At 32.8% G+C, this 132921-nt stretch overlaps 21 protein-coding genes, 1 long non-coding RNA gene and 1 pseudogene across 34 annotated transcripts; 11 read left to right on the forward strand and 12 right to left on the reverse strand.

Moving 5' to 3' along the window:
* The first annotated feature begins 316 nt into the window (after positions 1–316).
* LOC100305537 (plant invertase/pectin methylesterase inhibitor-domain containing protein) lies at positions 317–1283 on the forward strand. The gene has a single exon (NM_001249832.3). The coding sequence runs from the start codon at positions 360–362 to the stop codon at positions 981–983; it is 624 nt and encodes a 207-aa protein (NP_001236761.1). The 5' UTR covers positions 317–359; the 3' UTR covers positions 984–1283.
* A 5284-nt stretch (positions 1284–6567) lies between these two features.
* Positions 6568–7569, forward strand: LOC100776299 (pectinesterase inhibitor 4). Its single transcript, XM_003534366.2, has one exon. It carries the CDS (start codon positions 6662–6664, stop codon positions 7292–7294), a length of 633 nt encoding a protein of 210 aa, XP_003534414.1. The 5' UTR covers positions 6568–6661; the 3' UTR covers positions 7295–7569.
* Positions 7570–14870: 7301 nt separating this feature from the next.
* On the reverse strand, positions 14871–17657 carry LOC100816908 (probable pectinesterase/pectinesterase inhibitor 33). The gene is made up of 2 exons (XM_003533470.5): positions 16349–17657; positions 14871–15734 (listed from the first exon to the last, which is right to left on the reverse strand). The coding sequence occupies exons 1-2, from the start codon at positions 17256–17258 to the stop codon at positions 15040–15042; spliced, it is 1605 nt and encodes a 534-aa protein (XP_003533518.1). The 5' UTR covers positions 17259–17657; the 3' UTR covers positions 14871–15039.
* A 684-nt stretch (positions 17658–18341) lies between these two features.
* LOC112997711 (pentatricopeptide repeat-containing protein At4g25270, chloroplastic) lies at positions 18342–20361 on the reverse strand. The gene has a single exon (XM_026123844.2). It carries the CDS (start codon positions 20248–20250, stop codon positions 18670–18672), a length of 1581 nt encoding a protein of 526 aa, XP_025979629.1. The 5' UTR covers positions 20251–20361; the 3' UTR covers positions 18342–18669.
* Positions 20362–21336: 975 nt separating this feature from the next.
* On the reverse strand, positions 21337–24665 carry LOC100777369 (UMP-CMP kinase). 2 transcript variants are annotated; one of them, XM_026123846.2, is made up of 9 exons: positions 24547–24665; positions 24399–24467; positions 24039–24084; positions 23454–23571; positions 23218–23374; positions 22807–22887; positions 22617–22724; positions 22299–22355; positions 21337–21913 (listed from the first exon to the last, which is right to left on the reverse strand). In XM_026123846.2, exons 1-9 carry the CDS (start codon positions 24580–24582, stop codon positions 21899–21901), a joined length of 687 nt encoding a protein of 228 aa, XP_025979631.1. In that variant the 5' UTR covers positions 24583–24665; the 3' UTR covers positions 21337–21898. The 2 variants fall into 2 exon arrangements, with proteins under 2 accessions (XP_025979631.1, XP_025979630.1); XM_026123845.2 differs by having other exon boundaries at positions 22290–22355.
* Positions 24666–25378: 713 nt separating this feature from the next.
* LOC100817975 (probable serine/threonine protein kinase IRE) lies at positions 25379–35211 on the reverse strand. 3 transcript variants are annotated; one of them, XM_003533472.5, is made up of 17 exons: positions 34638–35211; positions 34437–34504; positions 34053–34229; positions 32584–33948; positions 32231–32403; positions 31768–32017; positions 31423–31515; positions 31196–31336; positions 30983–31075; positions 30302–30503; positions 30069–30154; positions 28089–28177; positions 27381–27432; positions 27238–27294; positions 26994–27152; positions 26555–26635; positions 25379–25769 (listed from the first exon to the last, which is right to left on the reverse strand). In XM_003533472.5, exons 1-17 carry the CDS (start codon positions 35020–35022, stop codon positions 25701–25703), a joined length of 3540 nt encoding a protein of 1179 aa, XP_003533520.1. In that variant the 5' UTR covers positions 35023–35211; the 3' UTR covers positions 25379–25700. The 3 variants fall into 3 exon arrangements, 2 of the variants coding, with proteins under 2 accessions (XP_003533520.1, XP_006587713.1); XM_006587650.4 differs by having other exon boundaries at positions 26555–26638; XR_416109.4 differs by lacking the exons at positions 25379–25769; positions 26555–26635; positions 26994–27152; positions 27238–27294; positions 27381–27432 and having other exon boundaries at positions 28121–28177; positions 30275–30503.
* Positions 35212–36487: 1276 nt separating this feature from the next.
* LOC100500453 (putative signal recognition particle, SRP9/SRP14 subunit) lies at positions 36488–40484 on the reverse strand. The gene is made up of 4 exons (NM_001251405.2): positions 40412–40484; positions 39992–40085; positions 39800–39909; positions 36488–36907 (listed from the first exon to the last, which is right to left on the reverse strand). Exons 1-4 carry the CDS (start codon positions 40412–40414, stop codon positions 36752–36754), a joined length of 363 nt encoding a protein of 120 aa, NP_001238334.2. The 5' UTR covers positions 40415–40484; the 3' UTR covers positions 36488–36751.
* Positions 40485–41042: 558 nt separating this feature from the next.
* LOC100777895 (uncharacterized) lies at positions 41043–44095 on the forward strand. The gene is made up of 2 exons (NM_001254225.3): positions 41043–41526; positions 43363–44095. The coding sequence occupies exons 1-2, from the start codon at positions 41151–41153 to the stop codon at positions 43506–43508; spliced, it is 522 nt and encodes a 173-aa protein (NP_001241154.1). The 5' UTR covers positions 41043–41150; the 3' UTR covers positions 43509–44095.
* An 11513-nt stretch (positions 44096–55608) lies between these two features.
* Positions 55609–57125, reverse strand: LOC100778428 (protein EXORDIUM-like 3). The gene has a single exon (XM_003534370.5). It carries the CDS (start codon positions 56824–56826, stop codon positions 55780–55782), a length of 1047 nt encoding a protein of 348 aa, XP_003534418.1. The 5' UTR covers positions 56827–57125; the 3' UTR covers positions 55609–55779.
* A 2275-nt stretch (positions 57126–59400) lies between these two features.
* Positions 59401–64030, reverse strand: LOC100818513 (uncharacterized RNA-binding protein C1827.05c-like; annotated as a pseudogene).
* A 3717-nt stretch (positions 64031–67747) lies between these two features.
* LOC100819586 (UDP-glucuronate 4-epimerase 4) lies at positions 67748–72300 on the forward strand. Of its 5 annotated transcripts, XR_003262884.2 has the most exons (3): positions 67750–69333; positions 70608–70783; positions 71337–71368. XR_003262884.2 is itself a non-coding variant. In XM_026123847.2 (2 exons), the coding sequence occupies exons 1-2, from the start codon at positions 68114–68116 to the stop codon at positions 72188–72190; spliced, it is 1281 nt and encodes a 426-aa protein (XP_025979632.1). In that variant the 5' UTR covers positions 67748–68113; the 3' UTR covers positions 72191–72300. The 5 variants fall into 5 exon arrangements, 4 of the variants coding, with proteins under 4 accessions (XP_025979632.1, XP_006587716.1, XP_006587717.1 ...); XM_026123847.2 differs by lacking the exons at positions 70608–70783; positions 71337–71368 and adding an exon at positions 72130–72300 and having other exon boundaries at positions 67748–69333; XM_006587653.4 differs by lacking the exon at positions 70608–70783 and having other exon boundaries at positions 67748–69333; positions 71337–71889.
* A 2346-nt stretch (positions 72301–74646) lies between these two features.
* On the reverse strand, positions 74647–77251 carry LOC100779490 (chloride conductance regulatory protein ICln). Of its 4 annotated transcripts, none has more exons than XM_006587657.4 (8): positions 77112–77251; positions 76691–76961; positions 76478–76601; positions 76289–76400; positions 76146–76205; positions 76002–76061; positions 75831–75916; positions 74647–74974 (listed from the first exon to the last, which is right to left on the reverse strand). In XM_006587657.4, the coding sequence occupies exons 2-8, from the start codon at positions 76840–76842 to the stop codon at positions 74903–74905; spliced, it is 666 nt and encodes a 221-aa protein (XP_006587720.1). In that variant the 5' UTR covers positions 76843–76961; positions 77112–77251; the 3' UTR covers positions 74647–74902. The 4 variants fall into 4 exon arrangements, with proteins under 4 accessions (XP_006587720.1, XP_003534420.1, XP_006587721.1 ...); XM_003534372.5 differs by having other exon boundaries at positions 76691–76862; positions 77112–77245; XM_006587658.4 differs by having other exon boundaries at positions 76691–76862; positions 77071–77235.
* Positions 77252–78049: 798 nt separating this feature from the next.
* LOC100780032 (OR-like zinc finger domain-containing protein) lies at positions 78050–81757 on the forward strand. Its single transcript, NM_001254958.2, has 8 exons — positions 78050–78319; positions 78407–78521; positions 78683–78799; positions 78924–79010; positions 79787–79863; positions 80098–80225; positions 80777–80913; positions 81463–81757. Exons 1-8 carry the CDS (start codon positions 78177–78179, stop codon positions 81538–81540), a joined length of 882 nt encoding a protein of 293 aa, NP_001241887.2. The 5' UTR covers positions 78050–78176; the 3' UTR covers positions 81541–81757.
* Positions 81758–83801: 2044 nt separating this feature from the next.
* Positions 83802–86558, forward strand: LOC100775200 (monooxygenase 1). The gene is made up of 6 exons (XM_003533476.5): positions 83802–83941; positions 84625–84771; positions 84887–84937; positions 85035–85206; positions 85605–85839; positions 85919–86558. Exons 1-6 carry the CDS (start codon positions 83862–83864, stop codon positions 86431–86433), a joined length of 1200 nt encoding a protein of 399 aa, XP_003533524.1. The 5' UTR covers positions 83802–83861; the 3' UTR covers positions 86434–86558.
* A 3278-nt stretch (positions 86559–89836) lies between these two features.
* Positions 89837–93016, forward strand: LOC100780558 (PHD finger protein At1g33420). Of its 2 annotated transcripts, none has more exons than XM_003534374.5 (5): positions 89837–90403; positions 90801–90927; positions 91029–91244; positions 91332–91940; positions 92019–93016. In XM_003534374.5, the coding sequence occupies exons 1-5, from the start codon at positions 90079–90081 to the stop codon at positions 92866–92868; spliced, it is 2127 nt and encodes a 708-aa protein (XP_003534422.1). In that variant the 5' UTR covers positions 89837–90078; the 3' UTR covers positions 92869–93016. The 2 variants fall into 2 exon arrangements, with proteins under 2 accessions (XP_003534422.1, XP_014617839.1); XM_014762353.3 differs by having other exon boundaries at positions 92142–93016.
* A 35-nt stretch (positions 93017–93051) lies between these two features.
* On the reverse strand, positions 93052–95547 carry LOC102660145 (uncharacterized). The gene is made up of 3 exons (XR_416110.4): positions 95336–95547; positions 93605–93720; positions 93052–93498 (listed from the first exon to the last, which is right to left on the reverse strand). It is a non-coding gene; the product is annotated as an uncharacterized lncRNA (long non-coding RNA).
* A 2141-nt stretch (positions 95548–97688) lies between these two features.
* On the forward strand, positions 97689–98587 carry LOC102660227 (uncharacterized). The gene is made up of 2 exons (XM_006587659.4): positions 97689–97948; positions 98135–98587. The coding sequence occupies exons 1-2, from the start codon at positions 97758–97760 to the stop codon at positions 98304–98306; spliced, it is 363 nt and encodes a 120-aa protein (XP_006587722.1). The 5' UTR covers positions 97689–97757; the 3' UTR covers positions 98307–98587.
* Positions 98588–101506: 2919 nt separating this feature from the next.
* On the forward strand, positions 101507–104943 carry LOC100775746 (protein BEARSKIN2). Its single transcript, XM_003533477.4, has 3 exons — positions 101507–101776; positions 103296–103573; positions 103982–104943. Exons 1-3 carry the CDS (start codon positions 101611–101613, stop codon positions 104615–104617), a joined length of 1080 nt encoding a protein of 359 aa, XP_003533525.1. The 5' UTR covers positions 101507–101610; the 3' UTR covers positions 104618–104943.
* A 2632-nt stretch (positions 104944–107575) lies between these two features.
* Positions 107576–109661, reverse strand: LOC100776291 (probable beta-1,3-galactosyltransferase 8). 2 transcript variants are annotated; one of them, XM_003533478.5, is made up of 8 exons: positions 109433–109661; positions 109288–109352; positions 108948–109132; positions 108618–108875; positions 108423–108510; positions 108201–108326; positions 107999–108108; positions 107576–107909 (listed from the first exon to the last, which is right to left on the reverse strand). In XM_003533478.5, exons 1-8 carry the CDS (start codon positions 109586–109588, stop codon positions 107761–107763), a joined length of 1137 nt encoding a protein of 378 aa, XP_003533526.1. In that variant the 5' UTR covers positions 109589–109661; the 3' UTR covers positions 107576–107760. The 2 variants fall into 2 exon arrangements, with proteins under 2 accessions (XP_003533526.1, XP_006587723.1); XM_006587660.4 differs by having other exon boundaries at positions 108201–108338.
* A 3886-nt stretch (positions 109662–113547) lies between these two features.
* LOC100783790 (dehydration-responsive element-binding protein 3) lies at positions 113548–114200 on the reverse strand. The gene is made up of 2 exons (XM_003534380.2): positions 114115–114200; positions 113548–114034 (listed from the first exon to the last, which is right to left on the reverse strand). The coding sequence occupies exons 1-2, from the start codon at positions 114198–114200 to the stop codon at positions 113548–113550; spliced, it is 573 nt and encodes a 190-aa protein (XP_003534428.2).
* A 4849-nt stretch (positions 114201–119049) lies between these two features.
* On the forward strand, positions 119050–120902 carry LOC100782184 (GDSL esterase/lipase At1g71250). The gene is made up of 5 exons (XM_003534377.5): positions 119050–119579; positions 119681–119808; positions 119893–120135; positions 120225–120480; positions 120571–120902. The coding sequence occupies exons 1-5, from the start codon at positions 119156–119158 to the stop codon at positions 120789–120791; spliced, it is 1272 nt and encodes a 423-aa protein (XP_003534425.4). The 5' UTR covers positions 119050–119155; the 3' UTR covers positions 120792–120902.
* Positions 120903–121869: 967 nt separating this feature from the next.
* Positions 121870–123286, forward strand: LOC100782719 (DNA repair RAD52-like protein 1, mitochondrial). Its single transcript, XM_014762355.3, has 4 exons — positions 121870–122139; positions 122213–122250; positions 122319–122413; positions 122847–123286. The coding sequence occupies exons 1-4, from the start codon at positions 121892–121894 to the stop codon at positions 122988–122990; spliced, it is 525 nt and encodes a 174-aa protein (XP_014617841.1). The 5' UTR covers positions 121870–121891; the 3' UTR covers positions 122991–123286.
* Positions 123287–123837: 551 nt separating this feature from the next.
* On the reverse strand, positions 123838–126360 carry LOC100781100 (eukaryotic translation initiation factor 3 subunit I). Its single transcript, XM_003534375.4, has 5 exons — positions 125608–126360; positions 125418–125507; positions 125056–125142; positions 124890–124969; positions 123838–124033 (listed from the first exon to the last, which is right to left on the reverse strand). The coding sequence occupies exons 1-5, from the start codon at positions 126253–126255 to the stop codon at positions 123958–123960; spliced, it is 981 nt and encodes a 326-aa protein (XP_003534423.1). The 5' UTR covers positions 126256–126360; the 3' UTR covers positions 123838–123957.
* Positions 126361–132921: the final 6561 nt, after the last annotated feature.

Genomic DNA, 132921 nt, shown 5'->3' on the forward strand with positions numbered 1-132921 from the left:
TGTCCCCACTCACATGGTAGTCTTTTTTTAAACTTTAAGTTGAGGGGTAACTAAGAACCCCACTGGTCCCAATCATTGGAGCATGCTTATTTCATGATTTGATAAATCACGTCCATCTTGTTCACAAATAAAAAGGCGAACTTTCTTGTTTGGGCCAACCCTAAAATATCTTCCTAAAAATTAAATTCGTGGCTGAAAATATTCTCCTAGCGGATTACTACATTCTAATTATGATATGCAAACGACAAAAAGTAAAACTGCAGAAGATAGAATTTAGAGTCCTATATATAGGCTACGTTCTTCCCATTTTATTCTCACACAAGAAAATTAATAATCCCAATCATCAAGATAGGAAAAGAATGGAGGCCATTTGTTCCAAGCACCTTATGACATCCCTTGTCATAATTCTTGCTTCTAGTTTGACCTTATCACAGGGTGCCAAGAAAGGCAGTGACAGTGAAAGGCCATACCAAGAAGCGAGCACGGTGTTCATTAGAACATCTTGCAGCTCCACGACCTATCCAAGACTCTGCTACAGCTCCTTAGTGAAGCATGCAGACTTGATCCAAACAAACCGTGTGGTTCTGACAGGCACAGCCCTGAATGTGACCCTTGCGTCTGCCAAGTCGACCTCGGCAATGATGTCGACGCTGGCAAAGAGGCAAGGCCTGAAGCCAAGAGAGGTTGCAGCGATGAAGGACTGTGTGGAGGAGTTGGCTGACTCTGTTGATGAGCTCAGAAGGTCTATTTCTGAGATGGCTCAACTAACACCCTCCAATTTTGAGATGACAATGAGTGACGTAGAAACGTGGGTGAGTGCTGCTTTGACCGATGAGAGCACGTGCACCGATGGCTTCCAAGAGACGGCTGCTGCTGGTGGTTCAAATGTAAAGAACACGGTGAGAGGCCAAATTCTTCAGGTGGCTCAATTGACTAGTAATGCCTTGGCTTTGATAAATCAGCTGGCCAATTCTCATGCTTAACTACTCCATCTTGTGCTATATATAGAACATCGCCTACCCTGTTTTTTTGTCTCATTTAGATGCTCTGCAACTGTGAAAACTAGTAAATATCTCAGTAGTTTCTTGAGATTTATGTCCCCGCTAGTGTTAAACTGTTCATGTCTCGTTCCAGCTAGCGGCTGGACCCATCCCAATTTTCAGTGTTGTGAATCAGGATCTTGTATTGTCTTTTTTAGTTGGTTTGTTGAATCACTTGTATAATTAATATAAAGTGAAGTTGTTATGGCTATATAAAAGATTTTGAACTTACTGGCTGATAAATATTAATAAATGCAGGTAAGTATTTAATCTACAGATATATTTAACCACTTGAAAAATACTAATTACTCAGAAAGAAAATCTGTAAAACACACAGATATGAATGAAATAAATATATTTTGTTAAAACTAATTAAAATTAAAAATTTAACTTATACAGATTATGTGTACATTGATATTAAAATTAATAAAGATTATCAACGTATAACTTATATAACCTATTCTTTAAGTAAGTTGTTTATATATGTTCTATTTTTTTTTCTATTTCATACTATATTATAAATAACTTTTTTTATATGTTCAATTTGCATTTTTTATATATTTAAAAGGACATAAATGAAGCCTTTACTTTATATTCATTCATGTTGATCATTATTATATGTTTTAATCTTTTATCTTATTCACCGAAAACAATTAGACATATTTCATAAAGTTAAATTATTTCATTAGTTATTTTTAATCGTTGCATCTATAAAGAACATTTATGGTTTAGAAGAAAAAAAAAACTTCAATATTTATCATCATAAATGGATAATGATATAGTTTGTTTGATTCTAATGAGATGTAGAGATAATAATAGGTAGGTGGTAGTAGAGGAGAAATAAGTAATGGTGTATGTTTGGTAAGAGAGAAGAGAAAAGAGTATAAAGTCTCATCTTTTTTGTCTTTTCAAGAATAAAAAAATGAATAATAATGATTATCTTTCTCTTTCTTTTTTTCTTCTTCAATTAAACACCTTTATTTCCACTCTATTTCTCTCGATGCTTCTATTATTAACACTATTTCTTTCTTCTCTATTCTCATAAACTCTATTTATCTTATATTCTCCTTTATAAAAACTATGCTCATCACAAACTATGGGAAAACCAGAAATTGAAACTGGTATTAAAATGAGAAAATCAGAAGTTTTTATACAAGAAATAGTAAAGATTTTTTTTTTTTTTGTTTCTCTCTTCTTAGAAAAAATGCTCAAAAACAGAAAACAAATCAAAAATAAAAGTGGCAATTTTTATTAAAAATAAAAACAAAATGTTTTTTTTATAAAAAAAAATAACGAGCCCTAACTTCTTTATTCTTGATTCTAGATTCTAGATTCAAATTCCATGACTGCAGCTTTAATCTACGTTCTCCTCTTATCAGGTCTTAACTCCTTTGCAAACAATCATTTTTGAAAAAAATCTTACACATCAACTAATGGGAAACCACATGCAACCTGCTAATTTAGTTGGTTATTTTGTAAAAAAGTTAATGTTGCCTCAACTACAGCCACAGATAATATAGAGGAGAGGAAGGAAAATTCCAAATGCAAAATTGCAACCCCCATAACAAGAAAATCAACTACACTGTTAACTTCTTTTTGAATATGGCTAACAGAAACTATCCAACTTCTTTTAAGAATATCCAACACCTCCGACAGCATAGTCGAGCCACTGATTAACTATGAACATCTCAAATCACTAATTAAGAATATCTCGACGGTCAAATCATATTGATAATCATATCTCTTTGAAGATTGTAAATGATGATAAGCCACTAATTAACTCATCAAAGAAAAATAAATCCGCTGATAGTCAAGTCATTGCACGTTCAAGAAAAACAAATTGCACCATGTTAAAAGGTAATTTGTATCATAACTACTTTAATTATTATTTATTTGTTGGGAAAAAAAATAGGCACATATTTTTATTATAAAAAAATCACAACCAAAAAAAAATGAGAGAACCAAAAGACAATATCATAAATGAAATAAAAAAAAAACCACAAATTTATTTAATGTGATTCACACCTTCGACCTTATATTTTTAATTTTTTTACAAATTTATAAAATACGTTGAACAAACTTATAAATTTTTTTTGGATATGACCCTCCTTCAACTAGGATGATGACCCTCTTTTTAAGTTGAGTAATTCTTCTCTTCTTAAAAAATTCTACATATAAATCTAACATCATAATCATAACCGAAGAAATAAACGTTTAATTTATAGAATATGAAGTGTTGCACTCAATTTGGGTTGAGAAAGTGACACCAGTTGCATGGTAGTCATATTTAGTGCAAACTTTAAATTAAGGGGAACCGAGAACCCCACCGGTCCCAATTATTGGAACGACGAATAGAAAAATCACGTACTTGTTGGATTAGACTCATCATAAAAACCGAACTTCTTAGTTTGGACCACGTTTCCAAAAATAAAAATATTCCTTTTTCTAAAATATGTTCCTAACGGGTTACTTCATTTTAACTATATATGATAAACGGATTAGAGTATTAATGGTAAAATTGTACCAGGTAGAATTTTGAGTCCTATGTATAGGTTACCTTCCATCCCATTTTTCCTCAACAAACACCAAATCAAACCATCATATATATCGAGTTAGGAAAACAATGGAAGGCATTTCTCATAAGCATCTTATGACATCCCTTGTCATAATACTTGCTTCTAGTTTGACCACACACTGTGGCTGTGCCAAGAAAGGCACTGTAAGACCATACCAAGAAGCGAATACATTGTTCTTAGTGTAGAGTTTTAAACTAAAAGATAAAGTATATATATATTGAGAATTGGATTTTTTTATTATTAAGATTTAGGTAGTTTAAATATAAAGTAAAAGATTATATTTTATTAGATGAATCTTAGTTGAATGGATGCATTGAAAGTTATTTTTGTTTTAACTTTTAAGAGAACTATTTATTATAGTTGGTGACAATCTTCAATACAAATAGAAAAAAAAATTAATGAAAAAATACAACATATATAAAGAGAGTGTGTGGGAAAAGAGATTTTAAAACAAAGTTACTTTATTGAGAGAAAAATATTTTTGAATGAAAATATTATTATTTCTTATAGTTATTGAGTGGGATACTCAAGTTTATAGAGTGATATATTATTTGAGATGAGTCATTAATCATTTTTGTAAAAATAAAATATTTCTGTTACATACAGAACATGGATTTTACTGTTATTGTCTCAAGTTAATTATGTCATCAGGTTCAATTGCCTCGCTCTTCAAGGTATAGCAGCGTACGCGTGTTGGTCTTCAACTTCATTAAGTGTGAAATAGTGTAAATATGCAATTAGCAATTAGTTGATCAGTTGTTGTCACCGCTGGCTAGTGTTAATGTCTCGATCGGGACAACTAGCGGGTGGACAGATTTTAGTGCTGCGAATTAGCCACTAATAGTGTCTATTTTCCTTCTCTCTTTTTTTTTTTTTTGGTTCAATTACTTGTATCACTGATATAAAGTGAAGTTGATATGGCCATATAAAGATTTTGAACCTGCTGTCTTGTAGGAGTAAATATTAATAATGCAGGGTAGGTACGTAATACACGCATGCATGTATATAACAAATCGAGAAAAACTAATTGTTACGAAAAAATCTGCAAAATACACACATATAAATGATATATATATATATATATATATATATATATATATATATATATATATATATATATATATATATATATATTGAAACTAAATATATATAAAAAAAAAACATAGTAGTATTATGTAACTTTAGAGCCAAGATGTGTCTATTCATTTTTTTTACTGAGTCTATTTATCTTATTAAAACTAATAAAGATTGTGGTCATTTAACTTAGAACCAAAACTACAGTCTCAACCATGTCTTAACTCCTATATTTCAAACAAACATTTTTTTAAAAAAAAAAAATCTCACGTATATATTGATTGAAGGGAAACCGGCCACGTGTAAACTACTAATTTATTTGCTTTGTTATTTGTAACAAATGTTAACTTATTATAAAAAAAATTGTTTACCCAAGGACATATAAAAAGGTACACTTTATTATTTTTTATCATTTAACAAATAAAAATCTCCATTATTATTTTATGAACTTAATATTATTTTATTTATTATTTGAAAAAATAAAAAATAGGTAAATTCATATTCTTGACAAATGCAAAGCCACCTGATTCAACCAGAAATAGATTTCTTAAACCAAGCGAGCTTAGGCGGAGAAATCACAGGCTCACAGTTTTAGTGTTTTTTTTTTTTAAGAATCGTAGAAGATAGAAAAATGAATGAACCAAATCAGAATGTTTTTCATTAATCAGATGAAGGATATACGTAATATATAATACAATATGTGACAACCTTTCCTCCAAACTTTATCCTAAGTAACAGTACAACAGAACTAACTAATAGAATGTATCTCTTATTTAAATCAGTTTATTTCTTTGTTTAGTTTTAGGTAAGTAACTTCCTAAATATAGCCTCACAGTTTGTAAAAAAAATAACAAAATATTTGATTGGAAAATCGTGAAAGACTCAATATAGTTAGTTAAAGTGCGACGAGTCTAGACTCAAGACGATATTCGTGATCAGCATCTAAAGAGCGTAATCGCTTATGATAGTCGGGTTCGTGACGTTGATGATTTTTTTTTGGTTATCTAATTTTTTTATTATATATGTTTAGGATATTTTGGGTAATTTATTATAAATTTTAGTTTATTTTGGACCTCAGGAATTACCCTCACATTGTAGGTCCTGTGGATAATTATGGAGGAAATTAAGAACGTGAATTGGAGGCCTATGCATGATAGTCGTAGGGGTACGTTCAACAACCGGTATGGGAACAACTTGATCCATACATGATTCTATTTAATGGATGTTTGGTTCCACGTTTAATAGGCTATAACGTGCGTAAAGACACTCAGAAATTCAAAATTATTCAATATGACTTTCCTTCTAGGTGACAAGTTACCGAAATGTGCAATGTACAACTGTGTACATAGCTACTTTTCTTATAAATTTTATAAACGAATTTTAAAAAATGTGTAAGAAAAATTAATTAAAAAAAATTGGAAGCCAATCTTTTCATATTACCAAAATTTAAATTTAAATTTTAATAAAATAAAATCAAATTCCTTTATCTAAAAATTCATTAAATTGACAAGAAAAAAATGTGAATAACGAAAAAAAAAAAAAGAGGAGCAAAGTATATCCTTAATTTATTATTTATGTTTCAAAAGTCAATTATAGAATCATGTGCTGACTCATTATAAACAAAAATAAAAATAAAAATCATGTGCTGACCCATATTTTTTCCTTAACCTTTGATATTATAGTAAATGCACGCGATCTTGATTTAATTTATCGGCAAGAAATCATGTGTATTTGCACATTACTACGTATATGAAATCAGCATGTGGCATCCCCATCTTGTGCGGTTTAATTTGCCTATGAACAGAGTGGATCTGTCCACTGCATACTCGATGAGCATAGTTTTTTATTCCCCTCTCGGATTACTTTCTCTTCGTGCATGGCTTTCACATGATCGCTTATAACATACTGATATGATAATTTGGCTATAAAATCCCCATTGGACACTTGTAGCAATGCAATAGAAAGACACAAATGGCATTGCACGATCTCGTTGGAAGTTCAAGATCTTCCCAAAATGTTTTTAGAATACTAGTAACCGTTCTACTCATCTTAACCTTTGTCCAGTTAGCAGCATCTGCGTCGACCGCTACCGATTCCCTCAAAGCCTACAAAAAGTTCATAAAAGACAAGTGCAATTCAACCACTTACCCAAAAGTTTGCTACAAGTCTCTATACCCTTATGCATCACAAATAAAAAGAAACAGCGTAACACTGACCAAATTGTCAATTCACGTGGCTCTAAAAGCAGCCAAGAGTGCAAACAGCACATTGACGAAGCTGTCCAATTCGAAGGGGAAGCTGACACACGGAGAAACGTCGGTGATTGCGGATTGCAGAGAGAACATTGATGAGACGTTGGATATGCTTGAGCAATCTGCTGAAGGGCTGGCACATTTGAATGGCGCATCTACCGCTGATGAGAAATTCCAATGGGACAGCATAAAGACATGGATGAGTGCTGCCATAACAGATGAGGGTACATGCACCGATGAGTTTGACGAAATACAAGTGCGTCCTTCACTGCAGGAGAATATCAAAACCACCGTTTATAACGTTTCTTGGTTAACTACCAATGCCTTGGCTCTCGTCAACAGGCTTTACTAATAAATATACTTAATTGTTCAATCTATATTTTCTTTTCTCTTTTAGCTAACACAATCCTATGCTGTTTTTTTCATAAGCCACTATATATGGTTAATTATTGTAAAATTGTGGCTAGCTTTTGGTCTGTCATTCTTATGTTACATGTATGCAGTGTGTATACATGATCTACTTGTGAGTGTGCACTGTGCAGTGTATTCAAAGGGGCAAAGGTGGCTTCAATTCCCCCTAACGGATAGTATCTCTTCAAATATTATATATAAATTTTAATTTTCATATAAATATATACTCTAAAAAATGCCATTCCTTCCTTGGAAAAATGTCATTCGTCAAAAAAATAAAAAATCTGAAAAAATATTTCATATATTAATGGTTTTGTTTTTTATTAATGTGTTTTCATTGATATTGTTTGTCTATTAACAGAAATATTTTTTTTATTATAGACATTATCATTCTATATTATTAATAACATGATATATTAATATACTATCAAAGAATTCCGTGGACTGTAGATTTGATTGTTTTTTCATTCACAGTGGCCGTTAGATGTAACTGAAATTCTCTTGTTTTGGAGAAACTTATTTCAGAACAAAGAAAAATCAAGTTCACGAACAAGAAAATGTGGAAACAAACATAAATATATTTTATTTTGGTGCATTACCAAAACGTTTAACTAAATGTCTCAAGTTCAACTACTCGAGAATGGAGTTGGATCAATTACCATAATCTTACTTAATCTAATTTGATATATAAATATCTATGGTCAACTAATAAAAAAAAGGGGGGCGGGGCTTAATGCATAATGCAATTACACTATTATTTATTAGTTGAACTTAGAATGTATTTAGTTTATTAATTGGTGCTCGAGTAAAATATAATTATTTTATAGGATTTTTTTTAAGTAAGAAATTGTATAAAATAGGAAAATGATGGTGTAAAATAACGGAAATTGTATAAAATGTAAACTACGCTTACGAAATACTTTAATTTACGAATAAAAAAATAAATACTTTAATTTGAATTACTAATAAATATATAATTTTTTTTTTACTTTTTAGTATTTCCAGACTTTAAAAAAAATATTTTTAGTCAAACAACAAAAAAGGCTTCATTTTGAATTCCGCATGTGTTGTACTTTAGAATGGTGTTGTCTCTTCTCTTGAATCTTGATCAGTTTTTTTAAATGAAAAACATGTTCATGACTATACCGAATTACTGATATCAATTAATTAATATGCATCTATGAATAAATTTTCGTCCGAACTAGAGTAAATAGAACTATATAATAGAAGCCTATAAATTAAGAATCTCAAATTAATTAATACAATTGGAAAAAAAATGAAAATTTAAAATGGATGAGACTTGATCTTTCTTGTATGAACCAGAGAACCTCAAAAGGGGTCCAAGAATGTGAAATAGAGTAAAGTATAATTATCAGAACAATTTAACCGATAGCATTGTATATGGAGGAATATATATTAGTCCGCAACATGAAGTTCTTCCTTTCAAACAAATGTTAACTTTTTTGAATGAGAATATGCAGAACGTTGGATTAGTGAATGATGAAACTAAAAGTTTCTTTGTCATTGCTTAAGCCTTAAATCATCTACTCTGACCCTCTGATGTAGTAGTTGGCCGAATTCGTATAGGCCATTTCTCGCTGGCCCTAAAATTATGGGCAAAGTATGTGATTACCATTGAATAATGTGACTTGGATATTTAATTTGTTGGCCATATAATTAAATTTATTACGCCTTGACTTCAAGTCATCATCACAAGATCCTTACGTACAAGTTAAAATATAACTTCGATCTTATAATTTACATTTATTTTTAATTGAAGTCTTACATTTTAAAGTTTTTGTTTTTTTTTTAATTTATTTGAGCTTCTTAGATCAAAACTCTTATGTTTTAATCATTATTCACAAACTGCCTTGACTTTTTTCAATTTATTTTCTTATGGGTCATTAGCGCTGATGATTTCTTCGTGGCATCTTCTCTCTAAGCTCACACTGCTATTCTGAGAAGAACACATTCCTATCGTCGTTTTCTTCTTCCTTCCTTCCTTCCTAACATTCTCTCAAAACCTTTGTTTCATCCATCTATATATCTACGTAAAATTAACTCATGCAGTTTCATTAATTTTGTAATGAGATTCAACAGAACTTGACGAAATAGCATTCATGGTTGATGCAAACATTGCTATGTCAATTATAGTATGCGAGGACATTGAAGTTCTTGCTGTTGCTGGTGTACAATCTGCCTTCAAATTTGCTTGAATCAATTATAATCGCATCCATTGCCATTGAGTATGCACTTATATCAAGTTAAGCACCAACATTTAGCTTCACGAGAGTAGCCACTAAATCAAAATGAAGGCAATTTATAATAATTTTATAGTTTAATTTATGTTTCGTATTTATTTTATTTTGATATATTAAGTTTTAAAGTTTCATTTTGATTCTTTATGTTTTTAAAATACATTATTTTGATATTTTTTTAAATTTTTTTATCAAAAATATTAATGTTTGATTAACTTTTAAATTTTAAAAAATAATTAAAATAATACATTTTAAAAATATAAAAAAATAAAATTTTTGAAATTTAATGTTACAAAATAAAACAACCGTGAAATATAATTAATTAAAAATAACATAAAATTTAAAAATTAATAGAATATTAACATAAAATTAAAAAAAATAAACAAAATATAATATATTTTGAATACATAAAAAATAAAATAAAATATTTAAAATTTAATATATCAAAATAAAATAATTACAAAACATAAGATGAAAATTACATTCAACCTAATTTTATAACATGCAATGCATAGAACCCCTATACTTTTCCTAGTACATTTATTATCAATTGTTTTTTAAGATTGAAAGGATCACTTTATGTTGTGCCAAAAAGCGGGCCTCATATTCTCATTTTACCTGCCTCGGACAGTTGATGAGATTGTTTCGGATACTAAAGAGTTAAAGTACCAACCTGCAACCATTTCATTGTGACAGTGAGAGATAAAAATTAACTGAGAGATGCCACCTGCAAGCCAACAAGGCTATAATAGACTTGGAAAAAAAGAAGCCATGTTAATTACCTTTTGTTAGCCAGGTCAACTGTTCAAAGAAAGTGAGTACTGGTTGAAAACTTATTTTAGTACAGCGATCAAATTGAAAATGAGAGAAAATTATGGGGACCAATTTTTTTAATTTCTTTTTTTTTTTTGGTGGTTGGTTTGTTGAACTGATTTCCAAGTCCCCATATATGGAATCCTCTAGTGTTTATTTTATGGATTCTTAAACTGAAAGCAATAGAGTCATGTAATTAATTAGAGGTTAATTTCAAAATGCATGTCTTAATGCAGTTGCAATCATTTTATATAGTTCAGCGTTGACAAAGGCCCCTTCACCTTAAATTGCAGAAACTGTATCCCCTTCTGATGTAGTTATAATAAATGAGCCTTGTTACAAAAAAAATATAAAAAAAAAAAACAAAATATACTAAATGAGCCTTCGGTTGGGCATGCTTTATTAACAAGAGATTAGCATGACAGAGTGATTGCGTCCTTGATGCTACTTGTTAATCATATCTCTTCTTTTTTTTTTTTTTGCTATGGTAAGAAGTTATTATCAGGATATGAATTTGTAATATTTTTCTTAAGTTCCCACATTACTCCAAACATTTTGTGCTGCCTTGTTGAGTTACTTTCTTCAGCGCAAAAAAGAGACCAGGTTTCAAAACAAAGGATCATTAGAAAAACTGAAGAAATGATTGGTTAATGATCATAATTAGTTGCACGTTAAGAAAGAAAAAGTTGCTAGCGGGTTTGTTTCTTTAGCAAGCGAAGGAGTTGGGAGTAGCAGCTAGGAGGGTATCTGAAACTCTATGGCAAAGGCACCGGCTTTTTCAAACTTCAGTTATATGTTTTCTTTGACAATTTCCCATTAACTATAATACAACAAGTTGCACCATAAATTTAGGATCTCTATTTTCATCTCAAGAAATTCTATTTTGAGGGAGTAAGATTGTTTGTCCTTCTATGCACATCTCGAGCCCCACATTCCAACAAATATCACTATTTTACACTTGCTTGGCTGCAGCATGTGCAGGTTGCGGCAAAGAATCAATTTATTGGATGAAATGTTAGTTGATCAGCAGACTTTTGTTCGATGTTACGTTTAAGCATGTATTTTGATACTGGAGAATGGAGATGCATGAAGGATGATAATGCCAAGTTGGATTTTGATCAAGCAAGTTAGCAAGTTATGTGCTGATGCTGCACATCAAAGAATCCTTACCGAAATCACATTTGTGGGACAATCAAAACGGAAATTGAATGGATTATGGATCATGCATCAAGAATATCTTGTGACTCAATAAAATAACACAAATGGGTTGTATTTGTGGTGACAAGTCTATGGATGTATAGCTGTCTAATAATCCAACTCTCTCCATGTCCTCTAATCTGTCTGCATTTTCCATAACAAGTACAAAACTATGTTATTTGCCTGCCTCTAAATTAAAATGCTTGTTTGCAGTTGCAGCAATCTCCCCTAAGATTTTGTTGAAACTGTGCCTACAATAGCTCTGCATATGTGGATATGTGGATGTTTTAGCTAATTTTTAAAATTTTAAAATTGTTTGTTGGTTAAGATATATTTTTTAAGAGTTATGATTCTATTTTTATCATATTAGAAACGGTTTTAGTCATGTCTAAAAATAAGAAATTTTTTGTTTTGTACATTTAACTCTATTTTTATTTAAAGAACAAATAAATAATAGTTATATATCCTTTGAAAATATATCTGCTCTTCTCTATCTTTTATCTAATTTTCAACAACAGATTTCAACATTGTGAACCTTTTCTACAAAGTATATAAGAAGAACGAGTTTTATTTATCTCTTAAAGCAAATCGTAAAAGAAAAATATGGATAACTTTTATTTATCTATTAAAGCGCAAATCCATAATTAGGATGGTTTAATTAAGTACAAAGCTATGAACAGATCAAATATTTATCTTGTCATTCTCATACCCCCGTTACCTTCTATAAATGGATGAAGTCAAAAGTTTAATAGTGGGGAAAAAAATACTTATAATTCTTGAGAGAGAAGAAAAGGAAAGAGAGTAAATAAAGACTATTATTCTCTCAAAAAGAAGAAAAGGAAAGAGATATATCAGATGATAAGCTGGGCCTAAGGAGGCCTAAAAAAATAAAGAGTAAGCTATTTATGGTAAAATGCCTAGAAGACTACCATTAGATACTATGAACAGAGGTGGATCTTAGAAGGGACAGGGGGGAACCGTGGCCCCCAAACTTTTTTAGAAGTGCACATATACATATATTATATAATAAAATATGAAGGATTTTACAGTAAAGAAAAAATATAAAAAGATATCATATACTGACTCGCAGCCTTTGTTTTAATGTGTTTATTGTTTTTGTTGTGTTGGATCTCAACTTTCGATATATTTTAATTAGACAGGGAGCGAGAATGTGGGAAAATCAAATGGATAATGCCTAATGTTAATATGTCTTTGCCCACATTACCTTATTAGCAAATACTATGAAATATCAAAGTCTAATTTTGTACAGCGGTATGATGCAGAAAATTGTTTACATGTTTCACTTTATTCCTTTTAGCAAATCGTTTTACTTGAGTTTTCATAAATTAAGAAAATAAAAAATAAACTTGTCCAAATCAATTTAATAGAAGTATCTCATTCTACTCTGATTTTATTTAGTAAGAGATTTTATTCAATTACTGTAAAGTAATATATCAAATTAATTTTTAACACAATGTATATATATATTGAATGACTTAATTATTTGAATTATAAAAATATCATTTAGTTAATAAAATTATTAAATACCAACCATTTTAATTTTTATAGTTCAAAAATTAAAATGACTAACTTTTAATAATATTAGAAATTAAAATAACTGTCATTTATTAGTTTTAAAGATTTTAGGATAATATTTTTATGTAACATTAAATTTAAAATTAAATGATACTTGTATTTTGGCCCCTCAAAATATTTCTTCAAGTTCCGCCACTATGACTATGAAGAAGATAAAAATGACAACATTAGAAAATAAAGACTATTTTTTTATAGCAAAACTAAGCAAGATGAGGATGAGAAATCCTTCTTCGACCTCGAGGTAGCCTTAATCTCCCCTCCGAATAATAGATAATCTCTATCTCTTACCAAAATCATGAAAAGACCTATAAAGGTCACCTAGCAATGTAGAACATGCGTGGCTTCAACCCTTATAGCAGAACTCAATGTCATAATCTTTGCTGGTGACACCCGTAATATTGCAAAGCCTAGCCTGTGTATTCACCCCCAAAGACCAACGTGAGACACGTTAGGGACACATGATCATCCTTTTGAGGTTGATAAGGAACATTTTCCATTTAATGCCCATTTTAAGTTATGCACAAGATGAAAACTTCCTTTATTCGAATATGCTATCATTTAAGATCATCCGATAACCTCAACCATCCATGAATTTAGCAACAATAAGTTATGTTTTTCCACTAAATGTTTGTGTTTTGTGTGAATGGCGCTTTAGAGTTTGAGCAAATGTACATTTTATAAACAATGAGTAAAAGGGTAGGCTAATGATTTGAATTTTTATAATTTCATTCAATTAAAAATTATATTTATTGTGACTTTTATTAGAGATATAGATTACTAACATTAGTTAGTTACAAGTTAGCTATTAGTTTAATTAGTTACAAGTTAGTTATTAGTTTAATTATATAAAACACATTGTACTCATGTAATGTGTGAGTTTTGCTCATTTGAACGTTATTCTAATGTTAGTCCGTTTTACTTTTCTCCATTTTTCTCTCTTCCATTTGCATTCATTCATTCATGGCAGACATGAGATTTATCATGGTATTAGAGCAATACCACCCTCCATTTTTTTCGTTGCTTCGTTTAGTTTGCAAGTCATTATCTTTGCACCATCCAATGTCAAAATCAATTTGATCCCAACACTTCATCTTTTTTGCTTTGTTCATTTTTTTTTTCGTTCAGAGAAAGTCTTGCTAGCCACCCTTTCTAGTTTCCAATGCAATTTGATCCTTCTTCAACAATACTGGTCACTGTTTCTTTACTTGAAACACATTGACCTTTTGCAATTGCAACCTCTTTTGTGCCTTGCCGATTACGGTGTTGTCAAATTTTCATCATCCATATGTGAAGAAATATCAAAGTTGTTCTTGTTTGCACTCCTTTTGGTTCTACTTTAGACAACTTTTTTTTATGTGGGCTTTCCCATCTTCATTTGAACTATGTGTGCTACGTGATATCAAGTTCATATAAAAAACAAATGATAAATCCATGAACTCGATTTTGCATAAAAGATGTTCAACAAATGTAGGATTCTGAAGAGCCTTTCTCAAAGAAGTTCAACAATTGTTTATGTCTCTACTCAATATGATCTAATCGATGCAGAAAATCTTCCAACTTAGGTTTTGCTGTTGACAGATGCTGTTAGAAGTTATAATTAATTTTAAAATAATTACTACAATAATAATAATGTGTGATTAAATAATAGTATAAAAGAATTTTACCCGGCGGTCAGTTTGCAAGTATTATTTATTCATAATTTATTATTTTTGTCTTGGAATGTACAAAAGAATATTGTGTCGCTTGTAGAAACAAACTACAACATAACTTAATTCCAACCAATTGAATATCATCAAATTAGTAATTAAGCATAAGACAATAATCAAAGGCCAGAAGTGAATGGCACACCAGTGGCAGGCAACCACGTGCGGCCGGCAAGGAGGTTAGCAACTGTGAATCGTGATGCCTCAGCTGGGCTACTTATTCTATGAAAACCGGGCCATCGTACCCTGTTTCTGGTGGAAGAACCGGGCCCAAAGTTCCTGTACTCTCCATAATAGAGAGTATTCAATGCAAAATTAGAGTCTCCCCATGGAGACCAACCCCTTGGGCTCACCAGGCTATCCAAGAAAGATTTCATGACCACAACTCTCGAGTATCGTTGCCAAGGCCGGCCCAAGAAGGTGTTGAATTTTCCAACAATGGGCCTGAGGTCTGGTGCAGCCCTGATCTGAGAATTGTGAATTGAAAAGCCAGTGTTTTGAAATGGATCATCTCGACCTTGGGCCGTGATCATGTTTGCTTGCCCATTTAAGGGTTTTCTTACAAGAATCACACAGTTTTGGAAAACAACAGCAGCATTGCCAAATATGAAGTCAACGGTTCCATATATGTAACATCCTCTGTAAAACTGTCGTTGTGCATGGACCATGAGGGTGTCTTGGTAGCCTTCAATCGCACAGCGATAGAACACGGAGAGGTCAGAGGCTGATCGAAGTGCCACTGCTTGACCCCTCAGAGGACCCGCCGTGTTTCTGAAGGTAATGTCACGTGCAATGAAGTGAAGACCATCAATTCCTGAAATTTTATTATTCGAATCACTTTCTTTTTTTCTTTGTAAAAAGTGTTAGTATTAGTAGGTAGGGAATGACATCTCCTATCATAATATGACACCAACCACAGAAAATTAATAAAAGCTTAATCAATCTATAAAATTATTATATATGCTTAAATCACAAGCATTTCTCCATGCCATTATGCCAAAAGTTACACGCATCATTTATAGGCCTCATTTACCTTTATATTCAAGTTTAAGTATTCAACACATTCTTTTTTGGAGATTACGACACATTCTTATTAGTAGAAATGTTCGAGTATTCGTTTACCTTCTTTTTGATATTTTAAATTTTGTAAATAATTTATTCATTACGTAGTATCAGGACTAAACCAAGTGATTTAGATTCAACTTTTGTCATTTTATAAATAAATAAAAAATTAAATAAAGTACAAAGTATACTGCAATATAAAATACGATTTTCCTAGATTAGAAGAAGAATCCTTAAATATTCCAAAAGGCAAAGCTTAAAATTCAGACTTAATTAATGAAGAGCGGGTAAGACGAATTCAACCAATAAACTGAATCAATAAAATAAGAGAGAAAAGAAAAGGAATTAATAGTTGTGAGTAGTGACCTGCTGTTGCGGAACTATAGGTGGTATAACCAGCTTGAACGCTCCTGGCACTTGTTATTATGGTATTTCTCATGCCATCACCGACCAACATAACATTATCGTTGGTCTTGTCAACCTCAATATTCTCTCTATAAACTCCTCTCTTAACATGTATAATGAACCTGCTCTTCAACCTTCTCCTTGCCGCGGCATTGATAGCAGCTTGGACACTCCTGAAATGCCCCGAACCATCTTTAGCCACCACAAGATGTGCCCTTATTGAAGATGACTGCAACAGCTTCCTCTCATGCATCGAAAACCATCTTGGAAATAATGCATCTTCTTCTGCATCTGCTGTGTAATGAGCCTCTCTGTACTTCAGGAAAGCCCAATTCACGAATAAGCCATTGCTTATAATCTCAGTCAGATTGCATCTCTCAGCGGGAACCATGGAATCTCGAATACCAAGTTCTAAGGCCCAGTTTTGGCATGTTTCAATGTTTGTGCGAGCCGTGCTGAGCCACGTTTGTGCATCGAAGGGTGAACAGCTTGTCTTCACGTGAAGGCCTTCAAGGGTGCGGTTTAGATGGAAAACGGTGTTGTCATAGAGCTTCAAACAATCACGGAACACTGATTTCTGCTTCTTGGTGACACCGTTTCCCCCCAACTCACGTGCTTTCCTTCGCATGATCACTGCTCTCTCCAAGGCCAAGTGAACTAGAATTGTGCGGAATTCGGATTTGTGTTTGAGTTGTTTGTGTTGGTAGTGGCTGTGTTTTATGTAGTATCTGCATGGCTCGGGGTATGGGGTTTGGTTGCACCACCAATCTATGTTGCTGTTGTTGGAATGTCTTCTTCTTGATGAGGCAATTGAGAAAACTGAGGACAGTAATAACAATGTTAACAATAATGTCTTTCCCATCATTGTCATTTTGGTGATGTTTTTCTCTTTTCTTGTTTCGGGTGCCCAGCAGTTATATATTTCTATTTTCCATACATGCACCCTCGGAGTGGGAGTTTCTTAATCATGTGCTCAGTGCTGACCCCTTTTTTTTTTTTGTTTAATCTTTCATGTTACAGTAGACGCAACGCAATCTTGATTTTCTTCATGGATACGACATCACGTGCATTAATTTAGACAGTACTACGGAATCAGCACGTGGCATGTGCCATCCCATCTTTCACGCTTTATTATTACTGGTGAACATAGTGGTATTACTCATTGAACAATTTGCAATGAAAGCAGACAAATTAAATGGCATTGCGCACTCTTCTTGGAAGTTCAATATCTTCAGTCTTACGCGTAAAAAAAATGAGAAGAAATCTCTGTTTATTTGACTCTAAAGGCAGCCAAAAGTGCATACCCCGCGTTGACAAAATCTATGTTTGCGTAAGTCCCCACAATACTCCAACCGTTTTGTGCTGTGCTGTTTGTATACTTTCTTAAGTCTTACTATTAAAAAAAAAGGCAGAAGGTACTTGGCTTCAAATCAAAGCATGATAAAGGAAAGATTTTTTGTGAATGATGAGGATAGTTGTACATAGAGAAAAAAGAAATAAGTTGCTTAAATGGTGGCAGGATTACTTATTTGGCGTACGGAAGAGTTGAGGGTAGCAGGGAATCTGAAACTCTGCGGCCACAGGTACCATTTCAGACTTCAGTTATATTTTTTCTTTGACAACTTTCAATTGACTAATTTGGCCATAAATTTAGGATCTCCATTTTCATCTTAAGAAAGATGGTGCAGAACCCTGATAAAATATCAGTATGCACGTCTCTAATCATATCCCACATTCAACAGCTATCATTATTTTACACGTCCTTGGCTGCAGCATGTGCAGGTTGCTGCAAGGATTGATTTATTGGATGGAGTGTTAGTTGATCAATAGACTTCTGTACAATGTTACGTTTAAGCATGTCTTACGTAATTCCTTGCTTCGAAAGAGAAAATGTCAAAGAATTTCCTATTTGTGGTGTTAGAAATCATTAACTCCACACAAATACAATCCAGAAAGGCGTTACAAAATCAACTGCTATGAATGGAAGAACTCTTTTTTAATCTCTTGTTCTAGTCGGCAAGGTACTCAACCCAGTAATTATGTGTGATATGAAGATAGATTACATGTGAAAAAAAACAATACTATATTTTCTGGTATATGATGGCAGAGAGGAAGGAAGACAATGCCAACTTAGAATTTGATCAAGCAAGTTATGTGCTGATGCTGTACATCAAATAATGTTCATTGTAATCACATTTTGTGGGACAAAATGGAAACTGAATGAATCAAGAGAAAACACATAGGTTGTACTAGTGGTGACAAGTCTTTGGATGTACAGCTGTCTAATAATCCAATCCTCTGTCAACCAGCATCATTCTAACTCTCTCCATGTCCTCTAATCTGCCTGCATTTTCATAAATCCTCATAAGAAGTACAAAATTATGCTCATTGTCTGGCTCTAAATCAAAAAGCCAGTTTGCAGCAATCTCCCCTATAGTTGCGTCTCCGTGCATAAAGCAGGCATATAATAAAGCTCCCCACAGAGTTGGACCAGCAGCCTCAGTGCCAATTCCATCGACTATGATGCTATAAGCCTTTTTAATCAGTCCTGCTCTTCCATAAAGGTTAACCATACAACCATAATGTTCCATAATTGGTTTTATTTTATATTTTCCACACATTAGGGCAAACAATCTCTCTCCATCCTTCAACAAACCTAAGTAGGCACAAGCTGATAATATTGAAACGAATGTTATTTTATCAGGCTGAACACCAGCTCCCTCCATTTGCTCAAAAAAAGCAAGGGCTTCTCGACGTTTGCAATGTGCAGATATTATAGAATTCCACGAAACAACATCCCTCTCTGGCATTAGATTGAATACCCAACGTGCCTTTTCTAACCTACCATGATTGGAGTACATCATGATCAAGGAATTAGCTATGGACAAGTTCCATTCATGTCCTTGACTGATTACCCATCCATGAATTTGGACCCCAAGACCTAGTGATGACACCCCTGTAAGAACAGTGGATATGCTAACAGAGTCAGGTTCACACCCTTCTAAAAGCATTTGGCGGAAAATGTTCATTGCCTGAACCTCGAGGCCGTGATGAACATAAGCTGTGAGCATTGAATTCCACGAAACAGGGTCTCTATGAGGCATCTTATCAAAGACCTTTCGAGCCTTTACAATGTCACCGCACTTAGAATACATGTCAACAAGTGCATTGAGGATAAACCCATCAGCGGCAAAGCCAGCACGAATCGCATGGCGATGCACCTCTTCCCCCACTTGAACAGACCCAATTCCTGCGCAAACTTTGAGAACCCTAGGGAAAGTGAACAAGTCGGCTTCCACACCCTCTTCCACCATTTGGAAGTAGAGTGCAATGGCCTCATCGTAGTGGCCCACTTGGGCATATCCTGAGATGAGTGAATTCCAGGGAAATGCAGACGTATCCCTCTTAGCCATTTGATCAAACAGGTCGTGGGCATCATCCAGATAACCACACGAAGCATACAACCTAAGAAGCTTAGAGGAAATGCCGACATTTTTATGCAACAGGGATGTTGGGATAAGGCGATGGACTCGGATACCGTGAAGAATGGCTTGGAAGCGATAGCAGGTTTCTAACAGAGAGGCATAGATTTCCGGGTCAATTTTGATGCCCTTTTCAACAGAGGCTTCAAGGTCTTTGACGACTTGTTCAAGTGCTTCCAATTTAGTTTTGGGATGAGGACGGTGATGGATAAGGAGTGGGGTTGATTTGGGCTTTGGGAAGGAAAGACCGTTTCTTCTTTCTTGGCTTTCCAACCTTCTCTGTTTCCAAGTTTTGTTTTCGTTGATGTTTTTCTTCTTATTCTTCTTCTGCGAGCACAAGCTCATTCGATTTGGAGGGAACCTTACCAGCGTGGCTATCATTTTCTAATTTCTTCGACCGGAAATTGGGCATTTGGATGTATCATAATCATAGCATATATGTATGGTATATTTCTTAAACTCTTGTCCAACAGTAACTTCCATCCAGGAACCTTTGATTAGATGGTTACAATAATAGATTAATATACTAATACGATAATTTCTTAAAAATTCAAGACATAAATGATTTAACTTAAAAAAAAAGATATATATGATTTAAATACGTTACCATTGAATTTTAAAAAGATTTTATATAAATACACAATATTTATAAAGAGATACTAACCATTTTCCGTTGACATATATTGATGAATAATGGTTATCATTTATAAAAATAGAACATAAGATCAAAACAAGAAAATTACAAGTAAATTTAGTTTCTTAACTTTGTAAGCATTGGTTATTTCTATATTTGAAATTCTTTAACTTAGTTCCTTATTTTGTCATTTATTTTAGTCTGTATTTTATATCACCGTTTTACACTAAATATAAAAAGATTAAAGCAAATGATATTTTATAGAATTAAAATGAAAAATTCATAAATCAGAAATTAGATCAACAGCTTGCATAACAGTGAGACAGTTTAGTTGTTACTTGCAACTAATTAAAGTCGTGTTTAACCAGGTGATCAACACAAGTAATTACTGTACTAAAGTTAAAATTAAATTATTAGAATACTATTCAATTTTGATTATTAATAAAAATAATTATTGATCAGAATTTACTTATCTTTATGCCGAACTTTGGATTAATTAAAATTCTTTTTCTGATGTACCAGAGGTTAAGACAAAATAAAAATAAATAAATAAAAAATCTTGCTTCTTATGCCAAGAAACCTGATCAAATTGCAGCAGTATAAACTTAGAATCCTTCAGTTATTCATGTATCGCGCAAATTTCAATATATTAATCTGCAGCTAACTTCATCCTATGAAGGTTCTTCTCTAATAACATGTCTAATATTCGTTTTTATGTGCCACGGTTAGAACTACACACGGCAAAAAGGTCTCAATTCATTAAATGCTTAGTGCTTACTAGCAAGTTTGCTAGAGAAGGTTTTCCATGCAACAATTGGGAGTGGGGTCTAAAATTAGTCCAAGGCTTTCCAACTCTACCATTATGTGTCTAATTAGCTTGGTCACTGCGAAAGACCAACTAGTTCACAATATCTGTGCGATGACAAAAATCAGGATATAGCCCAACACTTACACCTCTACTCCTCTAGATAGAGGTTGGACTGACATTTAGAATTCAATTTATTGTAAAAAAAAAAAAAAAAAAAGTTACACAACATATGATACTTCTAATGGTATATTCTGCGCATTATAAGCACTTCCTATGTTGCTAGAGACGGTTTTGCTCCACCTATAGGCCATTCTCTCGGGACCATAAGCTCACTGCACGTTAGGCATTATAAGGAGGAAAAGAAAAAAAAAAAAAAGGCAACAAGAGCCATCTCCTGTGAAAGGTGGACATGTGTAATATCATTTTGAAATACTTCAGCGGATGAGTTTTAGAGATCTACCAAATTCCAAAGCAAATCAGCTATGAATTCGGATCAGATCCTGTAATCAACTGGTAACTATGATGGGTCCCCACTAAATCCAAACATTAGCCAACTTTACAGTGCTCTCATCCAATTCAAACAGCTATCATCTAGCCTCGTGCTGCAAAGAATGATTCAAGTCATTAGAGCTATTAAATAACAAAATATAATATTTTAATCCGGATAAAGAGAGAGAAGCCAAGGTGGATATGAAATTCAGAAGTACATCTACCCGACAAATATGGTGTTTTGGATTTCTCCTTTTCACACCCACTTAAAAAGTTAAAACTGAAACAAATAAAACTATGGTTAACAAAACTTAACACCATTAACAAGCCGAGGGCTGTCTATATACTTGTGCACCTAGTAAATGGTGTCAAATCCAGTTACCAAGAACTGTTAGTAAGCATGAACGTGAAGAGGCAAATGTGTGCGGAGCATCATGCTTCCTAAGCATTTGTAACTAACGTTATAGAAATAACAAAATAAATATATACCTCACATGCCTCAAAAACTGGTCGAACATGCTCAAAAATTTCATCTACTGTTCCCACTGCATTGATCTGTAGAGATTAGGATGTCATTTAATTAAGATATATAATTCAATTAGCATACTATGTAAAGGCAAAACCAAAATCAGTGTGTTAAGCAAGAAAGAGGCATAAAATACTTTGACCCGAAAGCTGTTTTTTTTTTCAAATAATTTCCATTGCATATACCATCACATCTATATATAAAGTATAACAAGCATACAAGTGAATCCCGAGACCAATCTTCATTCAAGTCAAACCTAAAAAAGACTTAATGAAACTAAATAGAGTTACCCTGTAAAGTTTCCCTTTCTTAGCATAATAGTCAATCACGGGAAGATTTAATGACTCAAATACTTGAAGACGGTTCTTGATTGTATTTATGTTGTCATCAATTCGACCCTGCAATAAAATGTGTAGAATATATCAGACAGGAGTTTCTAATCAGCTTCTGAAGTTAAATCTCCGGGAATTTAATGGAAACCTGATTACGACTCAGCACACGTTTCACCATTTCTTCTTCAGGACAATCAAAGAAAAGTACCATATGCGGTTCAGCTCCAATCTGCATAATGAAAAATGTTTTATTAAGTTGAAGAATACAAGCAATAATTTACATGAAATAATTTACATGAAACTATTCATTAGCTCAAAAACAGTTTTCTGCCATGACAATTTACTTTGTTCATTCATAGATATTGTCATTTGCAAAGATATTCAATACAGAGGATGTGGCAAATTCATAGTAAATTAAATACATAGAGAAACAGGTACTGGCACAGAAATAACTCGATACTATATCAATTTATCATTAGAAAGAAGAGCCCAAAGGAGGGGAGACATAACTTCCTTCAACTCAAATTTAAGAGCAAACGAGGTTAAAAGTCAAACTTACAATTTGTTCAAAAGCTATACGGTTCTCCTGGCTTCTAGGGAAGCCATCGATAAGAAACTTATGATTGTCACTAGATTCCATCTCTCTTAGAATCAATTTGACAGTCACTTCTGATGGAACAATTCTTCCTTCTCCAATTGTATTCATAATCATTGAGCTGTTTTGGTGTTTTTATTGTTAAAATCCCAAAGATGTACCAGCAAAACAAATACAAAATTAGGATAAGAGAACATCACCCATATTCACTATCAGAAACCATCTCCCTTCTCAAAAGATCTCCAGCACTCAGATGCTTAAATCCAAAGGTTTCAACAATTTTTCCACACTGTGTACCTTTTCCACTACCAGGGCCTCCTGAGAGCGAAAGAACAATTTTAATTATCATTTATTTAAGGCAAACCCCTAAAAATAAAAAAAAGTCATGAATAGCGTCATTAAAAAGGAAAATCCCAAATGGCTCAGCTCCATTGTTAACCATCCATGATTAATCTTTCTAATGTCGTTGATTTGAGATAGTAAAATTCAATTACACAACCAACATACAAAAGCTTAACTAGTATATCTGGGTGCTGTCATTCCTTAAAGTTGCATAATAAGAGCCTTATCAACCTCACTAGTGTAGCTTCCAATGTTAAATATAAGGCAAGCCATCCATATATTTAGTGTAAAATATAAAGCATAGAAACACAAGATATTCAGAAAGAGAGCAGAATGGAACTCGCACTTTGATTCATTCACAAAAATAGTGTTTAGTTAGGAACTCTATTTTGTCAGTTTTGGAAGCTTAAAAGCAATATTGTGAATAAATGCATGATTGTTACCTAAAACAAAAGTTATAAGCGGTTTGGGGCAAATGCCATCCTTTTCCTGCATTAGAGGGAACAATATGAAAAGACTGTAAGCTCTCCGGTAGTCGAGTTATATAAACAGAAAAACAGAGATACTAATAAGTTGAGATGATAGGAAAGAAGAAGGAGGAGAAGTAAAACTAAACAGAAACTTAAAATATGGAATAAATGAAGAAAGTCGTGGTTGTAAATAGCAAAAGAGAAGAGTAAAGAAATAGCGATTTGCGAAAGAGGTGAGAGAGTGAGTTGGAATGTCATCTAGTAATAGAACCTAAAAGGCTTAACGAAGTTAGAACCCTAGCGTAGTATGTAAGAACAAGTGGGGATGATTACCTGGAAGTGGAAGGGGAATCCAGTGGTAAATGTTTGGGAAAGCGAAGCGTTGATGTGTATAGGAGGTTCCTGGAGTGGAGAAGAAACAAAATCAAAAGAAAGTGGGAATATAAAGTGAGAAAGGAGAATAGAAGAAGAAGAAGATTACCAGGACGCGAAGGAAAAGGGTTGCACGCCTCCACATTTTCTATTTCTCTCAACAAGTCAGTTCAGGTGACTCAAGAGAAGTGAGTGAGGGCTTTCTTATAATGTTTTAGAGAAAGAGAGGTCACATCAGATTCAGAATTATTTCATTTTCCTTTTCTCTTTTTTTTTTTTTAATTGACTTGTACTATTTTTCTTTTCTTTTAAAAAAATAATTATACCCACCTCCCCTCCCTGTGCGGGAAGGACGTGCTTTGTGTTGAACATGTCCTCACCACCATCTCCCACGTTTCATGTACTTCTTGTTGCCCTTTTCAATATGAAAACTTTGCTCAATCAATACAATAACTTAAGATTTTTTTTTTTTGTTTCGAATAAAATTCTTACTTAGCAAAAAAATAAAACGGACCTTTTTCCTTGTAAATTTAACCCTCATAATAACCAGGAAAACGCCTGAATCCACTCTAATACGTAGAGATTATTGCTTCTTCAGGGCTAGGTAGACCAACATTGATCCCAAATTGATTAACCCCGTTTATTCCCCTTGTTAGAAGCACAAAGGCATCCTCCAATATGTTCTTATTTCTATTTAGCAAATTAACTTAATTCTGTCAATATCTTCGGGTTTGAAACTACTTGTTGCAACTGTTATTTATATATGCTTTCATTATTTTGGAATAATTTATTTTAAATTATCCAAATTAATCTTAACTACATATTTTATATTAGACTGTGATACACCATGAGAAATTAATTATTATTATAGACTAAGTGATGTGATGAAAAAAGAAGTGAGACTTAAAAAGAAAATTGAGTGAAAATTGAGATGAAAAAAATATGAGTGTATGAATATAATACTACTACTATTTACTGTGAGCAACGATAGAACATTACTACTTATAGTAGTCACTATCTATCAAATCCTAGAATGAATAAATAATTGACATTCTAAACTGAAAGGTAACAAAAAAAACAGCTAGCGAACCACATCACGTTGCATCTAAAATGATTTCAATACAGTAGTAAAGAGTACACAATAGTAGAGTTACTATTGAACATGCCAATACTTTTTTACTCTGGAAATCCATCTATTAGAGCATTGCCCTTGGAGAAACTTATAATCCGCTTTAGCAACGTCATGAAATATATGGGTTGGAGTCATTGAGTTGATTCCTTGGAGCTCTTAATCACCAGATCATAATTGATAGAAGCCAGCTGAGACAAGTTCTGTAAGAAAACAAGCAAAAAAAGAATTTTCTTTAATCCACATGGAAAAGTACAAAATTATCTTTATATGTAATTTGACCAAAAGTAATGTTTAACTTTAGGGGAAGGGTTATATGTGTTCTTTTTTGTCTTTTCTTTTTTGTATTCAATTACATGTCTTCTTTGGGCCAGGTTTCAATGCTTAACCTTTAGCCAATTCATGAGCCTTTTCACTTCCCCCGACCTCCCAGCAAACTTGAACTCAAGAAAGCAAATGAGGAACAACCTCCTTTTCCCTTACAATCTAAACAAATATCCACTGGTAAAGCCTTTTATTTCTTTTTTAATAAGAAAAACCTTAATTTTCAGCAATAACAAATTGAAGATAAGTAACTAACTCTAAAGGAAAGGCGGAACGAAAATAGATAGAAGAGGCATTTTTTCTTCACACAATAAGCAGGAACAATTTAGGATAACTAAGTGGACCAACTCTACAACACATTATAAAATAAGAGTGTATTAATTAACATATCATATTATCATTTCCACGGAATTCTGTATTCGCATGTTGATCGTTATGTCAAAATCAATGATACAAATATAAATTTTAACTTACGACATAATTATAAACCTCTGAGTACATACAAAAAATTAATAGCGGACATATTATAAAGTATTCATCCATTTTAATTGTAGTGTATTGTAGAAGTAATCAGATACTTCTTGATACAGCAAATGGAATGATGTTTACTTAACATGACCAAATTATACGGACGAAAGAGAATATCAGCCATGGCAAGTATTACCTTAAATGAGAAATTACTAAATGAGTACTGCACTTCAAGAGGTGGACCACTGAACTCTGCTAAACTACCACATTCATCACCCTGCTTAACAAGTACAAAGTATGTATAGTCAGAAAAAACATGGTCAAACAAGGCTGCTAGAAAAATAGTAACAGATAAAACTGCTGTTTCACGCCAAATTACAAATTTAATTTAAAAGGAAGCAAATAACAATTGATATGGACAGACTTGTGGCTTACAGGCTAACTGATTCTTTCATATGTAATCTTCCATTCAGCGTAAATGAATGCAATGAAAATTCATATTTTACGTTCAAACAAATGGAAACATGTCATCTACTTAAAATCAAGTAATACTTGGATGTAAGTAGTATAACACCAAATGACCTAAAAGGCTAAGGTATAGCGCATGGGTGCCGGAAACTATAAATTATTCTTACATCTTCTTCTAATAAATCGCTGCCTGAACCACTGCTGCATGTTTCAGTAATCTCATCAAAATCACTACCTCCAAGACAATGTTCATCCTCGGGATTCCAAATGTACCGGCTCATAAAATAACTTGTATCGAGAGCTTCAGCCGTTGGAATGAACATAGCCTGCAGAAAATCAGGGTAAATCCCAAGTGACTAAACAAAAGATATGGCACAAACATATCAAAGCTCTAATAAAATTAAAATGAACCTTCTGTCTTGCAAGGGTATCCCAATTAATATCCTTGAAGAAAGCGTGGCGTTTAACCTGCCAGAAAAAAAGTATATTTATCGTTGCCTTTTATGTAATATCATAATTTGCAACTTGTAAATACTAACCAATAAATAACTTACTTCTGTAGCTCCTGTTGCACCTAATCTTTGGACTGGATTTTCATTCAATAATCTAAAAGAGAATACGCTGTCAGCCATGACCAACATGAAAGGAATCATAATATTCTTGAGTTAATAGAGGACGAGTTTTACCAACTAATTGTGTAATTCACATAAAATCATTTGGAGGTATCATAAAAGTGAAGAACACTAGAAAAAACTGTATATCCTGTTCATTAATAGCATGTTCACTCAAATTGATCTAGCTTGCCCTGCCAGATTATGTTAATTTTGAAAGCCATTACTTCCTGCCACATATCCTGATTTATAATTGGTGTTTTACACCATTTGGTCCAGGTGCAAGTTTCATGCAAGGGAAAATTTCCATTTTTAAGCTTGATTGCATTGATTAGCTTTAAAGAAACTTTGCATAGCATAGCCAAAAAATTGATCACACAAACTATTTTCACAGTGGACATGCTAATCGCCCAAAAACAATTAATGTACACAATGTTTACTATGTTCATAATTTTCAGAGTGTACACCAGCAGCACCAGCCTTTCTGTATTAACAAAAAATTCACTACAAATCATTTTTCACTAGGATTTTGATGCCCAGGGTTGGGATTTAATGAGGTAAATACGAATAGAATGTTCACAACTTCATATTACTTTTGTAGTTTCATTGTATTGTCTTATTAAAATGCACATCTACTTAGATAATGCTTACTTATTTATCAAATCATATGCTTCAAAGCTGATCTCCTCAGGAATCTTGGGCCATTGTATGTCTCTGTTAATTATGTTATCAAAAATTTGCTGCAAAACAAACACCCATGAGAAAGTGTTCAAATATTCATCTACATTTCCAAATATTTAAAAAAAAAATCATTGACCTCTTTAAATTCTAATAAATCCAAGGGATACATGTAATGAAATTAAAATCCACAAAAACATAACCATACAAAGAGCATTGAGCAAAAAGGCTAATAAGGATGTTTATTGATAACTGCGAAATTTAGGTTTAAATGATAGTCAATTTTGGTTAAGAATGATTAGAATTCTTTTACTTTACTATTGGTTTTAATAAAATAATAATGAATTTAATATCATGTAAAATTTTGACCAACAAGATTCAAATAAAGTAAATTACAAGTGTTTTGGAGGAAGATTGATGCAAAAACTTAAAGAAAAAATTGAAGAAGGAACAGTTCACTTAGTGCATAAGTCAGGCTCAGCAGACATCCTCGCTTAGTAGTCAAGTTCAAGCTTAGCGTGAAGAAAGCCCATGAAGAAGCCCAAAGGTGCGATTAGCACGAAATTTCGCGCTAAGCGCGTGAACGCCTTACTAAGCCCAGACAATGTCGCGCTCAGCGCGTGATCGCTCTGCTAAGCCTAGAGGGGCACACTTAGCGCAAATTCACGTGGATTTTATTGGACTTATAAAAGGAGTAGAAAATAAAGGAGAAAAACACATCAAGATTCAAAGTTCTCTATTGAATACATCCAAAATTCCTTGAGCATCTCTCATATAGGGGAAACCCTCTCTCTCTCTAATCATTCTCCCATCTTCCTTTATTCATCCCTCTTTTTCCATCCACATTAGCTCTTAAAGTATAAAGTCTCTCATGACAATGAGAGACTAAACCCCCATTGTTGGGAACCTAGCAGCCAAAGGTCCTTGTAATGTAATATTTTCTTAAAAGAAAAAAGAGTAAGGCTATTACTAGCATAATATCCAGAATTGGATTCAAAAAAGTGTAGGCTTCGGACAATTTTGTCGAGAAAAAACTACTTGAAAAAGGACGAAATGAATACAAATACAGACCAAATTAAAGATATTAAGCATAACAAACATTTTGTTCTTTAAGAAAATATAAATTATTTCTATTTAATGCAATACCAATTTTTATTATTTCTTTCATATATTTTATTGTTATTGTGTGGTCTGATGCATCTGTTTAGAGATTAGGCATTGGGAAGTGTTTAATTTTTAAAGAAATGGGAAAGGGCATCTAAACAATTCATTGCCAAGAATAGAATGATCTTGTTTTGTCTTGCATATATTTCCAAACTTCATGCAATTTATTATTTTATCTTTGTAAAGGGATTAGGGTTGAGTATCTTAATAGATGTGGGTGAAAATTTGAATAAGATTAAATAGAGAAACATATTAATATTGCATCAAGAGTGGTTAAGCATATTATGTTCTAACATATTTAAATTATGAAGTTATCATTTGCATTTAATCTTGTTATTATTTTACTTGTCTTTTATTTTCTAATTCTTTCTTCTTCTTGCTATTACAATTTTTCCTGTCTCTTGCTTACAAATTGGATATATATAAATTCAAGTACAAACAAAGTTCATGTGGATTCGACACTCGAATTTTTGTTTTAACATTACTACTTGTAACAAATTAATACACTTGCTAACAAGTTAACATCCATTAGCAATACCCTAATCAAAAGCATTAGCAATACCCTAATCAAAAGGTTGTTCTATTAGAAATAAGGGGGAATGGGAAATGGGATGTCATGTGTGGGATAACCCTCCACCATATAAACACAGCTTTATATTAAAGATGAGATAGACATAGTAGTTAGGCTATGGTCTCTGCTCCACTTTGAACCTAGAAGTATTTTAAATACGATTTCAACTGCAGAAGGAAACGAGAAGCCAAGAGAAGGCTGTCATCACAAGGACCTACCTGTGGATGTTCTGCATTAAATGGTGGAATACCCACAAGAAGCTCATAAAGTATGACACCCACGGACCACCAATCTGCTGTTGCAGCTACAAGGAGAGCAAGCATGCATAAGAATGTAAATCATACAAAGAGTTTTGAAAGCAAAATAAATAAATTATTTATACAAATAAACTATTAAGTAAAAGCATTTTTCGTATAAGATGTACTGTTTAATCAGCGGATAAACTGCAAACCATGTCCCATGCCAAGAAGTATTTCAGGTGCCAAATAATCCGGGGTGCCAACTACTGATTGTTTTTGACGCTCTTCCCTTTTTGAAGAATGTCGAGGTTTTGGTTCATCGTCTCCTAGGAAATCATTATTGGAAAAAGATGGCGCTGATAAATCATCTGTGCTGTTGATAAGACCAACCTTAGAGAGCCCAAAATCTGTCAACTGTAATAACAGGGATTAAACATTTAGAAGTGATAAATAATATTTTCATTGGAATATTGTATGAAGATTTATGACAATTAGTAGAAACGAGTTAGCTTTTAAGATTTAAGCCATGTCCATTCTTAATCCTAATAATCCAGGCCATTCATAGAAATTAAAACATAAAAGTTCGGGAAGAACTAAAAGTTAAAAGGCAGGTGTTCCAGCCCCAAATCATGTATACATAAATACCAAATTCATAAACTAATTTGTTAACATCATTAAAAGCTTAATAAAATGATTCTTTGAAGTTTTGTTTTCAAGTAAAAATGCAATATGAAGGGAAAATAAAGAGACTCCATTCCATAGAAATGGGTAAAAAAAATCAACAACCAAGAGAGAATGTTGTCATTTGGAATAGAAAAAAATTGTGTTGAGGTGTCCTTTTTCAATTGGAGGAATAAGGAAGAGGACAGGTGATTTGAATCCATAATGCTGACCTTAATATGACCATCTTGACCAATCAGTAAGTTATCTGGCTTCAAGTCTCTGTGAATCACATTTAAGGAATGCAAATACTCCAATGCAAGAACCTGTGGAATGACCAAGAAGAAAGGGGGGAAAAGGGATAAAGAACATAAACAAAATTGTAGTGATAACTTACAAAATATCCAGGTGAAGAACTAACTAAACACGGAGGCTAATATGCTTACAACTTCAGCAATATATACACGAGCCATATCTTCATCTAAGCAACCTAGATTTCTCAACATAGAATAAAGATCTCCACCATTCAAATACTCCATAACTAGATAAAGATTTTCCCTACATGTGAAAGAGTAGAAAAATCGGACCTGTTCATCAGAGTACATGAAAATTAGACTAGTGTATCAATATGCAACAACTTCACAAATTGACAGTACATGGCAAGTCTGCTTACCACAAAAGGGTTTCGAACCGATATAAGGATGTCTCGCTCTGCCAAAATGCTTTGAACTGCATTTTTACGGATCATATCTGCCTTTTTGAGAACCTACAAAATATCAAAAAATGGTAAAAACCCATTCTAATTACTCAGTTAATTTGGCAAGACTTTTGAGTGGTTTCTATAGCCATCAATAGCCACTTGGCAGTTCTGGACAAAAGAATGCTCATACAGTTTTACAACTTAAGTATCCATGCTGTTACTAAGTACATTTTAACAGCAGAATTCATGAAATCTTTTTATCTCAACCTCTTTTTAACTTTCTGCAAAGAAATTGTTTTGTTTGGTAAGGAAGCTGACCTTTATAGCAAATAAATCACCAGTTGCTCTTTTTCGGGTAAGAAAAACTCGTCCAAATGCACCCCTACTTATTGGTTTTATTATTTCAAAGTCTTCAATAGAGGTTCGGTCCTTGGAACAAGCATTAATAGGGCTAGCACGAAGGCTACGGACTGTATCATCTTCCACTGAACTCTCTTCATCAGCCATACCAATTGATGAATCCACCTTTTCTTCTTCTATCTGCCCACAGAGAGATATATATTTCTCCCTGCAAAATGAAGTTGCAGATTCAAGGTAAGTTTCACATTATGCCAATACAAGAAAATAAATCAGAAAAAAAGGGAAAAGACAGTGTATTTTCAGTTTATTGTCAATAACAGTGGTTATATAGAGATGCTAACAAAATCTTATAGAAACTTTTGAAATCACAAAAAAATAAGTGGCTGTACTAGAGCACAACAGAAAAGTTACAGGTGCTCACTGCAAAAGTTTCTCTATTCGTCGTCCAAAAGTCTCCACAATAAGTGCATCCACTTTTCTGTCTTGAATAGAGTATTTCAGGTCTTCTAAGCGATCAAGCATATACTCCAGAGCACTGTAGTCACAGTTGTTCACATTTGCAACAGCACGGGCTATTTCAACTAGCTTGCTTATCTGTCATTTGACAGTCCAGTTATCAATATAAAAATTCAAAACAATAAATCTGAAGAAAATATAACGGAAGAAGTACATAGATTATACTGTATACGTGTTGATAATATGTTTTGATCTAATGTAATATTTTTTTGTGTGAATAATCTACATGAAGAATAACAACTACTGGTAAGTGTATACCTGGTCACCACTTTCAAGTTCAGATAGTGTTCTTCGTCCTCCTAGTAAGATTTCTATCTGTGTGGTTCGTGGTGTTACCAATGGTGATCTCGGTGTCAAGCTTCCAGCAGAAGATACCTTTGTTCCATGATCAGGTTTTAAACAGATGTGTACTTCACATGATATTTCGGGTGAAAGGTTCAGATCCTCCATGACAAAAGTATTGTCATGCTCCGCAGTAGAGTCAAGCATGTCTTCAGAGCATCTACAAGTCAGGTTATTTCTCTCTAGAGATAAATCATTGAACTCCTCATGCACACTTGATGTTGACACTGCAGCAAGCTCGAAGCTTTCTCCAGGAGTATCAGTGCTTTTTGGTGTGCTTTTTGGTGTCCAGGATTCCAGTATTTTTTCAATGGTTTCAGAAACTCTTTCAAGCCGTTCATTTACAGTTAAGCCTTTCAAATCACATCTATCAGCAATTGTGCATATTCTAGAATGCTCCTCCACATGTACAATTGGTATTTCAACCTCACAAATCCTGCATATCATTGAATCCTCGTATGTAAGATTTTGCTGGTCTCCCCACAATCCCCAAGAAACCTTCTGCGCTCTTGATGATGATTGTAAATGTTCAGGATGACATGACAAAGTATCCAAATTTTCAGAATTTTCATCTTTGACTAGCAAGTGATCCAGTTCACCTTTGGATGGGAAATCTACAGCATCTTGACCTTTTCGCCTTTTGTCAGCAGCAGATGGAAGCTTTCTCCAAGAAGACATTCTATAGCTTCCAGGAGTTGATTCAATACTTTTGGCTGTAGAAACCTCCCCATTGTCAATCGCAACACTTACCTGTTGATCAGCTTGACTTTGTTCTGTTATTGGTTTGTCTTTCTCTTTACCATGTGATATTTTTAACTGTTTCTCAGGCATCTCATGTCCAGCAGGTGGAATACTGGATTTCTGCTGTGCAGCCTTCAGAATTTGCTCAGGATAGACCCCAAGATCGCTGAATTGGTGAAGACTCAGAATGTGATCTTGTTCATATCCGCTTTCCTTCTGGAATTGCACTAGGCGAGTGCAACGAGTGAGAATAAACAGTAGGCGTGTATGAGCTTGCTTGAGTATCCCCACTGGTAATTCTTGACGTTTGTCATCTAGGTTTTGAACAATAGATTCACATTTGATCCAAAACTGGGTAGGAGTCATCTTTGCGCATTGTTGAGTAACAACCAACAGATCCTCCAACCTCTCTTTCCATTCACGATCAGACAGTAAATTCTTTTCAAGAATGCCCACCAAATCTCCAGCAAAACCACCCAAGTCAGAATCAACTTCTTCCTTTAATTTTTCAAACTTAGCTCTGATTGCCGCCATAACTTCCTGCAATATTTGATTTTGGGGGAAAAGAAGTGTTGGAGAAATCTATGTATTTTTAAAATCAAAGAACAGTGACAGGAAAGTTGAATGAGTTACAGTAAGAATACCTCCATGTGACCAAAGGCACGATGTTTCCAGATTGGAAATGGTTTAACTCCTTTGGAGTTGAGTTCATGGGAAAAGCTTTTAATATCAGGGTTTCTCTTTTTGCGTCCACTGGTAAGTCGCAGGATTTCCTGAAAACGTGGGGATTGCATTTCTTTGGTGAAAGCTGCATGATGACCCTGTGCAAAACACATGCAATGAAGCTGAGCTACCTACATTTCTCCAACTATTGTTGATCACGAAAAGGAAATAATAATTAAATAAAAAAAATATTAATTCAGTAAATATTATACTACAATAATAATAATGATGATGATGATGATGATGATGATGATGATGATGATGATGATGATGATGATGATGATGATGATGATACATGACCTCACCTCTAACACGGGAATGAGTTGCGAATGAGGTCTCATCGATTTGGATTGACCCAAATGAGTTTTTCCCCCTGAAAGAAAAAGGATATTAGCAAGTGCTAGCACGTTAGGTTCCGAATAGGAAATGAAAATAAAATTGAAGCGAGATATAAGAATAATTGATTTGACATTAGAAAACGTAATTAAAAGTGGAGGAATGCGGACCTAGGTCTTTTCTTGGATGGGAATTATTAGATTTGGATCTAAGTCTGACATCATTAATAGTGACAGCATCCTGTGTCAAGAAGGAAGGTGCGCCAAGGGAGGAGGAATAGCGAAGAGGAGAAGACGAAGAACGCGTTCGAATGTGATTGAGCCCAAGAGACGAGGCGAGCAAGATGGAAGAAGAATCTTCCTCTTGCTCTTCATCGCCATTGCCTGCGTGTGTTGTTGTTGCTGCTGCTGCTGCTGATGATGATGATGATACCTTTCTCCGTCGAATCGGAATCGGTGGAATCTTCTGGAGCTTACCTTTGCCGGAGGGCGATGACGGTGACCCCGGCGCAGGATCGCATTGGTCGGGATTCAGCGGAGGAGTGGTGGACGACATGGCATTGTGAGTGTGTGCGGTGAGAGAGAGAGATTTGAATAAAGAAAAGATGAATCGTGTGAGTGCGAGAGAGTGATGAGAATTTCACGGGAAGCGGAGCGAGAAGAAGGAGACAGCAAAGCGAAGCGGGAAAGGAAGGAAGGCTTAGTTAGTTCGTTAAAGAATGAAGAGATTTATGTCAACGTGCTTCCCGCGAACTAAGTCTATCCAATATTACGTGTCTATGCTCCAACTCCCTTAACCGTTCCAACACACTAGATTATTAATTAATTAATTAATTAAAACTCTCCACATTCAAGAGAGAGGGTGAGTCGGATCCAAAATCTCCATCACATATATACATTAAATTTGGCTCTTGGCCAAAGCATTAATTAAGTTATTGGGTACTAGTTCGTATGTGAAAAATGAAATAATGAATAATCTAACCAACATGTATTTTAAATTATAATACACAATATCACTATAATAATAACTGTATAAAAAATAAAAAAAATTTAAATTTAAATGCAATTTTTTATATTTATTTTAAAAAAATCATAATATAAATATAATAAAATGTTATAACTTATGATTCATCTAACTATTGTGACATTTTTATTGGAATTAGCATATAAATTTTAAAAGCAAAATTATAAAATACAGAAAAATATTGAAAGCATCTAATATCGATACGTGTTTGACACAAATATATCAATTATTATTTTAATGTGTTTATACTTTCTTCCACTACGTTAGCAGCCACGGAGAGGCTCCAGAAAGTGGCAACTTGGTAAACAAAATTATCAAATCACAATCAAACACGAAGGATAGGACAGCCTAGACAATGTCATGACAATGAAATTAATTGGATATACATAAGCTCTCTTCTTTTTCTTTTTTTTCTCATCATATGAATTAGCAATTTGCTTCCCGGCCAACATTAAAGTCACAGCTCTGAAGTTCAACTTTTTGCATGTATAAACTTACATTTCATTTGTTCCCCAAATTTGCATCCCCCATTAGAGTTTTAACTTTGGCACTTGGATTTCTGCCAATATCATGGCCTTTGTAAAAACATATAAACTCCTCCCCTCTTTTAATTTCTGGGTTATCCCAAACTGAATCGGTCAAGTTGGGTCATGCACTGCCTTATTTAGACTTGTCAATGTTAATGACTTTAATGTAACTACTTCATTGGGTGATAGACAATAGAAGAAGCAAGAGCAAGAGCCCTGATGCTACTGTAATATTTATTCGGGAACATGTGAAAATAGATTGCACAAGTAACTCTATTCTTGCAGTCAAACAAAGTAACTCTATTATAATAAAAAAATTATGTTAATCAGAGTAGCCATTCTATTTTAGCAATGAACAATAGCAAAACACCTGAAGCAAGAAACCCAATGGTTCAGCAAGAATTTTGCGGTCAGAATATGAACTCAGAATGAGCTTAACCATGCAATAAATGAATTGGGGAAAAGAAATATATCCTGAAAGATTCATTTTATAACCAACTGGGGAACTGAGAAAATTTTCACAAATTGCCACTTCAATGAATATTTTCTAAAGATTAAAATGCAAAAATTATTCAATTATCCTTTCTCTTCTTTTTCCCTTTTCCCTTCACTTCTTTTCCCCTTCACCTTCATTGATCACTTTACTAATGAAAAAAAAAAACTGGGGGAAACATAAACAGAGTCAGCAGGAAACAAAGTTTGCGCAGAACGTCAGGCGCACAAGGCAGATTATTTTAAGACTTCTTCAGTCTCTTTGAACTCCCTTCTCTTTTATCTGCCTCTGCAGGCTTCTTCTTGTCTTTCCTTTCTCTCTTCTTTAGAGCAGTCATATGTGCCTTTAAGATAGTTGCATAAGAAGCTTGAAAGCGCTGGTGATCCTTCGGTCCAACCTTTCCAATGAAAACCCAGTAATATAAAACATTAGAAGCAGTAATAACTTATATGAAGCAAAGACAGCCAAAAAAGTCTCCAAGAACTCAGATGATATTCACTGCAAAAAAATTCTACAGAAGTTACACTAACAAAAATTCATCATTTAGACATAGTTCCCATGTTAAATTATTAATCCACATCCAATCGTCATATATATAATATCATAACTCAGAAGGCATTGACACAGCTAAATGTATATGAACTAGAGTTGGCAGGTTATCCTTTTATTGCCTTTCATTTCATGCCTTGATGTATAATGAAATACTATAAATTAGTATTCCTTTTTTTTTGTTCAACCACCATAATTAGGGTCTTTAGCCCCCAATGGGACCCCGAGATATCCCCACAAGCTTCGGTCCAAAGGACCGGTTATGAGACTAATCTTCAGTTCGGGACTTAGTAACAATTAAAGCTCTTCACTCCTCCCCAAGACTGTATTCTGCGGCGATCAAACTCAAGTCCTCTCCCACAAACTCAGCGTGTATTGCCAAATGAGCTATATCCATTGGGTATAAATTAGTATTCCTGATAGTGTATGAAAAATGATACTCAGTCACTGCTGTTTTACAGAGCAACGTGTCCTTAATTGATATATCTGAAAACTTGCATTAATGAACTCCCTTAATCACATGTCAAATAATTATTTATTTTGGCCTAAACCATGAGGGAAATCAGCTGGAGCAGACAGGAAAATTCATTCAAGTACCGGGAATAATTGAGAGTGTAGCACAAACAACATAAAGATTTAACAGTAAGAAATCTGGCAGAAATTAGGACAACACATTCTACAACCTGAGCAAACTGCAAAATTTTCCACGCATCAATTAAACTAGTTTCACAACTGAGAAAACCCCCAACCCCCAAATAAAAAAATCTCCAACTGTACTGTTCAATCCAATAATAAAAGAGATCAGACAACCTTTATTAAAAATTAGAACTGATACAGAAAAGATTGATAGGAGGGGCTTGACATATCTAAAACAATATTTAAGTTAATACCAGTTTCATAAAAACATATACATTAGATTTGGTTTTAATGAAATCCTGTCTACAGCATGTTTTTGAAACAATTTAACAATACTGTTTATGTTTAGTCAATCTTGGTGAATCTGTTTGGAATTTTTAGAAATAATATAAAACTTCGTACCCCATTACCCAGAGGCTCTTCGCTATGCGAAGGTATGGGGGAGGGATATTGTACGCAGCCTTACCCTTGCATATGCAAAGAGGCTGTTTCCGGATTCGAACCCATGACCAACAAGTCACCAAGGCACAACTTTACCGCTGCACCAGGGCTCGCCCTCTTTTAGAAATAATATAAAAAAAAAAAAAAAAAGAATAGAGGACAGAAATAAGGGACTTATATTTCTATACATTGATTACTTTAAGGCCAAATTTTGGATGAAACATTTGAGCTCATTTTCACATTAAATGCAATGGAATAAGAACTGGGTTTTCAAATATCCTTAACTACCAAACATAAAAGATTTTAAAAACACCCCAATTTTACCTAGCTATCCTGTTTTTAAAGTTTGGAAAACAGCCCCATAGCAAAACCGTATAAATTTCATTTCTCTCGATACAATAGGTACCCCCCATCAACATACATATTGACTTACATTGCACAATGGTTCAACGGACCTTAATCCTAACTAAGTATACTCTACCATCAAAATGAAGAACTAAATCACAATACTAACTGAAATTCCCATATCAGAACCCAACTTGCAAGATTTTATAATAAGTAAAATAAACTATCCCTCCCTGCAACAGTATGTCCCATCCTTTTCTGCATAATACTTCAGCATCAAACTGTGCTGCCAACAGTAAATAGGCCTTTGATCCCTGACCACTCAAAAAAAGCTCCCCACTATCCAAAAATCACCTTCTCTCCACCAGTAGCAATTCCCCATGCCAGATTCTCAAAGCCAGCACCACAGTGTTGAAACAATATTCTGGATTTAGTGACATCCCAACCTTCATCATACTATTTACTGGTAATCAGTGTCATGTACACTGCTAGTTCACTTCCTAAAACATTGATGAGTCATTCCTTGTTTGTTCTCTCCAGTCCCACCAAATTGGCACTTAGCATACAACAGCTACACATTCCATTTTTTCCAATTCACATATCAGCAATCATACTCACCCAACAGACCACAAATCAAGTGATGAAATGCAGTATCAGCATTATATTCTGCATAATGATAGAAGTCATAGAACTCCAGCCACTTTCCCCTCCAATGACAGCAAAGATATCAAATTCCAGTCACCTACCCAACCAAGCTCTCGGCTTACCCCATAGATTTATAATATTAGACAAGGTGACTTATAAGAGAATAAGTGCAACATCTTAGGTTCCTTTAGTGCCATGCTTCGATCAATATTGGAGTTTCACCTTGATAACCAATGCTGATGATCTTTATCATCAACCTTTTATTGCACATGTTACCTAGAGATGTAACACGAATTTTTATTGGAGAATAGCGCATAAAACACCTACAGTACTATACTACATATAAGCTTTGTCCTAACTTACAACGGTAATAAGGTCACACAAAGAATATGGGGAAGAAAAAATTCAAATGTCTAAACCCAAGTAGCATGTCTTTAATTCTCTCCTTTTCACTTATTCCCCTTTGCTGAAATTAGCCTATCCTAATCAAGAGCTCTTAACCATCACAAATAGAATAGAAAAATTGCATGTCGGAACAGAGTAGGAACATAATTCTCAATTAATCAGAAGATAATCTCTGATATATGTATACTTGTAAAAGACAACGCATCGACAATTAAAACCTAACTTGAAAATAGCAAGCTCAAAATATATGTATTTTATAGATACATACCGAAGTAGAAATTGTCTTTTTCCCATCAGTTGCACGTATAAGGCATCTAAACTCAATTGCTTCACCGGCAGCGGCCAATTTATTCCTCTGCACCTTAGATTTCAAAGATGCTAAAAAGAGGCATACAAGCAAGAATCAGTTTCCAGACATATTAAACACAAAACTAACAAAGAAGACAACATCAAGACCCACATCGTTTAAGAGTAACCCAAACAGAGCCAAGCTTAGTGCTGCGCTCAAACATGCTGGTGAGCTCATTGAGAAACGGATCTAGCTGTAGAAGAACCTAATCAAATCGGAAAACAGCAAGCAGTTGGTGTCAGAATCGTTCAAAAACATCCATTCCTCTACTCACAAATTTTTTTAGATCACGATAACATAAGCTGAATCCCAGTCCAAACTATTAAAAATTAAACTAGGGAAATGACATTACGATTGTCCTGAGGAAATTTACGTAACTAGATGGTGAATTTTGGAATTACTAGTGTGAATTATTAAAGGGTAGATTATTATTCCCCGCAACGATCTAATCTACATTTAAAAAACGCGGAGGAGCAAGGGAATGGAAGAACGCAGAAAAAGTAGGGAAAAATAATTAAGAGAAGAGATTACCATAGTTTTGGGTGCTGAAACTGAAAACGCAGTGTTCGTCGTTTAGGTTGAGTTGAAGGGGAAAAGAAAAGCCACGAGAAATTAACAATTGATAACGAGTTAACTGTTGAACTGAACTGAGAGCCCAAAGCCCAAAATAAATTGCTATTTGCACTACCCTTTGTTATTCATACGTCCCCATGTTCTTTTTTATTCCTAGCCTACCCTTCCCCCTTCAAAATTCATGGATGGCACATTAATTATCGGTGAAAGTCTCTAACATATTCTTTTGAACATATTTTCTTTCATTAATTGAAATTTATTGAAAATCACAAAATTATAGATCTTATTCAATAAGTCTTTCTTATGATTTTGTAATTTTTAATATATTTTAACTAATAAAAAAAATGTATATGAAGAAATCTTAAGAACCTATTAAAAAATATGTTACTAAAACTCATGTTTCTAGAATAAAGAGTCTCGAACTCAAAACACGAGGACTTTAAAAATTTTATATGAGTTAATTTTTTTTAATTATTGTATATACTACTATATTAGGAGTTGTTTTATTAAATAATAAATAATGGTATTGTATTATATTATAGAGCCATTACTTTATGTATGTGTAAAATTGCAAAGTAGAAGAAAAGAGGGGATGTGACTATATAACATTATCAGAAACAAAGGATGTGGTGAAGCTGGAGCCACGTTTGAGGTGTGAGCAATAACTCTGTTACGGAAGAAGAAAGTGAGAGTGAAAATGCTGCTGCAAACTCAATTCCTCTCTTGTTGGGTTCAACACTTGTCTCCCGGGCAAACCCAAGGCAGATTGTTCTTGAGAATCAATATCAAATCAGAAAAGGCTTCTTCAGATGATTCTGGTCCCTCAAAAACCGGGGTGGGGTTTGGATCATCGGACACTGCTGCTGTGCCTGTGAGCAGTAAAAAGAAAAAGAAGGCGCAAAGAGAAAGGGCGTCCATAATTCGGCGAAGCCCGCTTGAAAAACCTGCATTTGTTTCTGAACAACAAGTGGGTAAGGCCAAGGAAGAGAACAAAAATGAAAGCGCTTTTCTTCTTGCCTGGCTCGGTTTCGGCGTTGTCATTCTCGTTGAGGGCATTGCTCTTGCTGCATCCGGTACGCTACCTACGTCTCTCTCTTTCTTATCCTTTCAATTTAATTCACTCTCATTAACTTTCTTAGCTATAACCTCTTGTGCATGTTTAATATCATTTTCAATTATTCACTCTTTATTACTATTTACTAACCTTAGTTTTTAGAAACTAACACCAGTACCAGTAGTTTCAAGCTCCCAAAATGTTTAAAGCGATTTACTTAGTGTGTTCGGATGAAAAAATTTAAAATTTTGATAAATTTTAAATTCTATTCAAATCCTTTAATTCAAATTCTTTTATTTTCAAAATTTTGTATTTGAATAAAAAAAATTAAAATTGTGAGATTGAAAGAAAATGAATGTAAAGAGAATAGAAGATAGGATTAATGTGCTTCCAAAGAAAAAAATATTGATGTAGGGAGTCGTAGGAGAACCCAGAACATGACAGCCTACACCATCATACCCGACCACAGCATTCATTCAACGGCACAAGGCATGGCCCAAGTCCTCCATGCCGGTGAGTACCTCCACCGCGTGATAGACAATGACAACTATTCCCATGATTGGCGGGTGCAGTTCTACGTGTCCCCTATGCTCACACCCGATCAACGTTCCGCGAGTTCAGACGGTATTTCTTGAAGAGGAGGATCATCGGCGTGATGGAAGAGTCGCGAGTTCAAGTACGGGATTTCGAAAAATTTCAGGTGGAAGAGAGGATGAAAGTTATAAAAGAAATACTCAACTTGTTGGAAGGTTCTTCTATCAATAAGAGAATTTCAATTTCTCATATTTTAGAAGGAAACTAAAATTTCACATTTTTAGTTGTTTAAAATTTTGTTTTAAAATTCCAAAAGTTTAAGTTCTTCATAAAAACATCTAAACAATGAATTTTAGATTAAAAAAATTTAAATTCTCTGATAAATTATTTTCCTCAGTTAAAATTTTATATTTAAATGCACTCTTAGTTTACAAACACTTTGGATTCCATAAGGGGAAATTTGAGCACCAATTTATACATACAGGCACCCTCTCATAGCAGCAGTAGTACTAGTTCCCTTCCCTGTCACTTACTACAAACTTTTCATTAGGAAATTCCACAGCATTAAAATCACTGCCGTGCAAAATAAGGATAATCGTAGTTGTCTCCTCGAATGATCCAACCTAGCCGTGAGAAGAAGCTTTCTACTTCTAGAGAGGTTCAAGAATTCTGATCCAATATGCGGCTTGTTAAGCTTTGGGATAAAATGTAATCTCAAGACATCTCAGGCCTTGAAATGGATAGATTACTTGACAGCCCTAAGCAAGGTGCAAATCCAATGGTAAGTGGTAAACTTGAGCTTATAAAAGCTAAGATCACAGTTCATGACAATGATTCGTATTAGAGCACCCAAAAATTCGTATTGTGCTGCTTAGCATGAGGCAAAGCATGCAACCTGTACCCTGGGCATCATCTCATTATGGAGGCCAATAGGTTTCAATCTGTTCACTGCTAAAAATAATGCACGTACCAGAGATGCCCCACTACATCAAATCCGCACACACTCCACAAGTTTACAAATCCTGGTCTTATTTCTTTACTACTTGTTTCACATGATTGACCACTCCCTATATCCATTCTAAAACACTCAGATCATGCAACTCAAAATTGATAAATTCCCATGACCAAGATGCCCAAGGCTTTTGTCAACTGAAAGTGTGAACCATGATTTGTAATTTAAAATGCAATGTTGCAAACTTCTTTCTATAACATACTTTATCTAATACGATAGAATATAGGGAGCTGTCATTTTTTGTAGTTGGAAATTTGTGTCTCTTAACATCTGAAATATTGTGACTGACTTTTTAATTACTACTTGCAGGCTTCCTACCAGAACAATGGGACCAGTTTTTTGTCAAGTTTCTCTATCCATCCTTTACCCCTACAGTTTTCTTGTTTGTTGCCGGAGCAGTTGCATATGGAGTGTTTAAGTATTTGCAGAATGAAAAAATCACAGAGCAGAAATAATGTCACAGGTATAATATAAAAAAACCTGATGCTCTACGTACAAGTGGCAGTGACTGCAATCATACTCTGGCTTCAGTTTCATTCTATTCCCCCTTGATATCGGAATGAAAGATGACAAGAAAGCTATGTGAACTCTGGAAAACCCCTTTAAGAACCATTTCTATTGGATCCCTGATGACAACACAACTTGGCATTATATGGCCAAGTAATAGAGATTCCTTGTAATTAAGTGTCCTTTTAGCTATGAATCTTACTCTACCTTGGTGATATTTGAATTTGAACATTTCTCATGTAGGTTTCCTCGTAAAACACTAGTACATCGTGCTTTACATCAATTTTCCCCCTGGTTATTGGAATTTGTCCTTAAAAAGTTGGTTTGTTTTGGACCTTGGTAGTTACAGTCATATATACTGGACCTTGAACTTCTCCATCCAGTTAAACTGGACCCTTAGCGTTGAACCCGAAAGAAAATGGGCCTTTGTTCTGACAGCTTATACTAAAATAAAAGAGAAACGAAGAGGTTTGGTGGTATGCTTGTGAACTTTGAGTCTTCCTCTTTCCACTATAACGCAAACACAAGATAAAATATGGTTAAGTACTGAGCCTCATCTTATCCTTTATACACTAATAATTTCTTGCACATTATTTCGTCTTGCGATCAAAAATTCCAGTTCCAACTTTTGACTTTATGCATGAATGTTGTTCCGGAATAAATATCAACAACATAATTACATAAAAGAATCATCCTAAGTCGGTAACTTAAATAAAGTTGGCTTAAGGAGTTAAGGAATGAAACCATTATGACAGTATTCTGTCGACTTAACCAGAAGAATAGGATTTCCAACACGAATAAGGACTACACACGTGGCATGAGATGCCCCGTTAGCAACTAATATAAATATGAGAGTACCAACTGAATGTAACTAACAAAACCCATTTTAGCATATATAGAGATCAATACAAAGAGACTTTTTTTATCTTAACTCATTGATTCTCCCTATTCTCCTCCTTCGATCTTCTCTAAATCTTGAACCTTGATACTTTGTGACGAACACCATAACACGTGTTTTACTTTAATGATCTTTTATAAATCAAGTCCAATTGGTTCTATCGTTTCGATTTTAACTTTTGGTTTCTTAATATGTTGAATTACTTGTCTTTACCGTCATTGATACTGCATCCTTTGTTATGATTCTTATGGATCTATGTTGCCAACAAGCCAAGGCAGTGAAAATTGGCTTAGGCCTAAAATTCTTCTCACTTGTTGTTGCAAGTTACTATCAATTTTTCAATTTCTCGCTCTCCTTGTTTTTTGTAAAACTAGTTGCATTAAAGATGTACAAATACAATACATAATAGGTACCTGTGCAACGAAGTATAGCCATAGGGAGGATAATTGATAAACGACATATTGCCAGAGCATTACACTCCCATCCCATGCAAGCACTTTCGTGCGGCTGATAGTTAAACTAGCAAAGGAAGATTCGTATGGTCCTCATCATATGAGTATTCCTCGTTTTGGATATGGATCATGTTGTTTGTATTGTACTCTTTTTTAATTACATCGTCTTTGTGTTTTCTATATCCACATGTTATTAACTTTTTTCATATGTTATCATAAAACTACCCTGCTTATAAGAAATAAGTAATAGTATATTTTACATTATAACTTGTTTCTTATAGGATGTAGTACTACTCTGTAGATAATTCTTGAACAGTAGAAAAATATCAATAAGAAAAGAAAAAAAAAAAGAAAAAGGAGGAATGGAGGGGTAATTCATTTGTTTAAAAAATAGTTACTAGTTGAAAGAATGATCAGTTTTCTCGAATCAATTGAGCTGATTAAACTGCAAAATATGAATTGTAAATGCATGATCGAGTTTTATTTCTTACGATTCACATTACCATTTTCTTCTATTATCATTTGTTCTCCTTTTTCCTATAAGATTCATCGTGAATTTTTCCTTTTAAAATGATGATAATTTAATTAAAAGAATTGCTGAGAATCCTTGTTGAAAAAAGAAAATGTAAAGAATTATGTCACACCATGGAGTAAGTGCATGATTCAATTTTAAAAAATAACACACGATATCGTGATATTATTAAATTAAATAATTAATCGTTTATATAACAATACGAGTATTACTTCTAATTTAGAACAAACTATTTGTCCACTAATGTCGAAAGAACGTACAGGATTTTCCTAAGAAACTAACATTCTCGTTTTATAATAGTTAATAACGAACTTAGTTAGTGTAGAGTTTTAAATGAAAAATGATAAGTGTTAGTTTAAAAATTAAATGCTGCAATTTTCATAATTTCGTAATTTATTATAATTATTTTAATTATTAATTTTAGAATTAATAACTATCATTGTATACTATGCACTTTAAAATAATTAAATTTTATAAATTTTAACTTATTATTCTTTTAATTATGCTTGTTTTAGTAATTTAAAAGTAAAACAAATGATCCTATTATAGTTATATGTTAATGCTGATTTTTTTGTGCTTTAGAGAATATCTAAAATATTTATATAAATTTTGTTTAAAGAAAAAGAAATGCAATGCATTGGAATCGTTGGGTCGTTGTTGTTTTCTTTCTGGAGCGAGGACCACTCAATCTTAAGCTGGCTTAGATGACTGAAATGCCAAAAATCATTAAATTTTGCGTGTATATCCATCCATCAAAGTCCTGTGAAGTTTCAGATGAACCAGTTCCTCCCATGCTATATACTACTAATTATTGCTCTCTTCCTTCTCCTCAACTCACGCCAAAATATTCGCAGTAACTCTCTCTTCATGTGGGTGATACTAATTACAAACACAGTTTTGACAGGTCCCACATTCTTTTAACCCCACCGGTAATATGTACCCTTTCATAATGAATTATACCAAATGAAATCAATGTATAAAAGGCTACCCTTTATCAGTACTATGTGATTCAATATTAGGATTGAGATTGACTAATTGACATGTATATTTATTTATATACTTCTCTCCCAGGTTCTTTTATAAATCATTCGAAATTTCTTATATGTCCCATCCCATCCTAGTCCTGTATTTTTGTCCATAAAATTGGTTCCAGCGTCTAACCTTTCTTCCTTAAAACCTATCAATATCATACACCTTGATGACATTAGGCATTACAACTGGCGACAGTCCATTTATTTAAATTAGATTTTTGATCCATTTTGGGTGGAGTATAATATTAGAGCGGTCATTAAATCATAATAATATACTCCAGGTAAAATTAAAGGTAAAAAAACATACTACTACTACGTTGGATTTCCAACATATGCTGTAATAACTACTATCTAGTGGGCTGTTGTCCCCATCAATGAAATTAAATGTGGCCCATAATGTTAATCAGCTTCTTTGGGATAGAGCGATGAGGCTGGGACAACATGGAATTTAAATACTCCGAATTCAAGGACCTTGAAAAACCAAATTCTTGGCTAAGAATCAAGGGAAGCAAACTCGGGAACAAAAGACAAAGGCATATGTTTGTCCCTGCCTTTCAAAACTATTTTTTGTTTTTAAAAACAAACTTTAATTACATTTTGGTTCTCATAATCACAACAAATTTCCATTTAAGTTCTCATAGTTTAAAACATCTCTTCTTTATAGTTACAAAATTTATCCTTTTAATCCTCATCGCCAAGTGTTAATTAAGTCGTTTGAAAAGAATGTGACATAATTCATTCAATCCAAGTCCATCCATCTGATAAGTACTACTATTATTAACATATAGTGAAAGACCAAGTAAAAATAATAATAACTTTAACTACACAATTTATTTAATATATTTTTTATTGGGTAAAATTTATGTAAAGTTCACCAAATTATAAGGGTTTGAGTTTTTATATTCTAATATTCGCATAAAATTAATTCAATAATAAAGATTGTGCTATAAATGTAAAAAATTAAATATTATCAACACTTCTTTTTATGAGGACTAAATAATAAAAAATTGCATAAAATATATTTTAAAAAAAATCAATTAATTAACAAAATGATTATACACATACAAACTTAATATAAATTACTACCGCTGTATATAAAAAAAAAAATTGTTATATATGTAATACTTCACACATCTTAAAATTTACTCTTTGTAGAATAATTTTTCTTCTGTGTGGTATGTTATGGGTGTTTTTGGCCTCTCAAAGTACAAAAACATAAAGCAAATGCAATATAAGATATTACGATAAAATGTTATGTGGATTGTAAAGTGGTCAATTAGTTTTAATCCCCGACAATCCGACAAAAAAAACGCATGTTGGAATGAATTGATTAATTTTTAAAAGTGGATTTAGAAAACCAATATCCATTTTACGATAGGGAATTAGCAAGTTGATAACCAACTTAAAGTTTGGAATAAATAAATAAATACAGTAACAAATAAATATAATAATTTTTTTAAAAGATGGAAATAGAAATGAGAGTACAAATTAAGAAATAATAAGCTTTTAATCTAGGTTAAAGTCTTTGAAATCCTAAAAATTATTTTTAAAAAAAAAACAATTTGATGGTAGTGAGTTGATAAGTTTACACGTTTTAAAAATGACAGGTTAAGGAGGTTGATCAAACATGTTCAACCCATTTTATCATTCCTATGATGATTTGGAATTGTCAATCGGTTGCGTTACTAGTCCATGGTTTAGCTACTTCGAGGAATTTGTATGTGGTGTTTAATTAGCTAATAGCTTGTTACTTTTGTGTTAGATATAAGAGAATCTAGTACTTGATTTTAATGATAACCAAAAATATTATAATTTATTTAGATGAAGATTAATGACTGATATAAATGATTCGTTAGAAGTAAAAGCAAATCGATAAATCTAACTTATTTTATCTATCAAAATATTCAAAATCTCATTTATCACAAGTCATTGTCTGATAAGAAAACCTTAACACTTGAAGGTGTCATGAAGACAATAAGTTTAATGGTGTAAATCTGAGTTATAGTAAAAAAAAGAATTTAACAATTCATGAACCACCACAAATAATGTGACTCTTATAAAAGTAGAGATGGCAAGCCAATTACTTAGTAGGTAAAGTCAACAAATAAAAATACAAGTCTACTAAAAAGACAAAAATACGTAATATATGTTGTGCTCTTTATCAAAATATCCTACTTAGTAAAGGAAATATGTAATACATTCGGCATTTAAAATCAATAAAGATGTCACAATGACTAGCATAAGACTCAGTTAAGATAAAGAAGTTCAGAAGGACTAGAATAATGCAGCTGTTATCAGGGCCATTTCCTATCAACAAAGACAGCTTGATTTATAGGCAATCCGCTACCACGGGAAGCAGAAGCAATAGCTTTCCATACAGCTATCAACTGGATATCCTCCATCATGTTTTGTCCTAGAATCAATTTGCGAGCATATTCTAGACCGCATCAATTCTCAAATCTTCAATTATTAATAATGAATTTGAAGTCATCCTTCAAGTTTGTTAATTAAAATATTATATAATATATAAAGCAATAATATTTATTAAAAATTATGCAATCTACTTTTTCTATTCATCTGGAAAAGTAGACAGGGTTGAATAAAGCCCATTTGCCTAGGCGTGTAACAATGAATAATTGTAATAATGACAACAAAGTCTCAGGGTAGAAAGTATGAACTATTTGTTATTATTACATAGAAAGTATGGACTATGTAGGCAATTGCGTATTATAATATGTATGAAACAACTTAAAGGTCAAAGAAAAAAAAAATCAGGCGCCGCTAGCACCACTTTTCCATCGCTGCCTTCAACAACATTAAGATTTAAGTGAAGAAAATAGAAAATGGGCAATCTTAGATGTAAAAGAGATACTGTACATAATTAGTGTAGCATACATATAATTAATCGTTATGATTGTTGGTACTAAAGTCTCTCGTCCAATAAAGTTAAGATAGCATCAGAACTTGTAAGTATTTCACTACTAAAATACCTCGAGAAACCCATAATTCTTTTTCTATACGATTCTAATGTTTAAAAATTAAAATTTACTTTGTCTCATCATCTTTTTTTTTTTTACCATTGAAGGAGATATATTTATTATATTGGATTGATTAATTAAAATTAAACTATGTTTGCCTCTAAAACAATTGCTTATAATTTAAAAAATATTTTATTGCTATTTAAGGGCGAGTCATTTAAGTGTTGTTTAACAGTATAACATTGAAATAAAATGCATATAAATTATATAATTATGATAATATTAAATAAAGAATTTAAAATGGGGTATTTAAATGTTTCCGATTGGAGATGTCGTTGCATGACAATTATTCATTATTATGAGATGAAAAGAGTATCTTTTAGGAGTATTAGAAATGTTAAAACGCTTCATATTGTGAGGTGGATGATGCTATGGAATTGGCATTGTAGAATGTCTTGGAACTTGGGAGTGTGAGTATGTGCACCGGTTTGAATTGCTAGAAAGGTGTTTTGTTTGTGACATACTGCAGTGCATTTTGTGATGCTTATTCCTAGGACTGAGGGAGTTCACGACGCATGTTTGGTCTTGCTTCGATTTTACGCGCTTTGCTTTGTTCATTGGTTTCTGACACGATCGAGTAGTTTTTGTTTTTGTTTTTGATTTCCTCCGATAAGGGCTCATTTCCTTTCCGGCCAAACATAGATAGGGTAAGTAAGCGTGGCTCAGTCGCCAAAAGAGAGAGAGTCTCATTCCCTATCAGTCTATCACCTACTACTACTCTCTGACTCACTCACTCACTAAGTTTGGGGTCAAAATTCTAAGTGAAATCCAGCTGGGCTTCCGGAAATTGCGTTATTTGATGACCAATGCTCTCCTAATTTCCATACTTTTGGGTCAACCTCCATATTTAATGCACTCATCCCATACCATTCAATCAACTCTAACAAGTTTCTTTCCATTTCCATTTTTCTTTTCTTTTAATAAATTTTTACTTTATAAATATAAAAATAACTGTTATTATAGTAAATTTTAAGATAATTAATATAAAAATTATTAAACTTAGCCTATATGATCACTTTTGATAAAATAACTATATGAAATTATTTTACACATCAATGCATAACTTATTATTTCAAAAATTTATACAAACAGATTCTAAGTATTTTAAAATTCATAATGAAACATGTAAACCTAACTCTATGTTTAATTTGAGAAATAAATTAGAAAAAATAAAATAAAATAGTTGATAAATTTCTAAGCCTTCTAGTGTGTGTTTATTCATTTTCAGAATATAAAAATATATAAATGATGTAAAGAGAAATGCATTTTTCTTAATTTCTTGCATGTCCTTTTCTTTGTTGGTAATTTCTATTGTGATAAAGAAAGCATGAGAATTATAAAGGAAAGCCATTCCATCGTTAAGGTATGTAATCTTGAACAAATAATTTTTCATCCTTAACTTAGAATGCAAAAACATGGCACCAGGAAGTCCAATTTACTGGATTCTAGGTAAAACTGAATGAAATAGACATATAGTGGACATGCAGGTGTGGCAAACTAGTGTTATGCGTCGAGTATAATCATCTATAGCATCAAAATATCTCGTAGCTATGGAAAAGGGAAAAGGCTCAAGAATTGCATCTGTGTTGCAAAATGCAAATGGAAATGGAAATTTTCTGATGTGGTCGAGATCAGAGTGTAAAAACGAGGAGCAACCGGTTCTCTTTTCGTTTTCTGGTTGGGTTTCTAAGGAGCAACCGGGTTTTTTTGTGTCTAGTACAGAACAAAAACGTGCCCCACTTTTAAAAAAAGAGATCCCAAAAGCATTTTCAAGATTGATTTTTCAAAAAAGAAAAAGGAGTACATCATAAGCCTCACCTCACAAATCCCCATAAAGTTATCTTAAAAAATTTGAGAAAGGGGCAGAGGCTAGGTCCGTGGGCCCTGCCCACGCCTCATCATTTGTTTGTTTTTGTGATTTCTCAGGCACGTGTACACAACATGTACATCTATCATCTATGCCAATATAATGTATGGTAGTAGTATGATGCTCAATTGGAAGGAAATTAACCACTGAATACTCAATACCAAATTCTCCTTCACTTTTAAAAATAAAAATATAAATTTGATAATTCATATAATATAATAAAAATATATAAATAATAAATTTTAAAAAAATATTTAAAATTATATTACATATTCACGCGACACGTATTATTATTCTTTCATAAATATCTGTCGAGTCACGTATCACCTTGTATATTTGAATAGTACAATATATTTTTATTAAATTCATCTTAGGATTGAAATATTTATCATAAACAGGTTTGGTCTATACGAATTTATACGCAATATAGACAAAAAATACTTGTTTTGAGTTTAGATATAATATTTTCCATTCAAGTAGATTATATTGAGAGAGGATAAAATTATTATATATGATAAAATTATTCCTCTAAACATTTAACATGATTATATATCTAAGATTTAATCTTAAGACATGTAGTTAAATTGAAATAACTTTATCTAAGTTAATCAACATGTTTGATAGTATATGAGGAAAGCCTGTATTAAATGAATATAAATTTGTAACTTAAAAAATGGGTATAAAGGAACCTTATTATTAGTACATATTATAAGAAATTAAGATAAAATGACTTTGGTAATTTATATGTTGCTTGGTTATAAAGTATAGACAAGGGAAAAACAAAATGGACAGGTATATATACATACTGTTCTATTAAGTACAAATTCACGTGTCTGCTACTGTTAATTTTCCTCTGAGAATGTTAGGTGTCTACTATATAGAATTATTACTTCTCATTTGTTGTATCAATACTGAAATAAAAGGGGGGGGAACTACATAAGCATTCAAATTATTCGAACTATTGAGCATTACATGTCTGATTAGAATGATCCTTATCAAGCTTATAAATATGGGAGCAATCTTTCGGATGAGTTAAAATATGAAATCAGATTTATCCTTTCATAAAGAACAACTCGAGTGATAAGCTAAGCTTCCATAACATACTTAATGGAAAAATCACAGAACTTTGACGAGAATTAAGTTTTTAGTTTCAAATGTATTTCAAAGCATTTTAATACTTACCTTTTCACATATTTTTATATGTGTGGAATCTTTCCTCAATTTAAGGATAAGCAGGAATAATTGATGACATAAGTTCTGATAGGTAATAGCACTGTAGATTAAGACATTAAGTTATTGGCTTGTATTTTAGATGTCATTAGATTATGTTTTTGAGAGAATTCTAGCCGCTCCATGGAATAATAATACATGTCAACTTAATTTTTTTTGGGCGGCATGGCGAGAATCATCATTTCAGCTTGAATATATATAATTTAATGAATGGTGGAACTTGGAAGTTCTCATGCGTAGGATCGATTAATAATGGAATCATTTGCTTGGTTTAAGGATAGGTAGAAAATAATATAAATAACTGCCTACAGACTTTTCCACGAGGATTACTCTTGCCATAATTCTTTGAAGTTAAAAATGATATTATGTAAACGTTTGAAAAAAATTATAATTTTTTAAAAATTTTATTCATATTAATATTTTTTATTAAGAAATCATCAAAATTTTAATTTATTTTTTAATAAATTTTATAATTAAGTTTATAACTTAAACTTATTAAATAAATGTTTACTTAAATCATTTATTTGAACAAACATATATGCTGCATTTAACTTGTCGAAAAAAGTATCCACTAAGATCAATATAGTGACGAGAGGTTGGAGTAAAACACATGAGATTATAAATTTAAAACTTAGTGTCATCATTGTACACTAAAAACTGAACAAAAAAAGTTATTAGTAATATAGTGTCCAAATCGAGCTAGTAGTGTACTCAAATGAATGATCAACTTAAACGGAAATGAGTTAGAAGCATACAGTCAAATAATACACCGATTTCAATAATTGATGCTTTTTTCTCCACCAAAGGATTAATCAGTGATGCTTAATTAAAGTAGCAAAGCATGATTGATGATTCCAATGTAAGTCCTCCACGACACTCGTTTTAATTTTAAAGATTCCAAAAGTGATTTTAATGATAATTTCCTCGAAGACAAGACAGCATTGGTGTCACATTAAAGGCTATATAAATCATTAGTATTTAGTAAAATATTTTAGACAAATCTTTTGTACTCAAATATAAGGAAAATTAATTAATATAATTTAATTTTACTAATCACTAAATTCTGTTTTTGTTGTTTATAATTGAGTTTGGAGAAATAATTACCTTATGTATTAAAAGTATTATTTAATTAATTAAAATATATTAATAATTTTTTTATCATGTTTAATGTGTTTTTATGTAATTTTTACCATCAAAATTGTCATAGATATGTGCAATATAAAATCAACTAGTCAAACTGATCTTCATGTCATTTTATCTAAATGTAGAGTTATTTTATCATATATTGTAAGCTTTAAGATGAGTTTTGTAAGATGACAAAGTCAATCATGTTGTTCATTCTCTCAAAGGACATGAACTCTTTGATGTTATTCCCTCGTGTATTAAACATTTTTATTTGGAATGAAATATCATAACTTTTTTCCTTTATAAAAAAGGTATTTTTTACTAAATAATATTACTGATTTTTTACTTAATATCCTAAAGATATTAATAATGTGTGAATGAAATGACACAAATTACTTAAGTTTAATAAATAATATTGAATTTAAATTTTAAATATGTAATCATATTAAATACTTAGAAATAGGTTTTTCTCGTTCATAATAATTTTATTTAACTCAAACAAAGTTATCTCCTTTAAAAATGTATGTGTTTTCCACAAAAAAAAAAATAATATCCCAAAAGACATTTATTAATATTATACTTTTTTTTTAAAATGATAAGTTGCAATGACAAAAAAAATGAATTTCAACTATGTTGCCACCCAACTCTAAGACACCCTTAGCAAGCCAAATAATTATATAAAAGAAACAGGTAAATACACAAAAAAAAAAAATGGGGAGATGGGACCAATACCAATGAACAAGAGAGATCAACAAAATCTATAGTTAGGAACAATACCCAGATTAATATTATACATTTATCTGAGTGGTGTACATTTTATTTATTTAAAGAAAGAATTTAATATTTGATACTAATAAATTTATAATAAATCGTATACACTACTTAATCAAAATGAAGTAAATTATCCCCGGGTTACATGTTTCATTGCACAATCAAGTTATATCAGTCTTTTTCATAGACGAACATGTTATATCACTTAAACATGCTGGTATAGCTAGATTTAAACAATTTTTATACACGAATCAATAGGTTCAAAATTATTTTAACTTGACTAATAATTTCATGTTTAAACCTAAGTATAAAATCATGTTAAATTCTGTATAAAAAAAAAGAGAGAGAGAGAAGAAAAAACTTTACTATTGTTCATAATATTCTTGAACAGTACAGTAAGTACAATATTACCTTTTCTGAAAAATAAGACTATTGCTTAAATGAAATACTTTTACAAATTCCAATACATATTTTCAAATTTGAATGTATAAAATAAAGAAGAAAGAAAAGTACTTTTAATCTCTCACCACTGAAATTCAAATATGAACCAAGTGTATAACAGTAAAAAAGGGTTTCGGTGATTTTGGATAGTAGAATACAGTATGAATATGAATGAATGGAATTACAAAGTAGTAGTGGTAGTAACAGATAATGGTGTATAGTTGCGTTTGAGACCCTACCCCTGATAAGTGTAATAATTGCATTATTCGTATTTCAGTTATTTTGTTTTTTGGGTAAGAAGGGTCCTTGGTAGGTTTTGAAGGACAGGAGAATGGGCAATCGGCAATAGTGGGACTGGGCTGCAACAGCAACATCAGCGAAGCTTTGCCAGTCGCATTCAATCACAGCCATAGCCATAGGAGTATCTAGCAATGCCATGCCTATTCAACATTCATTGAATCATTTCATTTAATTTCCGCCCCTTCTATTCTTTCTTTCCAGAAATGAAACAAATTTAAGTAATATGCACACACACACACACACCTAATCCTATTTAATTCCATCAATATTGTTAGCAACAACCACTCCTACTCCTCTTCCAATCTTCATAGCAACCTCATAAGTCATAACCTTACGCAACGCAATCTCTTTAGACACCAAAAAGGCTTATAATCTTTCTTGATATAAACTATGATATAACAATAACAATAAAATTACATTATTTGCATTAATGAACAAACTTAACTAACTTAACAAAATTACCAGACTCCCACAGAAGCACAAGACCAAACCCAAGAAAGAAAGAAAAATCTAGCACATTGACTGAGGAGATGATCAGTGATCAAGCGCATTAGGTCCAGTACAGTAATTGAGAACGTGACTCCACAGCCACTGAACAAGGAATTTCCGTCTGATCCCATTCATGTTATAGGTGGCGCCATCTCGAGCGTCGAAAACCTGACCGGTGTAGGATCCACCGCCACCGGTGCCGTAAATCCCCTCACAGAGATCGGCAATCTCGACGGGGAAAGAGGGGTCCTGACCCGCATACCAAGCATTCGCCAACGGGTTCGTTGCCAGTTCAGCCATCTCGTGTCCAATCACACTTATCATGCCGTCAACCCCAACGTCGCCGTTTGGGGACTTAAACGGTTTCCGGTTAGGGATATACGCGGGCACCGAAAACGGATAAGCACACTGTCCAGGGCAGAACTTTGCCGAGTTACCCACCCAAGCGTACGGAAGAGTATACCCAACCAACGAGGGAAACGTGAAGTAGTGGAACCCACACACCGACGTGCAGAAATCCTGAACGTACACGTCATCGGCCGTGAGCAAGAGGTATAACCCGCTTCTAGGGTTGATCGGCAAGGGTCTCGTCTTGCCTGTGATGGCGCTCTTTATCACAGACTGTATTGATAACCGGGTCAGTGATTTGCCGTGGGAATAGAACCGGTCGTTCTTCTCCTCGCCGAGTCGAACCGATTTTGAAATGTTGGCGCCGGTTTGGTCCGTGTAGAGCTGCACGGTGCGCCACCATCCGGCCACGGAGGGGTGCGGCGAGTTCGCGGCGGAGATTGAATTTATGAACTCGCGGATGATCTTCTTCTGGCTCCGCTCCCACTTGCCGTACCAGATGGTGTGGACGGTGATGTTGGTAGTCAGGACCGGTCCCATGTGGTACCTCAGCTTCACGAACTCCGAGGACCCCTCGTATTTCTTGGAGTCCCCGAAGGCATAATCGCTGATGTTCATTTTGTTGCTCTGGGGCCAAGGCCGCCATGCCGAAACCGGGCCCACCACCGAGAGGAGGAGGAGGAGGAGCGTGAAGGAGAGAAGCGCCGAACACGGCGGCGATGGGGCGGAGAGGCCCTGGCACATTTTGTGAGAGAGTGGGGGGTGGGGGGAGGGAGTAGTAGCTGGTGTTAGTGAGCTGAGAGCTCCCAGGTACAAAACGTGATGTTTCAGTGGGTGAAGCTTCTTTATATTATACACCCCAAACAAAACACTTTTTATTTAAATTTTTTAAAGGAAAAAAAAAAAAAAACAACAACATCAACAATAACAGCGTGAATGTGAACAAGTGGATTATCTTGAGCGGCGAAATTACTAGGTAATTAATTTAAAAATGTGATCAATTTGGACATATTTGGGAAAAATGAATGAGAAGTTAGAAAAGAAAGAGAAAAAAAAAAGTGGAAATTGTTTGATTTGTATTTTTGGTGACATTGATTTGCGGGTAATGGAAGACAGTTAGATTCTTAAAGTGAAGGAGGAGGGGTGTGGGGCCCAAGGAAGTGAGAGAGGAGAGGCATGATTTACATTGATGATGGTGGTTGTCGTCATCTGATTTGAGATTTCCTTCCTGATCCTTTGCGCGGGAAAATAAAGGTTAGGGGCAAGTTGGGAATATTTAGAGAGAAAATTACTATAATAGAATTATTGTAGAAATACAAATTTGATTGAAGCGAAGAAGGGGGGGGGGGGACCGCAAATGAAACAAGTGTGGTCCGATCCCCACCTATTGGCTGTTGCCCTGTTGGATGATCGATACGATGCTCCCATCTACTTCTTCTGTAACTCTCCTTCCCTCCCTGTCCTTTCTGCTTTCCTCTTTTTTCCTTTTTATTTTTTATTTTTTTGTTTCATCGACTTTAATTTAACTTTACCCACCCCTCTCCTTCTTATACCTTATTTTCAGAGAAAATTTTAGAAATAGTTCGCGGCGAAATTTATGAGGAGTCTGAGTAAAAACTAAAAAGAAAATCCTCATGATTAAAGTGAAGATGAGACCAAAAGTAGAATAAAATGAAGATGAGGTTGGGCTTTGGGTGTTGGGTGTTGGGTACACTACAATTACAATAATAACTCCCTCGGTCCATATAAGACACAGATATGGTTGCAACGCTGTAGGAGGGGAATGTCAGTTTTGTACCCTTCACATCAGCTTCTGCTACTTTGTTTACATGATCTGTTACATATATTGGATGCGTTCCAACATTAACTGAATATGTGCAACCTTTAAACACACCTTACAGTGGTGCTTTGTCTCTTGCTCTGTTTTTAATGCCTGCGACCAAAGCCTGAGAATCTGCAAATAGGATACGCTTTCAAGCTTGTTATTAACCTGAACTGCCGTCCCAGAAAGAAAAGGATTCAATTTGTTACATGTGAGTAATAGTAATGTTTTGCTTCGAGTGGGAAATTTAAGAATTCAGAGTTTTTTCAATTAAATAGAAAACAAGCACCTTATAGCCATAAATAATATTGGAGTACATTATTCGTATTAATTAAGATTTTGAACAAAGATTAGAAAGAAAGAAAAATGTGGTTTTAATAAAGGGTTTTGAACAAAGGCGGAAGTCAAACAGCCTAGTAGGGAGCACTATGCCCAAAAACGAAGAACAGAGTAGACCAGAGCAACCGGGCCCCGGAGCATAGATATTTTGGGTCGAACAAACTACAAATCAAGTTCCACGCAAGCTTCCATGTAGATCATCACCTAACTTTATGGATTCCCGTTGCTCTCTCTAATTATCGTTCCATAAGTCTCCCCGTTCAACTATAAAATGCCAGCATTTGTCTCACACTTTATTTTTCAATTTTTTCTCAATTTCCTCTCCTCCTTTCTATTTTTCCTTTACTTCTTCGTTACCAAACACGTCCTTAATTTTCTGTACATGATTAGTGTGAGTTTTTTTTACTTGAGCATAGATATAACCATTCTCAAATAACATGACCCACATTTAATTTAGTGTTTTCTTTGGATCATATTTTTTAATTTCACCAAATTTAATCTAAGATTTTATTTAAAAAATCCAAATTCAATTTCACTTAAATCAACATAATATTAGTAGAGTGTGCGGATTTTGTGTTTATTTATACAAAAATGATGCATTTTGATTGTAGATCCCTATTTTTGTTTCAAGGAGTAGAATAGAGAGGAAGAAAACAAATAAAAATGATGGAAATTGAGGAAAAATAAAACAAAACAAGATATATTATTAGGATATATAGGAATAGAAAGAAAGTGTTGGAATTTCTCTTTGCTTGTTTGGAAAAGTGAAAATAAATAAATAAATAACTTAAATAAAAATAATTTTTTCATATAATACTTTTTCTTTACATAAATTATTTTTCAGTCTTTTATTGTCAAAGAGTACAAGAGTTGAAATAATAGATCATCATTTTCAATGAACAGTAGCAACCTTGTGGGGGAAATATATTTTTCTTTCCTTTCCGGGTCAACAAATATATAATTTTCTGAGTTCAAAATAATATGGTAACTTTTATGGTCTGATTCGAGAATGGACTGAATAAACACCGTACCGAAAATTTCCAAGGTCACTTTAATTGCACATGTTAACAATCTACAGTCCTGGCAAATATATTGAGAATTTATTTTATTTAAAAAAATAAAAAGTTTTAAGTGAAGGTGATAACTGCTGATGAATATACAAAATGAATGATTCTATAAATATTTTTTAAAATACAAAGTTTGCGAAGTCCCAAAACTACGAAGGCTGACGATTGTACAATGCTAATACTTGAAATCCTAAAACAGCAGTCTGTTGTGAAACCTCGTGACATGTAGATCAGCAGCCATCATCTAACGTATCTAAGGGAAGAACGGTAACAAAACAACCTCGGTTAAATTAAGTTCTCTAATACCTCTCAGGATATAGATATACAGAAAAATCATCTATTTACATAATAAGTAGAATAGCAAAAATAAACCCAGATAGACATAAAGACAATAGAATGCATACAAATGACACAAGCAGAACACGTACCGAGGTTAGCCCAATCAGTCTTCAAACTTCATTTTCTTTGGAGCAGGCTGAATGTTAACCACCTGCAACAGCCATTACATATGTAACATGGGAGCAAAACTCAAGATGTGGACTTCTATATCTTTTTACAAAAACAAATAAGCAACCATAAATTGGTAAAGGCAGAAAAGCTCACACAATCTCAGGGCATTCATAATCAACGCCAGCAGCCTCTATCCTTTTACGTCGGTTTTTGTCATGTTTCATAATCTTTTCCACCAACTTCATGTGCTCTTCCAATGTTCTTTCCTGGAATGACAACATTAAGGAACAAAACAGACTTTCAATCAAACAGGTAGATTTTCTGATCCATTGAACTAGTCATCACACTTCCGTTCAATTTGGACCAAGTCCAATGGCTTGTGATGGTAATCGAATCCTCTCCATCAATAAAGGAAAAAGTCACATATTCACTTGATCCCCTCGATGCTATTGTACATAAGAAACTAATTCTTTTACCCTTTAGTCAAGACACATAATAATGCCATTTTAAAGGATTGGCATTTCTACTCATTTTTTATGCATGTGGATATCAGTTAAAAGGCAATTCTAGGCTTTTTGGCAAACTCTTCTTGCACATTCTGTGACATGATACTTATCCTAAATCCTAGCTACTATTTGGGTTTCAGCACATGGTATCTTTTAAGGTCTGATTCTTTTGGGAGGATGGGTGATTGGGTTTAAGAATAATAATCTTGCCTAAAATCATCATGAACAAAAGTGTCACCATACTAATGGGCTTGTAGTGCTACAACTTCATAGAATTTCTATTCTATGGAACAGAGCTGATAATAAACCTATTTTATATATGATACCCAGAGATTGGAAAGCTTTCGTGCGCTGATTTATCTGTCTTTTTCTTTCACTCTAGCTAATGCCCCCCCCCCCCCCCCCCTCTAAAAAAAATAACATTTTAGGGAATTCCTGACGGTAATAATTTCTTCTAGTCTTCTAATAAATACTTTTTTTACAGAAAAGAAAAGACAGATAAGCACTAACAGTCCAGTCCAGCACGATGGAAACACTTGATGAAACTTAAAATGAAAAAAGATAAGGAAAAAAAATTAATAACTTACAATTTTGGATTAGCATGCTACGGAGGTATCACATAAACCTGTTTAAAGGAGATAATTGTGCATAGTATCAGCTACAATTTTTGCTACCTACAAATCAAGCCATTATTAGAATGAAATTGCATTTTATGACAAAAATATAATAGCCACAAGTCAAAACACATCAAACAGTAAGCTGAAACTACCACTACCTCTGATTATTCAAATTCTATGTACCCAAAATGTCTTGATTTTCCCGCCTGTTAAACATCAAGAAACACATATGGTCAATATGAATCAACTAAAATCAATATCAATCATCAGAAAAATGATAATTCAACAACAAATAAAGATTTCTGAACCCATGCATTTAATGAAAGTTATGAAACAAATAAACTTGATGGCTCAAAAGCCATACTTCCAAAAGTTAAGAAGCAAACAAAAGCAAAATTAATAGGTATTGACTCATGCAGGCTTTATCTTACAGGAAGTGAGTGCTAAAGATGAGGAACTAATAACTATTAAGGAAAGGTTTGAAGGTTTTGCATTTGAAGCTTTTCTTAAATCAACACACACACACAAACAGAGAATAAGAGAAGACAAATGTGAAGCATGACTACAACTACTGTGCAAAACCAAAATGAAACAACCTATTTTATAGGTAACGTCAGTCACATAAGAGTGAATAGATCAGTATAAACAAGTATGTCACAAATCCCCACCAAAAAGAAGTATGTCACAAATCATCATCAGTTGACACAATGGCACAATTGTATAAACAACAACACAGATAAAATAGGAAGCAAGTAAACAAGAATGCCACAAACCCTTTTATTTCTTGCAATTCTCAATTTCTTGATGGTTCTAAATTGTCCAATTTAACCTACAAAAAGCAAATTATAAACGCATACTCCAAGAAAATCATCTAAACTTCAAAAAACAAAAACCATGAGTACCTTCCATCTCCTTCTCATAGAATCCATGTGGAATCCTACCCACATACAAAACAGTTGCAGTATTCTTCAGCAGCTTCTGTTCGGGTTGTTTGCAAACAGGACCACCTTCCAAGGACTTCAGCAATTGAGAAACAAAATTAAGAACACTATTGACAAAAATACTGAAAATTGAGAGCACAGTTTTTCAACGTTCACACACCAAAAAGTCAGCATCCTCGGATGGCTTATTAGTAGTTGCCCTTTTCAAATTCTTCATAGCTTTCTTTACCTTGGTCCCCATCTCACTATCCAAATCCTAAAACATTACATAACAGACTAGAAAATTAACCATACAATCCAACAACCTCCATACAGTAATATGCAAAAGAAACAGCTAATTTCTTAAATACAAGACACTGGACACAGAGAGAGAGAGAGAGAGAGAGAGAGAAAGTCAAAAGAAATGAAATGAGTAACATAACAAAAGATTTAAATTGATAATCAATCTTCGTACAATCTCATGAATACCTTTTTCCTATTCTAACAAGCCTCGCAAAAAATATTAGGAGATATTATTTTACAACATAAGCAATTGATCTATTCTCAAAAAATCCCAAAACAGGATGAAATTATTATATCTTTAAGAAATGTATATTCACCTTTTCAAACCTACTTGCTAAGTTTTACATTTTTCCTATGATAATCGTACTCGCAAAAATATGAAAGCATTATTTTATAAGATTTTATATTATATTTCAAGCCGACTTTTTCAGAAGTTAAAAAATAAATAATATTTCAACAATATTAGTGTCATTATTCATTCAAAGGTGCCAACTCACATGTCTGACTGACTGAGCCATGGAGGTGTTGGTTCAAATGCTTGGCTCGACATCTTTTTTTAATTGTCACCTAATGAGGAGTGTCCTACACATATAAGGCAGTTGCTGATGGAAACGTGTACAACACTGTGACACTTCACATAAGAGAGGTTTCAGTGCTTCATAGAATATGCTGAATTAGAAATTCAGAATGTGATGTAAGTTTAATTGGGGAGGTTGAAGGTTGATGACTAGTTCTATTTATTTATATATTTGTAGAAGAAAAAAGTGCTAGTATTTAAAGGTTGCACACTTGGTGATTTCAATGAGAAACCTGTTGAATTTACACTAATATTATTGTTTTGATTTGCTCCACACTGATGCAGTGATCCCAGTCTTTGAACTCAATTTAATAATTAATTTCAAACTTCCATCACGTGTTCTACTTTCATCTGTTTGAAGAGTACTATAATGCAAAATACAACACAATGCAAACAAATTCTTAACACAGAATGAAAGCTAATTCATAATCTCATATACACACTTCTTCCTTGTTACATGTAGCTTGCTAGTTTCAATGTCCTGACTAGATTTCCTATTTGTTTCCATAAAAGAAAACACAATTTACTAAGAGAAATTTATTATACAAAGTGTCTTATTTCGTAAGAAAACAAATGTAACAAACATGTAAGAATAGGACAATTACAAACAATCAATCATTTGTTAAATGTCATTCAGTAGTTTAGCAATGTTAGGTAAACTCTGATATCTTTGAACGTTTTTAATTATAATGCCTAGAGTAAATTTTCAAACCGGATCCTAAATCATCAGCAAGGTGCTGCTGCAAGAACCAAATATTTCCATCCGTCCACAAACACGGTTTTGGTGTTTATTCACTTTGGAGTTATTACCAGTTTTTTTGCTGATTTAACCATCAGTATGATTTGTTTACCACTAGCACTTTTCCTCATCATGTATACATACTTCAGATAGCTCAAGAAGTATCCATCAATAACAGAGATTAATAACAACAAAAAAGTCATGAGTATCAAACAGATTAACCAAAGAGACACTATCGACAGCATATATAGAATATAGACGATTTATTCAAACCTTGTTGCTAGGCATCAAAACTCTGTGGCCTAGATTAATGTTTATTCAACAACTCTGTTTTGTCTCCTTCACACTACTAACTCAAACAAAAAGGACGAAGAAAATAAGTAGATAAGAAAACCAGGGAGAATAGAGAAGAAAAGAGAGTCAGAATGACACCACAACAATGAGAAAATCAGTAGCTTAGTTCAAGTTCGATAAGGATTTTGATTATGAGAGACGAGCGTGAGAGTCGCCGAGAATAAGAGAGGCCTACAGTGATAGGGTTTTGACTTTTAAGAACGAAATGGACTGGGTCATTTGGTGCACTGCACTTTATTAGAAAAAAAGGTGCACCCAATTGCTGTTAACAATACAAACCGATACAATTTAAACCTTTTTAAAATACTCCTATCATTTTATTTTATTTTATTTTATTTTGGAAGACCCTTCCGGTTCATTTGAGTTATTTAGAAAAATTAATTATTTTTTTGGGTTATCACTCACCATAATATTAATATTAAGTATTCATCAATTTGCTTATGACTAATATTTATTTCGTGCTTTAATTGCACATAAATGTTTATTTATATAATTAAATTTATAATATATAAAGTATTTCACTATATAAATTATATTATGATTAAAAATTGTATACAATTTTATTTTTAATTATTGATAAATTATTTTAAAAAAATATTAAAATATAAGTTAAAATTAAAGATATTAAAAATGATAAGTTAAAAGAGACGAGGGTTTAAACATACCTTCATTAAAAAAATGATATGAGAACGGATGTTGCACCGACGTTGTTCTTGCATTATTTTTATATATATTAAAATGAAATTTGAATATTTTAATATCTCAATAATTTTTTTCAATTAAATAAAAATGTTATATAATATGAAACATTTATGCACCAATTGGAAGAAATAAAACATAAAAAATAGTAGTTTTTTAATAAAGTAAAACAAAATAATATTTTCGGATGAAATTATTTACCAAGAAGAAATGGTATATACCATATAGACTCTTGTCTTTAATTATACCAATTTTTTTATATATAAGACCAATTTAAGAATCATTAAAAAAACCAATATAAAAAGTCAAACATTTTTCATGAATCATCTTCATTAATCAACCATGTGTTGTTTCCAAATTTCTATTTTGTATTTGTAATGTTGATATGGATAATTAAAATTTTAACTTTTTTAATCCAAGATATTTTCCTACTAGTAGTCAAGGATTAATTTATTGAAATGTACTGAGAATACTACCTTCTCCTAATAATTTTTTTTTCAACCCATAATTTTTTTATATATATACTTTAAGGGAATTTATTATGGGATTCCCTATGTTTTTTTTTTCATTTACAAAATTTAAACTTGAGACTTTATTTAAGAAAATCGAGTCTAGTATCATTCAGGCCAACAACTTGTTAGTAAATCCATAAGGTTTGAATAGTGGTATAAGATTTTGTTGTGTTCATGTGTGGAAATAATTTATTCAATAAAAGAATTCGTGTTCAATTCTCTTGGCCAACAACAATCAAGTGCATCACACCCAAATTAAAATTTTACTTAATGAATTAAAAAACACTCACAATATTCAACACAAGATAAGAAAGATTAGGCTAAATGATCATTTTAGTCATTTATCTTAATTTTTTGGTTTAGTTTGGTTCTTTATTCTTTTAAAAATTTATTTTGATCCTTTATCTTATTTAAAAGATTCAAAATGATCTTTTATTTTTTTTAAAGTTCACTTTGATATCTTATCTTATTTTAAAAGGTCAAAATGATCCTTCAACTATTTAAATATATTCAAAATGTCATTTACCTTAAAGTGTGTTTGATTTGTTAAGAAATAAGGGAGTGAACAATACAAAAATATTTGTCCAACATTTGATTTTAAAAAATGATTAAGGGATAATACAAATAAAGAATAATAAACTTGACAAATACTCAAAAACTTGTAACCCACTAAATCTCATACGACGTTTTATCCACACCTTTTTTTCTTTTTCCATATGTGTCTCTTTCTCTAAACCTCCCTCTCCAAACATTGTACCTTGACCGCCAGCATGGGCACCTTGTTCATCGACGAGGGTTGTATGGACTATTGCCATTCCAGTTTTGCTCATTACTTTTTCCTTTTCATTGTTAATTTATTCAAATATTCTCATCGTCATCTTCCTCCTTCTTACTATGTTTTTTCTTTTGGCCAACTCGGGCTAGGCTACGCTGTCGCCACCGCTATTGCCGTGACCCTGTGGCGGCCTCATGCCGCCAAGCCCTGCACCCAGTGGTGTTAAGGGTTGCACCTCCTCTATGAAGGTGCCTCTCATTTGTTACACCGTCAAGTTACTAATGCACTTAGGGTTTTATAGTAAATTTTACATTGATTTGTCCAGTACATAAGCACAACAAATAAGATATAATACAAAATTGTATTGTGCATTGATCACCAAACAACGTACAATACAAAAAGTTGTTATGTGACCCAATTATTTGTCCAGTGTTGTTCTATTTGTCCTATCTTTTTACCAAATCAAACGCATTCTTAGTGTTATTCAAAGTAGGGGTGGAAGTAGGTTGGACTGCCCGTCAAGGACCCATGGCTTGACTTGTTTAAGCCTAACAAAATAGTCCGTTTAACAATAATATTATAATTATTTTATTCAAATTATAAAATTATTAAATTATTTTAGTAGTTTGACAATTTGAATCATTTTAATCAATGTTTAGAATATGTTAATTTCTATAAGTATAGATGAGTAATAGGAATATGACTCTTTTATTTTGGTGAGATTTAGAAGATTTTGATAGCATATCACATGTAATGTTTATAAGCAAAATTTGTCCATATCGTTTTTTAAAATTGTCTTTAATGAAAATCTTTGAATTTTGTTTAAAAAATAATATTTTTAACACTCATTAATATGAAATTGACCTTTAGATGAGCTAGTCGACTTTTACAAAAGTGGAATCCAAGTCTAAAAATTGGTTCATGATGGGTAGCAAGTACAAGTTTGGACTATAAAAATATAAAACACGTTAAACTAGACTTAGGTAAGACCTAACTCAGTCGAATTCATTTTCACCCCCATTTTGAAGGATAAAGTTAAATATATTTAAATAGTTAAATGATCATTTCAAACATTTTTTTAAATAAAATAATACATCAAAGTGGATTTTTTAAAAGATAAATGACTATTTTTAATTTTTTAAACAAGATAAAGGACTAAAGTAAACTTTTGGATAAATTTAATTTTTGTCCTCTTATTTTTTCAAATATATAATTTTAATCTTCATATTTTTTAATTGAGAAATTTTGTACTCCATTTTTTTAAAAATGGGATTTTAGTTCCCTTGTGTTTTAATTGAAACATCTTGTCCCCCTTTTTAAAAATTCTACAATTTTAGTCACCTTAGTCAATTTTAGACTTATTTTTATATTTTTTAATTATTTTTGATAAATTAAATTTGTTAACAATTAAATAATTTTCAGAAAATATTTTTATGTGGATAATAAATAGACATATATCAGTCAATATTTACAAAATATATAATTCAGTAACGTCTCAAATTTATCACAAGAATTAATGTTGTTGAATTCTTAAAAGTAACAAATAACATGTCTCGTTTAAAAATATGAGATTAAAATCACCAACTTTTTAAAAGTAAAAGATAAAATATTTCAATTAAAAAATAAAAAGACTAAAATTGTGAATTTGAAAAAAATAAAAAAATAAAAATTATATTTTAACCTAAATTTTTAAAAAATAAATAATCATTTATATCTTTTAAATAAGATAAAATAACAAAATGATCATTTAACCAAAAGAATATATACTTTAGCGATATGTTTAGCTACTGATTATACCACAATATTGGTATTTAAATTTTGACATTTTTATTAATAAAATCGAAGCATATATTATAGAGTAGGGTTGGTTTACCGAGCTAGATCCCTTATTTAAATTTTGATTTAATTGACCAGGAAAATGAAGACGTAAGTCTTGTAGATAAATACAAACCGAAAGGAAAGGGAATCAGATGCAACATGCAACATGCAACAATCAATCCTATCCTAGATCGACCGCATCCCAATCTAAAAACGGTGCTTCCTGGTTTTTGTTTTCACTGTTTGAGTTTGACTCCCCCTTTTTCAAACCCCGTTTTTACTTTATCCTTTGTCTTATTTCTTCCGACGCGCTTTTTTCTCTCTGGATAACAGGATAAGTACCCAACCTACCCTCAAAAAAAAAGAAAAGGAATTTACAGAGGGAGCGAAGGGGTAAGAGAAATTACCACCGCAACAGTTGAGGTGTGTTAATTTCTGACATCCAAAACGAAACAAAACCCCATCACTGAACTGAGAAAGAGGCTACCAACAGACACCACCTATTTTATGCCTTTCTTCTTCTTCTCTCGACAATGGTGGATAAACCAATGAGCATTCATCGAACCCGGTTCCCATTCTCGATCACCAAGCTCCTCTTCTGGTCGCTTATCCTACTCAGCTTCATTGTGCTCTTCTTCTTGGGATCTCCCCCGTCCTCCGCTTCCCCTTCCCACCGCCGGCGCTCCCTCCGCGGCGGCGACTGGGAGACCTCCGTTCGCGAATCCGCCAAGTCCAAATCCCTCCGCGTCCTGGTGACCGGCGCAGCCGGTTTCGTGGGGACACACGTGTCCATCGCTCTGAAGCGGCGGGGAGACGGCGTGGTCGGAATCGACAACTTCAACCGCTACTACGAGGCTTCCCTGAAGCGCGCCCGCAGCAACCTCCTCGCACAGCACAAAATCTTCGTGGTGGAAGGCGACATCAACGACGGCTCCCTCTTAAAGTCTCTCTTCAAGCTGGGGAAGTTCACTCACGTGATGCACCTGGCGGCCCAGGCCGGTGTGCGCTACGCCATGAAGAACCCTAAGTCCTACGTCCACAGCAACATCGCGGGCCTCGTCAGCGTCCTGGAGGCCTGCAAGAACGCGAACCCGCAGCCGGCGGTTGTGTGGGCCTCATCCAGCTCCGTCTACGGCCTCAATTCCAAAGTCCCCTTCTCAGAGAAAGACCGCACGGACAGGCCCGCCAGCCTCTACGCCGCGAGCAAAAAAGCCGGCGAGGAAATCGCTCACACTTACAACCACATCTACGGGCTTTCCATTACAGGGCTGAGGTTCTTCACAGTCTATGGGCCCTGGGGTCGGCCCGATATGGCTTACTTTTTCTTCACAAAGGATATATTGAAAGGGAAGCAGATATCTGTTTTCGAGGGTCCCAATGGACGATCAGTTGCGAGGGACTTTACTTACATTGATGATATTGTGAAGGGATGTTTGGGGGCGTTGGATACTGCCAACAGGAGCACTGGGAGTGGGCCGGCCCAGTTGCGGCTCTACAATCTGGGCAACACTTCTCCCGTGGCGGTGAGTAAGCTGGTGAGGATATTGGAGAAGTTGCTCAAGGTTAACGCCAACAAGAAACTCTTGCCAATGCCGCCCAATGGGGATGTTTTTTTCACCCATGCTGATATTAGCTTGGCTAAGAAGGAGCTTGGCTACAACCCCACCATCGATTTGGAAACCGGCTTGAGGAAATTTCTCGATTGGTATATGGACTATTATTCTTCCTCTTCCTCTCTGCCCAAGAGGGCTTGGTAATTTTAATTCTAAACCACACTCAATTCAATTAGTTTTATTTCATTGTTTGCATCAACATGAACTGAAATACCATAGATCGTGGGGTGGCTGCACTACTTTGCAGGCTATACCTACCAATGTCTCTTTCTGGGTACCGCACGTTGAATTTCACTACGGATTCATTTCATCTCCCCTTATTTTATAATACTTCTTTTCTATGGAAAGTCATTGCTGCTCTACAATCTTCTTAGCTCTAAGCTTGATTGGAACGTATATGTTTGTTGATCAATAATTTAAGACACGACTCTTTGCAAGTTATATTCTTTTATGCAGCTCAGTTTAACTTTTAAATGTTTTCTGGGTTTTGGGAGTACTGTTTCATCTTAATACGAATTATGAAGGTGTCAATTGTGGTGAAAAGATATTATGATGATTGAAATGGATTATGTTAATCTTCTAAGCCGTCTCTTCGAAGGGATGAAAATGGGTTGGTTGGTTATTTTTAACATTTTTTTTTTGTGATTATCCAATTTTATAATGTTCTTAGTATTGTTACTGGAGCTAATATAATCAATCAATGAATATAATAAAATTTAATTTTCCCTTGGATATGAATTTGATCTGTTTAAAGACAAATAATAGATGATCAATTAGGTTCATGACTAATCATTTTATCTAATATTTGATATAGTTTCGATAAACATATTTGAAATAGGATTAGCAGATTGTTGAGATGAAGTATGCAAGTGTCAGAATTAGCAGGTCTAGTGGGGAACTTCTGATTTACAAGCGCTCACAGATTGTTAGGATTGTGTCATTGAATGGGGACAAGAATCATATCTCGATTCAAATTTTTTTGACTTTTCTACTGTCCGGTTTAGGCCATTCTTTGAGTTCACATGATGCGAGTACTTTTTGCTGTATGATGAGTTGGATTCATATGCATCACTCTTGTTTTCACATGTTTGGGCTGAAGGGTTTGTTCCATTTTATTTTAATGTGTTTTTCATTAATGTACGGATTTATTTGTAGTTTCTTGTGAATTTTATTGAAGTCATAAGATCAACATCATGCTTCACTCATGTTTTCATATCTTTTGCTAAAGGCCCTGTCCCGTTCCGTTCCGTTCTGTTTTATTCTTTTTGTTTTACTTCTCATGTAATCTCCAAATTTATGTTTTATATGTTGATTTTTATGAACTTATTATAATCAAATAATTTATTGTTAATATTAATATTAGATTTAGAATAAATTTATTGTTAATCTTCTCCACACTCTCTGGGAGGGAAAGATGGCTGCAGATTTTCTCGCCAAACTGGGAGCAAAAGAGGATCGTGATGTGAAGAATTTGGAAGTGCCCACAATGGCGTCAATCATATTTTTATGGCCGATGCAATAAGCGCTCAGTTTATTCGTTCGTAGTCTGTCTCTTTTCCCCTTTTATTGTCGGACGCTACCAAAAAAAATGTTCGTCTCATGGTCATAAAAGCTATCATCTTTTTCTTTATAGATTTTTTACATATTCAATACATTAAAAAGATTAGAAAAATAGAAAGAGCAGACCAGAGAGAATTGAGGAGATTCTATTCCATTTCACGCACAAGCTACATGGGTGATACACTATTTATAGTAGAACAACTCGCAATCATTGCATAACTCTTCCATTAACACACACTTCATGGACATAATGTTAATAATCCTTCTAATTCTTAGTGGTTACATTAAATTAGTGTTCCTTAATGTTTATTAACTCACACCTTTTCTTCTTTTAACACTGACTCTCAATCTTTTATTTTTTAATTATTATTATTATTTTTTTAAGAAAAACCGGTGATGTATCTGGTTGTTTCATGGATAAAATTAGAAACAGAAAATCTATATCGCTGTGTAATATTGGGTTCTTAAAAAATAATATTACTTCAGTTGTTTGCTGGTCATTATTTTGACATGGAAAGAAACAAGACGTTGAGTGTTATGTTAAAATTAGTAACTCAGAAAAACATTCTATTTTTCTTTGTAGTTTGGAGTTTCTAGATTGTGCTTTCTGGACGGGAAAAAAAAAAGCAACATAATCTCCTAGATGATAACTAAAGAAAAAGAAATTGCGGGCTATATTAGAAACCGAAATGTGCAAGGCAACGATGAAAACAACTAAGGTAGGTTACTATGACAAGCAAGACACAGGAGGTGAAGTAGAAGCAGCAACTCCATGAGCATTGTTGCAGGATGCAAGAACGTTTGATCCTGATGAAGCTGAGGTTATGTTGACTACATCCATGAAGATATCAGTGCACCCTGCACCCGCTCCACCTCCACAATTCAAATTAATGGCTGTCTCACCATCAGAAGTTCCATTGACATAACGATATGTCACTCCACTTATTTGAACTTCAGATGTCTGTGTGATCATATTCCAAAAACACACATTAAAACTTTGCAATAGATATCTCTCTATAGAAAATTAAGTAGGGAAACTGCTATGCTAATGACGCAACCAAGTGTAACCTGCTTTCGGTCTTCCTTCTGTTCACTTTCATAATCCTGGTCAATAATTATGCGATTTTTGGTATTTATAAGCACGATATGCTCGAACGAGATATTTCCTGCATACCCGCATCCACCCTGTGGGTAGGGAAAATGGAATTAATTCCTTAACTAATTGTGTATCTACAGAAAATAACATCTTATCTTTAATCAATATATATTTATACCGGCCATGTCTTTATTCTCCTTCCTTTATCTGTTCCCTTGAAATTGTAATTGGTTAAATGAACATGTTTCACTGTTTAACAAGTTCCTTATTTTTTTCCAAGGCTTCCAACACTGAACACATGGCCAAAAGGAAGAGAGATGAGACAGATTTCCATTGATTGAATCAAAATTCCATGATGAAAATGTATTCGTACCTTATACCATGGCCTGGTCCACAAGTTACACCAATAATGTTAATACATGATGCGCCACTGTTTATGGCGATGCAGTCATCTCCTATATTAAAATAAAATTAAGCTTTAAATTGATATATGAACTGAAATATATTTTCATTACTATATATGGCCTGGAATGTTTTGAGTGCCTCTTACCCGTTGCAATGGTCGAGTGCTGAATTAGAATGTAGCATGATTCAGAAATGTCAATTCCATCAATGTTTGGGCTATCTTTAGGTGCAGTAATATTGAATATTTCTGTGAGATTAGAATTATTTATAGATATATGGTTTCTTGCACTATTGAGATGACAAGTCCCAGTTAGCTGGAGGTTGTTGCAGTTGTGAAAAGACAGGGCCGGCATAACATAAAGAAATAAATTATTTATGCAGAAAAAATGCCAACTCCATTAATTGTACCACAAAAATTGAGGACATATATATTTTACAGCTGGTCTTGAGCAGCTTTTCACCTGAAAAATAAAACAACATTAACAAAGTAAAACTCCAAGGATGCTTCTTATATCCCAATTTTGTAAAAATACAATTAAAGTAAAACTCACTTTACAAGAATTCCACCAATCAGAACCTCCGCCGTCGATTCGTCCACCTCCATCGATTATAAGGCCATCCATGTTCGAAAAATCAATCCACTTGCTAGAGTCCCGACCCTTCCATGCTTCGGTGCTTTTTGGTGCAACTACATCTCCTTCAAGCTTTTTTACACGTTAAATCAAAGATTCATATCCAATAAAATCAAATAATCCAATGACTCTATTGGAATTGCATGAGGATAATACTTTTTTGTGTGACTCTCTTCAACTTATATGTGCACAGTTTTACAATGAAGTGAAGAGAAATTGTATGAACCATTGAATTGAAGAGATTTCAACATGAATGTTTTCCTGCGGGTACCTTCAGGGTTATAGTGTAATATTTCTGATTTTGACTTTTCGATAGTTTTTACATTTTACGTGATGATATTTCATTTATCTTAAATCCTTCATAAGTAGTCATTTTTGAAACCTTGAAAATCAGTTCTACCTGTTTCTAGGATCAATGACTGATCTCACATATTAACATGAGATTTGTACAATCTCAATCTCATATCTGCACAGCCTCTGGATCTCTCTCTTTCTGATGTGATTTGTTGCGGTGTTACATGCCCCATCGGCTTTCACCTGGTTCGTCATCGATTCACACCGTAATAGATGAGAGATTTGTTCTAATATCATTTGTAACATTCCTGATTTTTGACTTTTTGGTGACTCTTACACTATAGCACTTCAGGCGGTAACATTTGACTTAATATTTTTGTTGGTCAAAATCCTCTAAGGTAGTCCTTTTTCGAGATCTCGAAAATAAGTTTTGTCTACTTTTAAGATCAATGAATGATTTCACAAACCTACAAAAGACTTTTAAGTATGTTTTGTTTTTACTCATACACTTTCCTGAAAATTTTTTAGAAGGTCATCTATCTCGTTACTACTACAAGCCAAACTTTTCCTCTGTTTGTGCAAAGAATAGGTTGCATTCTAGTTGTTCTTTAAATTTGAATTATGTTATGATATTTGTGGAATTAGTTCTTTTTTCCCCCTTCCCTGTTTCGTTGTGAACCTAAGAAAGGGGGTTAGAGTAAAAAAATAAAAAAACCTTATCTTTGTAAGAAAAAGAAATTGTGATGTTTATGTATGGTGAATGTGCGCATGAAATCATGGTCGCTAATGCTTATACAAATACAACCTGAATTTAATTCAAAAAAGCATATTTGAATATTTTTCTAGAAGCAAACACACCCGGGTATGTGGGTTCCATGGCTTTCTTGAAGGGCACATAAAAATTAGAACACTTCGAAACAATAATTACAAGTTTAGGGACTTAATAAAAAAAATTCAATGGACCTGATTAATATCATCAAATAATCCAAAAATCTTGCTGATTAATCAACCAATTTAATATTAAATTAGTTTGTCATAACATTTTGTTAATTTGATTCATTAGATGTCCAATATTTTAATACTTTTGTCAAACTTAGCTTAGTATTTACTTTTGTAATTTAAGACAAACAAACTTTCGTGAATTAAATTTAGATATAGAAACTAACAGTAATTTCATGAATAAATTGATAATATAACAGTGAACCAATTTGCAAATCGTGCATGTGTGGTAATTTAGACAATTCTTCCTTTAAAATAGTTACTATAAAATCAAACATATACATAAAAATCAAACATGTCAATTTGTAATTCGACAAGACGGTAAGTATTTCTCTATTTGTTTATGCATGTAGTGCAGCCTATAATAGACATTTACTCAGGAAACATCAAGAGATACGGTTCTCCATTTGCCTGCGTTGGAATGCTCACGATGGAGAACCAAATACACTAAAATTATTTGCAAATTCTTTCTCAATAAACTATCCAAACAATTTTCAAATTTCTTCTCCTGTTCTACATAATACAGCTTTAAACTCAGTATCCAGCTGCTTTCTATTGCAGGAAAAAAAAAAACAAAAACGAAGGTCCAAGATAAAAAAACTCTAAGCCTCTGGTCAGATGTTTCATAATAGGATTACATTATATAGAACCAAACTACACAACAATCAGTCGATGACTTTTGGTACAGACTAGAAAATGCTATTTTGGAGAAAACACAGACACTCAACGATTGGTGCCATCTCCATTATCCTCCATCTCTTCTGCATCCTCAAATCTTTGATCATTGATTTGAAGCTGTAATAAATTAAACTGGATATAAGTAAAGGAGCACAGAGAAAACAAATTATAAAAACTTGTAAAGAATTTGAGTTTCTCATTTTATAGATGAACGATCGTATAAGGGTGATACCTTGTGTCTATAAGCGTCGTGAAGATTAACATCATCAAAGAGAAAAATATTGTATAAATATAAAATATGCTTCAACCAGTTTATACATCGCTTTTGTGTTGTTATCGTTTTCAGTAACTATATATTTCTTAAACATATCAACTTGCAGAAAATAATATTCCAGTTTGTTCTCTAATTACCAAAGAACTTAAAATGCAAAATGTAAAAATTAAATGCATTAAGTAGAATTATGAAAACTTCTATCAGATTATATTGACATTATCATCCAATTTATCCTCTCAACAATATGACCATTGAATTGGAGGTTCATATAAAATAGAGTAAGTTTATAAAATTTCAGGCAAATAAAATACTTATTAATACTTTATTGCACTATTCTATTTTGACAGCTAATATGCCATTGAAATACAAGTAAATGTTCATTATAAGATAACACCAACAAATTTCAAAATTGTATGAAATTTGATATTTTGATATACATGATCAAAAAGATAATATCAAATGATTTAACCATTGGATTGTTTAATTTCGTATTCTGTAGAATGTTATTAAGGGGCGTAAGTACAAAAGTTTGACGCACAATGCCAAATAATTGTGATTGGCAGATTATGCTTACAAAATGCTTTAATTCAAACGAAAGTCCTTATTCTCTCATTTTATTAGAAGAGCTACATCCCTGTGTCAGAGAATCATACTGCAAAAACAGAAGTAGATAGAGAAGTACAAGGAAGAACACCCAACCTCAAGTATTGTACGAGCTAGGTCATGATTTCCATTTGAGTGACCAATAGAGTTGGCTGGATGGTGAGAGATATAACCTTCTTCCTCTGTTAGAAAAAGAAAATGTCTAAGAATAATACAGTAAGCCCATACGGATGTATTAGGAATCAAGATTAAAGCCCGCACACATACCTGCTTCTTCATCTCCCATCTGATCAGCACTAAAAAACCAACCATGTTCTTCTCCTTCCCCTGAAAGAACAACACAACTCAGAAGGAAGAAAACACGAGAGTGAGGAAAAGTGTATCTATCTGTATGTAAAAAATAATACTGACCATCATTTGGTTCTGGATTAAGCTCTGCACACTGGCAGAATATTGCAAAGAGAGAATCCACTGGAAAACAATGATGTGACACATAAGCAAAAGTACTAAAACGAAGCATAATGTAAAGAGTGGGGAAGATAAGAAAAAGATACATTGTGTAGGATCAGAGGGAATGAGCCTCATCTCTGCGATGTTGGACAAATCTTGTGGGATATGAATGGATTCAGAATCAGTGTGGTCATCATCAGCTTCTCCTGTATCAATCTAGAGGAAGAAGAGCAACGAATGAGAAAGATTAATGGAGGGAAAATATGGGAAAAGAATAGAATTAGGACAGGTACCTGGGTATATAAACAAGGAAGAGGATAGGCTTCAGGGTCTCTAGAGACTGCATGGAGAGAGATAGACAAAAAATCAACGGCATATCCTTTAGTCTTGTCTAAATCACTCAACCATATTACTTGCCTGTATGTAATTGTAAGTTAGACCAAAGTGTAAATAGAGCACACAACAAATACAAAGAGAAAGAAATTGTGAATGAGAGGAGAGCATACTTGTTAGTGATATAGAGCGTGCCGGGGGACTGACGAGGAAGATCGCCGAGGACAATGTCTATGCCGGCTTGTACCTGCATCAACTCCTCCCCGCTATCACTGTCAAGGACTGGCTCTCCGCTACAGCTTATCTCTCTCACGCCTGACACCATTTCTTCTTCTCTTTTCTGTTCTGCTCACAAATACGCAGAAGAGGACCACATATTGTTAACATGAAGTGAACCAGACCAATTAGTTTAAAAATTCAAACACCATAGCAAGGTTCATATTGCTGCGATGGAAAGGAAACTTGACTGAGAATACTGACTAACATTCGAAAATTCATTGAACACAATAATGATATGAATAAACAGCTAAAGAGTAAAGCAACAAATTCATACGATATAACAAGGAGACTAGAGCATGAGAGAGGGAGATGAACCTGAGAATAAGAGGAGTGAGTGAAAATTTTCGAAATTGCGAGGCTAGGGTTTAATTTTAAAGGGGTTCTGTTTTCGTTTGGTTTGGGTCAGGCTCGTCTTCGGGCTCCGAGAAAATCCACTCCTCCCCCGGTCACCCCCTAAAATTGAGAATTAAATGTTAATAATGTAATATTTATATAATAAATATATTCTTATACATGACACAGTTTTATTATTTAATTAAAATATCATAAAACTAGTAGAATATGTTTTAAAAAACTCAAGTATATATTAATATATTAGAAAAAAATCATAATTATATACTATATATACATAAATAAATTAGACTTGGAAAGAATATTGATACAGTATTTAATATTATTAATATACTAGCATTTACGTGAATGTAGAAATAAGTACATACTTTATATATAGTATGACAAAATTTTATATTTAATTAAAATTTTATAAAGTGAACTTATAAAACATGTTAAAAAAATTTAAACGTGCATTACTATAATATATAGAAATTGATAAATATGTATATGAGTGATATTAAAATTAAGAAAAATATTAACGTAGCATTGTTATTAATGTAATATTTATATCTTTGTTGATATAAATATTTGTTAAAATAGTTTAAAATGTAAAACTACATAAAAAGATAAAAATAATAAAAGTTTATCTTAAATAAAAAATTAAAAAGAAAATCTAATAAATATTTAAGAAAAAAATAAATATAAAAATTAAAACTAGCATTTTTAAAATATTTAAAACATTTATTAAATTAATTAAAAATGAACTGAAATGTTACAAATATATTCTAATGGATATAAAAGATAAAAGATATGATATATTTAAGAAAGCAGAAAGACAATGTTAATAATGAATTAATTCCATTTATCCACTTTATTTGATGTGTCGGTATGTTATAATTGATTTGGATTGTAGTGAAGATGGAATCGGAAGAGTTGCTCCACTAAAAATACCTTGATTAAATATTTATATAGTGAATAGCAGCAAAGTGGCAGGAGCTTGCGTCTGCAAATTCTATGTTGTTTGATTTGCGTGAGTGAATTGGGAAGATGCTGTGTCTGGGTCGATTCGGCGGGGTCTCTTACGGTTGGAGTTGGAATCGGAGGAGGGACAACACCATTAACAGGCCCAGATGGCGTTTGATGGCCCAGGAATCACCCTCTCTCGACTCAGACAAAACCGCCACTGCTGGGTCCCTCTCCTTCCCTTTTCTCTTCTCTTCTCTTCTCTTTCTTTCGCTTTTTCCTTTCTTCATTCTTCCTTTCTATTCTCTCCGCAGATTCTGCATCATTGAAGGCCCCGAAACTGTACAGGATTTTGCCAAGATGGAGCTTCAAGAAATTCAGGACAACATTCGAAGTCGGAGGAACAAAATCTTCTTACACATGGAAGAGGTCACTCCTTCTTATGACTTCTTATATACTTCTGCTGTTTCTTGGAGCCTTTCATTCCGTTGGATGTTCTATTACTTTTTCTTTTGCTCTATTTTTTTTTATAACAGATATTGAGATGGTCTTCATGCCCTTTTCTCAAACAGCTTCCTCTTATTTTGTAGGTTCGCAGGCTTAGGATACAACAAAGAATTAAAAACGCTGAACTTGGAATTTTAAGCGAAGAGCAAGAGAATGAACTTCCTAACTTCCCATCATTCATTCCATTCTTGCCTCCATTGGTAAGTTCTCTTGGACTTAGAATAAGTCACATTCATGTTGTCATTCTCCTTCATTTGCATGAAGAACTTACTTTTCATTGCAAGGCTTTGGTAAAATGGTAATTAATACATATGTTATTTGCAGACTTCTGCAAACCTCAAGCAATATTATGCAACCTGTTTTTCTCTTATTGCCGGGATAATTCTTTTTGGTGGCCTCCTTGCACCTAGCGTAAGATTTTTTCTGCACCTAGTTCTCTATTTTCAAGATTAAATATGCTATCACATATGAAATTAGCAAGGATTTCTTTGTTGGTTGTTACCTTTGCAAATTTCTTTGGATTAAATAACTTGGAAAGAATTGACTACGGTTGCTTTTATTTTATAAATCATTATCCTCAATGTGAATCTAACTCATTGTACTGGTGCAAGAAATGTTCCATTGCATATTCTACTCCATTTTTGCTTCTCGTCAATCACTGTTGAAATACAAGAGACTTTTCAAAGAGAGAGAAAGGGAAGACCTGAGTAAAAATTGCTATGTTTCACTATGTTCTTCACAATGGCAACACTATGCATTGAACTTTGAAGTACTGCAAATTGATCAATACTGCTTTATTTATTTGTTGATATGTTCCTTTTACTATCATGCTTAACTTAGAAAGAGTTATTGCCATCTGCACTATTGGAAAATGATGAACTTAGAAAATAAAAGAAAACAGAAGTGAGAAAATCTAGGGGAGAATCTGAAGTATCTGAAAATGAGAGGATTACCAAAGTATTCTCTGAGATGCAGAGTGCAAAGTTATTGCAGCTAACATAGTGCAAGACCCACCAACTCTAACATACACAGATGAAAGTCATACTTAATATTAAAAAGAACCGAGATTTGATTTATACATTTTCTATTTTTATCTATCTTTTGTGGGGATTTTAGTAAACATGAATTCAATTAGTTTATCAACTTTCAGTCTTTCCAACTCCTATTTTTTTGTTCAAATTTCTCAGTTGGAGCTTAAGCTTGGACTAGGGGGCACATCTTATGCAGATTTTATTGAAAGTGTGCATCTGCCTATGCAGCTGAGGTAGTGCCTTTTCCTGATCTGCTGTTGCCTTTTATACTTTCTTTTCAGAAGGAGCAATGGAAAATAGTGCTATATTCACAGAATCTGATAATATTGAAGTTTTATGAATAGAGCTGCATGTTAGTTGTCTGTATACAGATATTTGATTAGTGTTATTTCATTTCTGCTGAAATGAATCTCAGTGCATTGCACTTATTATTTCCTATCTTAACTAAATTCTGTTGGGTATTCTAGTCAGGTTGATCCCATAGTGGCATCATTCTCTGGAGGAGCAGTTGGAGTAATCTCGGCATTAATGGTGGTTGAGATAAACAATGTAAAACAGCAGGAGCAGAAAAGATGCAAATACTGTCTTGGCACTGGTAAGATTTCAAAACCTCATCTGTTATCTGCATTTTAGGAGTCAAACATCTTAATGTGGAACTGAAGGATTTTGTCATTCTTCTTCCCTTATCAACCTTCCCTCTTCTTACTGCACATCATTGATCATTTCTACTTTCTAGTTCCAAAGGAGGTGGTGAAGCAAAATCTCTGTCTATTGCAATTAGAAAGGGGAAATGTAAATTGCAAAATAAAATGAAGCTTGGATGGGTTCGTGTATCATTCCAAACTATATTCACAACAATCCTTCTTTCTTCACAGTATTAGAGAATTCTCCTGATACTGGCTGACTCTGATCCCTTGTCCATGATGTTAAGTGTCAAAATGGGACACCTCTGCTTTCTTTAATAACATAATTGCAGGGAATTGTAGCATAATGCAGAGAGGCCTGGAACTATTTATTGCTTCTCACTCAGCTTTCATAGTTTGGGTTGCATTTTGTTTGAGAATCGGAGATTTTAATCATCTATCTCTCGAAGCTAACTGCAAGAAAGTTGACAATTTGACATATGTATCATACTTTTGCTGTCAGGATATCTTGCATGTGCTCGCTGTTCAAGCACAGGAGCACTTGTTCTGATTGAACCAGTATCCACAGTCAAAGGTGGAGATAAGCCTCTTTCACCACCAAAAACTGAGAGATGTTCAAATTGCTCTGGATCTGGCAAGGTTGGTCATTTAGAAGTATTGACTTCATTGTCTATTATCTTTACACTAATTATATTAGAGAACAGCCATAATCTACATGACTAAAGCTCGATGTCATTCATTTAAAAAAAAAACATTGAAAATGTTACTAACTGTAATAAGTGCAAAATCATTACGTTAGGGTGGCTTTTGCAACAGTAATAAACATGTTTAGCTATTTATCAAGATGTTTGGCATCGTGTCTTAAACAGGATTTTAGCTTTAAAATGAATTCTGAGTTTTAAGCCTGCCTTGAGGAGCTTTTGTATTGAGTGGAAAATTTCATTCCAAGTTTAGCCATAAACTTTTAAAATAGAACTTTACAAAAATAAACCACTTCACTTCAAATTCACTTTTAACCAAAATCAATTTTACAAGTCGAAATCATTTGAAATCAAGTTTGCAACTGCCCACCTAAACACACACACAGATAAATTGGTACAAGTTATTTACTTGCTAGGTTCACAGCAACAGTGGTTGTTGAGTTTTTTTTTATCCCAATCATGTTCAACTCTGAATCTCTTCTTGCAGGTTATGTGTCCAACATGTCTCTGCACTGGAATGGCCATGGCAAGCGAACATGATCCACGAATTGATCCTTTTGATTAGAGGTTCAATAATTATAGTTATCCCGAGCAGTTATAAGAAAAACTAGTATTTTTTTTGTTGAAGTGGTATTTGTTTCCGAGCAGGTTCAATAATTTGAAAGTGGTATTTGTTTCCGTGGCGGAGAAATGGATTTTCTGTAAATATGTATAAACACTTACAAGAAAAAGAAAATTGTTAAGAATAATATAGACAGTTTCCTTTTGTTTGAGGATTAAAAGTGGTGCAGCAAGAAATATCATGTTTACTTTTTAGGAATGGCTGCAGAACTTTTTTCTAGCCAAACGAACGCAAGCTATTTTTCATCTTAATATTTTTTTGGATTATTTTATCTCTTATCTAACATTATAAATTATATTACTATTAACTTTTAACTCCAAAAGTTCATATAAAAAGACTATTTCATTAATTGTATATAAAGACCAATTTCAAAGTATTTGTATACTTTTATTTCTTATTTAAATTTTATCATTTTTATTTTATCTTATTTTTTAAAAATATATACAGAATCTCAGTTTCTCTGGTCTCCTAATATTTATAAAATAAATCTTTTTTTTTTCTGTAAGTTGAAATAAATTCATATACTTGAATGCACGAGGCTAAATTATGGAGCTTCAGGAAAAGGGAGGGCTTTTTTCTAACCTACTTTTCCACATAATGTTACGTTAAGCATTGTTCCTTCCCCAGTTGCCCCCTGTTTAGATCTATAACACGAAAAAAGGAAAGATAAAAAAAAAAAACAAGTGGGTCTCAACAATTTTTCCATTTTGAAAAGAAAGATGAAAGCAAGTTTGTCATAGGTGATAAAAATACCAATTTTAATTTATTTTTATATACTTCTTTTTTAAAGACAATTATGTAATTTTATATACTCATTTTTGTCTATCTTTCTTTGTTACTTTCTCTCCTACCAAACAATTTAAAAATTATCTACTAAAGAAATCTTAAAAATTATCTCATTTTTTTACTTTTTTTCCTTTCCTTTTTGCTCTCTTTCCTTCCACCCTTCGTAAATTAAAGAAAGCATAAGTGATACAGTTAGTGGGAATCATAGTGGCAGGGCAGTTCTATCTTTTAATGAATGTGCTAAAGACTGGTTGTCAAATTGTCTAATGAATTTGACATATTTGAATAATATGATAAAAACCATTAGCTGATAAAATAATTTTTATAAAAATAATACAGTAAAATTAAACTTTAATATAATTTATCAAGAAGCTTTATCTCATACCTGTATTTTTTTTACTGTATGTCATAACTGTATTTGATTCCTAAAATTCTGTATGAAATTTATTCTCTAAAAGTAAATAACATAATTAAAAACATTGACTTTGTAAAACTAACTAAGTATCGATGGATTAGAAGATGAAATAATTGTTTATTTTCCCATTCATCCTAGATCATGCAAAGAACACTGCCGGTTGTTGAGACCAATTTAAGAATCACCACAATTGATTATTCTTAGTTAGTATCATTTAAGTAAAACAGTTAACACAATTTTTGAGATTTTGCAAAGTAATAACGTTAAATATATGTTATGCTGTCATTTCGTTTACCAGGTTACACACTTTATGATTTATACATAGAATTCAATTGAAGTATATTAATTAATTGTAAGTATAAAAAAGTTTTTACACAATAATTTAAAAAACGTGTTGTGATGTCCTTTAATGAATTTGATACATAATTATATATATATATATATATATATAATATTTAAAAAAAAAGCCAAAGTAAATAGATTTTATTAATGTGAAACCCAAGACAGATACAAGAAGTACTGAAGTACCAGCTTGAGTAAAAACAGAAATACATCAGGTATACATGAACTACCTGCATAACTACTTAAGAATAACTCCAAGACAACACCAGTGCTACAATTTTAAACAAGCAATAGGCTGTAATACGAATTTGATATATAATTAATAAATAATATAGTAACAAAATATTAGAAGACAGTTTGATTTTTTATTTTTTTTGCAGTAATAATACTTTAATATTAAACTTTTATGTAAAACATTTAATATTGAAAGAGTAAAAAAATATTGATTTTGTAAACTAATAATTAAATATTGATGGGTTTTTAAAATGAAATATTTTATTTATTGTTCCATTTACGCAAGATCATGCAAAGTACAATGTTGGTTGTTGATCTATTTAATTAAAGGAACTACCCCAATTATTATTCTTAGTTAACATATTATACGTGAGAGACGTTGATGTGATTTTGAGATTTCATGCTATAAAAAGTAACTACAAAGACAAATAAACATAAACTGTCTTGAAAATATATTTGAGTCTGTTAACTAGAAAAGGCCAAGAAGATGGATAGAACTGTTGATGCCGATATTGTGATCGTGGGAGGTGGTATTTGTGGCCTTGCAACAGCCCTTGCCCTTCACAGGTTTAATTTTAATTTGTTTTATCCCCTCTCTCCTTCATCACACATGCAAAATGATCTATAGTTTTTCCTTCCTCCACATCATCTTGTTCATTTGTTAGAATCTTGTGATTTTGCAATTCAAATCGCGCAGATGATTGAATGTGATTCAGCTATTCAAAAATTAATTTATATTGTGTGATGAATTATATATGGATGATTGGATCGTGTAATACACCGATCAACTAATGTCATTACATATCACCTATACGAATTAGATGTTTCAGCATTTTGTTGTTTTGTTTTTGTTTTTCTTTTGACAATTGGATCCCAGAACTAAGAAAATATTTCATAGGCTTAAATTATTAAATGAAAAGATACTAAAGAAATATAATGCTCTTTAAGAATTCCAGTGCTCTCTTATTTTAATAGCGAATTCGATCATTCTTCTGAAATGGAAGATCCACATTGTCAGTAGTTTATTCTATTTGGCTTGTTTTGTCAGAATCTAATTTAAAATTATTGCACCGAAATTACTTAATGATATATTCCACAGTACTTTTATTTCATCACTGAATCTTACGATTTATGATTATAAAAAAATAGGTTAGTAATTTACGAGTTGAATCATGATTTGATGCATTTATATATTGTTTCTTCCGTACCATATGAGATTTCCTTTGAAATGTTAACTTAATAACTTTCAGGAAGAGAATTAAAAGTCTGGTTTTAGAAAGATCAGAGAATTTACGAGCTACAGGAGCAGCTATAATAGTGCACGCAAATGGCTGGCGTGCACTTGATCAGCTTGGCATTGGCTCAACACTTAGACAAACTGCTATTCAAATACAAGGGTGTAAAATCTTTCGATATTGCATCCTAATATATTATATAGAGAGAGAAGATAAAATTTATACGTAGTTTTTAAAGTATTTAATTGATTGATAAAAACAAAATGTATGATTTCAGGGGAAGATTTATATCTCTTAACGAGGCTGAGCCAATGGAATTTCCATTTGGGTGAGTTAGAGGGTACTTTGTTTATTTTAATACAAGTAGAACAAATGGAACATCTTATATATAGTTAACTTGATTTTGTTAATGAACAAACAAACAGGGTTGATCAGGAACTTCGCTGTTTAAAGCGAACTGATCTGATGAAAGCCATGGCCGATAATTTACCGGCGGGGACTATACGTACCAACTGTCAAGTGCTTTCCATTGAATTAGATCCTTTAACACGCTCTCCACAGCTTCTGCTTAGCAATGGAAGCATCCTTCAAGCTAAGGTATTTTAAATCTCATCAAAATATGTCCACATAGCGAACATTGTGAGTGCCTACTAGCCTCACTGCTGCTCCACCAAATGGATTAGAATCTTTTTTTTTTTTCTAATTAACAGAAGGATAAATTTTACTCATATGGTAACCTGTGGTTCCGAATTTGCTACATAACATAATCGTTAGAGAGGAAATTAAACATGGCTGAATTCTTTTGCAATTGGACCTTAGCTAGATAAGTTCTGGGCATGCATTTAATGCTTTGGTTTTATGCTAAGCTTTTGTTGTGGCCCGAGCTGCTTGTGCTGTGTTGTATTGAATCAATTTGTGGGTTTTAAGAAAAATTAATGTTTCACTAATTAATATCACTTGTAAAGTTTAACAATTACACTCGTTTATACTATCAGGTTGTCATTGGGTGTGATGGCGTGAATTCTGCCATTGCAAATATGTTTGGGTTACACCGAACGAAGCTCTTGCTTTTCTCTACATGTGTTGCACGAGGCTTCACAAATTTTCCAAATGGTCATGAATTTGGCAGTGAGTTTGCTATGATGAGCAGAGATCAAGTCCAACTCGGAAGAATCCCAGTGTCTGACAAGCTCGTTTATTGGTTTGTCACAAGGCCACGGACTTCTAAAGGTTACTCACTTGTTAATTCTATCTTATAATAGTAATAATGTGAGAATATATATTAATTATGTTTGATAATTAAAAGCAGATTCAACAATTTGGAAAGACCCAGTTCTTATTAGACAGTCATTAATAGAATCAATGAAAGGTTTCCCAGAAGGGGCGGTGGAGATAATACGAAATTGCAAGTTGAGCTTCTTGCATCTGACTGAGTTGAAGTATAGGGCACCGTGGGACTTGGTCTTTAACAAGTTCAGGAAAGGTACAGTAACAATTGCTGGTGACGCAATGCATGCCACAGGCCCATTCATTGCACAGGGTGGCTCAGCCTCCATAGAAGATGCACTAGTTCTTGCTAGATGCCTGGCACAAAAGAAAGCTGAAGAAACTGCAGAGATAAACATCGCAGAGGCAGAGGAAGCATTTGATCAATATGTCAAAGAAAGGAAGATGAGAAACTTTTGGCTCTCTTTGCATTCTTTCCTTGTTGGGAAGAAGCTTGACACCAAATCATCCATAGTCAGATTCATTATCCTTGCAATCATGGGCATTCTGTTTAGAGACCCCGATTGGCATTCCCGCTATCATTGTGGAGTTCTATAGGAAGATTTGTCATTTCAACTAATCTTATATGTGCACATATCATTGCTCACTTAATTTATTGCTTTATTCAATAATATTAATAAAATTTCTGATTTCTGATTATGTATTCATTTGACTTTGTGCATCATTACACACCAAATATATATAGATATATATAATTTAATAAGTCATGGATCAAATGGATTTTATGACTTCAGGTTGATGGTTTTCGATAATTAGTAGTATAAAGTTGCATTCATGTATTCAACGATGATATTTGTATTTATGAATGCTTTGCTCAAATTAAAGCAGTAAAATAGATCTTAAATTCAAGCTAATACCTAAGTATAGATTGAAATAAACTTCATGATTTTTTTAATCTAATTCTGAAAAGTTGTTGGTCTTCTTCTCTCAAGTAGAATATTATCCAATGAATTCACTCATGGTTCTCCAATAACTCTAGTGTTTGGATATCCTATTCCTATAAAGAAGTTAATGGACCGGTAACTAATTTGATTTGAGCAGTGTTGAGCTGAATCTTTTTAAATAAGATTACAATTCAAGTTTTGTTGATGAAAAAAATTATATTTAAAAGAATTTTTTTTACTAAAAATGATGAATTATAAACGAAATCGATGAATATCTCATCAATTCCATGGGTAAAAAAATATAAAAAACAATAATACAATCAATTAAAATTTGAATGTCCAATTATTATTGTTAATCAATTTGTTTTCATATTTTCATGAACTTGTGTATAGACTGCACTTTGCTTATCATGTAGTTTCTCTATTCAATGCCCTCATCTAGAGTTTGAGTTGTTTTTTAGGAACTTTGTATCACTTTATAAAAATAAAAAACGTATGGGTGAAATTTTTTTTACAGTGGAAATAGTTTAAGAGAAAGAATGAAGAAACGGAAAAGAAATATATGAAGTGAAAAATAAAATAAAAAACAACATAATTAATTTGTCTTGCAACATACTAATCGATTGTGTTCAAATAGATAGTCGATTCTAAACCCTCTTAAATGTCATATTTGCATTTACGGATGGTTTTAAACTCCCATGAATGTCATTAGCTATGCATTTACCCGTGGTTTGAACTCCCATAAATGCCATAAGTTATGCAACGCCTTCCTGTGTCAATTTTTACAATTCCTACATATGTCATCAACTTTGCATTTACCTGTAGTTTGAATCCACATAAATACTATTAGTTATCCATCACCTTTTTTGTAAATTTTTTGTGTGGTTTGAAAAAACAAATGTGTGGGATCCATTCCTTTTAATTTTTCCAACCCTTCACTTTGGCCTTACCAAATTACACATGAATCTCATTGTCCCTTTACTTCTTCTTTCTCCCTTCCCTCTCCCTTTGCATTTTTCCGCTGGCAAACAAAGTGTCATTAGTGATTTTGAACACATTGTCTATCCTCTCATTGGAAGGTACATTTCATTTTTCATGTACCTTATATGCAACTAACCAAAAATAAATAAATCTTTTGAGTAAGAAATTATGTTTGGGATGTGAAAGTTAAAATATTTGCTTATTGAAATCACATATGAGATATGAAACTAAACAAAGTACTATTATCCTTAATTTTCTTAACCAATTATCTGTTTCAATTTTTAAAAAATCTTATATCATAATTAAAATTATTTATTATAAATTTAGAATATAATTTATATATCCAAAAAAATTATAATGAATTTTATATGCAATATCATCTATAAATTTAAAAATATAAATTATAATTATATAAAAAATAAATATTTTGTGTAATGATTTACCACTTAAAAGTTAAAACTTAAAAGATTAGATGAAATTAAAAATATACTGAAAAATAACTAAATTCCAGAGCCATACAAAACGCGGGCAATAGAAGTATAGAACTAGTTGACTCAAACGTTTTAGTGCGAAAACGAAAATGAAAATTCAAAAAATTGTTGAGAGGCGCACTTTCAAACTTCTAAGTATAAAAAGCCAAGGAAAACCGCCTTTCCGATTCTGTCGTCACTCCCTACTGTTTGAGAGTTGTGTTTTACTACTCCTTACACGACATTACTACCCACCTTTTACAACTTTAAAAAAAAACATAATATTTATTTAACCTTGGATTTTTAAATTCACTTTTTAATTATAAGATTCTTTCATTTAATTTATATTTTTTAAAAAATAATTCTTATATTAAATTTATTAATTATTTATATTATATTTTTTTATTCATTTATTTATTTCTCATTAATATTTTTTTAAAAAAGTAACGATATATAAAAAAATAAAAAAGAATCAAACGAAATTTTAAAACAACAATACTATTTCCTACGAAAATGTTTACACGAATTCTAATCATATTTTTTTAAAAAATTATTACATTCTTACCTAGTCTTTTAAAATCTTCACAATTTTTTATGATAAATAATCTTTTTAAATCCTAATCTAATACGTCCCTCAAACTAAAATAACAAACTTTTTAAAATAAAAGTATCAAATATATTTATTTTAAAATAAATTAACCAAAATTAAGAATTTTAAAAATTAAGTAACCAAAATTATTTTTTAGCCTATATATTTTATTATCATGAAAGTTGGGCTCTATCTGTTGTTGTAAGTAGTTTATATTTTATTCCCACGAGAAGGTAAATACTCCACTTTAATTATTTAAAAAAATAATAGTTTCTGGAATGTAGCTAGTAGTAAAAGGATGACAAAACATGATAAGAGTATAAAAATAAAATAACAATATGATAGGATAATGGAAATAAAAGCGTTAATCTTATCTAAATATAGACTGTTTAATAAACCAGATGACATTATCGTACTATCAATTTTGTTTTTAATATATACTATATCATATTAATGATTATTTTAAAATAATATATAAGATAAAGTATTGAATTACATGTTAGTTAATAATTATTAATAATAAAATGATTTTAAAAATATAAAAATTAAAATCAATAAAAAGTTAAGAGTATAAAATTCAATTCAATCATCAATCAATGTAGATTTTATCCTTTAGTTGTTTTTATATAATTGAAAAAATGTAATAAATTGATATTCTTATTTTTATTACAATTAAAATTTATAAACTAAATATTTTTTTAATATTTAAATGATTTTCTTACATTGTATATCAGTTTTTCTTACTTTATTTGTCTGATTCAATTTAAAAATGATTTTATATTACAATTTACTCATTATAAGTTTAATTATGCTATGATTTGGCTATTTAAAAATATCTGTTTTGCTGAATATATTTAAAAAAGAAAACAAAAAGAGTGATTTATTATAAATTTGAATTGAATCACAAGTAAAAGTTTATTGGAAAGTGAAATACTAAATAATAGAAAAAAGAAAGAAAATAATGAAAAGGTGCGCGTGGAGAAGGGGAAAGTGAACCGCCATGACTAAATTGAAATGACAATTATGCCATGGGAAAAAGTGGATATATGCAAAAACAAACCAACAAACCAACAAACCAACAAACCCTAGCAACTACACCCCCAAACGCCAACGCCGTCGTCTCCTCTGTTTCAGTCTTTTGCTTTTTATTTTACTCACACTCTCAGACTCACTCTAGATCAGATCTATTTTCTTTTCCCTAATCGTTACTTGAGCCAGGATTCGACGTCGTTTTCAAACCCACCCGCCGGATTGGACCATGGTCGTCAACGAGAGACCTTCCAAGAGGATGAAGAGGAGGGTCACAGCTGATCTTTGTGATTTTCTTACTTTTCCGGAGCCTGGCGTCTCTGCCTCCACCGAACCCTTCCGGAACTGTGTACAGCGCTTCCTCTCTCACCATGCGCGCATCACTTTCCCTCCCTCGCTCTTTCCTTCACTCATGACGTGGCAGATCTTGTTCCGTGTCGGAGACCTCCTTGACGCTCCCGATCTCTCGCCGGCGATAGTCACTCTCGACATTGTCGAGGAAGATGTCACTCGTTCTCGTGCTTCTGTCTATTGTGACCAGTGCCGAGTCGTTGGTGAGCATACTCGCCGAGTCTTGTGACTCACTGACCGTAGACTCATGCATTTTCATTAACTTTAAAACACAAAAAATAAAAAAATACACGAATCATGGTAGAAGAAATTTACGATACTTTTTTCTTTTAATTTTAATTCAGAGTAGTGAAAATTAAGCAAAAACCTTTGTGTTATTTTCCCTCTTATTTTTTGTGTGTGCTTAAATTCAAATTATATAATAATAAACTTATTTTGCCATTTTTTTGTATTATTACTATTATTATTTATATCAAATAATGATATCATGTTGGTGTGTGAAAAGATAATAAGCATGCGAGATGGATATTTATGGGACCTTTGGTGGATATATGGTTGTGTTCTAATGCTGACTTTTTGTTGGAAAAAAAAAAAACAAAGGGTGGAGTGGGCATCCGGTGTGTCGAAAGCGATACCATTTCATAATAAGGGCTGCGAGCGATGCCGTAGAAGCATATCAAAGACCTTGTTCAAGATGTGGAAATCTTCTCCAATTATCTGAAACAAGGTAAGGGGTTATGCTCTTCTTATTTCCCCATTAAAACTTTTACTCGTCTCTTTTTGCATGCAAAGTAACCTAGTCGTTTGGGTTAATGGACATGCTGGCAGGTGTAGATCGTGTAACTTTGCCATCACCGTTGATGACCTTGAGGATTGGGTGTATCTTCAGATTGAAGATAACACACATCTTCTGCATGGTGTCGTCCATTCCAATGGTTATGGTCACTTGCTTACTCTTAATGGAAGAGAAGGTGGCTCAAAGCTTCTCTCTGGTTCTGATATCATGAATTTCTGGGATAGGCTATGTGCTGCAATTTCTGTTAGGTCTGCATTACTCAACTTTCTCACGTTTTGCATCAGGTTGAGTTTGACACCTGTTTTTTAAACTAATTGTGTTGTTTAATTGAGCAGGAAGGTTAGCGTGATGGATTTGTCCAAGAAATTTGGGCTGGAATACCGGTTGCTTCATGCAATCACCAACGGGCATTCCTGGTATGGCAATTGGGGTTATGAATTTGGAACTGGCAGCTATGCTCTTACGCAAGATGCGTACAAGAATGCAGTGAATACCCTGTCAAGCATGCCCTTGTCATCATTTTCATTCCACGGTCGGGGACCAAGAAGCCACCTGGAGTGTGTCATTTCTCTTTACCAGTCTTTGGCAGAAACTGAACTTTTGACGATTGGACATCTCTTCTCCTTTATGTTGACATTGATTCATGAATGTCGTAAGCCAGTGGCCATGAGGACATCTAAGCAGACCAGTAACATGTTGTGTGCATGGACGGGAAATGATGTTGAAGAGGTGCAACATGCTTTGATAAAGGTTTTGCTTGCATCGGGTGCTTGTACTGAGGCTAAATGGGTGACAAGACGTGCTCTCAAGGGTGCAGTATGCAGGGGTGTTTCATCTCCAGAGCTTCTAGACTACTGTCTTAAGCACTTCCCAGGGAAATTAACTGCCAATGGAATGATAGTTTGTTCACGATGCAATCCCATTTCCAGTGGCATCGAATTCAGGTAAGACTGAATACGTGGCTTTTGCCAATTTGCTTCTATACTAATGTAACTAACGCTTGTTATATATCCTTGATATAGATTAGAACCTTGGTGTAATGGATTGAGTACAAAGTCAAGCTATCCAACAGAAGTTCAACTGATCTCTGATTTGACATTTTTATTTAATTCAATTATTCACCCTGACAAAATGGTGTGCTACAGACCAAAGATTATGAGGAAAAGTGTGGCTGATTCAGCCAGGAAGCTCCTTGACTGTAAACAGTTTATGAAGGATTACAAGCCATATGAAATGGCCGTTGAACTGCCTTCAGTCATTAGGCTGTGGTGTCACGTGGAGCTTTCTGATCAGCCCAAGGATGATCCATCCCCACCACCAGAGCTAATTATGCTGCCTTTGAATGCTACCGTTGCTGACCTCAGGAGTGAAGCCACTAGTGCATTTCAAGAGGTGTATGCAATGTACAAGAGGTTTCAAGCTGAGGAACTTCTAGGATACGGGTCAATCAGTGATTCGCTCACCATAAGGTTCTTGCTTGGAACAAGTGGATCAATTCAAATTCAAGGTAAATGTCCAGCTAAACATGGGCTAAGTCGATTTCGAATGGAACGAGGAACAGAGGTGTGGAAGGTGGATTGCACTTGCGGGGCTAAGGATGATGACGGAGAGAAAATGTTAGCATGTGATACCTGTGGCGTTTGGCAGCATACAAGATGTGCTGGAATTGATAATAATACTGATGGAATGCCTTCTAAGTTTGTTTGTATGGGATGTGTCAACTTGTACCGTGAGGAAACTAAAAAATTACCAGCACCTGGTGAGGAAGCTAACGAGACCTGTAAATTCAACACATCTTGCAGAAATGAAGCTGTAGCAAGGGACTGTGCAACAGTTTCATGTAACATAGCTGTGAATTTTGGTGTGGGTTGAGTGTATAGCTTTTGTATGTATTTGTACAGTTTCATGTAACAAGTCGATTGTTTTGTAAGTCTCTTTTGAAGAGCTTAGGCCCTATGGTCAGTACAGCTTGGTTTCGAGCTCAACGAAAAATATGAATCGACTTGACAACTTTGTTCTATGTTTGTGCTAACTTGCAATTATTTACAGCATCAATTAAAACTGAAAAAAAGTCTAGTAAATAAGCATCTTAGTTATGATAAGTTGACAACATTAATTCCTTGTAGACTAAAATGAAATAATGACGTGATACTAGTTTACAAGTTAAAATATTACAAATAAATATCAGGAATTGGGTAGCCGACTTACTTGAGTTGCTTATACGATGTCTGTACGATTATTTTCATCTGGCTGTGATCGGTTGTTCAGGTGTACTTGGTTTAATTTAATGGCTACTATGAGAAGAAGCATATTTCTATTACTTGGGCTTTTTTGATAATGACGGAGTGGCTCTCGCTGAACTTGAAAGGCAACTGATAGCTTCACCCTGGTTTGTGCATTTGTAGAGTTTTTATGGGGGCTGGTAATAGATTCACCAAGGTCTCTGTCAACTTTGGTTCTTTGTTACCATATATGGAATGGATTTTGATTCAAGCGGCACAGCTAGAATAACAGTAGTTAAGAGGTTACAATGATTGTTATGGGGGCTGGTAACTTCAGCAAGTAATAAGTCAAAACAACCAATATTTTAGAGAAATGTTAAACTAACCTCCTGTTTCAAGTTTCTCGTACATTTGGATAGCACTCACTCCCACCTTCGTTGATCACTTGAGAAGAGTATTCACATGTTTCATTACTGAACAATTTGGCTGTGTGCATTCCCTCCTGATATTTGATTTAATCCATTGAAAGAGATGTGGCATTTAAGTCAACTATAAATGCAATGGCTGACAATATTTGTGAAATAATATGCAATTTCTTATGAGTTCAGCTTGCCATGAGTTTGTACTTAATGTATTTAATGTTAGAATGAAAGGGGGAGAATTGGCCTGAAGATGACAAACCAGAAGGCTTTCTGATAAGAAATCCATCTTCCAACATCCCAAATTAACAGAAAAAGAAACTGACTATGATCCATACCAAAAAAAAAAAATTATAGAGGAAAACAATAAGAGAAATGTTTACTTTCTTTTCATGCAAAGCAGGACATTCAAGATCCAATAATGAAAAGGGTAGCATACAGTAGCCTACATTATATTCAATAGTCTAGAAGGTCATAACAAGAGTATTGTGGCAAGAAATTGTATGACAAATACAGAAAATGAAAGGATATAGCTATGACTCGGTCTAAGCCAAAGCCTATCCAATGTAATCACTCAGTAGAAATTAAACACTGGTAGTTCCAAATAATTAGGCTTCAAAAAGGTTAACAGCAAGCTTATTTTTTTCTGAGATTTCATTATCAATCTCTGCATCTTCAGGGAAGCAGCAATGTCTAGGAGAGCAATCTAGTCATTTTATATTTTCTCTAAACCTTGCAGATATAGCACATAGGTACACAAATGTTTAAATTAAACAAAAAGAAAAAAGAAAAAGAAATCCACCATTGTGAACAGGAAGCTGATAACTCTCTTTTAATAAAATGAAGACCTTAGGTTCAAAACATGAAGTAGACAGCTAATATCAACTTCGACAATATTACCATTTACCACAACAACTTTGATTAAAGCAGCTATATAAATTCTATTACAAAATGCAGTAGTCATTCTAAAAAAGATATCATCACTGTTTTTTACATTTTATACGCCATAATGTTTGGTTCAACTTTTGTGTGTTTCATGATGGATGGAGAAGCAAGTCTCATGTTGAATCTTTCTATACAAGACATAAAGGACCGTTAGCCCTACTAATAAAAACAACAAAGTACAGCCAATGACATGAAATGGGTAGAAAAGGCCTTATTGTACTTAATGTAACTTCTTTTCCCCTAAAGCAATAGCCAAGACAACTTTAATCAAAACTTATAAACAGAATAATAACATATGAAATTAGGTAAGAGCATATAGTGTTCAACAGAAGCATCCGAAAAAAGCAATAAGAGATCAGAAAGCAATGAGCTACGAACGGCTTTTCCAAGTATGCTTGCAACGCAACTCTTGAGAATTGTTTGCCAGAGATTGCAACCAGACAGAAAAGCAAATAAAATATGAATTTCTCAAATCAAGCATGAATAGAGAAGAATTATCAAAGCATTGCTGTATCGGTCAAGAAATATTGACGAAATGATGCTGCCTGCGGTAATGCGATTTAGATTTAGATCTAAATATAAACGAACAAAATTAATCAAAGTAAAGTTTGCAGTATAGTCTGCCAACAATGGATCTGGTAATTCTAACAAGAATTGAAATATAAATCGGGTGAGTCAGAGAAGGCAGAACCGCGCACAAGGCATGAAATCAAATAAAAGATAAAAGAAGAAAGCTTAGGTTTATTGCCTCACCTCTTAATGGATGGGACTGGGAGGAGATGTTGATCCCTCCCTCCAACAAAACTCAATTCACTGAGTAACATACTTCCAATCAGAATTTCTATTTTAGCTCTGTCACTAAAAGCCCTAATTCCAAGCGAATAGTAAGAAACGAACAGAGAATGTCCCTTGTTTCATTCAAGGGGAAGAGAGATGACGCAATACTTTTTTAACCGATTAGTAAAAACCAAAAAAAAAGAGTTTATGAAAACTAGTTTATAAGCCCGTGTAATGCACTTTTTTTTTGTTAATTAAAGAATCAACATATTTTTTTATTGTTGTACTGCGTGAACATGTTATTGTTTTTTTTTTTAACGGACGTGAAATGTTATTGCTAATAATATATAATTATGAGTTTAATACTCTAATGGATAAAACACCCCTACTTGTTAGGGTGTGTTTGTTTTAAGTGTTACAAAATTATTTTTGAGAACGGGTTTGAGAATGTAAGGGTTTATTTGGAGTAGGTGTGATTTTTGGTTTTGAAATATAATATTCCCAACAAGCACATTTAACAAAAATGGAGTTTTAAAATACTTTTAAAATTTATAATTTCATTTTTAGTTTTTTTTTTAAATTACTTTTCTTGCATTAGGTTTATGTTTTTTATCTTTATTTTTAAAAATTACTTTTCCTATATTAGAGATAATTATTTTTGTTACTTCGATCAACACAATTGTCATCATTTACATTGACATTATCACTATTATTACTATTGATATCACCACTAATGACACTATCATTACCAAGCAATTACTAACACCATTACTATTATCATCGCTGGACATCCTCCTTGTATTCTTTGTCCACCCTCCCTGTTTTTTTAATCTATAATTTTGATTTCTTTAATTTTTTTAAATTAAGATATTTCATTTTACACTTTTAAAAAATTTATGATTTTAGTTCTCATTTTTTAATTAAGATATTTTATTTCTCATTTTTAAAAAAATCATAATTTTAGTCTTTATGATCAATTTTAAACTTGATTTATTTACTCAATAAATATTGACGATTACGTGTCTACTTATTATCTACATGATAAATATTTTTTTAAAAATTATTTAATTGCCAACAAACTTAATTTATTAAAAAAAGAATTAAAATAGTACATATTCAAGTCTAAAATTAAAAAGAGAATTAAAATTATAGATTTTTTTAAAAAATGAGAGACAAAATGTCTCAATTGAAAAAAAAGAAATTAAAATTACAGATTTTTAAAAAGTGGGTGACTAAATGTTTCAACTATAAAGTGGGTGACAAAATGTCTCAATTATAATTATTTTTTTCCTGTTTTGGTCCTTATAAAATGTTTTTGTTTCATTTGGATCCCTGTCCTGGTTAGTGATGACATGGTGTTAATAAAGATTAGAAAATAGCCTAATGTTTCCTAAATTGCAGGACTAAGATGAAATTTTAATATAAGGACTCATCAAAACTTTACAATTTTATAGGAACTGAAAAAATAACATCATGGACTAAAAAATAAAATTATAGGGGCCAATACAGGAAAAATATTAAAGCTATCTTTCTGAATTTTATTCCAAATTTTGGGCTGATTTCTCATTTAACCTTACATGATGGAAAGTTAATAGATATGTAGTGATCTTGAAATTAATGTCTGCACTCATGTGTTGGACATAGTCAAGAGAGATTAGTGATTATTTAATCGTATTCAGCCTGTGCAATTTTCTATATTTGTTGGAACACAATAGCAAACAATGCATGTAACATAATATCATAAGAAATTAATGTAACCCACATGGACATGAATTCAGAAAAGTAAAAGTATACGCTTAACCTAACCTTTAATTCCTTAACTCATGTTCCTGTTTCAAGCTATGTTTATCTAGTTTATTGTATTTTTCAAGTTATGAACTTCATGGATGGGAAAGAGAGCTAGAGAGGGAACAATATGAAATATAATGCAGTACTAGATCTTAGAATTTGCAGGATTATGAAAAGTTTCATAATTCAACTTATGTTCTTCAACTTTTATAAAAAAAAAAAAAACTCTCTCGCTCTACTTCTCCAAAAGCTGAGATGTATAAATTAATTTTATCTGATTTGAGAAGTTTACTTCATTTTTCTTCTTCTTCCATAAGTGGTTATTAACAAGTTTATTTACAATTGTAAGAATTGTTTTTAGCTTATTAGTTATAGGTCTGATCACTCAGTTCCAACTGTAATACCTATATGTCATGCAGATGGGAGTGGATAGGTTGAGCCTTTTTGGTTGGTACCTGGTAGTTTGATTTTATAGTTTTGAGGATTCAATTTGGTGTGACTGATTTTTTTGTGAACTTTTTATGTTTCAGTAAATGCAACAACTTTAAGAAAGATTAGGTACTGGGTATCTTGTATTCCAACTCAATAAGATAGTGGGGAGGAAAGAGATATGCCCGTCGCTAGCAAAACCAGAAATATGCTTGAAGGTTTGGTAAAAGAAGGATCATTGAAATGGTTGCTTGGCAAGAAGAGTTACTTTGGTGAAGAATTTGAAGAGATGGAAAATTCTCCTTCTGCTGGGAAGAACTTTATACGAGAGCTCTCTCCTGTTGCAAACCTAGTTGTTCGTAGATGCTCAAAGTAAGTGCATTTCTGTACATCTTAGCATGTTTTCTTGGAAATTATTGCTTCATAATCAGTTTTCAATTTTCAGTCTTGTTGGATTTAGTTTATTTGGTATATTGGACCTTTCACTCCTTTTTGTTTGACACAATGGGTCATACTTTTGATTGGAAATTCAACTGTAATATAAAACAAATAATGCAGAATCCTTAGGACCTCTTCAAGTGATCTTCTGGAGAGCTTCAATCAAGAGGCTTCTGATTCTATGAAGCATCCATCACGATATGCGAGGAACTTTTTGGAATATTGTTGTTTCAAAACCCGGTTAGGACTTATCTTCGAAGACCATGGAAGCAATATTCAAGAACAATTTTAATGAAGACTTATCTTGATGGCTTTATCAATCCTCAAGGTTCGATGGAATGGAGTGGTAACTTTGCATTGAACACACTTTATTATGCAGAGTACATTGAACAGCTACAAGTTCTTTTTTCCTTTTGGCTTCAAGCTTGACTGGTCTTTAACTCAAGAAGAAAAAAATGCTTTAATATTTACCTTGTTGATCATTTTATCCAGCATATACTTTTCACTTTTTATCAATTAGTAGGCCATTTTGATTCCTGTATACAATTTGTATTTTATTCTTTAGTGTTGACTCTTGACTCATTTTTTTTATTCTAATTGTTGTTTCTCCATTATACTTCTGCTTTTTAAAAATTCTCATAGATACATTAATTAAAAAAAAAAGCCAATGCAATACCTTAAAAAAAAAAGGCAAAAAAAAAAGTCAAGCAAAAAATAAATAAAAAAAGATTAAAAAAAAACCAATACTACGACGGTTATTGTATAACCGTCTTAGTATGTTACACCTACTACGCCGGTTATTTTATAACCGGCATAAAAATTCATTTTCGTATGTCATATACAACGACGGTTCGTGGCAACCGTCGTAAAATACGTATACATACAAGGACGGTTTTATGGCAACCGTCGTAAACCGCATATACATACAAAGACGGTTTTATGGCAACCGTCGTAAAACGCATATACATACAAGGACGGTTTGATGGCAACCGTCGTAAACCGCATATACATACAAAGACGGTTTTATGGCAACCGTCGTAAAACGCATATACATATAAGGACAGTTTTATGGCAACCGTCGTAAAAAATATTATTTACAACGACGGTTTAGAAGACCGTCTTTAAAATACTTGCACCTTTTACGACGGCGGCTATTACGACGGTTCAAAACTGACGTTAAAATAATTACTTAACCGACTTAAAATGTCGTTTTTGCAGTAGTGTATAAAAATAAGAAAACTAAAACCATAAATTTAAAAAATTAAGGAAATAAAAATTACAAAGCCATGAAACTAAATATCCCTGAAACATAGAGTTCGTCGATAAAATTTCGTCTCTTGTAATAACATATTTTTTATTCATATGTACGATTCTGTTGGTATGCTTAAAAAACTCACCCATGGACCTTGTAGGAGTAGTGATAGGTTAATGTACAAATTTTCCACCAAATTTGAGTCAACATATATGGTGAACAGCTGTCATCAATAAATTTAAATATACACTCTACAGGAGAAACATGCATGCATGAATGCAGATCGACGGACTTTGAGAATTGATGTTTCCATGAATTAACCAAATCAGTTGTCTGTGGAAGATGTGATCAAGTGATCAACGCGTGTTAGGAATATATATAATTATTCATTTTACAGCTAACTGGATTAAGATTTTTTTGGTTGTGTCAACTTACTGATAGAAAATAAATAAAAGAAGAGAAATGAAAAGAAGTTAGCCTACAATACTGTGTACGTAAGTCTAGCATATATCTTTTATAAAAATCTCTCAGATATACGATTGATGTGCAAGATCGAAAAACCCATTGGGAAGGATAATAAATCACGAAAAGTACAGAAAGAAAGCGTGCAAATTGAATCAAGCAAAAGCAATCTGAAAGCGCTTCAGGTCATACCCACATGTGCATGCCCCAGCTATAGGGACTGCGTCTCTAACTGTTTCTATGAACATTTAAGACTAAACCCAAAATTTGTTAAAAGTTTATATGATTGTCAATAATTTACATAAAAAATTGTCTATAAAGAAGAATTTTTTTAGCATAAAACTTCGGCCGTCCAATGAAATGCGGAAATCCCAAGAAGCTTTAGTAGCTATTTTTCCCAACATTGCTTTAAGAACAATCAAATAACCCATAAATTATGTTAGTTTTTAAATCTCGGGATCATTTATCGATTTAAATATTTTCAGAAAACAAGTAAACTGATTTTTATTGCAAGTTAGTCGACAGTGTTTTGAGAAGCGCGTGGAATTAACAATAGCATAATGATACAGGCTGATTATATATTGACAATCTGCTGCTCAATACATATAAACATTATCTCCATTTATTTATTTTTAAATTTATCATGATGCGTATGCCTGAGTATTCGATATATGGTAATAATTTGAATTCAAGCAATATTTACATATAAATTATATTAGTCTTAACATGAAATTTGTTATTTAAATTAATGACACCTGATTACAGATCAGAAAAATGAAATTAATTTTGCATTTGCATGTCAAATCATATTATGTCTCAACTCTCCATATGGATTTTTGCTAGATAAGTATTCGGGCTTGCTGTAATCTCACCACGCTGAAGGATATTAATTTCTCTGTAATTTGGACGGTGAAGTCTCACGTAAGTAGAAGGCTTGGTAGCTGGTTCATATAAGTTGTTAATTCTGAGTTCAGTGACCTTTTAGACAGCTCAACAATTATTATATATAAGACTCATTAATCAAGTTTGGGTTTTATTCAACCTAACTGACATGTACCACAAACCTTCCTCCGTGAAAAAGTCAAGATTACAAACTACTAGCTAGGGTTTTGACTAACATTATCATTCCCTAGCTATAACCACAGATTAAGCATGCCCATTTTGTATACCTAATTAAGTAATCAGCATGATAATGAAGTTTAATTTGGACAGCTTCGTAGGGATCACTAATTAACATACAAGTGCTGGATATGTAAGTTTCAGTAACTACTAGTAGCAAAGACGAGCTCAAGTTAGGGCAAAGAATGTTACCTTCACGCACGCATAATTAGCACATATACCTACGAACGTTATAACTCAACCTCTATTTTGGAGAAATTTTTAAGCTTCTCCCATTTTACTAAATAGATTATATTTGCTAGGTTGAGTACAACTTTTTCTTTTCTTAATTAAAAACAAAAAAGATATATTTTCTTTTGGCATGAGGTAAGTAAATCACTACTGATAGGAGAGTGTAGCTTACGCTCCCTGTACGTTTGTGGGGAACCCTATACGAAAAGATTGAAAAAAATACCTAAAATAATAAAAGATAAGAATAGAAAATAAGAATCATACTGCTGGTCACATTCATTCCGTAAACTTGTTTTTTACGATAGCTAGCTTTAACCATTCCCGTCGGCGTAGTCACCGGCCGTCAACCCTTTCTATATGGTCACAGTGTTTAACGGTGGCGTTGACAACCAAGAAGGTATATAAGTGCCATGCTTGCAACACCACGTACGAATTGATTGCTTAATTAGTTCTTCAAATCGATTAAGTTCATAGAGAGAATTGAAATATCTATTTGGTAAGTGATTGAGAGTTTGAATTTGTAGATAATAAGATGGGTTCGTCGACTAATGGTGGTGTGCCGCCAGGGTTTAGATTTCATCCAACGGATGAAGAGCTGCTTCATTACTACTTGAAGAAGAAGGTGTCCTTTCAGAAGTTTGACATGGATGTCATTAGAGAGGTCGACTTGAACAAGATGGAGCCTTGGGACTTGCAAGGTACTTTCTTATTTTTTACTTGCTTGTCTTGTAATTCTCTTCTTCTAATTATGCTTTGAGCTTCAGCATACACACAAATTAATAAGTCTCTCTGATCGAATGGATCAAATTGTTAAGTGGCTTGTAATCTGTTAACAGTGTTAGTTGGGCACTGTCGCAATTTTCAACACAACAGATTTCATTCAAATATCCATTATGAGCTGAATATAGTATATTATGCATCAGCAGGTAGCTTTTAGTTTTAGCCGTCAAGCATGTTCTTTAATTTGGTGGTGGAGATTATATATATTCATTCAGTACAGCGCATGATCTTTTGGTCGAAGGGGAATAAATTGTTGGGTGTAAAGCACATATATAGTCGTATATTAATGTTATTTTCTGAATGATTCGAGTACCATTCTTTATGCAATTTGTTTTTGAATCCAAATTTACTTGCTTTTGAATGCTCAATTTTGATGATCACAGTCTTTACTATAAATACATCTTTAATCAAATAAGAATTATTATTATTTTTTTCTTCATAGGATGTTGCTCAAGTATGTATATGGCGATTAATTAAGAAAACTTTTGTTACTGATGATGATGAATGCCTTTGCCCTCAAAATGAATTCAAAAACAAATGCTTGATAAGTCAAACACTTATGCTTTGTTTGTTTGAGATAATAGAAATAGGAAAAAAAAATTAAAATAAAGTAATATTTTGAAGATGTAAAACACACATGAAACCAACATTAAAAAGGTGAATTTTTTCTCTCCAATGTCATCCTCTCTATTTTTATCCTACCAAATAAAGCTTATCCTCTGCACAATTATAGAGAAAATATTAATTAGTTGATCTCGTTTCCTACAACACGAATGTCCTTCTCAAGTTCTCAATTCTGTTGCACTTCTCACTTTTTCTTCTTTTGACTTGTTATTCTCTTGAGAGACTTTATTGTTTAGGCACACATCACTAATATATAATTATTTATAAATTTAAATATATTTTTAATTTTTAAAATTTAATATTTTCTCTATTTCGTTCTTGTAAAATTATTATTTTATTTTTAGTTCTTTTAAATTATATTTTTTTATTATTCAAAATATTATCTAGTATTTTAAAGATTAAAAATAAAAAATAAAAAATAATTTAACAAGAACGAAACACAAAAAATACTAAATTGGAAGGAATAAAATAATATTTAAACCTTATTTATATCATCTTAATTAAATGATGTCTAGTTTAGGAGAAGTCACATGACTGACAAACTCATATTGATCATACTTGTGAATCTTTCTCAGGTGCTTAGGCCATATAATTTCCCCTTCCTAGCTAGCAACAAAATTAGAAGTTATTTTTATATTGAAAGTGTAAAAAAAAAAAAACACTAATAATGCAGAAAATTTAAACTCATTAACTATTACAAAACTATATATCGAGAGAAAACAATATATTCTTAAAATTTTACATATTGTTACATATTTTTCATTTTTCACTATTTTTATTGTTTGCTTATGTTAAATTTTTCGTGACAAACAGAAAGATGTAGAATTGGATCTACTCCACAAAACGAGTGGTATTTCTTCAGTCACAAGGATAGAAAGTACCCTACAGGTTCAAGGACTAATAGAGCAACGAACGCAGGGTTTTGGAAAGCAACAGGAAGAGACAAGTGCATTAGGAATAGCTTCAAGAAGATTGGAATGAGAAAAACCCTTGTGTTTTACAAAGGAAGAGCTCCTCATGGACAAAAGACTGATTGGATCATGCATGAGTACCGCCTAGAAGATGGCAATGATCCTCAAGGAAGTGCCAATGTATTTCTCTTTCCCTTTCACCTCATTAACATCAAGTTCATATTGAATTATCCTACGATAAAAACACATCAATAAAAAAATATATTCTATATAAGCATATCTTATTTCCTTTGTTTAGAGAATTGATTTTTAGATACCTTATCTTTTAAATACCACATCAACACCTTTTATTTTATATTTTTTAATCTCCTTCTTAGCTATAACATTCTATGGCTTATATGATACCTATACTTTTCTATTTTTACTCCCTCTTACTAGGTGCATGCTGAATAGCATTTGGAAGGTCTAAAAATTGTTTTTTCCTTTTGGATTTGATTTTTGTTTTGAAAGATACTAGGGGTGGATATAGAATCACGTGGTGTCAATTAACTACAAATGCTTATGATTTATATATGAATGTATTTGTAGGAAGATGGCTGGGTGGTGTGCAGAGTGTTCAAGAAGAAGAATTTATTCAAGATTGAAAATGAAGGTGGGTCTACACATAAACCAGATCACCAAATCAACAATTCTTCAAACACTAATGCACGGTCCTATAGAGAAAATCACTACTTACTACATCAACAGCAAAATCCTAGGAACTCATCAGGGCTTGAGCTTGATAAGCCTGAGCTGGCTCTCCATTACCCGCCGCCACACTTGCAAAACCCTCCATACTCACTCTTCCAATCCCAGCCTCTTCTTCAGACCCAAAAGCCTATGGTTTATGATTATTCATATACATCAGACACCCCTATCATGGCAAAGCAACTCATGACAAACCCTAGAGACTGTGAGAGCGGCAGTGATGGCCTAAGATATCAAGTTTCGGAGTCAGGTATGGAAGTTGGGTCGTGTGAACCAAATCAAGAAATGGGAACCGGAAGAGGTGAAGGAATAAACGAATGGGGTGTTCTTGATAGGCTAGTGACCTCTCATCTTGCTGGAAATGAGGACTCATCCAAAGGGGTCAGGTTTGAAGAGGCAAATCCACAGTCTGTCCACCAGATCAATCAACTTTCATTGCGGGGAGAGATGGACTTCTGGGCCTATGGAAAACAATGATTAATTTCCCTTTATTGTAGTGAAATTTATAAACAAATTAAGTGTATTCAAGGTTGGAGATAATTACAAAGGCTCTAACCATTTTAAAAAGGACATATATTTTGATACTGATCGATTTAAGATTGTTTGTTATGTTTTTCACTTGATTAGAAGACTTCATTAGTTGTAATATTTCAATCCATTGTTTGTCAAGTACCGTAGTGTCAATTGAAAAAAAAATGCAATTATTGATTGTATGATAATAAACTGATGCTTGTCAAGTACGTACCATTGTATGATAATGCTAACTTGACTAATAAATACTAGTACATCATAAGCTTCTTCCATTTGAACTAACTTTTGAATTTTCGTCATCCACTTATTTATTGGCTTTTGTTATTGCCAATAAAAGTTTGAGAATATTTTTTTCTGACAATTACTAATGCTAATAAATGTTATGATTAAATGTGATTAAGATATGGATGACTTGATATTAGCAAAAGTTTTAGCAACAATATTATTTACTCCTAAAAAACGTAAATAATATCGTCCTAGCTAAAATCGCTTGGATGTTTCTCATAAATAATAAGGCATTAATTAAAGATGACAACTACTAAACGACTAAGATTGTGTGCGCGCGTGCCTGTGTGCTACCTCTTGAAAAAAAAATCTACATGCGTGTGTGTACTGTCTCCTGAAAAGAATTCTACATGCTTTTATAATGAAGCTTTGTAAATTATATATGCACACTTTCTTAGAATCGCTCAAAATAAAACTTGGGAGTTTAATTACGCATTAGCTATAGCGGGTTGAAACAAAAACAAAAATAAAAAGAATAAAGATGCATAGACATATGATACTTGACATATTGAGAGAGAAAGAATGTAGGTATGATGAATGATACAGTTTAATAGAAAGAGAAATAAAGAAAACATAAAAATATCAACTAAGTGTATATGATATATAGGAGAAAATAGTAATTCATGAGAAAAATCATCATGTTATTCATGATATTAATTAATACTTGTGTGATATGTAAATAATTCAATATTTTAAATTGATTAAGATCTTTTAAATTAATGAATAACATAATTAATTCTTGTTAGTTAATTATTGACTATATCTTAATTTTAATGAATTAATAAATTTTTAATTATTCACATATTACATAATTATTAATCAAAATCATAAATAACCTACTCATCATGGATCCCATAATAATTTCTTGATATATAGGTGTGAAAAAATCAAAACTCAAATATAAATAGCTATAACGGTTTATCACTCTACTTCTATGTTGCATAAATATCGATAAACTCAACAAATTTTATTTTTAACAATTCACGCAGACCTAAATTATGACGAATAGAAAGGCAATATATGAAGTAATAAACAAAGAATCTATTCTATTATCTAATCTTTTAATAAAACACTATATTAACCTTTATTCAAATTTTGACAGCTGTTGTTTTTAAAGGTTTTTTGGTCTTTACCAGGTGCTGTATTTAAAAAAAGAACAAAATTTGACAAACACAAGGTTTGAATCAGTGACCTCATAGTCAATTACCACTAAACTACAAAGTACTGTTGGTAACTACATGCAAAACGAGATTATATAACTGATATTGGATAACAAAAATGACAGCAAGGATAAATAAGAGAAACAAAAATGACGAAAAATAATAAAAATTAAATACATTTCTTAAAAAAATATTTGAACAAAAATAAATGCTTGTCTATTTAATATTTTTTAAAATGGAAAAAAATAAATTATTATTAATTTGGTTAACATCATAGGGCCATATTAATTTATAAATATATATTCCCTTCATTAAATTATTTTTTTGAAAATTTGTAATATTAATGGTGAAATATACTTAAACAATGTTACCAAACAATGTTACCATAACTTGATTATTTAAAGACTAACTTAGTCAAAAATAAATTATTTGTAATAACTGAGAATGAATATTACCCGATTCTTTTAATGAGTATAAGAATGATTATCTACCTAACAATTTCATATTTATTATATAATATTTTATTTTAATGCATATACTGTTAGCTAATATATATATTACAAAATAAATATTTTTATAACAGTGATGAATTTTCTTAGATGAATGCATTATAAATTTATTGAAATAAAATTTATTTAAAAAATATTTATTTAAAAAATAAATTCAATTAATATTGTAAATAAAATGTTTTCAAAATTCTTTTTTATTGCATAAACACTCTTTAATTAGGCTTGACAAAAAACACAAACCCACTTAGTCCATCCAAACTTATCTCAATTTTAACGAAAAAATTCTACTTTGACTGAATATAGACATTATCCGATTCTTTAAACAAGGTTGGAGATATATATCTATCTACTTGTCCTCACCTATTATAAAATATTGTCCTCACCTATTATAGAATATTTTATTTAAATGCATGCATTAGTTTTTTTATCAAACAAATGTTAGGTGTTAGTTTTGTTAAAATGTTAATATTATCAAACAATATATCTTTAATAATTTAATAAAAAATATTTTTGTTAGTGCATAAATACATAATAAATATATTGAAATAAAATCTATTAAAATTAAAACTGGTAAGAACATGGATATTGGTCTTCAATTTTCAAATATCCTATTACAGTCAATAATTTAACTTGCTTAAAAATCAGGATTTGAATGAATTATTTTGTTGTTTGAATCATCTGTTTTTTTTTATAGAAAATATAAATAACTAATTATTTTAACTTAATATAATTTTTTAAACAAAAATATTTCAAACATGCCTGAAAACGAGAATAACACGTGCTGGACGAACGAGTATCTTACTAGTTATATTTAAACTAAACTGTAGGTTCCCATATACGGTTTTTATTTTAATTATCGTATGTGCTGAAATAGTTGAAATAATTTTGTAGTTAGTTATATAATCAAGTTTAAAATATAGAAGGGGAAAACTACATTAGAAATTGAAAGGTAAACAAAACGTAAGGTTACTATTGATTTTTCTTTTGATGAAACAAGGTTATTCAGTTACTAATACTATAGATATTGTTCCTCAACGAAACTCTAACAAATTTCATCAAAATAAAAGGAAAATGTATTCAATTCCTCTTAATGCAAAAGTAGTAAAGTAAGATTTTCTATGTCTCAATTTGAGAATTAGAGGTCAACGTTCCAAACAGCTCCGTCACCCTCCCCACAAGTTTTGTGTATATCTCTCATTCTCTCCACCGACTTACAGATACCACTGCACGACCAATCAAAAGATGCCACGCACACATTTCCTGTCCTTGCCTTCCAATCACAATCTGCGTGTACAAACAAGACAAAAATGAAATTATATATTTTTATAATATTCGTACGCTCTATAAGATGTGAACTAGCAAAGAAAACGTACCTGGAGGGGTCCCGCAACACATAGAGCGTTCATCGACATGTTCAACTTCTAGGCCCAATAACCATGAACCTAAAGATACGTCTTCATTTGCGTATCTGTGTAATATGGGCCTGCAATGTAAATTACCCATGTGATACCCATTACCCACAGGTAGAAGAGAATATAATTCTACTTGAACAATGGGAAAGAATGATGAAGTCACCAATTGATGGATATATAAGTAGCAAGATCCTTGGAGATGGCATATATTTGGCCAGTGGCATGCCTAAAATACTTGTTTCCTTCCTCTCCAAACTTCCAGTGCTCAGCCTCATGATACTTTGCTCCTCTGCCACTCACACTAGTTAAAATGAGATTACTTGATTCACAAAAGAACATAAATAATTCCTTCAACAATGAATGACTTATCAAAGAGAAACCTCACTTTTGATATAGAACAGGACCAGATTTCATGCAACCAATATAAACCCTGGGTCTTGATCGGTACTTGGCAAGTGTACTCACTAGCATACCTGTATTATTACAAAGAAAGAGATGAGTGTACTTGTGTTATATATAACTAAGGAGGCACACACACTCAATTAACATAGAGATTTAGAAGACAGACATAGGTGGGTACCTAAATTTAAATGGATATCATCGTCGACCTTGACATAGAAATCAGCATCCCACGTAGAAATGATAGTGGAAAAGTAGAGGCGAGTCTTGGTGGATAGCTCATGGTAGCCCTCAACGTGGTCTAACCTGAGGAAGTCCTTGTGTTCTGCCTCCTCTGCATCAATTGCTTTATCAAGAATGCCTCCTGGTGTGGTACTGTGGCCGATCACGAACCTTACAATAATGCCCTTCTCTTTCTCTAATTCCTTAAGCTGATTTCCTGATTCATTCAGTGGGAATTAATCAATTGATTTATAATTAATTAGAGGTTGTTACATGCAGTGCACCTTACCTTTTGGTAACCATGTTTGGCGTATGGAGTCTCTTCTCCTTTTGCTGCTAAAGGCTGTGTTAATACCAATCACCACAAAAGCCTTCTGTGCACTGTGGTTTGAAGACTGTTGCCGCCCTCCAGTTTGGCTTGTTCGACCTGCTGTCAGTTCCATTTCCAATGTCGAAACTGCCTTATCCAGTGACCTATTTTTATTATTTGTGCACAAACAAACATTAATACAACATCAAAACAAATTAAAGGATTAATTTTTGTTCATCTGTTAACTAAAGTCTACTAATACGCTAGCATGACACTTTAATGCACTGTTATGTCAGTAATTGCAAGATTTATATCTTACTTGATAGCTTGATGGGTCTTCACGACTTCCTCCATTACATCACCAGGTCTGCCTTCAATCAGTTTCTGTTTGGAAGTATATAAATTTAATTTTTCACATACTTTGGAATAAAAAAGCACTACAATTTATATGTACATGTACTCACTCGCTTATGATCACAATCAGGTCTGGGTGGTAGTAGTGTATTTTCATGGTTGTTGGAGGGGCGTGTCCACATCTGGCCACTGAAGAGTATTCCAGCAAGAAAGCATGCAATGCATACGAACAATATGGTCTTACCTGAACCTGCCTTTCCCCTCATCTTTTCTTTTCTATCAAAATGCCGGCCAGCGATCTTTCTGATGACAACTCTTCAGCTTTTAAATTGAGCCTTGGGGACGGTTTTCATGGAAAAGTTTTAGTAGGTAAAAGACGTTGAAACATTATATGGAAAACAATTCAGTATGGGCACACATATTGATATGCAGCAACATTTGCCATGTTAGGTCCCAGGAATTAAGTAAATGCAGCAGCATTTTAAAGCAATGCGGGTTACCGTTATAAGCAAAAATCTTGTGATCTACGTTGATGTAACTGTTGGTATTGGCACAATTTATATGGTTAATGCCAATAATGCAACTTTCAACTCATCATAGCCATGAAATTACGGTGGGTCTTGAGCATATCATGTGAGCAGGAGTGGAATGTTCATTGTAAAAAACAATCAATGTGTGAAGCAAAGTGTTTATCTTGCTTTAAAATAGACAAGAGAGCTAACTATTGATGCTATTTTGTCAATCAGTTACTGACACAAAGATATCGACAGCCACGTATATGAAGAACAGGTACGAAATCATTAACTTTTTACAAAATGCCAGTTTTGCTTATAAACAAGTATAATTATTTATCAATTCCCTAAGCAGGTTGAGAGTGAGAGATTGATGAATCACACTATAGGAGGTTATATATCAATCTCTACTTCTAAGATGAATAAAATAAAATATCAATAAACTCAAGCAACTTTTACTTTTTACAATTTACGTAGACCGTAATTATGAAAAATAGAAAGCTGATATATGAAATAATTAATGAACAGACTATATTATAAAACTAGACTAGATGAGGTCAATTAACCTTAAGAAGATGTGTTTGATGATTGCAGGATCATGTCAATTTTGACTGAAAATTCTTAAAATACAAGAATAATAAGCGTCATTGGCAGAGATGTCTGACAATGTACCTCTCTATAAATGCTATTATAGTTATATGCTATGTTTTGATTGCCAGAATATTGGTAGTTTGATCATGTGGCTTTCATGATGCAACAAATTCAGCTATTAACTAGAAAAGAACTCCACTCCTCTGTTTGTGTGGGCAATCTTTCTAACACCAATTACGTGTGTACTAAAGTTTGGCTGCCTGCCTAAACTAACTGTCGATGAGATTAAGAGAGCAGCACAACACATGTTAGCATAATACTACAACTTACTAATTTCAGAAAAGACTTTAGGGTTGGATGGAAACATAAGCCAGAAATCGCGGTGCTTACAGTCCTTGTTGCTTTTAAATGTTTAAATTCCTAAGTTAAAACTAAAATGAATTAATAACTGCTGATTGAGGTAGCGATGTCCAAAAGATTATTGTGTACAATTAATGTACCCACTTGGGTACACTAAATCCTTTAGCAGTTAATACATTGTCATCTCAAATTATAAAAGTTATATTACTTAGAAATTAAATTGATTGGCCAGTGTTCGTATATTAAGTTGATAACTCACATGAAATGAGTGACAGAGTAATCAGCTGAAAAATTAGTCTTGTCCAAATTCTTTCTTTTTTCACAAGTTTTTACGTGAAGGTTAACAGTTTTAGTTTTGATTGCACAGCAAGTGTCATTTTTTTTTATTATATCATGAAAATAATTTAACTTTTACAGCCATACTCTGATAATTTTGTTATAATAAGACATAGATTACACTAGTGACAAAGCCAAGGTATTAGATCATGGATAGGTTGATGCATCAATTCAGTTCTTTTCGAACTGCTTTTAAATTCTGTTTTTATAGAGTGACTAGTTAGTTTTGTGTTTTTTTCTTATATCACACACTCACCAAAAAAAGAAAAGAGTTGATGCAACTACAAGTCTACTAGAGGTCCAACAATCAGTTGCCATGAGTTAGTTGAACTCATAACAAAATAAGCTAAAACAACATTGGATCGTAGGTCAGGATTTAATGTTTATATCATGATTAAAATATTGATTTGTAGAATGATATACAGTATTTTCTATTAATTGCTCATGAGTCATGGGAAATTACCGAAAAAATCATATATTTTAAAGGGCTTGTAACTTGTTTGACTATATTTTTCTGTTTTTAAACTTTTGTAAAAAAAAAAAAAACGTTTTGAAGCTGTTGGAATTTTCACACGGGCCCCACATGGAATGAGTGTGGATTGATTGGGCTAGATCTGTATCAAGTTTAAAGGATTAAAACCAATTAGATTTAACCCTTCTTTGCTAATACAGTAATTTTTACTTGTATGTATTTTATTTGCATGATGTGAGAACTATAAAGTTCTCCAAAAGAAATTATTTTGTAAATTAATTTTGAAAACTATTGTTTTAGAAGAAAACTAAAAAAAATGGTTGGTGATTTTATTTTGAATATGGTTTTAGTGATGGAAAAACAAACTTGAGATAAATTTGTTTCCAAAACATTCAAGATACACTAGAGGATATAATACACAATTAGTAATATGTTAAGTTACATTTTCCTCCAAGTCCATCTCGCTTGGCATCGAAAGTTTATGCATATATGAATAGAAAGCCTGGTATGCATATGCTAAAGCATTTTCGTTCCATCAAATAAGTTTTTTAGTTTCTAAATATCAAAAGGCAGAAAATTATTTTTAAAAAGAAAAAACAAACAAGCTTCATTCTCCACACATCCTATTGCATTTTGAAAGAAAAGTTGAGGGCGAAGCAGCCACGGGTACACATTAATAAATTGAGTGTTTTGGACTTTTGGTATAATCATAATAAATGATCCCTGAGTCATATGGATCTGGATCGTCTTTAATAGTGGTTTTTGTAGCCTTTCTTTAATTCCTTTATCTTTCTCTTATTATATTGCCTGACTTTCTTTTTCTATTTTCCAATCTGTTTTTTTTTTAATATATTTTTGGCTGGAAAAGCAGAGGACTAGAAGGGATTTAATTTATGGATCATACTAATAGAACCCTAAAATAAGTTTAAATACATGTAGTAAGAATTGAATGGTCAATCCACCAAAAAGAAAAACCCAAGGGTTATAGCCGATCCATTCATTTATGACATAACGCAGAGTAAATCTACCCAAACTTATTCTCATTTCTGTAACCAAAGGATGAGAGTAAACTTCTTCTGTGTGTGTGAATAACTAATTTCTTCTTTTCCTTCTTGACTTGGAAGTGTAATATTAAAATTAACAACTGAGAGTATCCAACATAGTAGGGCCTAGACAACAAATTAAGGTTTGATATATTAGAGGCAGAGAAAAGAAATGCATAATTCACTTTAAAACAACCAAAGTCTGTTATGTATGAAAAAATGTTAAAGCGAATAAAAATCAAGAAGTAAATATGCGATCTTATAAATGGAATTGATTTTTATTACGCTATCGAAAGTGATATTGATAAAAGAATTACAATTATTTGTTGAGGCAAGAATTACAAATTTTATTAAAAAATCATAATTGAAAAATGTTTTTAACGTATAATTTATATACAATAATTACTTTTAATGCATTTTGTTTTAATTGTAATCTCACTTAAAAAATAACAATTAATGTTATGAATTTTATTAAAATATACACGTGTCATACTAATATTATTTCTAATATAAATTAGTAAAATCTTGATTCTTAGCTTTTTTTTATATTTTAAACAATTTTTCCACACTTATAAAGGCAAGGATATATATATTACAAGACATGCTTTGCATCTAGAAGAATTTATTTATATTTTATTTATAAAACATATAAAAAATGATTATTCAGAAACACTTATTTAATTAAGGTGCTTAGTGAAATCAGTCTCTCAGTAAACATATATATATATATATATATATATATATATATATATATATATATATATATATATATATATATTTGTCTTGGAGAGCTCCTTTGTACAAGAGTTCAGAAGCAAGTCTTAGAAAAGCAGAGAAGAGTTATTAACAGAAAGTGAAAGAAAATCCAGCTAGTTTCTAGAAGCAGTGGGTGGCGAATTGCAAAAGCAGCGTTAAGGGACAAGAGTGGCAGAAGTTGATCCCACGATGAGAATGTCATCGTTGAAATCGAAGAGTTGGTCCCATGAGAAATCTCCGAAAGTGGAGTCCACCCTAAGGGGACTCATAAGAGGAGCTTCCATGACATCGTGAAAGGACGAGGTGGTGGTGGAAGTGAAAATAGATTCTTGTTCTTCTTTGGGAGGCGGAGAGTGGAGAGCGGCTTCAGCTGCGGCGGACTGTATGTCCCTCCGGGAAGATGAGAGAGGTCGAGGCAGGGAGTGTACGAGGTCGGGGAAATTAAGAGTGGCAGATGTTCCTTTGAGGAAGAAAGCAGCGGAGTCATAAGCGCGAGCCGCCATCTCAGGCGAGCCGAAGGAGCCGAGCCATATGCGTGTTTTCTGGCCCGGGAGCCTTATCTCAGAGACGTAGCGTCCCCAGCTGCGTTTGCGCACTCCGCGGAATGCAGATTGGCGCTTCCTTTTGGCTTTCTCACTGATGCTGCACATCAATAACACTCGGATCAATAATTGAGGTTTAAGCCTTGTGCTGGGGGGTTTATGTACACCACTGTCTTCTACACTGTATCTCTGTGGCTCCCACTGGATTTTGCTTTTTCAACAACACAGTCAACATCATACGTTTTTTCCGCATTTCCAAAATCCATCACACTAACTATTTCATTTCATTTTTACACACACAACTTCAGATTCTTAGTAATTTCAACCTGCCTCAAAATTCAACAAGTTTTCTTACATAAACATATTATACTTTCTCATCAACTCAATCTATTCTTTTATTTTAACCCCTGCATTTAAAGTATTTCACTCTTTAATCAGATCTTAAGATATCATATAAACTTCAATTCTTTCGTTATCAAACTAATTCTTGATTTAAAATTTAATCATATTCAAAATTAACCTTCTCATATGAAGATTAAATCTAAATTTTTTCTTATAAATTTAACATGGGTCATCCATTGAGTTATATTTATTATATTTGTTAATAATAGTCCCACATCGAGTAATTCATGAACATGATAAATGCTTATATAACTGGATAGACCACCCCCTTATGAACTGGTTTTTAAGGGGACCTTTTGGATGCCTTGGTTGCACTATAAAATTTGATATGGTATCAGAGCAATATTCTGATGCCTTGGCTGCACTATAAAATTTAATAATATTCTCGGATCATTAATATTATCTTTTTTGTTTTATTTTTTTATTTTGATTCAGTTAAACTCTTTAAGATATTACTAATAAATAATTTAATTTATTAAAATATAATAAATAAAATTAAATTAGATCAAAATTATATTAAAACCTATTAATAAATGAAAAATCTTAAAATAAGTAATTTTAAATTGAAGTTAAATTAGAAGGAAAAAGTAATTTCCTGTATGGCATCAAGTTGCGTGTCCTAATTGATCACTTAATTAGGCTAGGTTGAGGCTAGTGCCCAACAAACTGTGAAGTATGTACGCTCACTTATCAGCTAGACTGAATAGGTTTTGTTTCTTTATAGGTATCGCTTACTTGTCGTTTAATTGTAATTTGCAACAGAAGGTGGTGCTACATACCATCCTTTATTTGTCAATTAGCTAAAATTTTATTATTTCAAGTTGGTTAGGTTACACTAACTGACACATTGCAATTAGTGTTAATTTTGTCAAGTAACTTTCCAGTTCGTTCTTGGCAACTTCTTAACAGCATCTCTAACAACTTACTGCCACATTTGTGCCTTTCACTGATGTAATTGTTAAATTGGTTAGGTTTTTAATAGAGACAGATAAATATTTTATTCACCATTCCAAGTTATTTGGTAATGAACCGAGAGTATAGATTGTTTAAAATGCACTATACAATTAACATATTATCCACGCAATGCTCAATATAATAACAAGCTTTTGATTTTCAAATTGGACATATACTAATAATAATAATAGATTTAATGTAAATAAATACTAATTAATAATAAAATTTAGCGTTTAAAAACGATTGATTTAATTTGTTTTATTACCCCGTTAGATGCATCGTTTTAAATTATTAATTCATTCTTTAGGAGGATCGAAAAACTTTAAGTGTAAAAAATGTTCAATCAAATATTACTTTTCTAGCTGGTCCAAACAATCAAAACCTATAGACAGTAACATATCCATAATTTTTTCTTAGAGGGGACAAAAAATAGTTTATAATATTATCACTTAAAAAAATATCACCAACTATTATAAAATACATAATATCATGAAAAAAAAATTCAAAATACTTATGCTTTTACAAATTATAAATATCTTTTATATATTTTTATATTTTAAAAATGTTCTATAATTTTTTTATTGTCAATATTATAAAAAATTAAAAGGATAAAAAAGTATGATTAATATCAATTTATTCTTTCTTTTTTATTTCTTATATTTTCTTACATTCACTTTAAAACAATTCATCTTATGGGGGTAATATCTATTTTTCAATGGGGGCAATTTTTTTTATTATGCAAGTGAAGATCAATCAAAAAAATCTTGCCCCCACATCCTATAACCTAACCTGGATATATGTGAGTGTTTGTGGGGATGTTTTGGTATACTATTGGAAAGCCTAAAGTCCTAATTACAGTGATACTAAATAAAAAAATTATTAAAATTTGACACCTAAAAAGATAGTAATAAAAAGGTGAAAAATTGACTTATTAAATTATAAATCGGTAAAACTAATTATTGAAATAGATAAAAAATTTAAAATGACTAAAAAATAATCAAATTATGATTTATTTTAAAAATAATAAGAAGAAAATTTGATAAATATATTAAGGATACAAATGGAAGAAATTATAAAAAATTAGAAGTTAAAAATTAATAATTATCATTATAAAAAATGCTAACATTTAAAAAAGAACATAAAAAATTTACTGAAAAATTATTAAAAATATATTTATTTATCAAATAATTAAATAAATTTTTTAATTAATAAAAAAAATAAAAAATAGTTAAATTATCTTGCCGAAGATACTCCAATTTCATGGTAAACATTGTACCAAAATGAAGGGAGGTAATCCAAATCTTCTACCCCATGAGTCATCTCATCTGTACATCAGCATGACATAATTCTATAAAATGCAACAAATTGAAATGAAAATCCACATATTTTTGCCCCCATCTTTCTCACGTTGTGTTGCATAAGAGAAGAGAGTAAATTAGGGGTAGAAAGGACATGGTGAGCAATGTACTATTCGTCATCATAAACGCGTTAAGCCAGCTGGGTGTGAATGAATAAAAACAAGGCAACGTAAAAATGACAATGAATTAATTTAGTGTGTGCAGGAAACACTGGTCTGGTCTGGTCTGGTCTGGTCATACATGTTGACTCTCACGCGCATTAACATCGGAACTCGTGCCTACGTACTGTCCTTCTCTTCCCATCTTGTACCCCAAGCAACAGCTCTACTACAGCTACTATAATTACCTGTCACCTCTCTTCGTGGGCCCCCCTCGTAACAGCCAAATTATTACAGGAGCTAACTATTCATACAACCAGGCGCTGAGAGATTCCTCACCAAAATTTAAATTTAAATATCAAATATGTAAAACTGTGACTAATTCATTTTACATATAATTTAATAAAAATTACTCGTTAAATTTTATAAATCAATATTTGAAAAATATAATTTATTATCAAATTAATCTTAAAATATTATAATTTTTTAATAAAATAATCTCATAAATTTAATGACAAAATCAATTTGTCATATTTTTAATATATTTGGTAATTAAAATTAAATTTTTCATCTTTTAAAAATTAATTTCTTACCACCTCACACTTTCATGGATTAAAATAAATGTTTATCCTTATTTCAAGAGTTAAAAAATTAAAATAGACGTTTGCTGACTTAAAATATTTACTTAAATAGTTATATTTGTGGTGCTCAATTTTATTTAGTGTATATTTAGATTGAAGTTTGTAAGATTATTTCAAGTTTTACTTTTATAAAATTAAGTTTTCAGAAAAAATATTTATATACAAACATACTTTAAAAGTAATCAAACATATCCCAAAAATAAGTGTATTCTCCAAACCTAATTTGGAACTCTTCACCTGCATATCAAACATAGCCTAATACTCAATTTCTAATTAAAGCTTATTTTATAAAAATTTAAAATATATTTAAGTCTAAATAATATTATAATTCAATTGCAAATTGTATATTATTAGAGAAAATCTCACGCTCAGACTCATAAATACAACTCTAACATCCTCCCCAATTCTTATTTGATCATCAAGAGTTCCTCAATATATATCTACTTCGGTTACTGATTAACATGTTTTGGCTTATATGACAGATGTTACTTGTGTAGTCTTTTGTTGTAGTTGTTGAGAATATGTTTGATATTTTTAGTTTTTTTTTTTAAAATAATAATTTAGTTTATCTTTTAAGAATTTTTTATTTGTTTTAAATTTTTAAGATATTGTTTAGAATTAAAAAATATTATATACCTCTAGAATATTATTTAGATTTTAAGATATTATATATATTTGTTTTTTTAATATTAGAATATTATGATTATGTTTAACAAAATCAGTTAAAAAATTAGTTTATTAAAATATAAATGTTTGATAAAATTAGTTATTGCTGAAAAATAATAAATCATGATTTATTTAAAAATGGTAAGAAAAAAATTAATAAATATATTAAAGATAAAAAAGAGAAAATATAAAAAGTTAGAAGTTAACGTTTTTAAAAAAATTACTTAAAATAACATTTCAAAAAATACTAAGTTATTGAGAAACAGTTAAAAAAGTTTATTTACTAAATAATCAAGTGAATTTTTTCAGCTGATAAAAAAGTTAAAAATTAACAATATCTTGTCAAACATAACATTATTTCATCTTATATGTTTTTTTGTGTGTATGAATATATATTTTGTAAAAGAATAAGATATATTGTGTAGAGGAACTGCATCAATATTTCATTCATCTTTATTACAATATTTTACGGACAAACTTGTAACCCTTATTTGCATCATGAGTTTTTAAGGAAATTGACGTAGAAAAAAATATTTGCCTTAGGGTGACTAGCGTTAGGGTGGTTTACGTTTCAAAATCCACAATATACACTTTCGGCAACGCCAGGACTCAATTTTGTCTAATTAATAAAATTAAAGTAACTCAAAACCAAAATATTATTCCTCGATCGTCTAACTCCCAGCATAGTTGAGTAGGTAGTTCTGCTAAGCAACCTAGCCACACACCATTTTAACGGTCGGGGGTTGAGTATCGATCAAGTGATATATATATATATATATATATATATACTCTTGTAACTGATGTGCTAATTTCAGATATATATTGTTAGAGTTGTGTTACATACATATCACAAAATGTTATTTCATACGTTTCCAATATATTTCTTCACGTTCTATCAAAAAAGTTTAAAAGGTGATGAGTGCGCGCAATTCCCGTTGTTACTTTTTTCAAAAAGAAAATCGTTATCCAAAGATTATGACGGGTAAGGTGCATGAAAATTGAGGAGAAGACACACCAAAACTCAGGTTGCCATAAAGAAATTGAAGTTACGATAACGAAGAGCAACCAAAAGCGTGAGCAAAGGCACACAAGCACATACTTGATGGAGTTAGCTTGGCCTTTTGTAGTAGCCGTTTCTGAATGGACAATGATCAATACTAGTTCAATCACCACAACTACAAGACCTTCATTATATATTGTGCACAATAAACTATCTATTTTCCAACTTCAATATTCACTGTTGTTGAGTATTCTAATTCTAATGAGGAACAGGGGTGTGTGGGAAGATGCAAGCACAGCAACAGTGCTTGTACTTGTGCTATGTTCATCGTATGGAATTGCAGAAGTAAAGTCACAGTCACAGAAGGTATCTGGTTTGTTTGTTTTTGGAGATTCATTGGTTGAAGTAGGCAACAATAACTTCCTAAACACCATAGCAAGGGCAAATTACTTTCCTTACGGCATCGACTTCGGCAGGGGTTCCACTGGCCGATTTTCTAATGGCAAATCCCTCATTGACTTCATTGGTAAAATTAAGTCATCTAGTACACTCTTACAATCAATTAATTAACTACTATATCTATATATATTGACCTTAATTACCTTGTTCCTCTAACTTCACATGCAGGAGACTTGCTGGGCATTCCTTCTCCTCCACCTTTTGCAGATCCCTCCACTGTTGGAACCAGAATACTTTATGGTGTCAATTATGCATCAGCTTCTGCCGGCATTCTGGATGAGTCAGGGAGACACTATGTACTGCATGCGTACCTTTTATTGTTTCTTTGATCTTGATCATATCAGTAGAATTTCTAGTTAATTATGAAATCTTTCATTTAGGGTGATCGGTATAGCCTGAGCCAGCAAGTCCTGAACTTTGAGAACACACTGAATCAGTATAGGACAATGATGAATGGAAGTGCATTGAATCAGTTCTTAGCCAAGTCTATAGCAGTTGTGGTAACTGGAAGCAATGACTACATCAACAACTACCTCCTGCCTGGCTTATATGGCTCCAGTCGAAATTATACTGCCCAAGACTTTGGCAATCTACTTGTTAATAGCTATGTGCGACAAATTTTGGTAAATTTAGTTAATATATATCTCTCTTTTTCTCTTAATTAATTCTTCGATCAGTCTGGGCTTAAACATGTATATATGTTGCAATGCAGGCACTACATAGCGTAGGATTAAGGAAGTTCTTCCTAGCAGGAATTGGGCCACTGGGTTGCATCCCTAGTCTTCGAGCCGCTGCTTTAGCCCCAACAGGAAGATGCGTGGACTTGGTTAATCAGATGGTTGGAACTTTTAATGAAGGGCTTAGATCAATGGTGGACCAACTCAACAGAAACCATCCTAATGCTATCTTTGTATACGGTAACACTTACCGTGTCTTTGGTGATATCCTAAATAACCCCGCGGCCTTCGGTAAGTAACATATATGTATATATATTTAGTAATTGCATAATGTTAATTATAACGAGTTTGATATATGAAATGGTACGTTCGTAATGGCAGCGTTTAATGTTGTGGATAGAGCATGTTGTGGAATAGGAAGGAACCGAGGTCAACTAACATGCCTCCCATTACAATTTCCATGCACAAGCAGAAACCAGTATGTGTTTTGGGATGCCTTCCACCCAACAGAATCTGCAACTTATGTCTTCGCATGGAGAGTTGTTAATGGAGCGCCCGATGATAGTTATCCAATTAATATGCAACAAATGGCTACCATTTAATCCACTCTATCTTCCTGTATTCTCCTTTCATTTATAAACCAAAAAAGTGTACCAAAAGTGAAGCCAAATTCTACATCTATTGTTGGGTATAAAATAATTACTTTTGGGCTATTTCATATAATTATTCTACATCTTTGAAATGTAATACCTTTTTTTGGGTGATAAGTGTAATACCTTTTGTCTACGCTTACCGTATAGCTTTCTAATCTGTCAAGCATTAACAAAACTCTTTAACATACATTTAATTGGTAAGAAAGCTCAGGATGAGCTTACATAATTTTTTTTACCGACGACGTCATAAATCAATTAACATCTACATTTTTATTTTGCGTTGTTACTTGATAACATAACATAAAAAAATCTAAAAAAACTAAAACAAAAATAAAAATATTTAGAAGACTAAATTCAAAACATGTAGCAAAAAATTTACAATAACTCATGAAATCTTTTGAACAAAACTCTTAGTAAATGTAAGCCTGAAAATATGAGGACCAAAGGTAATTGAAGCCTAAAAAGTATATATGTTTTGAATAAAGAAAAAAAAATTGAAATTGAGCAGCAGAAAGTAAGTAGTTGGGTGTTGTTAGGTGCACCCAATATTATTGCTGGTAAGGTGAAATGACGAAAATACCTTTGATTTGTAAGCCATTTAAGTTGATCCATAAAATCCTTTCAGATCAACTTGATTTATAAACCTTTTACGGATCAACTTGATCCGTAGAAGCCTTACAGATCAACTTGATCTGTAAGCCTTTTACAGAATAATACAGATCAAGTTGATTCGTAAGACTTCTATGGATCAAGTTGATCCGTATTGCTCCATAAAAGGCTTACGGATCTACTTGATCCGTATCAACCTTACAGATCAACTTGATCCGTATGATTTACGGACCACCCTCACACACACACATCACAAATGCGAAAAAAGTACAGGAACAGTTTTGGTATTTAAAAAAAAAAGCTGGGTGCACCTAGCAACACCCTAAGTAGTTTGAGAAGGCGTCCAATCCACTTGATATTATATAGAATGAGGCCCAGATAGGAAGTGAAGCCCATTTAAAGGGTTGACAGTGGTGAGTGGGAGGCATTTTGATTTGAGAATGGCATCAGCGTGTCTGAAATTGAGAAATTTGAGCAGAGGAGGAGGAGCATTTAGGTGTGGGCGTTATTCGAAGTTGATACATGCAGAGAGAGAGAGAGAAGAAGAAGAAGAGGAGGTGCCGAGTTCTAGAATCTCTAGGCCGCTCTCTGAAATACTGAAAGAGCTGAACAAGAAAGTACCGGACTCCCTCGTCAAAACCCGCCTCCAGAAAGATCAAGATGCCTCCCCCATCAGATTCATTCCCTGGTTCGTTCTCTTCTATTCTCCCCATACATAACATACCCTTCCTTAATCATCTATCTATTTGCATTTTTTCCAGGCATGTTGTCAATCGCATTTTGAACTTACACGCTCCTGGTAATACTATAACCTAACCCTTTTCTTTTCTTATGCTTATTAATTAATAACTAATGCTATTATTCTAGAGTGGTCTGGTGAGGTTCGGAATATCACCTATTCCGCCGATGCCAAGTCTGTCTCCGTTGTCTACCGAGTTACCCTTTATGGGACTGATGCTGAGGTACGTGCAATTACAAAGCAGGGCATGATGTTGAATAATATGAAAACCACAAGAAAATCTTCCAAGTTGTTTATGTTTTTTATAAGACTTGTTTTGGAAATAATTTTCAAAACTTAATAGATTTTGGATCAGAATTTTATTATTGAATAGTATTGATTTGTTTTAGAAAAATAGCTTTTTGTAACTAAAATGTGAGATGAGAATCAAACAAACTCTTAGTGTTTTTGTGTGTCTAGCTAATCTGACTGCCTTGCTCACCTTAGTGTTTTAGCTCACAAAAAATTGGACTATAGTTCTTGATTGTCTCTGGGTAGCTGTATTTGAACATATTGAGAAAATGTAGTTATGGTGATTGAGTTGGAAAATTAGCAGATTTTGTTAGTTCCTCTTCATTCTGTCTTATTGACCCGGTAAGTCCCATTTATTTCTCTAGATATTTAGGGAATCAACTGGTACTGCTTCAGTAGACGACACAAGTTATGGAGATCCTGTACAGAAGGCAGAAGCAATGGCTTTTCGTAGAGCTTGTGCACGCTTTGGACTGGGGCTCCACCTTTATCATGAAGATGCATCATAATTAACCAGCAGTTCTGCTTCTCAGCTTCAATGTTTTGATGATGGCCATCGTTTTCTTTTTTGCCTATAGTTATGATCATTTGTGATCATATTGCAACACTAGAAGGGAAATATTTTGTTGTAACCTGATGGAGACCTACTAAGCTTCAATCACTGTATGCAAGGTTTGCCATATTTTTTATCCTTTGAACTTCTCCAGTTATCTGCCATGCAATTGGGAGAATTTATGTTCTATTACACATCTGATGTAGAACAGTTAGAACAGTTTTATGCAACCTCGTTCATTGTGGTATGTAATGCTAACGGCTGTACTTATGACATAGGTTCTGGGAACAAAATATGTTCCGTGCGGGTGCTGATGTATTTTTAAAAACAAAATACTATTTTTAGTTAAACAGATGAGATCCTAAATCCTTTGGAAGTCTTTTTTTTAGACCATATTTATGTGATACACTAATTTAATTACACGTTATTTAACAAACAATTCCTTATCTAAAACCTGACTTTTAAAAATTATTTACAAAACAAGTGTTTCGGGATCAATAATGGAAACACCCATTATTTGAAAGTGCAAACAGAATCACCCTTTATATGAAGGGCAGGGCAGGTTGAAATCATCCAATTATGCAAATCTACCACCGAGGCCCCAGCTCATTATGATTTACGCTAGATACAAAGTGAGCTCATACGAATACAAAAAGAGTTCCAATTCGCGCCTAATATATATGCCAAACTTCTAATCTTATCAAAATCTTGTGCCGTGGGAAGTAAAACTCCTTAATTAAGAGTGCCACTCCAACCAAAATTGACCATGTCGATACAACATAAACCAAAAATGCATAAATTCATTAAAAAAAATTCTTCCATATTACCAATATAGGGAGCATCGCATTACAAAAATGTTGGTTGAGAATAATTAAAAGCTAACTTCTAGGAACCACCTAATTTTAACCACAAACCATCAGGCACTAAATTTTGATGTTGAAATAATCTGGGTCGAAGTGGTGCAACCGTACATAACCATCTTCACCTCCACTTGAAAAACTGCAAAAGAAAAAAAAATGGAAGACATGTAAGAAGTAAAAGAAACAGCCTGAAAGTTATTCAGAAACCTGTAAAACTAAAGTGCAGTATCAAATAAACACTACTAGACATTGAGACATAGTGACATACAATTTTTTTTAAAAAAAACAATGAAATGTATATATATCAAATGGAGATACATTTGCAACATAGGTTTGCAATAATCACAATAAATGTGTCAATTTACTACATTGAATGAAACTCATTCTAAAACAGTTATTACATACAGAGAACAAATATATTGTTTAGCATAAATTTAAAAGTTCCATCTACTTTAAAGGGCAAATGAGATATTACTAGGCACCAAACAAGTGAATATTAATAATTTCATCAATTCATGATCAATGACAAAATCAGAACCAGTTCATGTTATATCATTATGCATTCTTCCTACATCTCTAATGATATCTCAACACAAACTACTATATATCAACTATAAGGATCTTCATTCAAGGTTAAATTTCATGTAAATATTGATCCGTATAACCAAATGTTGAAATTTATACATTATACGTTAACAATTATACCAAATCTGGGTTTTGATTGATCAATGTAGTGGATCCCACCAAGTGGAACAGAGAGGTATCTATGTTTACACCATACAAATTGGACAATTATGCATAGTAAATGGTTTAACACAGGGCATGGTATTGAGATTTTAAACAGTTAAGTGAAAGAAACGGAGCAATATTCATCATACAAAGTAAAAGGTTTAACATAAGCATGGTTGTCAATTTCTCCAACGAACGGAAGGTTTCATTGAATAAAAGTATGTCATGAAGCAAAACAAAAGGGAGGTGAAGAACAGAGAACATACCTTTTTCCATCAGGGTTAAAAGCCAATGCATTAATTGGTCCAAAGTGGCCTTTCACACCCCCAATTTCTTCTTGAAGAATCTAATGAAATAAAAAAGCGAAATAAGTAGACATTCAATACCATTACAGAACTCAACATATAGTATAGGAAGGAAAAAAAAACCTACCTTGTCAAAGAATTTGGCTTCGAATTTGCCAGCACGATGATCAGTAGTTGTAACAGCTGAGGCATCCTGACCACCTCCAATAACCACCTACACAAGGTATAGAATTCAGAAAATCACACAAGTCGCATATCACCCAAATAAAACATGGAAGGAAACTAAAGCATATAGAAGATGATGAAATATTTTGTTAAGTGTTATGAATTAGAGAGCAATGGCAATGTGCAAGAACCGTGTTTGTGGTTTATGGGGAATAAATATCAGGTTTCCAGGATAAAGACATCAACCAAAAAAAGCAGAAGGAAAATTGCTTGCAGTGATAGGAACATGACACAGCACAAGGATATAGCTGCGTAGATACATACATGATCAAGAAGAGGTGACATGGTAACTGCATTGACTGGGCGTTCTGTGACATAGGTCTTGATAAGAGTCAATGACCTAGTATCCCAAAGCTAGAGAAAAAACAGAACAAAAAAAGAAAAAGAGTGGTTAGGTGAAAATAGAAAGAAGGGATGAGAGATAAACATTAAAGAGGAAGAGAAAGAATAATACCCTGGCAGACTTATCAAGGGAACCAGTAAGGAAATGTGAACCATCGGCAGACTTGGCAAGCGAAGTTACAGTCTTTTTATGGCCAGATTCCTTGTCGGACTCTTTAAGCAGTTTTCCGGTCTCGGAATCCCAAATACGAATAACAGCATCTTCCCCGGCACTAATAATGGTACTGTTGAGGGGTCCCCAAATAGCTCTGTTTATCCTTCCCAGAGGACCCTTAATGAGAAGCAGAGACTCCCCACTCTGCTCGGTTGGATCGTCAGCAATGCGTTTGACATGGATTGCAGAGGATAACTCCATGAAGGGGTCGGTGGTGATAACGGCCAGCCTATCACCGACGGAGAAATCGACGGACCTGGCAGGGGAATCGAAATTGAAGGTGTACAATTGCAGACCGCTTTGCACGTCCCATAGCTTGGCGGTCTGATCGGCACTACCCGTGATCAGACGAACCGAATCTCTTGAGACGTCGCAGGTCCAAACGGCGCCGTTGTGGCCGCGATAAGTGCCCAAGCGTTCGCCATTGTCGGCAAACCAGACGGTTGGGTTGTGGTCCTTGGCGCAGGAGAAGAGGAGATCGCCGTCCCTGTTGTATTTCAGGAACGTCAATGGCCTCTCATGACCTTTCATCAAAATTGGTCTCATCTTTCAGAACACTCACTCACAAGGGGCTGCAGCAGCTACCGGTGCGAGTGTATCCTCAGTTAGGGTTCAACATTCGCTTATTAATATTTTAACCTATTATCTTACAAAACAAATATATCTAATAAATTTAACTATATATATTCATCTTAATCATATTTATTAGTGGGCTTGAAAAGATAAGTAATTAAGATATATTTTCCATTAAGATAAAAATAAGTGGACAATAATAAAAAATAACAACTAAAAAAAAAGAAAATAAATATATTTTTCACACTTTTAAAATGTGAGTTACACTAGTTGTTCTACTCGTACAATGTACAAGACATTTAAGCTGTATAAATACAAATAAAAATTTTAAATTATAAATAATTTATTTCTTTAAATAATGTGATTTTACAAAAAAAAATATTGATTATTATTTCATATTAGATTTTCTTCATATCTTAAAAGTTAATGTCTTTATTTTACTGATAATTTTTATTTTTTTATCTTTGATTTTCAAGTTAACCCTTTATCCATCCGCAGGATACATTGAACAGACATAAACAAAAAAGTAAAACACATTCGTTTGGTTATTGCTTCCTGTACCTTTTTTTCGGCTTATGGGATGACCAGTCCAAAATGTAAAAACACATTCCTAAATGCATTTTTTTTTCTTCTAAAATGATTAATCTGAAAGATAAAAATAAGTTCCAAAAGGAGTGCATAAAACAACTTGAAGGTGCAGGAAGCAACAACCCATTTGTTTAACCAGTCCAAAATGTAAAAACACATTCCTAAATGCATTTTTTTTCTTCTAAAATGATTAATCTGAAAGATAAAAATAAATTCCAAAAGGAGTGCATAAAACAACTTGAAGGTGCAGGAAGCAACAACCCATTTGTTATGTAGACCGAGTGGAGCTTGTCCAAAATATCTTTATTTGTTAGAACTTCATAGAATGTAACCTTTATTGGGACAATTACTTAGTTATGGATTAAGCAATTTGTAATAGCTTTACTTTAGGGATTGTTTAATTCATAATTGTATGAGTATAATTATGAAATGGTTGATTCATAATTTTTCACATAAAATTACAGATAGAGCAATCCAAAAATATATATGCTATTATAGATGGCTTAATCCGTAAATTGTATTTGGATAATTATGAATTGACTAATCCGTAAATTGTATCAATAGCATTATATAACGATTTATCTGTGATGCAGTTAATACAATTACAGACCAATCAATCTGTAACAGCATTTTACATTACAGATTGCTTAGTCTGTAATATATAGGCAATAGTTTTTATTTTATTTTGTTGAAATATTCATTTATATGTCGGAGGCTATGGATGCATAAGATGGCTCTCTATCGTCAATGTAAGTGACGCTCCAGTGGCCTATGGGGTGTGATGCGTGAAACAAAAAAAAGGGAGAATAGGGTATAGAGGCATTGAGAGCAACGAAAATTATGAGTGTGGCGACCCTAGGAGGATGAGGTGCAAGAGTATGAAAGAAGCAGAAATAGAATGGAGGTAAGGGGGTGTGGTGATGCCAGAACAAGAAAAATTATAGGTGTTAAGGTTTGTATAGATGAGTTGAGTGGCTAAACAAAATTGGGGTTCAAGCTAAAAGAGTCACCCAAGTGCTTTATTATTTCCAATGAGATGTAACCAAGTGAAAAATGAAATGCATTTGGTAATTATGTTACAATTTTCCGCCAATGCAGATGGGCCTTAAAATAGGCTTGATTATCCAATTTACCTACTCTACTAATACGTGAAGGAATGTTCCAACTCTTGTTGCAATTAGGATTGCCAATGAATTACTAAATTAGCCAAGTTTGTGATTTTACATATTTGACTAGTTTATGAGATTTATTACCATATTTAATTAAATAATCTATAAAAATGTGTATACAAAATATTAACTCAATGTGTCAATACAACCCAAACTACTGTTGATTCATTCTGTAGGCGGATTGAAGGATTAAATCAATTAACTCAACTCAACATGTTTTTATAAGTTAAGTAAGTTAAGCCCTATTAAATTTAAATAACTTGTTAACTTATTTGAAAAAACAAAAAACAAAAACAAAATAATCAATGGACTTTTTTTAAGCAACCTGTGAACTTTAGATTGAATCAATTTTGATAGGAGAAAATAAGTTTGATTTAGCTTAAGCCATTATGAAAACTAACTTCGATTAACTAAGAAAATAAATAATTTATCAATACAAGAGTCAAGATCACACATTTATTTATGGTCAATAATGATGTGTTATGTCAATAAAAATAATTAAATAAATTCATTTTTATGAGTTTGAACCTTGAAAATATATACGATGGAGATAAAGCTTGAAGTTTTGAGAGATCCACCTCATGGTGTAATTAATTAGTGAATGCAAATTGATATTAAAATTAATTAATAAAAAGAAAAGGAAGAACATATTACGTTGAGGAGAAGGACTTAGTGGTGTGCACTTGAAAGAGAGGAGGAGGCACGAGGGCAGAGGTGTAGGACCATTATAATTATAAAGGTAGTGATGAAGAAGAGAAGCATGTGTCGTGCGTGCATAGGATAGAACTTAGGATCCTTTTATTTGAGTTAAAAGAAAAAATAAATAAAGTGAGAGTAACATTTTCATATTCTATTTTAATTAATTTTTTTTTATCTAAATTCAGTCTTATTTAATTTCTTTTGCCTATATGGAAGGACCCTGAGGAGTCTTTGGTATTGTTCCATTCTTAGCTTGTTTGCAAATTACAAGAGAGAAAAGAAATATTAGTTTTATTGTATGAGACAGTTGGTATGCGCTGTAATTGGTGTGCGTCGGTCATACTCTTGGTCTTGGCTTTCTCTGCTCAGCTTAGTCAGTCAGTTGGAGACAGCTGCGCCTACCCCACCTGCCAGATATGTTATTCATTCATTCACAATTCCACATTTCCTATTTCTTCTTCACTTTGCTCTCTTTAAAACACCCCGCATTCTTCACTATATCACCACTTTGCCATTCCGTTCATTTCCATCTGACCCCACTCGCTAACCTTATCATTCCGCATCCTTGTTTTCATACAAACTTTGGATTATTATTTTCACTAACCATTAGTTTAAAACTCTGCAAACATAGTGCCAGAGTAGTTTTATAACTAATTAACAGCATGTTACTTTCAATGATATCTATCACAGAATGATGATAAGCATACTAGGTCATCTTGAAAAATTATGAACGTACAGGTTTATTATTATCATTTCAATAAGGTAAAGAGAGTTTACGACAAAGTAGTTTTTTTTTTTCTTTTCAAAGTTAACAACATGCAAGCATCTTGGGGGATTCAGGGGAGTAACATCCATCCTCTGAGATCATTATACCAATTTTTATGCATCTGGTAGATCCGATCCCATAGGTTTTTTGGGCCGCTTAGCTTGTACCTAAAGCCAGCAAAGGGATTTTTTGTCCCCTAGAGGTGTCCCTAACCTAGTATCCAGAAATATTTTTTCTGTCTTCTTTTTTTCTGTTTTAAGTTGAGGGATTACATTTGACTTGATAATTGATATATATATATATATATATATATATATATATATATATATATTATGCGATATTAGAAAAACGAGAAAGAAAAATAATTATATATTTTCTCAATATAAAATATTAGATACCCATTTATTATTTATGCATCTTTCTTCCAATTGATTGCGTAACAAATTTTGCATAGTAAAAGAAAAGGTCTTTTTACTGCTGTTATGACAATGAACAAAAATAATTGCTGACAGAAACTGGTGACAAATTTTCTAAAATTCTCATCTCTACCCAACAATTGATGCCTTCATTTGCATTGTTGGTTCAACGTCTTCTCCACTCCAATATCTCCGTGTGACTCGCATTATTCCGTCCTCGTCTTCTCCAGCAAGCAGTCAAATATGGACGATCCTTTGAGTATTGTTTGCCTTAATTACCATGTTGCCTCCAAATATGTGTTAGAAATATTTAGTTTAATTTGAGTTTATATAGTAAATTAAAAATAGAGAAGTGAGAGAAAATCATAATTGTGCTTAGATCTATTGGGTACTATAACCCTTTTTTTTTCTAGAGTGAGAATAGCATTTGCCTACCCTCACATATAATTATTAATAGATCTGCCACTATCCAGCAGTTTCTTCAAGCGTTGTGAATGCCCTTCTTAGCACAAGTTAAGCATAAGAAGGCATTCAAATGAAGTGGCTAGGCTATTTGGAGGGACGTTAATTTTGTACTTGTATTTATGGGAAGTGATAACCGATAAGGTAGCTAGCTAGATGGCTGTTATATATCCTTAGAAGTGAGAAACATGAGGGTTGGTATCTGCTTAGTATCGATAGCATTTTAGGAAATAATACTCCAAATACTACGTACATAAATTTAGAAGCACTGCTTCAGTGCTACTAGCTAGTAGTCTTTGCTTTTGCAATAGATACCAATACGCAGGCTGCTCCTTGAATAGGAAAAGTTTAGACGTAAAAATTTTAAGTCCAATAAACTAAAAGTTCACTAGGTCATTAGGTGTGTGCTTATCTAAGAATATCTCAATAATCTCTATATCTTTCCTTTTTGCTGGAAGCAATTTGCAGAGAGAAATAGATCTTTTGGATCGGATTGTTGATTAAGGGACCATATAATTTTGGATTCTAATATAGAGAGATGTTGACACATTGAGATCTATATCAAGTACGTAGGACCACTAATTAATTTAAATCATAAGAAGCCGTCTCCTGGGTTAATTATCCAACGATCGTAATTTTGTGAATGGGTATAGTAATATATGTGGTAATTTCAAAAGGAAAAATTGTGCTATATACCAAAGTTCCCTTGCCAAAACCTTTCAAAGATTTAGATGCATTTAATGCAAATGTATATACAGACCCAGCATATACCTCAACTAATTAAGGTTTTGGTTCCAAGACATGCATGCCACTTGCAACAGATCTAGCTAGTTGTCCATTCCAATTCGCAATTTTATAGAATATGGACCATGGAATCTAGGTCCATGTGTGAGCTGCTAAATGGGGTTAAGTGACAATGGACCAAACATGAAAGAAAAATGCTTGTCACAGGTTAGTATCAGAGTGTAAAATTAATGTGCATAAGTTTCGGTAAAACTAATTACAGTTAAATAATAAAATTTATATAAAAGTGAAATCATATACTTCCTCAACATGAAATTACGTTCCAGTACAGTTAGAATTAGAGCAATTTACACCTTGGCAACAAATGGCTATGACTGGAGTGTCAACTTACTCCAGGTATACTTTACCACTATGAAATTAAGAGCCAACAAAAAGCCAATCTTAAGAAAGCTGTACCTTTCTTGAATAAGTTAACCCTCCAAAACATCAAATATATTGGGTTTCTGCATGAGAGATTAAACATCCGTCATGTAGGCCTCAATATCAAGAAATAATGTGTACACTACATTGACTAATCATTCCAGACAAGCATGGAAAAAAAAATTTAATCATAAAATTACAAGTTGGAAGGAAAAATAATTATTCCCACTGAATAAAGAGGTTTTATTAAAATCGGTGAGTGCAAGTATTCCTCTTTATTCAGCAATATGTTTTATGCTACTTAATGTACTTTAATTTGTGTGATGATACACATAAAAGTACTCTAAGGTTTATATGGAGGGGGAAGCTAAGACAATTCCTTGGGTCGGCTGGCACTACTTTGCCTTCCGAAAAATTAAAGCAGAAGGAGACAATTCCATTGGAACTCACGTTTGAATTAGAATTTTATGTTAATGCTGTTTTGCCTAAATCAGTATCTTCTTTTATTGCTTTAATACCAAAGACAGATCACCCTCAGTCACTGTCTGAGTATGGTCCAATATCACTAATTGGAAGCATCAACAAGATCATGTCAAAGTTACTAGCGAACAGGTTGAAGAAGGCTCTATCTTCAATTATTTCCCCAACTCCGGGAAGACAGATTATGGACGGTGTACTTATCACTAATGAACTGGTGGACTGGGGCAAGCGTTTCAACAGGAAATTCCTTATATTTAAGGATGATTTCCAAAAGGCTTATGGCTCAGTCTCGCTTGGGTTTCAACGAGAATCGGAGAAACTGGATCAAATCATGTGTTTGTGCAACCAAAGTGTCTATTCTAGTGAACAGAAGTCCCATTGCAGAATTTGAAACGGAAAGGGGCCTCAAACAAGGGGACACCCTCGCCCCTTTCTTGTTTTTGATTGTGGCTGAAGGGTTAGCTGGCTTTTTAGAAGCGTAGTGGAGAAAGGTGTATACTATACCTTAGGAGATTCTAGCTCTTTTCGGTAGCAGCGGGGGCTTAACAAGTTTTTATCGTCGGAGCTTAAAAAACTGCGGTTGTCTACTATACCAGAAACACAACGGTGTAGGTTCTTTTGGAAATGCGATGTGCCTACAAAGGTACTTGTTTTTTTCTTGGAGGCTATTACTAAATAGGCTACCTACTTGTCAACAATTGCAGCATCGAGGCATCAATCTACATCTCTATGAGCTGTACGTCTTGTTATCTGAAGTAGAAGATGTTAACCATCTATTCTTATCTTGTTCGGTCTCTCAACAAGTAGGGTTTAATGTGTTTAGATGGTTGGGAGTAATAACAGTACTACTACAACAAATGAATCAAACGTGCGTATGATCAGATGGGGTTTTATT

Source organism: Glycine max, chromosome 9 (genome assembly GCF_000004515.6).
Source record: "Glycine max cultivar Williams 82 chromosome 9, Glycine_max_v4.0, whole genome shotgun sequence".
Taxonomy (NCBI): domain Eukaryota; kingdom Viridiplantae; phylum Streptophyta; class Magnoliopsida; order Fabales; family Fabaceae; genus Glycine; species Glycine max.

Bases quoted from the DNA above. Each gene is read 5' to 3' on its own strand.
- LOC100305537 (NM_001249832.3), top strand. From the start codon at position 360: ATGGAGGCCATTTGTTCCAAGCACCTTATGACATCCCTTGTCATAATT.
- LOC100776299 (XM_003534366.2), top strand. From the start codon at position 6,662: ATGGCATTGCACGATCTCGTTGGAAGTTCAAGATCTTCCCAAAATGTT.
- LOC100816908 (XM_003533470.5), bottom strand. From the start codon at position 17,258: ATGACAATGATGGGAAAGACATTATTGTTAACATTGTTATTACTGTCC. The intron at 15,735-16,348 runs GTCACTACTCAC...ATAAAATTTCAG, and splicing joins CTATAGTTCCGCAACAGCAG to GAATTGATGGTCTTCACTTC.
- LOC112997711 (XM_026123844.2), bottom strand. From the start codon at position 20,250: ATGATAGCCACGCTGGTAAGGTTCCCTCCAAATCGAATGAGCTTGTGC.
- LOC100777369 (XM_026123845.2), bottom strand. From the start codon at position 24,582: ATGTGGAGGCGTGCAACCCTTTTCCTTCGCGTCCTG. The intron at 24,468-24,546 runs GTAATCTTCTTC...TCTCCACTCCAG, and splicing joins CCCTTTTCCTTCGCGTCCTG to GAACCTCCTATACACATCAA. The intron at 24,085-24,398 runs GTAATCATCCCC...CCTCTAATGCAG, and splicing joins GATTCCCCTTCCACTTCCAG to GAAAAGGATGGCATTTGCCC.
- LOC100817975 (XM_006587650.4), bottom strand. From the start codon at position 35,022: ATGTCGTCCACCACTCCTCCGCTGAATCCCGACCAATGCGATCCTGCG. The intron at 32,018-32,230 runs GTGAGCACCTGT...TTCATTTTGCAG, and splicing joins CGAATAGAGAAACTTTTGCA to GGAGAAATATATATCTCTCT. The intron at 25,770-26,554 runs GTAATACTTGCC...GTTTTCTTACAG, and splicing joins TTAGTAATTTCTCATTTAAG to AACTTGTCTCAGCTGGCTTC.
- LOC100500453 (NM_001251405.2), bottom strand. The intron at 39,910-39,991 runs GTGGGTCTTGAT...GCCTCTTTTTAG, and splicing joins TTGGGTTACTCTTAAACGAT to CATCTTTGAAATCTAAGGTG. The intron at 36,908-39,799 runs GTATGTATCTAT...TTCATTGGAAAG, and splicing joins AAAAGACAATTTCTACTTCG to GTTGGACCGAAGGATCACCA.
- LOC100777895 (NM_001254225.3), top strand. From the start codon at position 41,151: ATGCTGCTGCAAACTCAATTCCTCTCTTGTTGGGTTCAACACTTGTCT. The intron at 41,527-43,362 runs GTACGCTACCTA...TACTACTTGCAG, and splicing joins CATTGCTCTTGCTGCATCCG to GCTTCCTACCAGAACAATGG.
- LOC100778428 (XM_003534370.5), bottom strand. From the start codon at position 56,826: ATGTGCCAGGGCCTCTCCGCCCCATCGCCGCCGTGTTCGGCGCTTCTC.
- LOC100819586 (XM_026123847.2), top strand. From the start codon at position 68,114: ATGGTGGATAAACCAATGAGCATTCATCGAACCCGGTTCCCATTCTCG. The intron at 69,334-72,129 runs GTAATTTTAATT...TTTTTTTCCAAG, and splicing joins TCTCTGCCCAAGAGGGCTTG to GCTTCCAACACTGAACACAT.
- LOC100779490 (XM_006587657.4), bottom strand. From the start codon at position 76,842: ATGGTGTCAGGCGTGAGAGAGATAAGCTGTAGCGGAGAGCCAGTCCTT. The intron at 76,401-76,477 runs GTACCTGTCCTA...TTCTTCCTCTAG, and splicing joins TTCCTTGTTTATATACCCAG to ATTGATACAGGAGAAGCTGA. The intron at 76,062-76,145 runs GTCAGTATTATT...TTGTTCTTTCAG, and splicing joins TAATCCAGAACCAAATGATG to GGGAAGGAGAAGAACATGGT.
- LOC100780032 (NM_001254958.2), top strand. From the start codon at position 78,177: ATGCTGTGTCTGGGTCGATTCGGCGGGGTCTCTTACGGTTGGAGTTGG. The intron at 78,320-78,406 runs GTCCCTCTCCTT...TTCTCTCCGCAG, and splicing joins GACAAAACCGCCACTGCTGG to ATTCTGCATCATTGAAGGCC. The intron at 78,800-78,923 runs GTAAGTTCTCTT...TGTTATTTGCAG, and splicing joins TTCCATTCTTGCCTCCATTG to ACTTCTGCAAACCTCAAGCA.
- LOC100775200 (XM_003533476.5), top strand. From the start codon at position 83,862: ATGGATAGAACTGTTGATGCCGATATTGTGATCGTGGGAGGTGGTATT. The intron at 84,772-84,886 runs GTGTAAAATCTT...GTATGATTTCAG, and splicing joins ACTGCTATTCAAATACAAGG to GGGAAGATTTATATCTCTTA. The intron at 85,207-85,604 runs GTATTTTAAATC...TTATACTATCAG, and splicing joins GAAGCATCCTTCAAGCTAAG to GTTGTCATTGGGTGTGATGG.
- LOC100780558 (XM_003534374.5), top strand. From the start codon at position 90,079: ATGGTCGTCAACGAGAGACCTTCCAAGAGGATGAAGAGGAGGGTCACA. The intron at 90,404-90,800 runs GTGAGCATACTC...AAAAAAACAAAG, and splicing joins TGACCAGTGCCGAGTCGTTG to GGTGGAGTGGGCATCCGGTG. The intron at 91,245-91,331 runs GTCTGCATTACT...TTAATTGAGCAG, and splicing joins TGTGCTGCAATTTCTGTTAG to GAAGGTTAGCGTGATGGATT.
- LOC102660227 (XM_006587659.4), top strand. From the start codon at position 97,758: ATGCCCGTCGCTAGCAAAACCAGAAATATGCTTGAAGGTTTGGTAAAA. The intron at 97,949-98,134 runs GTAAGTGCATTT...CAAATAATGCAG, and splicing joins GTTGTTCGTAGATGCTCAAA to AATCCTTAGGACCTCTTCAA.
- LOC100775746 (XM_003533477.4), top strand. From the start codon at position 101,611: ATGGGTTCGTCGACTAATGGTGGTGTGCCGCCAGGGTTTAGATTTCAT. The intron at 101,777-103,295 runs GTACTTTCTTAT...CGTGACAAACAG, and splicing joins GGAGCCTTGGGACTTGCAAG to AAAGATGTAGAATTGGATCT. The intron at 103,574-103,981 runs GTATTTCTCTTT...ATGTATTTGTAG, and splicing joins ATCCTCAAGGAAGTGCCAAT to GAAGATGGCTGGGTGGTGTG.
- LOC100776291 (XM_006587660.4), bottom strand. From the start codon at position 109,588: ATGAGGGGAAAGGCAGGTTCAGGTAAGACCATATTGTTCGTATGCATT. The intron at 109,133-109,287 runs GTAAGATATAAA...TAATAAAAATAG, and splicing joins AAGACCCATCAAGCTATCAA to GTCACTGGATAAGGCAGTTT. The intron at 108,511-108,617 runs GTACCCACCTAT...GTAATAATACAG, and splicing joins TGATATCCATTTAAATTTAG to GTATGCTAGTGAGTACACTT.
- LOC100783790 (XM_003534380.2), bottom strand. From the start codon at position 114,200: ATGGATTTTGGAAATGCGGAAAAAACGTATGATGTTGACTGTGTTGTT. The intron at 114,035-114,114 runs GTAGAAGACAGT...ATTGATGTGCAG, and splicing joins GGGAGCCACAGAGATACAGT to CATCAGTGAGAAAGCCAAAA.
- LOC100782184 (XM_003534377.5), top strand. From the start codon at position 119,156: ATGGAGTTAGCTTGGCCTTTTGTAGTAGCCGTTTCTGAATGGACAATG. The intron at 119,580-119,680 runs GTAAAATTAAGT...CTTCACATGCAG, and splicing joins ATCCCTCATTGACTTCATTG to GAGACTTGCTGGGCATTCCT. The intron at 120,136-120,224 runs GTAAATTTAGTT...GTTGCAATGCAG, and splicing joins GCTATGTGCGACAAATTTTG to GCACTACATAGCGTAGGATT.
- LOC100782719 (XM_014762355.3), top strand. From the start codon at position 121,892: ATGGCATCAGCGTGTCTGAAATTGAGAAATTTGAGCAGAGGAGGAGGA. The intron at 122,140-122,212 runs GTTCGTTCTCTT...CATTTTTTCCAG, and splicing joins CCCATCAGATTCATTCCCTG to GCATGTTGTCAATCGCATTT. The intron at 122,251-122,318 runs GTAATACTATAA...CTATTATTCTAG, and splicing joins TTTGAACTTACACGCTCCTG to AGTGGTCTGGTGAGGTTCGG.
- LOC100781100 (XM_003534375.4), bottom strand. From the start codon at position 126,255: ATGAGACCAATTTTGATGAAAGGTCATGAGAGGCCATTGACGTTCCTG. The intron at 125,508-125,607 runs GTATTATTCTTT...TTTTTTCTCTAG, and splicing joins CCCTTGATAAGTCTGCCAGG to CTTTGGGATACTAGGTCATT. The intron at 125,143-125,417 runs GTATGTATCTAC...TACCTTGTGTAG, and splicing joins TGTCACCTCTTCTTGATCAT to GTGGTTATTGGAGGTGGTCA.